Source organism: Leucoraja erinacea, chromosome 17 (genome assembly GCF_028641065.1).
Source record: "Leucoraja erinacea ecotype New England chromosome 17, Leri_hhj_1, whole genome shotgun sequence".
Taxonomy (NCBI): domain Eukaryota; kingdom Metazoa; phylum Chordata; class Chondrichthyes; order Rajiformes; family Rajidae; genus Leucoraja; species Leucoraja erinaceus.
The window spans coordinates 31,069,662-31,190,207 of record NC_073393.1 but is presented as its reverse complement, the minus strand read 5'-3'; the positions used below and the strand labels follow the sequence as shown (position 1 = coordinate 31,190,207).

Genomic DNA, 120,546 nt, shown 5'->3' with positions numbered 1-120,546 from the left:
TCAGGTTTAAGTCATTCAGGAATAAAGAGATAGGGCATTTTTGTAATTAGAATTCTCCACATTAGAGGACTCTAGATGCTCGTTTGTTATAAAGTGATTGAGTGTGAAAACAGGTCCTTCAGCCCAACTTACCCATGCTGGTCAACATGGCCCAGTTACACGTCCCAACTGTCCGAGTTTGGTCCATATCACTCCAAATCTGTCCTATCCATGTGCCTGTCTAACTGTTTCTAAAATGTTGGGATAGTCCCTGCCTCGACTACCTCCTAGACACATAGAAAATAGGTGCAGGAGTAGGCCATTCGGCCCTTCGAGCCTGCACCGGCATTCAATATGATCATGGCTGATCATCCAACTCAGTATCCTGTTCCTGCCTTCTCTCCATACCCCCTGATCCCTTTAGCCACAAGGGCCACATCTAACTCCCTCTTAAATATAGCCAATGAACTGGCCTCAACTACCTTCTGTGGCAGAGAATTCCACAGATTCACTACTCTCTGTGTAAAAAAATGATTTTCTCATCTCGGTCCTAAAAGACTTCCCTCTTATCCTTAAGCTGTGACCACTAGTTCTGGACTTCCCCAACATCGGGAATAATCTTCCTGCATCTAGCCTGTCCAACCCCTTAAGAATTTTGTAAGTTTCTATAAAATCCCCCCTCAATCTTCTATATTCTAGCGAGTACAAACCGAGTCTATCCAGTCTTTCTTCATATGAAAGTCCTGCCATCCCAGGAATCAGTCTGGTGAACCTTCTCTGTACTTCCTCTATGGCAAGAATGTCTTTCCTCAGATTAGGTGACCAAAACTGTACGCAATACTCCAGGTGTGGTCTCACCAAGACCCCGTACAACTGCAGTAGAACCTCCCTGCTCTTATACTCAAACTTAATTCCATACTTAAACTGTAATTCCAAGTCCTGGCCAGTTCACCAGAACTTTGCGCAGAAAGTAATTTGCCTCGGGTTGTTAATCAGATTTAGTAATCAAAGATCCAATGCGCTGGACGAGTAGCCCATTTCCCTAAAAATAGTGAATCCATATAAGGAGTTTGCACGCTCTCCCTGGGTTTCCTCCGGATGCTCCGGTTTACTCCCACATCCCAAGGACAAGCAAGACTGTAGGTTAAAGACCTATGTAAATTGCCCCAAGTGCGTAGGGAGTGGACGTAGCCCACAAGCAAACCAACCTCCCTTCCATGGACTCCATCTGCTCTTCATGCTGCCTTGGCAAGACCACTTGCATAATCAAGGACAAGTCTCACCCCGGTCACTCCCTCATCTCCTCTTTCCCATCAAGCAAAAGATACAGAAATGTGAAAACAGCGACGTCCAGGTTCAGGGACAGTTTCTTCCCAGTTATTATCAGTAAATTTAACTGTCCTCTCAGCAGCTAGAGTGCAGTCCTGACCACCCATCTACCACAATGGGGACCTTTAAACTAACTTTAATCTGACTTCATCTTGCACTAAATGATATACCCTTGATCATGTATCTGTACACTGTGTACGGTCTGATTATAATCTTGCATTGTCTTTTCATTGACTGGAGAGTTGCAACAAAAACAAAATCAATGTAGCTCTGTATATTTGACAATAATTAACTAAATTAATAGTGCACTAAACTAAATATCCCTTGATTTAGCTAATATTGAGAAAATTATTCATCTTTATTTTGCATAGATAGACTCTTGATAAGCAAGGGGATGATGCGTTCACAGGTAGACGGGAATGTGGAGTTGAGGTCACAGATAGATTAGTCATGATCTTATTAAATGGCAGAAGAGCCTTGAGGGCCACATGCCAAATGTGTACAGGTTTGTAGGTTAATTGGCTTCGTAGAAATGTATAAATGTAAAACTGTCCCTGGTGTGTGTAGGATAGTGTAAATGTGCGGGAATCACTGGTTGGCCTGGACACGGTGGGGCGGAGGGACTGTTTCTGCACAGTATCTCTGAAATGATCTAAAATTAAATATAGTTTGAAGAGTATGATTTATTAATTATGACACTCCTGGTACACTTCATCCAAACCTATGTTTCTCAATAGACAATAGGTGCAGGAGTCGGCCATTCGGCCCTTCGAGCCAGCACCGCCATTCAATGTGATCATGTCTGATCATCCACAATCAGTACCCCATTCCTGCCTTCTCCCCATATCCCCTGACTCCGCTATCTTTAAGAGCGCTATCAAGCTCTCTATTGAAAGTATCCAGAGAACCTGCCTCCACCAGAGGCAGAGAATTCCATAGACTCACGGCTCGGTGCGAAAAAGTCTCTGATGTTTTGCTTCATTCAGAATGTTATCCATTTAACTTCCTTGATGGATCGGCCAATCAATTTGTACTTACCACCTGCAGTTACAGGAAACAAATCTACTTCTTCCTTTAACAGACTCGATGAGGCAATCAGTCAGAAGTTATGCCTCAATCTGTCAACCGTGAACCTTCCACAATATAAATCGCAATAAAAAGGTAAACCAATTATGGAGGTGGAAATTGAAAATGCTTCAATTTAATCACGGGTTCAGCAGCTTCAACAAAGAGAGAAACAGAGGTTGTGTTTCAATTCAAACAGCTTTTATCAGAACTGCAAAGAATTAGAAATGCAATAGACTCGAGAAAATGCAATAGAAGCATGGAAATTATGGGGAAAGGAGGAGATAACGCCATGAAGGCAGGAAACCCTAGAAAACAAAAGGGCAAATGATAATGGGAGAGAACACAGAGGTTAGGGCACAGACGAGGGCCATTTTGCCCATTGAGACCGGCTCCTCATTAGAGCAAATCAGCTAGTCTCACTCCTTCACCCTCTGCCCATAGTCTTGCAAATCCTTCTCTTTCAGATACTTACCTATTCTTTTGAATATTATACTTCACCCACCACTCTGTCATGCATTCCACATCCCAACCAAGATTTAAAACAATTTTTACTTCATACTATAGCAATACGTGCACTTTGGCCCACCAAGTCCACGCCCACCAGCAATCGCCCCACACACTAGCTCTATCCTGCACACTAGGAATGATTTACAGTTTTACCGAAGCCAATTAACCTACAAACCTAACATAGACACAAAACACTGGAGTAACTAAGCGGGTCAGGCAGCATCTCTGGAAAGAAGGAATGGATGACGTTTCAGTCTGAAGAAGGGTCTCGACCTGAAACGTCACCCATTCCTTCTCTCCAGAGATGCTGCCTGGCCTGCCTGAGACCCAGGTTCAAAGATCGAACCCGGGTCTCAGGCACTGCTAGGCTGCAACTCTACCGCTGTGCAGCCATGCTATGTTTCTCAACATTAAATTTCATTCAGTCTGTGATATATCCTTGAAGTCTATTACTTCCCTCCTCATAGTTCATTCTACATCCAGGTTTTATATGGTCTGCAAATCTGGAAATGGACAAATAAAAAAAATGTCCAGAGGACTTATCACACTGATGGTAGCAAAATCATTACCAGCAGCTGATATCAGAATGAAAATGAGAGCAGTGGCACTGTTTTGAACAATATTGAGTCATTGAGTCATGGAGACTGCAAAATGACTAACTGAAAGACAAAGTCTGTTCCATGAACTTATGTGGGATTTCAATGAAATAGTTTAGGAGGCCAAATTGAATGGAACCACAGGGAGGATAATTTTGTTGAGTGAGTGAAGTGTAATTCAGGCAACATATGTCGAGTTATGCTTGTAATAAGGCTCGTACCACGACGTAAACAGAGTATACCTTTAATCTGTACAATAACAACAGCAACTGCCACAGCCTCGTGTAAGCCCAGGCCTCTCTCTCCAACTGCCGACACCCTGAGTTCCAGACATAACCGGTCACTGGAGCCTGGCTTCTGGCAGGGTCCTAGTGCCCCTCTGCTCAGCCTTACTCTATTATTGCATAATACCACATCTCCCTTTCTTTGAGAACAAAGGGTGGACTACCTTTGTCTCTGCAGGTCTTAAGGGGTTTATTCTGCCCTTTTGCTGGAAGACCTGTCCCTGATCTAAGCATGCAAAATAGAAATAAAATAACTTACACGTTACCATACTGTGAACTATTCTTTCAGGTTTCCGGTAAATGTAACAGGTTTACAGAACATTTTCACATCACATTTCACTCTCTCTTTTTCTTTATTGTAGAAAACAGATCAATAAATCACAAATCAAGTCTCTGCGGCTTTCTAACCTCTCTCCCACACCTAGTCCGCACAGTCTCTGTGGTGGGGCCCTCTCCGCTGGGTGATGCTGTCACTGGTGGAGCTGGGTCTGGTGGAGCTGGCTCTTCTCCCACCGGTGGCTCATCCGCGTCGACTACCCCACTGTTGGTCTGCAGCGGCACCAAGTGCTGCCGGTTCCTCCTCAGTGTGCCCTGAGGCACCTGGACGATATAAGAGCGAGGTGCATTGTGTGTAGATAGCACTTTGCCCTGGACTCGTGCATCGGTGATCCACACATCCTCCCCAGGTATTAGTGGCTCCAGATTTCTCGCTCCGTGCCTCTTGTCAAAGGATCTTGCGTCGTTCCACCTCTTCTCCCTTTCTTTGGCCCCCAGCGCGTTGTAGTCAGGCAAAACTGGATTCAGCAGGGTTGGAAGGGCAGGAACTGTAGTGCGGAGGCGGCGCCCCATCAACAGCTCGGCCGGGCTATAGCCGTTCCGTAGAGGGGTTGCTCTGTAGGCCAGCAATGCAAGATATGGGTCTGACGCCTTTGTTAGCAAGTTTTTCACGGTTTGTACAGCGCGTTCCGCCTCCCCATTGCTCTGAGGAAACCTGGGGCTGCTCGTGATGTGCATAAAGCCATACTCTGCTGCAAAGGATTTAAAGTGGCTACCTGAGAATTGGGGCCCATTGTCACTTTTAAGAAATTCACAAATTCCATGACGAGCAAATATGGATTTCAGGTGCACCACCACATCTGTGGACCTTGTCGGTGATAGCAGCGCAACTTCCACATATCTTGAGAAATAATCTACGACTAGCAGATAAGTCTTGTTTTTCAGCGTGAATAGGTCAGCTCCCAAGGTTTGCCAAGGCCTGTCTGGCATCTCCGTTGGCATCAGCGGCTCTTTGACGTTCCTTCTCTCTTGGATGCAGGTTCTACATTTCAGCACCGTGTCATTCAGCTGGCTGCTGAGTCCTGGCCACCATACCGTCTGTTTGGCCCGGCCCCTGCACTTTGTCACCCCCAGGTGTCCTTCATGTAGTCTCTGCAGCACATCACCTTGTAAGGCTGATGGGATGACGAGCCTCGTGCCCCGCAGCAGCAGCCCATCGTGCACAGTCAGCACTGCTCTATCAGCCCAGTAATGTCTCAGCACTCCCTGCAGTTGGCTTTTGTCGGGCCAGCCGTCTGTGCAGTACTCCATCAGTGCAGAGCATGTGCTGTCTGCCTGTAGGTGCTCCCGTAGGCTGCTCAGATAATCTCCACTGACAGGAATGTTGCTGATGACAGAGTCTACATAGATGTTGGTGTCCTCTGATCCCAAGGTGATGCCGTCAACCCTGCACACAAGCTGAAGCCTTTCTATGGCAGGTCTTCCCAACAGTGCAGTGTGGAGGTCTTTTACTACATAAATGTCCTCTATGGCTGTCTTGTTGCCTCTGCGCAGTGTTTCTCTGGCTACGCCCAGGACAGAGAGTGCATTGCCCCCTGGCCCAAACAATGGGCGTGTCGACACTGCCAGGCGCTTCACATCATGCCCCCCTGTAATGTCATGGTACACCTCTGCTGGCATGGCGGTCACATCAGCACCAGTATCTATTTTAAAGCACACTTTTTGTTGTCTCACTTGTAGCTGCACCGTCCATGGGTCTTTTCCAGCATCCACGGATCCCAGGAAAAAGCTCTCTTCTTCCTCTGTAGTGACAGCATTGAGAGATTTTGCACTGTTTCTGCACACTTTGCCATAATGTCCCTTTTTGCCACAGTTGTGACACACAGCATCTTTAGCAGGGCATTCCAATTTTCCATGCGAGGGCATTTTTCCACATCTATAGCAGGCCTTTGAACCTGGCTGTGGCTGTGTATTAAATTTATTTTTGCCTGGTGTTTGTGCTTGTGGCTGAGGCTTTGAGGGAAATTTGGGTTTTCTGTAGCTTTTAGCATGCACAGCATCAACATTTGAGCACTTGCTAGCACCGCTATTTTCTCCTCTTAAGTCAAACCGCTGTCGTCTAACTTCTTCAGACTGCCTTGTCTTTGTTATAGCAGTTTCAAGGGTTAGGTCTCTGTCTAGCTGTAGCTTTTCGGACAATGAGACGTTTCTCAGCCCAACCACTAACCTGTCGCGGATCAGCTCGTTCTGTAACTGTCCATAGTTGCAGTGTTCGGCTAATCCGTATAGAGCAGTGATGAAGGAATCCACCGTTTCTCCTGGCAGTTGCACACGCTGATTGAACTTGGCTCTTTCATAGATAACATTCTTTTTAGGCACAAAAAATGCATCAAAGCCTGCCTTGACATCCGTGTACACCCTCCTCTCATCTACAGTTAGCGTTAGCCCCTTTAGCACATCTTCTGCTTCATCGCCCATGCAATACACTAACGTGTTCACCTGGTTTTCTGCCGACGTCGCGTTTAAATTGCTTGCAAGCCTGAAGCGGTCGAATCTCCTGATCCAACGCTCCCATTCTTGAGGCTTGGTAAAATCGAATGGCTCTGGAGGTTGTATTGTGAACGTAGCAGTTGGTGTAGGTTGCGCCATATCTGCCAGCTCGTCTCCTATTTCCCGCCAAAACGATACACCGTCCTCTTCTTCTTTAATTATTTTCTTGCTTACAAGTCTCCCAGTTCTGGCACCATGTCGAGTTATGCTTGTAATAAGGCTCGTACCACGACGTAAACAGAGTATACCTTTAATCTGTACAATAACAACAGCAACTGCCACAGCCTCGTGTAAGCCCAGGCCTCTCTCTCCAACTGCCGACACCCTGAGTTCCAGACATAACCGGTCACTGGAGCCTGGCTTCTGGCAGGGTCCTAGTGCCCCTCTGCTCAGCCTTACTCTATTATTGCATAATACCACACATATGGGAAATGGCCCCTTCAGAATGCCTAAAGAAGGGGAGTAAAATGCCCCCCAAGAGACGTAGATTTTCCTCGTCATTGGCCTGGGTTTCGTGAGTGGCTACAGTGAATAATTAATCAGCAGAAAATCTGTTGGGAAATCCGTAATCATTTATATTCATTGCTAAATGTACTGAAGACTGCACAGGCCCTCCTCTGCATATTTTCTTCCCAAACTGGCTCTCCCCAGTTTCATGAAGCACAGTGTGATTCGCCTACTATTGATAATCTTAAGAATAAATGACTGAGTCTTGAAGCGATTTAAAAAGGGAACAATTTTCTTTAAAGGGTAAAGTTCTTCACTTAGTCTTTTTACACGCCACAGTAAACTACTGTTAAATGAGTTACTAATCTCCTGTACATGGAACAGAAGAAGAGGTTAGCTGGACACCGTGTAAATGTTACATTATATTCAGTTACGTTAGTTTATAGTGCACATCTAAGATGAAAATCGTTCATCCAATTCACAGCCTCCCAAGCATTTTTGAAATGAAAGCACCATTCCTACATCTGAATGTTTGTAATGCTAAAACTTGCAAGTTCAGAACTTTCTTTTAAATAGTAGAAACAAAGAAATGCTGGTTTGTACCAAAGATAGGAAAGAAAGGATAGGCATTGTTTCGAGTCTGAAGAAGGGTCCCAACCCAAAGCGTCACCTATCCTTTTGCTTGAGAGATGCTGAATGGCACGGTGGCGAAGTAGTAGAGCACTGGAGACCCAGGTTTGATCTCAACTATGGGTGCTGTCTATATGGAGTTTGTATGTTCCCTCCTTGACTGCGTGGGTTTTCTTCGAGATCTTCAGTTACTCCCACACTCCAAAGGCCTACAGGTTTGTAGGTTACTTAGCTTGGTATGAATGTAAATTGTCCACAGTGTGTGTAGGATAATGATAGTGTGCAGGGATCGCTGGTCTGTGCGCACTTGATGGGCTGAAGGGCCTGTTTCCGCTCTGTATCACTAAATTAAACCGAGTTATTCCAGCACATTTCTGGCTATCTTTCCTTTTAAAGACTTTCCTGCTGTGAATTTTTGAAGTATCATCATTCATAAATAACAAAAGCTAAAAAGCATCAAGTGGATGAAGATGCAGGTTCTTAAACTAAGCAAAATATATCCATGTCCGAGTGCTATTGATTCAAGAAGCTGGGATGTTCATCCAAGAATATGCATGTGTTAGTGTTATGTAGTAGGATAAAGTGTGAGATGGTATTTCTTTCCACTGATCATTAATATAGTATTTGTTTTTGTTTGCACAATTTTCCTTGTTAGCTAATCTGGAGTCTGGCTGATCCTCTGAATTAGATTTTTTAAACAGAAGTTAATTTTTTAACAAATCACAAAGTGCTGGAGTAACTCAGCAGGTCAGGCAGCATCTATGGAGGGAATGGATAGGCAACATCTTAGGTCGGACCCTTCTTGTAAAAATGATGGAAAAAGCTGGAAAAGAGAGACAGGGATGGGACAAAGCATGGCAAGTGATAGGTGAAAGGGGTTTGATTGGGAAATGCATGAACTAAGTAACAAAGGCTGGAGATAAAAATTAGTCAAAGGGAACAGATAAGGAAAGAGGAGAAGTGAAATGTAAAGGCAGAGGGAAGGATGTGGAGGGATATGGGGAGGGTTGGCGGGCGTAGAAGAAAGAGGGGCAGGATAGTGGGATGAATGAGTGGACACCAGCGTGGGGAGAGGTGGGGTGCGGCACAGGAAAGAACGAGGGGGTAGGCAGATATTAAAACTGGCGAATTCAATGTCCATAGCATTAGGTTGTAAGCTAACCAAGTTGTGGCTGTTAAGAGCCTTGAGTAGCGAGTGCATGGTGTACAGATTCTCTTCAAAGTATGGAAGCTGAAATCAGATTAGTCCAGGCTGATATAATAACAATCTCCCTTCCCCTTGTGGTAAGGAATAACTACGTATTTGCAGTTGTAAAGTAGTTATACATCCTTAGCACTTGGAAGCCAAGCCTGCCACAATAAAGTATACCACACTTTGCCAGTCTTTGTTAGACAAACTACAAACAAGATTTGTTATCATCTTTTATATAATTAATTGTTATCTGTCGTGGAGCGATGTTCCTGTAATTACATGCAAGAGTAGCCAATCTACGTGACTATTCCAGTTCAAGCTGAGATTGTATTTATCAGAGAATCAATTCTTGTAATATACCTGGATGCATACACAGGTTATTGGGAATGTGAAACGTACACACACTGATTCAACAACATTAACCTCTTCTTGTACCATTTCGCCATTTCAGAGAATAATTTTACAAGGTGAAATCACTGCTTAATGACCAAAGCCCTTTATCTAATCAATGGAACAACATACACTATCTCTGCTAGCTGTGATATTGGTTTCAAGACCAGTAATATCAATTATTTAACAAAGCAGCAGTAGACAGACCTCTATAACAAAGAGATGCACAGATACCTGGTGATTAACACTCATTAGTGAACAGCCATCACCTGCCTCCTAACGGGTTCATCTTGGTTTTAATTAAAGTCAGATAATCCTCGTTATTTTATTTAACAAAGCCCCATTATATGCCACATTTCCACAGTTCCAGGTGTGTTTTCAAAGATGAAGATTTCACCTAAAGCATTCTTTCAGTTCACGTATCACAGCATCAGTAAAAAGTAAAATATGTCACATGAATGTAATAGGGATTTCTGTACAGAAATTAAGTATACAGATAACCCTCCTTATAACAGGCCATGGGGGTGAGGGAGGGGGAGGGGGAGGAGGGGAATTGAGTCTGTTATTGCCAATGGCCCATTATAACCGGTTATAACTGAGTAAGGGGGGTATATATTAATTAGTTTAACACACAGCCTGGTGGGAAGAAGTCTGGTGTCGTTGCGATTAAACCGGGAGGAGTTCACCGGGTGCGCTTCAGAGCCTGCGGCCCCAGTAGTCAAGTAGCCTTCATGCTGCTCGCTCTCTTCCCACTTACGCCTTTCCACGTCGCGCCGCATGCCAACTATCACCACAAACGGACGCCACCGTTATCCCTTATAACGAGGGAGACTCTATGTCTTAGCAAATGTAAAAGTTGCTTAGCCTGACGTTTTCATGAAAACATTTGATTTAGTGTGGGGGAAATCGCATTAGAAAAGATCTCCATTCTCCAGGACTAACAATTCTCTCCTTTAGAATATAGAACAGCACGGCACAGGAACAGGTCCTTCAGCCCACAATGTCTGTGTTAAACATGATGGCAAGTTAAACTAATCTCTTCTGACTATACATGATCCATATCCCACCATTCTCTGTATTTTAATGTCTCTGGCTTTAGATGAGGTGCTGCTGTGCTCTGAGCAACCTGGTAGTGGATGTTAGAGAGCCGAGGCGGAGGGAGGGATTGGAACGGAAGCAGCGGCGGGGGCAGATGCGGACGGGGAGCCGAGCCGAGCCCTAGTGAGACCACAACTGGAGTATTGTGTGCAGTTTTGGTCCCCTAATTTGAGGAAGGACATTCTTGCTATTGAGGGAGTGCAGCATAGGTTTACAAGGTTAATTCCTGGGATGGCGGGACTGTCATATGCTGAGAGAATGGAGTGGCTGGGCTTGTACACTCTGGAGTTTAGAAGGATGAGAGGAGATCTCATTGAAACATATAAGATTGTTAAGGGTTTGGACATGCTAGAGACAGGAAACATGTTCCCGATGTTGGGGGAGTCCAGAACCACGGGCCACAGTTTAAGAATAAGGGGTAAGCCATTTAGAACGCAGATGAGGAAACACTTTTTCTCACAGAGAGTTGTGAGTATGTGGAATTCTCTGCCTCAGAGGATGGTGGAGGCCAGTTCTCTGGATACTTTCAAGAGAGAGCTAGATAGGGCTCTTAAGATAGCAGAGTCAGGGGATATGGGGAGAAGGCAGGAACAGGGTAATGATTGGGGATGATCAGCCATGATCACATTGCTGGCTCGAAGGGCCGATTGGCCTACTCCTGCACCTATTGTCTATTGTCTATTGAACAAGACCAGTTCACTGTAATGATGGTGTCGTACGTACCTACTGAATGCATATGCTGCAGATACAACTCTACAACTACTGTCCTCAGTCATCCGGCGTGGCTGGCCGGATAAACAGCATAGTGCCCCACTTGTGATTCACCCATACTTCCTGGTTCGCGACCCACTGGTGCTACAGGACGGGGGGGTCCCTAGCTGTCCTACAGGACAAGTACTTTGATGCCGTCCACAGGGGCCACCCTGGTGTGAAACAAAGAGCATGTTTTACTGACCCGGGATGGCTGACTATATACGTGAAAAAGCTGAACCCAGCGCTGTCTCCAACATTCTAACGCCACACCAACAGAAGCAACCCTCGCTCTCACACCCTGTTGCTCGTCTGCCGTGGTCCACGGTCGCAACCGACATATTCGTGTGACGTGGGAAACACTATCTGGTTCTCGTTGACTCGTATTCGGGTTGGTTCGAAATTGACCTATTCCAAATCATCACATCCGATACAGGCATCCAAAAGCTGTCACGCCACTTCTCCGTACACGGCGCCCCTGTACGCCTCCTGTCTGATAACGGCAGTCAGTTCACCAGCCAGTGTTTCAAAAACTTTACTCAACGATGAGCTTTTCTCCATGTCACCAGCAGTTCTGAATTTCCACAGTCCAACGGACTCGCAGAAAGGGCGGTTTGTAGCCCCAAACAATTAATGGAGCACTCACACTTGCAAAATCCGATGTATTCTTGGACCTGCTCAAATTAAGGAACATCGCCCGTGACCCAATACTGGGGTCTCCAGCCCAACACCTGTGTCTTGGCAGACCCATGCTGCCCTGCCCATGACCCAGTAGCTGCTGCAGCCACAGGTCTGTTCACCTCCTGTCGTCCAGAAACAACTCCAACTGAAACGCGATGCCCAGAAGCCATTTTTCGATAAGTGCAGCAAACCACTTAAACCTCTCTCCGGTGGGCAAGTTGTTCACCTTCAGTCCGACAAGGGCTATGGCCATTTGGATCACATCCACAGCCCTGCAAAAGAGCCACGCTCGTATCTGGTAAGCACCGACAGAGGAATTTACAGACACAACCATCAACATCAGAGTTGATTTTAAGGTTCTCCTGTTTGTCTATAAAGCCCTAAACAGGCTTTCTCCCCCCTATATCATAGACCTCCTTACCCCTGACTCTACCTCCAGGTCCCTCAGGTCGGCTGACTTAAGGCTCCTGGCTGTCCCGCAATCTAAACTTAAGTTCAGGGGCAACCGTGTCTTTGCTGTAGCAGCCACTAGACTGTGGAACAGCATCCCCCTCCCTATCAGATCTGCCCCCTTCATCGACTCTTTTAAGTCCAGGCTCAAAACTTATTCTTATTCACTAGCGTTTGAATCCCCCTGATGTGGCTGATCTTTGTTTTGTGTGTTTGAGCTGATTATTTGTACCTATGTGCATTCCTGTGTATGTCTGTTTCTTTTTGTGATTTTAGCTGCCTGTTCTGGTCTGTACAGCACTTAAGTCAACGTGGGTTGTTTTTAAATGTGCTTTATAAATAAATGTGATTGATTGATTGATTGATTGATCTCCTTCCTGTGAAGGAACCACATTCTGCGGTCTCGTATCCAGAAGCCACGTGTCCAATCTACCCTTCTCCTGTCGGACTGTCTCTTTCCTCGTGCTCTGCTGCTGCAGACCAACCATTGGCTACGCCCCCTACGCCCTCTACACAACATTCGGTGCCCCGCTCGCCGGCTTCGCCGTGTTCACCCCCAGGGTCTCCAGCGTCCTCACCGCATGGGTTTGCCGGTTATTTCCCCAGTGAAGGGAGGAGACACGAATCGATACCGCACGTGCGCGGGACGGGTTTGTAGGCCATCTGTACGTCCCTGTATGCACTATTAGCATTTCGAGTACTGTATTATTCAGTCATCACATAGTATAGTATTTATTCTTATATGTCACCTAGATTTAGATATGGTTTCCTTTTTATTTCTACAAGGAAAGATGTAGATTGGTTACTTTACTTACTAACCAAAGTTTTATTATTAGAAGCTCCACCTACTACACTGTTCATATTATCGCAACCCAACTCATGCCGGCAGTCTATGCTGCCACTCAGCTGAAGCAACATGCTGTAGTGTGTATAAGTGCCTTTCAATAAATACTGTTGTACCATGTCCGTGAGTATGACTGGGTCATTTGAGCCTCTCAGCTGATGCACCAGAGTAAAATTAAGTTTTGATAAAACTCCAAAGTTATTTTCCCAACAGAGTAAACATGGAATGTAGAAAAGTGCAGCACAGGAACAGGCCCTCCAATATGATTTGCCATTTATTAACTGGGCCAGATTTCCATGGCCCCGGCCACAGCCGGACAATTCAACCCGCCGATCGGCACAGAAGTCGCGATGAGGTCGAGGTCAGCTGCCTCACCCAGTCTAGGCACCCCCTTTTTGGGGGGATTTCCGGGGGGGATTTCAAGTGCCCTCTCATAATTTTATCCGGATTAAAGGAGGTGCAGGACTACCAGTTGCCAGAAAATCGGTGGTGAACTTGTACCAGTTTTTCACACAGTACAAGTCCATAAGTCAAGTTTACCTGAACTTGGTTATTTGACTAAGGCAAGGCTGCATTAAATACTGGTAGTTCCTGTTGATTTCCTGGAATAGTAATTATTACATTCTTGATTATTTAATGTAGATTATGGCATAGAGTCCACTGCTTCATGAGTCCCATGGTTTTTAGGCTAATGGGTTCAACATGGGTTTTACATTTTATAAACTGATAATTAGCTCATTTCAACATCTGATATAACACCAATTCACAATTGTGCACTAGCAGGACTTGGTCCTGTGATAGAATTTTCAATGTAGAGAATTTTGTGTGTGAAATATAATCTGTTGCCATTTTGCTTTACTGATGACAGCCAAATAAATAGCGTAACAGGTAGGAAGAACACACTCCATTATGAACTGCCACCTCTGGAGGATTTAAGATTAACTAGAAGCGCCCACAATTAAGAGAGCCATTGATGCATTCTGCTTGCAAATAAGTGGTCTGATGCCAGATTTAAATGCATTTTGTAGGTACTGGCCTAGGAATTGTTTTGTGACATTTTATTAGTGTTAGAGTTATTTTACTGAGAAATTACAATAAAGATTGCAATCTTCAATTTCAAGGTTCACAGAACAGCATTCTTACTTTTCCCTCTGTAACATGGCATTTTGTCAGCTTGAGAACAGTGTAATCTATTGCAATCTATTACAAATTCAACACATTTGCCAGTAGCAGTTGTGATCTCAGCAACTAGCTACTTAAAGTGACATGCCACAATAAATGCATTATTCTTCCAGTTATAGAAGACTGTTACCGCATAATGAATGAACATGGTAGAGAAGTCCTCAATGAGTTAGAGGTACCTGGACAGGCTGATGAACAACAGTACCCACAGGAGATAAATTATTTGTGCAATGGGACAGAAACTCTGCAGGGCTACTTCCAATGTCTAATGGTTCATTGTTTTCTTTATTGTTGTGTGTACAGAGATACAGTGTTCGTCATGCCATCCATCATATTGTACTATACATGAATACAATAGATCCTCTTCTGGAACAGACACAGTCGCCATGTTCCGGCGCCATCTTGCAAATTTTCAAGTCTCCGGAAAGTCCAAACTTGGCGCAAGAAGATATGTAATCTCTTATTTTTTAACTCTAAGGCCTGGTGTCCTGGCAACACTGGATCGATGAAGTTAATTTACAAGTCGAATTGGTAGTGAGGAAGGCAAATTCAATGCTAGCATTTATATTAAGAGGACTGGAATACACAAACAGAGATGTAATGCTGAAGCTCTATAAGGTGCTGGTCAGGCCGCATTTGGAGAACTGTGAGCAAATTTGGGCCCCATCTCTGAGGAAGGATGTGTTGGCTCTGGAGAGGGTCCAGAGGAGGTTTAAAGAATGATTCCAAGAATGAATGGGTTAGTATAATGATGAGCGTTTTAGAGCACTGGGCCTCTACATGCTGGAGTTTAGAATGTTGAGGGGAGACCTCATCGAAACTTACAGAATAATGAGAGATAGAGTGTTTCCATTGGTGGGAGAGTCTGGGACCAAAGGTCATAGCCTCAGAATTAAAAGGTGCTCTTTTGGAAAGAAGTTGAGGAGAAACCTCTTTAGTCGGAGCATAGTTAATCTGTGCAACTCATTGCCACAGAGGGCTGTGGAGGCCAAGTCAGTGGATATTTTTAAGGCAGAGATAGACAAATTCTTGATTAGAATAGGTGTCAAGGGTTATGGGGAGAAGGCAGAAAAATGGGATTAGGAGGCAGAGATCAGCCATGATTGAATGGAGGAGTAGACTCGATGGGCCAAATGGCCTAATTCTACTCCTAAGACTTGTGAAGTTGGGGTCAGCCTGGCCCAGTGCGATGCTGTCTGCTTCTTCCACTGTCGCCCCGTGCAGCTGCCGTGGGCTGCGCCAGATTCACTCCCTCACGCAGTTGCTGTAGGGCCTCCTGCGCCCGCCTCCACCAACAAACGCACCATCTGTCGCCTCCAGCAGTCGACCCTCCAAATGGTGTTGAAAAATAAATTGGAGAAAAAAAGGATTATGCATCACTGTTGACATAGTTTGAGGGAGATTAGATTAGGACAAACACATGAACATTCCACCAAGAATAATTCAATTTCGTGATGGGCACCAAAGAGTGATAAGTAAAGCTATAAGCATAATTTATCCATGTTAAGGCAATTTTTAACAGGACAGCTTCATTTTCTTTTGGAACTGTGTAAAGGAATTTCTAGGGGATAACCTGGTATGCCCGAATCGAGAGAGTAAACGGTTGATAAATACTTACCTGAAGACAGTTGTTCCCAATATGCAACTGGGTATTTATCTTTAAGTGACCAGAGAGACATTGATTTAGCAGTTGTTATGGGCGGGTTTGGCCTCTGTGTTATTGTGCAGCAGAGCTTTGTCCTAAATGTTATAATTGGACATTTGGGAACCTCAATACCCTTGAGAGTTTCTATTTACCAGGCACAGATAGAGTGGATGTGGAAAGGATATTTCCACTGGTGGGAGAGTCTAGGACCAGAAGTCATAGCCTCAGAATTAAAGGGCACTCTTTTGGAAAGGACGTATCATGGAAACATAGAAATTAGGTGCAGGAGTAGACCATTTGGCCCTTCGAGCCTGCACCGGCATTCAATATGATCATGGCTGATCATCCAACAGTATCCTGTACCTGCCTTCTCGCCATACCCCCTGATCCCTTTAGCCACAAGGGCCACATCTAACTCCCTCTTAAATATAGCCAATATAAAATAGCCAATTAAATATAGCCAAATATAGCCAATTAAATATAGTAAGGAGGAACCTCTTTAGTCATAGGAAAGTTTACCTGTGGAACTCACTGCCACAGAGGGCTGTGGAGGCTAAGTCAGTGGATATTTTTATGGCTGAGATAGACAAATTCTTGATTAGAACCAGTGTCAAAGGTTATGGGGAAAAGGCAGGAAAATGGGATTAGGAGGTAGAGATCAGCCGCGATTGAATGGCGGAGTAGACTCGATGGGCTGAATGGCCTAATTCAACTAGTGAACTTGTGATCTGGGCTCATTAGCTATCATGTAAGACCAGGAGGCCGTCAGAAAAAATGACCTATGTTAATGGATTAAATACATCTTCTCATATCTTAGCTATGGACCCAAGAGAGCAGAATGTCACAAAGTATAGTATTGGTCTCCTTATTTAAGGAAGAATGTTAAAGAGCCCAAAGCAGTTCCAAAAAGGTTTGCAGGCCTGATAGCTGGAAATAGGTGGGTTGTCTTAGGAGGCAAATTTGGATAGGTTATGGTTGGATCTAGGAAGAATGAGAGATGATTTAATTGAAAAATCTAAAATTCAAAATTGTTATGGCAAGGTGAATATGGAGAACAAAACACAAAGTGCTGGGGTAACTCAACGAGTCAGGTAGCATCTCTGGAAGACATGGATAGATAATGGTGTAGGTTGGAACCCTTCTTCAGACCCAAAACATCACCTATCCATGTCCTCAAGAGATGCTGCCTGACCTATGGAGTTACTCCAGCACTTGTGCTCAAGTTTCTAATCTCCGCAGTTCCATGTTTCTCCTTGGATATGGAAAGGATGTTTCACCTTGTGGAAGCATTTAGAGCTGCAATGGCTGTCTAAAAATGAGGGGTTACAAAAAAAATGATGCAAGTCTTTAGTTTATTTTAGCTTCGAGATACAGCATGGAAGTTGGCCCTTTGGTGCATGATGTCCACGCCGACCAGCGTTCCCCATACACTAACACTATCCGACAAATACTTGGAACAATTTTACAATGTTGCCAAAGCCAATTTGCCTACAAACCTGTACATCTTTGGAGTGTTTGGGGAAACCGAAGCTGCCGGGGAAATCCCACGCAGCTCACAGGGTGAACGTACAAACTCTGTACAGATGGCAGTCGTAGCCAGTATCAAATCCGGGTCCCTGGTGCTGTAAGGCAGCAACTCTACCGCTGCGCCACTGCGCTACCCGATTCTTTGGAATTGTCCTTTTCAATGGGTGGTGGAATGTCTGACCATTTTAAAGACAAAACAGATAGATTCTTGCTAAGTAAGGAAATGAAAAATTACCACAGGAATGTGATGTACTGGATACAATCAGATCACCTACGATCTTAGTTATTGCAAAGCAAACTTGAAGGGCTGAGTGGCCTACTCTGGCATTTAATTCACCCGTTTGTATTTATATGTGTGCAGTTAAGGATTTAGACTATCATGTTACAAGTCCAATATTGGGCCTGTCCCACTTAGGCGATTTTTTAGGCGACTACAGGCGACCAGTTTGTCGCCACATGTTTGCCGGTGGTCGCCGGGAGTCGTCTCTTCAGTCGCGCAAAATGTCATAGCGTCTTTCTGGTCGCCGCTAAATTTTCAACATGTTGGAAATTTTTCGACGACAGTGGGTTTGACGCCAATGAGCGTAGCTTGACTTCTCCTGACGTAGGTGCTGTTGTAGCTTGTCGCCAGGATGACGTAGGTTGTCGCCGGTTTTTCGGCGACCTGCTACGACTATGACGGTCGCTGGCAGTTGTCTAAAAAAAAAATCACCAAGTGGGACAGAGTCTGATCCCGAGAAATGTTCATTAACCATTTATGTAAATAATGTGGATTCCCAACAATATATTTAAATAAAAACATAAGATGTCCAAGAGCAATGTACAGCTAAACCAGAGCAGTTAACTTAACTATTCAGATATTGCCGTGAAGCCAGTTCCCACATGTTCGGAGGTGCTTGCAACATTGCAATAGCTGGCCAATCCATCCCACCAGTCTCCTAAACACTCGGTCAAATGTACAGGGTGTATATATGTCGGGTGTTTGTAACCTGAGGAGCACGCGTGATAAATTCAAAGGGACTAAAAAGTAGGCTTCTCATTGGCTGTTCCCAGTGATTTGTGGCTTTTGGGGTGTGGGATTGAAGGAAGCTATAAAATATCACCTGGTGATTCATTCTGCTAGAGCTACCATAAATCGTATCAGTTCCACAATAAACAACATTACTTCATCTATACACACAAGGGAAAAATGCGTAATTTGTAACGTTCAGTAACATGATCCAAGATCACAAGCTGCTATGATATTTGCATCATTTAATTTACATGAAACATAATGCTTCCTAATTTTGGAAGAAAGTCAAATTACACAATTTTTTTAAATTTGTAACCTTAATTTATATAATACACAGAATGATCAGTGATCTCACAACAGAATGGACGAAAGCCCTGCAGCATCTGAATGGGAGGTGGACAATTTTATAACTAACAGACTGTGGACTCTAACATACAGTGGTATTCGTCTAATAAAATTAGATCTGGTAAAATATAATTTTGATTATAATTAACAAGCTATGGTTTATTGAACAAATAGAAATGTTCTCATTTTGGTTTATATCTTACTTAACTTTAAGTAATAAAATTGTACATCAGATTTCACTACATTATCAATGGATTTCAAAACTTGAATTTCGTCCATTTGACCTGAAGCTTGAAGTAGAATGACTTGTGCAAGGTGAGACTAACTCAGCAATTTTTACTCAAATAATGGAAGTCAGCTCCATTTAGTATGCTGCCCATCTTGGTGCTTTTGGGCCACAGAGGAGAATAATTGCTTCGGGTTCCAGCCTTCTGAAAAATGTACAAGTCACAAAGTTGGAAGAGAATGAAAAACTATTCTGCTGATGGGCACTTTTTTTTCATCACAATTTAAAGGATAGGCGCATCAGTGATCCCCGTACACGCACACTATCCTACACACTAAGGACAATTTACAATCTTTACTGTGACAATTAACTTACAAACCTAATGTCTTAAGAGTGTGGGAGGAAATATCCCACACTCTAATGTAAGGGGAAAGTGTACAGTTAATGGCAAGACCTTTAAGAGCATTAATGTACAAAGGGAACTTGGGGCCAAAGTACATAGCGCCCTACAAGTTGTAACACAAGTAGAAAGAGTGGTTAAAAAAACTAGGTGATATACTTACCTGTGGAAGCATTGAGTATAAGAATTAGGAAGTCATGTTGCAACTTTATAAAACTTTGGTTAGGCCGCATTTAGAGTAGTGTATACATATCTGGTCACCCCATTACAGGAAGGATGTGAAGGATTTGGAGAAGCTGCAGAAGAGGTTTACCAGATGCTGCCTGAATTAAATGTTATCAGTTATAAGGAGAGATTGGACAAACTTGGATTGTTTTCTCTTAAAAGTTGTACATTAAGGAGAGATGGTACAGAATGTATATAAAATTATGAGAGGCATAGATTCTGACTGTCTCCATTATCTATTTCCCAGGGTGGAAATATCAAAGACTAGAGAGCATATCTTTAAAGTGACAGGAGCAAAGTTTAAAGGAGATGTGCGGGGCAAGTTTTTGTTTTATACAGTGCCCGGAATGCACGGCCTGAGGCGAAAATGAAAGCAGGGATGATTGTGGCATTTAAAAGGCTTTCAAATAGACATGTATATGCAGGGAATGGAGGGATATAGACCATGTGCAGGTGGATGAGATTAGTTTATCTTGGCATCTAATTCGGAACAGATATTGTGGACTGAAGGGCCTGGTCCTGTGCTGTACTTTCCTATGTTCCATGTTCATTATTGTGTTAGATGGTAAATCATCTCCAATTCCAAATCTTCCAGCATAAATCTAACGGCATTCTTAATACTGAGAACTTGTATCCACACAACAAAACTATGATTTGGTATTTCACTTGGAAAAAAAGGATACATTCAGTCAAGCAACACCTCTTCACCGTACAGATAAACCTACATTTGAGCATCTGGAATTAGTTTTGAACATGTACCTTCATGATACAGAAATGAAAACACTACCACTTCATCCATTACAATGATGACTAGATCTACAATATGGAAGTGATATGTTCAGATTGTAAAGCCATGTTAGAATTGTGGGTGAGACCTGTGATGTTCAAGAAACCTCTAGCACATTTCATACTTGAGCAATGATGTACCAACTGTTGTTCTTGTCTGCTGGCCCACATGGGAGTGACTTTGATTTTTCAATGGTCAAGGAATTGGCTACTGTCCCCTGTCTTGCATTAGTTAATAGCTGCCCATGTTCACCACGATAGGTCTGAACCCGAATGCCTTTCCATCAGAATGCCTTTCCACAATGGGCTGTCTATTTAAAATGTTGTTCCTATCCCAATACCCCTTCCATCAGACGCAATGCTCGTAGAGTAATATAATACGGAAATAGATCCATTGGCCCAACTCGTCCATGCCAACCAAGATGCCCCATCGAAGCCAGTCCTATTTGCTCACATTGTTTTAAACCCTATACATGTACCTGTCCAAATGTATTTTAAATGCTTTTATGGTATCTGTCTCTACTATCTCCTCTGGTAACTCGTTCCATATACCCACCGCCCCCTGAGTGAATAGATTTTCCCTCTGGTTCCAATAAATCTTGCTCCTCTCACCTAAAGTCTATGGGCACAATGATTCTGTGGATTTAGGTTGAATTTGTGGAGGGTTGCTAAGGATTGTGTAGTCCTTATGAGCACCTCTGCAGGGAAAATGCTTCCCTATACCACAGCAGCAGCAAAAATCATAACATTAGTTTTGATGTGCATTGTATTAACACTATTTACTACAATATTATTACCAATAACCTTGATAAATTAATTAACAAGGTTGAATATTTTTAGTTCCTCTTGACTAAATGCACTATTTGTTATAGTGTTTCAACTAATGTCAAATATCATCTCCGATATTTTTATGTTATATTTCTTTCAAAGTACATTTTGCATATTATGGAAAGAATAAACCCTAAGACCCAGCATTACCTGCAAGCATGTTATTTGGTAAAATATACCATCATGCTTGTGTTTTGTTTGGCACCATGCGTGTCCGTGAAGTCAATAGCAAGCTGTTGTTTGACTCTGTCAATAACAAATGATTGAAGTGTGAAACTATATCTTTTTGCCACTTACTTACTTTCAGTTTCAAGACCCAATTCAGGGTGAAAGTACCCACTCTTAAAAAGAAATAGTAGACCGTTAGCAACAATATTAGTGCTGTTACAGCTATTCCCATGCCATGCCCTGTAGCTCTCTTATCAAGAAAATTCCTTTCTATAAACTTCTGAGCTACAAATCTCTGAAGTTTGAAATGTTTAGTTTAGTTTAGAGAAGCAGCACGGAAACTGGCCCTTCGGCCCACCGGTCCACGCCGACCAGCGATCCCCGTATATTAACACTATTCTACACACACTAGGGACAATTTTTACATTTACCTAGCCAATTAACCTACATACCTGTACGTCTTTGGAGTGTGGGAAGAAATCGAAGATCTCGGAGAAAACTCACGCGGCCTCAGGTTGAACATACAAACTCCATAGAAACAACACCCATAGTCGGGATCAAACCCGGGTCTCCGTGCTGCAAGCACTGTAAGGCAGCAACTCTACCAGTGTGCCGCCCTTAAATATATTTCGAAAGCAAAGAATGGGCATCAAGTCAAGTGGGCAACAGTTTTCTTCACCCCCTCAGTGCAGTACTGGAGTGCCATGTCTATTAGGATGGCTGGTCAAAATATTTGAACCAATTGGTATCTGGCTAATCTCTATAATTGGGAATACATGGACTTTCCCAATTGATTAATGGCCAAGTATACAACAGAAATGTAATATTAAGAAACGCTAAATTGGATAGGCCTTGAATTTGAAGACTGCAATGGGAGAATATCTCATTTCAAGTTGGTCAGCAAATCATTTTCTTTCTGTGAAACTGCATGGAAACAAAAGTAATATTTTCCCTAATTCAAACCACATGAACTTTTACAGTTGTGGGTAATAACATGTGGCCTTATGGCCTATTGATTCTGCTTTGACTCAATCAATTTAAGATTAAAATATTACGTTTTGGGTTGGGTCTGAAAAAGTATCCTTCCACATTCCTGCACACCTTTGGAATGTGGAAGGAAACAAGAGCACCCGGAGAAAACCCATGCGATCATAGGGAAAAGGAGCAAACTCCAAACAGACAGTACCTATATTCAGGATCAATTCCGGGTCTCTGGCACTTTTAGGCTGCAACTTTATGGCCAATGTACTGCCCCATAGTCTTGAACTGAATTAAAACATACAGTAGCTGTAAAGGGGGACATAGCGTCACTTAGAGATTTAAGAGTGCAAATGGATAGTTTCTTATTTTTAGTAACCAAAGTTATAATTTTTTATGTGTTGGAAAACAAAATACAGTGGCACAGCTGGTAGACTTGCTGCCTCACACACCAGAGATCTGTGTTCGATCCTGTCCTCGGGCACTGTCTGTGTTGAATTTGCACATTGTCCCTGTAAGCTTGTGGGTTTCCTCCCACATCCCAAAGACGCATTGGCTTTGTAGGTTAACTTGTATCTGTAAAATTGCCCCCAATGTGTAGCGAGTGGGTGAGGAAAGTGGGATAACAGAACTTTTGTGAATGGGTAGACAAAAATGCTGGAGAAACTCAGTGGTTGAGGCAGCATCTATGGAGTGAAGAAAATAGGCGGCATTTCGGGTCAAGACCCTTCTTCAGACTGATGCGAGGGGGGTGGGGGATAAGAAAGGAAGAGGCTGAGGGAGAGCTGGGAAGGGGAGGAGAAAGCAGGGACTCCCGGAAATTGAAGAATTCAATGTTTATACCGCTAGGGTGTAAACTGCCCAAGCGAAATATGAGGTGCTGTTCCTCCAATTTATGGTGGGCCTCACTCTGGCCATGGAGGAGGCCCAGGACAGAAAGGTCGGATTCAGAATGGCAGGGGGAGTTGAAGTGCTGAGCCACCGGGAGATCAGGTTGGTTATTGCGATCTGAATGGAGGTGTTGTGCGAAGCGATTGCCAAGCCTGCACTTGGTTTCACCGAAGTTGATCATACGCTGAATAATCCAACCACATTTTTGTTTGGAAGTGAAAAGAAACAATAGAAATTGCATTAATTGCAACGTTTAAAAAGAGGAGATACTGCATTATAATTTTGCTGCATGTCATTGTGGTATATATCATGTCTTGACTGGTGAACATGTTTAGTTTGTGACTTTATTTGACGCAGAAATAATATGTGAATGCTTCATTGAGCATAATTCCGACTGGTAACTATGCACTTCGGCCGAGCACATTATCGCACGCGTCTTAGATGACCACCTAAACTGTCATTTGGCAACCTAAAAAGCTGCCTAGGTTGCCCGGCTAGCAACAGAGGAAATAAAAGTTATGTGGGAGCCCTGTACTGTCTCCATGTAATGTACTGCTTCTGCACACTTGCACTTAAGTATGACTGACCTTATGTATAATAAGATTATTACTGCACTGTGTGCAAAAAAGCAATGTCACTGCACCTAGGTACGTGACAACAAAGTATCATTGAACTTGAAGTGCAAGCAAAAGATTCTTACAGTTAATAGTAATCATCAATAAGATGATTAGAAAGGAAAGCTGGATGCTTTCCTTTAGTCAAGGTAAAGTATGCAAGAATAAAGGTTATGCTAGAAATGTATACAACACTAGCTATGCAGAAGTTTGAGTTCAGATCTAATCACCACATTGTATGAACTATGTCATTGCACTGAAGAGAATATAGAGGCCATTCACAAGGACTTGGCCAAAACTGGACTAATACAGTTCTGAGAGAAGACTGGATAAACTGACATTGCAATGTTTGGAACAGGGTGGACGTAATCGGGGCATATAAAATGATTACATCCGTACATATATGGAAAGGTTCTATTTTTCTTAGTAGTGAGTTCATAACCAGGGCTGTTAGATTTAAAGTAATTGTAAAAGGAAAAGAGAGAGAGATGAGGAAAAATTGTTTCATCCAGAGGATGCAAAAGATCTGCAACTCAGTGCCTTAATGAGCAGCAACATGAAGGTTAAAGATTCAGATCAGATTCAGATTCAGATTCAGATTCAATTTAATTGTCATTGTCAGTGTACAGTACAGAGACAACGAAATGCATTTAGCATCTCCCTTGAAGAGCGACATAGCAAACGAGATGAATACAAGACTGCTCCGAGTGAGCAGTCTTGAAGCAGGTAAGGGGATCGTTGCTATTTTTCCCATTCTAGGGAGACACAGGGCGTCGCGGTGTGCCCGCCTTAAAGACCTGAAGGGTTATACAACAAGGTGGAATTACGCAAAATTTACTCTTTTTGACACCAATGATGGGATGGGCTAAATGGCCTCATTGTGTTAGACGGTTTATGCGATTCTATTACAAAGTTCTTGGTACCCAGACTTTCCCATTTACAATTTGTCAACTCAAAGAAACCCAAAACTCTGCTGCCAGGTCCTAACATGTCAAGTTCTGTTCTCCCATCAGATTTATCCTAGTACTTTTTGACTGGCTGGCAATTAGGCAAATGTCGCATTTCAATTTTTTTCATCTCTATCTACACAATTACAGTAGCTGCAACCTTACAGAATACCTGTTCCAATTCCAGCTCCGTGATCCACCAGAGTACTGATCGTGCCACCAGTGGCAGTTCTCCCCAAAGATAGTACAATACCAAGCTGTGAGAACACCCCAGCTAAATCTCTCAGCCCTCTTCACTTTTCTCTTTATATATGCTTAAAAAAACCTGTCCCTACTATTTAGTTTTCAGTGATCTTGACACCAAGCTGTACAATGAATTAAATAAAAGTGTGCAGGAGTAATCAGCAGGTCAGGCAGCAAGTCTGGTGGGCATAGGCAATGTTTTGGGTCAGGACTCTACTTCAGACTATAATTCATTCAGACAGTGCATTATATTTGGTCATGCTTCTGTGCAATGCTTTAGAACTTTCACTGCTACATGACTTCAAGTTCTTTTTGACATATTTCTGCAGTTCCTTGGGATCAAGGCTAACATACTTTCACACTAATTTTGTGGGTTGCGAGGTGACGGCAGAGGCCAATATTGGATTTTCCACAGAGCTTACAAGTGCTTCCCAGTACCACCTCATCAGTTTTCACCTATTCAGTAACTTTTCTCTCTCCCTTTCAATTGAGATTTTGGCAGCATTTTCTTCCTGACTAAGGGTCAATGCGATGTACTTATTCTAGTCATGATTTCAGCCTCTACATAGATCATATTCTTTATCCTTAATAGACACCAACCCTCCTTAATGGACCTGTACACAGTAAAGTGTGTTAGAAGATGCCTGTTTAGTTTCATAATTTATCATAAAAATCATCATTCTCTTACTGGATGGCCCCCAACTCCAAACATCACCTATCCATGTTCACCAGGGATGCTGACTGACCCAGAGTTATTTTAGCAGTGTCTTTTTTTTTTTAAGAAACCAGCATCTGCAGTGCCTCCTCTCTACATTCTCTCATGCTGCCTTCTTTTTCATTCTTCCTTTCCACAACTTCATTCATACATGGGTTGATCGTAAGAGGTGCATCATGCACCCCTTTTACTTTTCTTATTATATTCTCCATCTGCTTTGTTATCCAGGGATCTTGTGCTTTGCTTTCCTTGCCTATCACCTCAGATGCAGGCGAGGCACATTGCCACAAAACAATTGTGAGAAAGCTGTAGTCTATAAAATCCACATGTAGATGCTGCAAATTGCTCTCTACCAAAGGACAAAATGGAATTCCCCACATTGAGTGCTTCCCACAAGGTAAATGCGCTAGATCTGCCCTTTCAGCAGCTAATCATTCCTGCAACAACCCAGATACTATTGTTTAGTTTTGAGATGCAGCGTTGAAACAGACCCTTTACACCACCAAGTTCACACCCACCATCCGTTCACACTAGTTCTTATGTTATTCCACTTTCGCATCCACTGCCAATACACTAAAGGCAATTTACAGCAGCTAATAAACCTACAAATCTGTACTTCTTTGGGATAAGGGAGGAAACCAGAGCACGCAGACACAGGGAGAATATGTAAATTCCATACAAACCTTCAGCTTAGCAGGCATGATGCATCAAGTACAGGTATAAAGCTACTTCCATATCTGCAGAAAGCAATAGATCTGTGACCAGCCATTTTAAAATCAACTCTTTGGGTGCATTGCACCCTGGACATTGTGGATATGGGTGTACTGCTTCTGAAAGTGTTGTGGAGTTGGAAGGATGAAATAAGGAATTTCCCTGTACGTGGAGTTGTCTCATTTGCAGTGAGGCCCTAAGGGACCAATACTGAAAATCCCCAGTTGCTTTCATTCGTTTTTTTAAAAACAAGCTGCTTCTGCATTCAATTCCTATCCAAATTCAAACACAAATCTTCTCAACAGATTTGATTTACCAACCCTCAAATTTATTTAGAATTTAGTTAAGTATTATTTCCAATTAACAGTGGTCATCTGTACAATTAGACTGAAGTGGAATCATTTTTCAACTGATCTCATTGAGGAAGCTCCTTTGTGTACTTCTATAAACATGGAGGTGTCCCTATGAGTATTAGTATCAAACAACAAATTGAAAGAAAACCCGTCACTCCACAGAACTAGAAAGGGGTTTCCATTCTGTAAAGCAGATAATCCAAAGGGATTTCCCTGGCTAATGCCATAATCAACCCACCTGTTCCATACCAGGTCGCTGAAACAGAAACATAATTGGATTAGGCACAGGATCACTTTGAAAGTAAACAATTATGACCTCGTAAAAGATCTAATGCAACCTCAATGATGCTCTTGTTCATAGCACAATCTGCAATCCCTTTGCTCCCACCACGTATTCATTGGAAAATGTGCCGTAGTAATCTGTCAACAAGTTATAATTACATTCTAATGTGTCCATACATCAAGATTTCCAAATTGAATTACATTTTGCATATTTACCTGAATGTTTCATGAATACCCTTGTAAATATGCACCATATAATGCTGATATATCAGCAAACCATCAAATTATAGTTTTAAATATTGATGATTTTGGACTTTTTACTGACAAGAACAAATACAACAAACATTACAACATGTGAACAGAACTTTGGTTGCGCAGACAGATTTTTTTTGCTCCATATTCCAGCATCTGCAAATTGTCAGAGGAACTCAAGTGGGTCAGGCAGCATCTATGGCGGCAAAGAAAATGGTCAGGTTTCAGATCAGGTGGGTGGGAGTACTGATATCACTTAACAAGACTCTGCTATTTTTAAGAGCCCTGTCTAGCTCTCTCTTGGGAGAAGGCAGGAACGGGGTACTGATTGGGGATGATCAGCCATGATCACATTGAATGGCGGTGCTGGCTCGAAGGGCCGAATGGCCTACTCCTGCACCTATTGTCTATTGTCACCCGGAGAAAACTCGCATGGTCAGAGAGAATGTACAAACTTCGTACAGGCAGCACCCGTAGTCAGGATCGAACCCAGGTCTCTGGCGCTGTAAGGCAGTAGCTCTACTGTGGTGCCACTGTGCTGCTTGCCTTTTAAATATTTTAAATTACTCTAAAAGTTACTTGTTATATTACTCTATTTGTAAAACATTTAATAATTATTGATCTCATTGGTCACTGCTGATCAACTCACTCTGGTCCTTTATTCCGAATAAATACTTTATTCTAATTGATCTTTGCACTATGACCACGTCTCATGTCAGATCAAGCAGATTCACAATTGATCTTTGTTTGGTACAGTCTTGCATCAAGAGTGCATTTGGTTTTCCCCTTGTATGGGGAAAAACACAGAACCATACATTGAACATTTTTGATCACCATGTCCAGTGTAAAGAAAGCTATCCATTAAGGATACTGTTAGATGAAAGTTGGACAACGCTTGTATAGATGATTGAAATTAAACAGATACTTTGGGAGACTTGGCCCATTGCTTTGTTGCAGATTTTATTGTTCTTTCCTCTATCCAAAAATAATTCATTCAGGAAAAGTAGCATAGAATCAGTTAAATTCCCACAAACAATCAAATGGTTAAGAAATAGTCAAATTTAATTTGAATCTATTCAAAATTAGCTCCACTTGTTCCAGACACCTTCAAGTAGTTTGGGTAATTGACAATGTGAAAACAAGGAACTGCAGATGTTGGTTTATGCCACGTTGACGAGTCCCGACCTGAAACGTCACCCTTTTTTTTTTTTCCCCAGAGATGATGTCATTATTTTGGGTTATTCACAATTGAGAACAAAAATTACGAGTTTATAAACTCATAATATGATCCAAATATTTTGGATCTCACTCCGGCGTTTTATTAAATATCAGATGCCATCAATATTGTTCACAATTTTGACAATCGGCTGCTGGAAAATAAATTTGCCAGAGCAGCATGTTATGGTCACATTGCTATTTGACCTTTGGCTGTACCATTCCACGACCAAGGACAAATCTCAGTGGGTTGAGAACAGAGCAAAATGTTTAAACAACATTCAAAGACAAGCTTCAGAACACACATTGATAAAATATTCGCAGGTCTGCTTTCAATAATACAAAAATAAAACTTATGCCATGCATTATACCAGATTAAGATTTTTCAAGAACATTGAAACGTTATGCTTACTTGAAGGAAACTCCAGTAAAAAGAGAAATTTTAATAAAGACAAAGGGCATTTTTAAACTAATTTTATTTCCCCTATTTTTGCAGTCAATGCAAAAAACAGCATCCACTCAGCAAATCAAGGTTGGTAGAACCATTTGGCATTCTTCCAGAATTAGAACTGCAATGCAATGTGGAGTGACACTCAGCATTTTTGGATGTTGACAGCTTGTTTATTATATCATTTATGCTTACATGTAAGCTAAGCAAAACACTCAATCTTTTCTTGAAAGATTGCAACCAAAATTATGAACTGAACCAATTCTTTGGAAAATGTCATTGGATCATAAGCTTGCAACAACTAACTACTTGCTTAAAGGGCCTGTCCCACTGTACGAGGTAATTCACAAATTCTCCAGAGTATTCACAAATTCTCCCCAGTTTTCCCCTTGATTCAAACTCGCAGAATGTTCGTAACGGATCCATAGATATATTGTAGCAGCTCGTTATGCCAGCCGTAGATACTCGGGGCATTCTCCCGACTATTTTAAACTCGTGGGCATTTTTCATCGGGATGGAAAAAAGTCCCGACTTACCTGATGCCCCGAGTACCTACGGATGGCATAACGAGCCGCTACGATATATCTACGGACTCCTATGGACCCGTTACGAACATTCTGTGAGTTTGAATCGAGGGGGAAACTCGGGTGAATTTGTGAACACTCCGAATTTGTGAATTACCTCATACAGTGGGACAGGCCTTTTACATCTCAATGCACCAACGTTTGTACAATACACTACCAATGACTACACTGCTTCACCTGCAAGACCATGTACAGTTGTATAATTATTGCAGTTTTGCCAAGTAGCTAGAGATTTTCCTGAGCATTGATACCACATTTCAATCCTTTTGCAACTCAAACTAATTTGTTTCTACCTTCTCCAATTTCCACTATCACAAATGTAATCACATGCAAAACGCTACTCACTTTTTTGCTACCTGCACCATTTTCCTTCAGCTTCAATCTGCATCGACCTTCTCTGGCATCTGGGGAGCTAGAGATAGCTCAAATTTAACTTCTCATTCTGGATTTAAATGTCTCAATTCTCACTTCTCCCCATCTCCGAAACCCGTTCTTGCCCTGAAACTCATCTAGATTTTTTTCACTCCAATTTTATCCTTGGGTATCTTATTTTCCCCTCTTTTGAGGGGATGTACCTCACTTGGTCAAGCTTTTGATAATCTGTCCCAATAGTATCAGTGAGATTCATTAACATTGCTTTCTCTGAAAGACAATTTTGTTAAAATGTGCTATATAAATACAAGTTGCATCATACAGTGCAGTGTTGCATCACAATCTGGAAGAGGCCAGCTTTGCAGCTTGAGTTCTTTTCTACAGCCTTTTGTGTCAAGGCGATCGCAAATTACCACTTGCATGACCAGAGTTTTTAAATAGCGAAGAACGAATTAAAACCATATTCTTGCATCGGTACTCAATGTCACCATTTCACTGTTTAGAATCATAATCAATTAAAGACTAATTATCCTACAGTCAGTGTGCAACATTTGTTCCATGGGATAAAGAAACAGTCCTGTTGCAGTGCCTTTGGCACAAAGGCAGAAGAGAGAGCTGCAATTTTACTTACAATATTCATTGAATAACAACACAAGCAAATGATCATAATGGCTACATTACTGGGAAGACTACCTTTCAACTTAAAAATGTTTGTTCAAAGTTAAGAAAGATCTCAAAGTTCAAATCTTACTTGCATCACATTGTATCCCGTAGATTTTGTTTGGGCTGTTGCCCAGATTTCAAATTTATGGGATACAATGTGGTGCAAGTTTGGTGTCACATTAGTGGACAGAATGCAAATTTGCAATCCTTGGAATATTACCAATTTTTTTTTCAGCCGCATTATTGAACAAAATAGCTAGAGGCACAACACATTCCCATCAAAATGTTTCAGCAATAAAAAAGACTGATTAAATCACTGGTAGATTGAGATTTTGGTTACTATCCAGATGCTGCTCCAAAAAGCCCAATCCCAACGTTATTAGTGCTGCAGCAACTATCAGTTGAACATAGAGACAATTCTCAAGAGCACATTATTTATGAGTGAAGTTGGAAGGCCACTAATAGTAGCTTCAGAAAAAAACCAAAACACAAATTCCATTTTTGAAAAAAAAACATTTATTGAGAATGCTTCATTATCATCAGTCACCCACAACCACTACAAACTCTTTTTTTTTCCAGAACAAAGCCTTGGGAATCTTGCATAGAAAAGTTGAAACAATATAATAATTCTCTTCCTGGGACGATTTGAAAAGACTCAATCACAATTTAAACAACAGAAATTGATAAGCTTTTGACTGGGCCTGAAGGCTCTTACATGCACCTCTGAACTAATTTAAGGAGGGCATTCACGATGCTGCATGAGTACAAGTCCCTTGGGGTTGCTGTGGTTGGAGGTGCAGCTATGTGGTCATCCCATTTTCTCCATACCCTAGAGCAAAGCAGCAGATGGCAAGTTGCTCATATTTCATTCAAGTTGAGCATCGTAATTGGCGCCTCCAGTTTTCTCTAGTTCCTGTTTGATGTATTCCTCAGCCAATTCTTGTTCCTCGCAGATGACAAACTCCTTCGCAAAATTCTACGACAAAAAAAAACACTTTGCATTAGTTTCTTAAGACCTATTCTTGGCACGTTTCCCCTTCCCTGCTCTCCATCAAAGTGGAAAAATAAAGCATTTCTAAATTATGCTTACGTTCATTAGCAGCAAAGTTCACAAAGTTTACAAAAAGCCCATCAATGTTGAAGAATCCCAAGGGAGATTAATTGGTATTTACCAAGAACTCCAAAAACACATACAATACCGAAAGAAAGAACTGCAGATGCTGGTTAATACACTAAACCACACAAAGTGCCATTGTAACTCAGGGAATTAGGCAGCATCTCTGGAGAACAAGGATAGGTTGGTTGTATAATGTGTAGGAAGGAACTGCAGATGCTGGTTTACACTGAAGATAAACACAAAATGCTGGATGTAACTCAGCGAGACAGGCAGCATCTCTAGATAGAAGGAATGAATGAAGTTTCGGGTCGAGACCCATCTTCAGACCGAGAAGGCTCTTGACCCGAAACGTCACCAATCCTTCTATCCAGAGATGCTGCCTACCCCGCAGAGTTACTCCAGCATTTTGTCGATCTTCATGGATAGGTGACGTTTCAGGTCGGAACCCTTCTTCAGACTTAGACATTGAATAATGATACAAGCAGAAAACAAGGAAGAAAATTGCATCTTGAAAATGTGGACATTCTTTGAACACCACCATCTAATATCTGATTATAAAGGATGTACATACGCAGTTATGTGGTTTAGAGCAAACTTTGTTTAAAAATCTGAATTACCAGCAATGTTTTATTGCATTTTGATCACTCCACTAGAGGCCTCAAGCTATTATGGCAAGTGGAGCTTGGGTTTCAAACCAAGGTCTCATTAATTGTTTATCCACTGAGCAATCCATCTAGAACTTTCTCGTGCAAAGTTTGCACTCCAGTTTGACATGGCTTGTCTTTGTACCATAATGCTGTCTGCTCCCATGGCAACCCATGTTAATTTCCAGTATTTTCTTCCATTCCAAAATTCTAACATCCTTTTAAGGAAGCAGGATTAAAAGCTCTTTCTCTTCAATGATTTATCTCACCCACCATTTAAAACAAATTTATTTACTCTTATAATCAACTCATTTGATCGGTACTTCTACTACAGGTAACATCAGCATCCCGATGCCCGAATTAATGGCCAAATATTTGTGACGTGCAATTGGGCAGAATTTTTTTTAATTTTCGACACAAGAACAATTCACAAACTTAAAAATTAAGCTGATTTTTATCCCTTCCAGGACCGGGTGTAGGGGGGGGTGTCGCATTCAAGATGAAACAATTAAAGCTGTCTGTATGGAATTTGTACTTTCTACCTGTGACCACGTGGATTTTCTCCGGGTGCTCTGGTTTCCCACGACATTCCAAAGACGTGTAGGTTTGTAGGTTAATTGGTTTTGGTTAGAATTGTACGGGATAGTGCTGGTGTACGGGGATGGCTGGTGGTGCAGGCTCGGAGGGCTGAAGGACCCGTTCCGTGCTGAAAACTAAACTATAATGCTTCTAAACTAAACATAAATCTAACCTACAATGGTACACTGTGAAGGGACATTCTGTAATGATGTACAAACCGAGCTTATGGAAGATGGAAAGCAAGTGTCCTTTCAAAAAGTAAACAGTATGTCGGTCTGGGGTCAATGCCATATCCCAATAGAAGACCCACAGTTTGTCAATCACTCGAATTAGCTGCAAAACCAGCAGGATGCTCCTCAGCTTCTTCCCGCAGGCTATAAGACTGATAAACGGACTTTGCCCCCAAAGTATTGCCAAAGTATCGCGCACCAACCATCAACCTGGACACACTGCAGCAGAGCCACTGTCGTGCCGCTGCCGATCGGAACGCCTGTTGATGTTTAGTAGAGAGTAGAGTGTTCATTTGTTCATGATATATGTATTTTTATTTCTATTTATTTTTACTGCACACTGAATGGACACTGGTTGAGCAACGTTTTTTTGTTTCCTCTGGGTATGTGAGTACTCAGGAAAATGACAATAAAGATATACAATACAATACAAATGTTCAAACATATACCTATAATGTACAAGGTATAATCTCAAAGTTACAAAAGATGGAACACACACAAGTAGGAATCCCAAACATCTTGCGCAGTTTCTGCATATTCATTGTAATGCAGTGATGAACCACGTGCATACTGTTTAAAACACTTACCCTCCCATTCATTATACCAACAGTCCTTTCATTCTGTATGAGGAGCAAGGACCCCAATACATGTAATGAGCATTTGATAGCCCGAAAAGTCCTCAACATGATTTTTCAACAACCCTCAATAGTTCACTTTGTATCCAAATCAGATACGAATACAGTAAACCCGGAGGGGGGGGGGGGGGGGGTGGGGGAGGGGCAGCAGCTCACGTGGTACCTGAAGGCAGGCAGTTCTTTCTTCAGGTCGCCGCTACCAACAGGACTCCGTTTCCTCCCCTCTCATCAGCTGCCACTTCTTCCTGTTGGCTTTCACTTTGTCTGCTCCCCATCCATCGCCACTATTCCTTCTCCCATCGTTTTGTCCACTCTGCTGCTCCCCCTCCACATTCTCCTCCTCCCCCCACTGCTTTGGCCGCTCCGCCACTGTCCTCCACTGCTGCTGCCTCCTCCTCCTCCTCTACCTCCTCCTCCTCCTCGTAGTCACCGACATCTTCCAAGGGGGAGAAAATTGGCAACTCCGGGAGAGAAAAGGCAGTGGTGGTGGTGGCAGTGGAGGGGAGAGCGGAGGAAAAAAACAGAGGCTAATTAGCCTAAGCAACAGCCGACAGGACGGAGCAGCAGCTGGTGAGAGGGGAGGGAGCCCGATGGTGACTGAGCACGTTCCGTCGTTGGTGCAGCCCAAAGAAAGAACCGCCGGCCGAGGGTACATCATAAGCCACAAAGACAGCAGTGTCAACCGGACTGGTGAAGCTGGTCTCATTGGTGCATCTTGCATCAGTAGGTTTATCCACTATAACCAAAATCGGTTATAAAGGGGTTAGTTGAAACAAGGATATACTGTATTGACCTCTTGATTCTCTGCTACAGCGAGACATCAAAATAACAGACCAATGCTATGCAAAATCGAAAGCCCCGTACAATTTGCTGAAATACTTGGTCAATACAAAGATTCTATAACCAATATTACATTGCACCAAGCAATCTTCATTGAACATGTCCATGATGAATTGAGAAGCCAAATTAATCCCGAAATACAATTAAAATAGTCTGCATTAAAATAAGGATTCCCAAATGTATTACGATGAGTAGACTAAACAAGTGTTTTTCTACTTCATGTAGAAGTATTTTGCCAATTAGTTTGTACTCGGTGTTCTGGATAACACTACAAATGGCAAATCTATGTGAAATAGTAAGAGAATCAGTGAGTGCATTTTCTGCATTTAGTGAAGCCGAGGCTTTTACAAATTAAGTCCATCTGTTTTAGACCAATTCATTACAGCTTACAAAAGTGGTATTGTAAGTGTTAGAATGGTTTCATTTTGTTAGCTGATGCTTGACATTCATGTTAATTTACTCTGCACACTGTACACAGATTGTTCCCAAAAGCTTTTTGCTGAATTCTTTCCTAATACAATACTCAGTTCACAACCAAGTTGCAAGAAACACGTTTGATTACTGGACGTAGTCATTTATTTTTCAAATGAATAGATCTCATTTGAGCAAAAAAAAAAGTGCTAGAGGAACTCAGCGGGTCGAGCAGTGTATGTGGAAGGAATAGACAGACAACGTTTCGGGTTGGGACCCTTCTTCACATTGACTGGGCTGGGGGGTGGGGGAAAAGGGGAGGAGGAAAGCTGGCAAAGCAAAGTGGGGGTGGGATGAAGTCTGCAAGTTACAAATGGCGAGAGGGGGGGAGGAAGATAGAGGGTAGAGAGGGAGGAGACCGCCGCTGGCAGCGGACCCACTCACCAGGCTGACCGGCGGCGAGGCTCCGACGCCACGGATGGAGGTGATGGACCAGGCAGGCAGACACGGAGAAGCTTGACACCACTGATTTTTTTTTAAAAGGACCCCCCCTCCCCCAACGCAATATTCCATGGCCCCAATCACCCAGACGAGGCATTGAGGCGATGAATGACTGTGTGTAGTGAAAATGGTGGTGATCTCATCTCGCCCAGGCCTTCTGTGCACGCACGGGTAGACTGTCATTTTGCATCCCTACCGTGTCACCGGCCTCCCCAACATGCACAGGCGCGGATGGTCGCAAATATTTTTTTCCCCACCCAAATCATCCCGTGAGCCGGATTTCCAGAATTTACTTCATTTCCCTAAAATGACCCGAAGACAGCCAGAATTTCCCGAATTTCGGGTCATTTCCTTCAAAATGGAAACACTGAAGACCTGGAAAAGTGTTCTGGCAATTAAGAGTGGCAACACTGGTGTGGTGTTAGCATTTAAATATATTTTAAATTTATACACAGGATGCAGACTTCAATAACATAGCCAATATTTAAAGCTCTTTGCTAAAAGCCCAAGAAGATAGCGAGCTTCCTCCTTGTCCTTCTGCAGTCTTACTGAAGGTAAGACCACAGTAAATGCAAGATTTTGACCAGATGACAATGGAGGAATCTATTTTTAAGATACGTTGCAAAATATACATCATGGAAATCTTTGTTCTAAAAAGAGAAACAGCATGGCAACAGGCCCGTCGGCCCATTAAGTCCATGCTATTCTTTGATCACCCACACACTAGTACGATTATCTCACTTTGTCATCCGACATACACGAGGGGCAGTTGAGAGGCCAATTAACCTACACATCTTTGGGACATGGGAGGAAACCAAGAGCACCTGAAAGAAACTCACGCAGTCACAGGGAGAATGTGCAAACTTCACACAGACAGCACCAAAGGTCAGAATCAAACCTAGATCTCTGGCATTGCACGGCAGCAGCTTTACCAGCTACGTTACAGTTCCTAACCTTTTCTCACCATCACCTACAATACTATTAAAAATTAATTACACTGGTAGATTAATAGTTATTTAGTTACTGGAGTAGCCATGCAGGGCCTGGATTGTTAATCCAATGACAGCTGGAGAGAATAGTAAATACAATAATAATAGTATATTTTTTAAATGAATTAGAAATAAAGCTAATCTTAATGACAAGGCACCATACAATGACAACCCAGCTCTTCCTTCGGGGGGAAAAAAACCTCCCAGCTTTACCCAGACTGGCCAGAGTGTTCCCCAGACCCACTCGAGTGGTAGAATCGTAACTGGCTCCACAAATCAGGGTCAGTTAGGGGTGGACCATAAACAGAAAATGGGCAAATTTAAACTACGCCCTCGCCAGAATGCTCATTCATTATTTTGCAATTAAGATTTTACCTCAAAAGAAAAACAAAATATGCAATTCTCGAGAGATTTGGTATGCAACAGAAACGAAGCCCATAATGTTTTGTTTCCAATACAGAGAAACATCCCCAATAACAAAACTGGAACCACATTTTACAGAGAACACCAATCTGATTGCATTGAGCTTTCAAGTGATATCAACTACTAATTACTAACCACCACAGAAATTACGTTTTGTCATCTAAAAATGGGCATATTTGTCCAGATCTTTCAACACAATAATCATGTGCACGTCACCCAATATCTCATTAAATAGATGGATGCGTTAATTTGGCTGTGAGAATCCAATTGACATGCAATTCAAACTTCTGAAGAAGGGTTCTGACCCAAATGTCACCTATTCCTTTCCTCCAGAGATGCATTTCTGAGCCATTGAGTTACTCCAACATGTTGTGTCTATCTTCAGTATAAATCAGCATCTGCAGTTCCTTCCTACACAATTCAAACTTCAACAAGTTTAAGAATCAGAGCCAGGAAGTTGGCCTTACAGCCTCTCTAGACTATTCCATCATTCAATGAGATGACCAAATCCATTCTTCAGCTTTGCTGCTAAGTGCCAGTCAGAGAACAGTGAGCACTGTTGGCGAATGTGTTCATAGTCTAAGCCATCAAGCAAAATGTAGCAGGATATTGCGGGACCACCTGTGTTTGAATAGGGAAAACTTCAGCATGAGGGCATGTCTCCCTCCTCCAATCATCACACTCAATCATCATGTTCCGCCCCCATTGCCTGCTGACCGACGTCTCTCTCTCGTCCCAATTGGCGCCCTCGATCAGCAGTCCCACCCCCACTGTCTCGTGGAAAGCGGAGATTTCACCGTGTTTTAAAATCCGGATTACAAAAAAATTGGGGGATCGTCCCCCACCTCTCAAAACAGAGGGGGGACACCTGGCCCCCCCTCCGGAATTTCCGCCCCTGCTCCTCGGATTCTCTCGGGTAACCCGAGCCGAAGCGCGATCGTACTGTTTTTGTTTCAGCAGCTTCAATCCAGAGCCCTGGGGGGGGGCAGAGCTGGGCGCAGCAGACGGCCGGCCAAGCGCTTGTCCACTGCAAGACGGGAGGTGACAAAATGACCTCGGGGGGGGGGGGGGGGGGGGGGGTTTACAGTAACTCGTCATCGGCTTTAATCCAGAGGCTCGGGGAGATGGGGGGGGGGGGGGGGGGGGGACTGATGAGCGAAAAGCAAGGCCATTTTGACATCAGCTCGTTAGAAAGGAAAAATTAAAAAAAAATTAATATGTCAGATTTGTGAAGAATTTAAAGATATTACTCGGAAACTAATTAATCAAATTTTCAGATGAGTGGATTTTTTACATCACGAGGTGAATCTCTACCGGAATATGTAAAAAATGTCACCGTTAACGCGTCGGGTTTTCTAGGAGATGTGAAACGCAATCAAACACACAAATAAATACGGACGACACAGACGACATAAACATCCAAGATCAGAGTTTTATAATAATAGATGTATGTTCTTGAGTAATTTTAACATAAATTACATTTCCTATAAGAAGGAAATCTCTACTCTGCCTGTAAAAAAAATGACCATCGTTAAGCAAATTTGTTCTTGGAAACCATAAAATGCAATGCAAACTGCAGTTTAAAATACGGACCACCCCTAGGCCCATGCCAACCATAAACATCCCATTCACACTAGTTTTATAATAATAGATTCCACTTTCTCATCCAACCCTGCGCACTTAACGTCATTACAAAACCCCGGGGGGGGGGGGGTTACAGAGGGAACACTTCCCCTCCATGTTTTGAGAGGAAAGAGCGCGGTGATGGAAGATGGAGACGTGGCACAGACCTGCGCCTCATCCGCAGCCAGGATCGATCCCGGCCAGGTCTCCGGTGCTGTCCTGTCCCCTCCCGAGTACCCCCCACCCCCCGCGGGTGGCCAGAGAGGTCGGCAGCAAAGATCCTCCGCTATAGGGTCTTTTGTCGGCAGTCAGACGGGCCAGCGCAGAGAAACAGCACTAAACCCAGCTACCTCTGCCTGTCCCGCCAGGTGAGCTTACAACCCTTCCTGGACTTGCGGGAAATATGGTCAGCGCGGAGAAGCAGCGCTGGTATCCCGTCAGTCCAGACAGGGCTGCAGTTAACCCGGTGAGACAGGCAGAGTTGAGCTGCTCGCTGGATTTTGCGTGTGTGTGTGTGTGTGGAGTGTGTGTTGTGAGTGTGTGTGTGTGTGTGTGTGTGTGTGTGTGTGTGTGTGTGTGTGTGTGTGTGTGTGTGTGTGTGTGTGTGCGCGCATGTGGCCGCCAAAAAATTGTGTCCCCAGTCCCCTCCATGTTTTTATAGCAAGTTCCGCTCTTGGCGCTCGTAGCCTTTTACAGAGGCTAATTAACCCACAGACCTACACATCTTTAGGATGTGGCAAAAGCTCCTGGTGGAAACACACACAACCACAGGGAGGACAAGCAAACTCCACACAGTCAGCCAGAGGTCAGGATTGAACCTGGGTCTCTGGTGCTCTGAGGTAGCAGCTTTATCGGTTGTACTGCTGTGCACTACTGTTGTTGATGGACGGTTAACAGTGAGGGAGATAAAGATGTTCTTCCCACCAAATGTATGCCTCCCCCCCTCTCTTTGTAACAATCATCCCACAAATTCCAAAAGATGCCACAGGTCCAATTTATTCTTTCCATATTCCAATAGCTTTTCAGATATGTTTAAGAGAGAAATGCAGATGCTGGTTAAATCTAAGGTAGACACAAAATGCTCGAGTAACTCAGCAGGTGAGGCAGCATCTAGGGAAAGAAGGAATTGGCGATGTTTCGGGTCGTCTGAAGAATGGTCTCGACCCGAAACGTCGCCAATTCCTTCTCTCCATAGATGCTGCCTCAATCGCTGAGTTACTCCAGCATTTTGGGTCTACCCAAGCTTTTCAGATATGCAAGCCTAGCAACTGCTCACCATCTAGAGTTATCAAAACATGCATTTGTCCAACAAGATTAGCAAGAGAAACCAAATTAGTTCAAATGGACTTTGAAAAATTAATGTCAAATTAGCATTCGTTGGCAAATTAGTGTCAAACGGAGGTCATAAGAGAAGTGCAGTCAGAAATGCCCAACGAATGCCACATTCTGGTGAACCAAAGTTAAACAAAATTCTTCCAATAAAGAAATCTGGAATTTATTTTTACAAATACTTCTCTCAGTGGACCCTTTCAAAGTGGCAATATCACCAAAGATTCCAAACCAACACAAATAACAGGCTTGTGCCAAAAAATTATTTTCTCCGGTCCTGACTTTCAAATCCGAACATCAAGTTATCACTGGATAAGACCCATTCACAAACCTTTCAGAATGCTGATAAGCTTACAGCTTACAGTTTTGTTGCACTAATGTTCAAAATATCACTGTATCAGATGGTTTAGGGTCTTGGAACAGGTCAAAAGATCAAGATGGTACAACAAAAGGGGAGTTCATGTCAATCAAATCAAATTGTTATAGGTGTAATCGCAAAGAAGGGTTCAGAAACAGAAAGGCAACAACGTTGATTGCTTGAGCAAAATCAAAGAATGGCGCTGCAGAGAGTTGATCTCCCATGAGGAAGATACACTATGTCTTCAGTGACGACTAAAGGTTAAAGCTACAGAAATTATTAGTGTACAAATGCATTATTGCACTTCATCACATCAGCAATTCTATAAAATATCTTATTGCATACTACTTGCAGTGTACATACTTATTTAGTGTTTGTTCAGTTTTGATAATCCTTTCAAAAATAACAACTTCTGGATGATACTGAGCTTTGAAGAAGTTTCTCATGCCAGTTTCAGGCTAAGCACAAAAGGGCTCACTACAGAAATCAGGCTGAAGTCTTTCAATGTAAAGATCTGTCCCCCCGATTTTAAAATGGTATACAAGATCATCGAGGAAAACATTTAATGTAAACTCTTTAAATGCTCGTATCCATGGGATATCAGGACCCAGAGGAGCAATAGAGGAGGCTAGAGATAATACATCAAGGTGCACAATATCACAGACTCTAACCCAAGTTAAAGGTTCAACCTATTTTTCACGAGAAACTATAATCACTTTTAAAGACAAATCTTTGCAAAAAACTAATTATTCTGGATTTATAATCTCCTTCCAGAAGGGTACATTTACAGTAAAAACTTATTGGCAAATGCTTATAAAATGGATTATGATAAAATATCAGACAGTGTATCAAATGGCTACTTAATTGTGATACCATAAGCAACCTGAATCTCAAAAAAGTCAATCAAGTTTTAAAAAAATGAAAAATTGCTGTCCAATTAGAAGGGAAATGGGGTGAGAGATTGCAACCTTCACGTGGTCCGCCCCATTTCGACAAATGCAATCAACCTGATGTGCACAATCAAATAAGAACAAATAGAACAAGCTGGCCTACAACTTTAGGCTGTGCACGCCATACGCAAGAAGAAGAAAGAAGGGAAATAATGTTTAAGAAGAAACTGCAGATGCTGGAAAATCGAAGGTAGACAAAAATGCTGGAGAAATTCAGCGGGTGCAGCAGCATCTATGGAGCGAAGGAAATAGGCAAAGTTTCGGGCCGAAACCGTTCTTCAGACTGATGTGAGGGTGGGGGGGGCGGGAAGAAGAAAGGAAGAGGTGGAGCCAGAGGGCTGAGTGAGAGCTGAAAAGGGGAGGAGACAGCAAGAACTACCTGAAATTAGAGAAGCCCATGTTCATACCGCTGGGGTACAAACTGCCCAAGCAAAATATGAGGTGCCACTCCTCCAATTTCCAGTGGTCCTCACTCTGGTCATGGAGGTGGCCCAGGACAGAAAGGTCTGATTCGGAGGGGGAGTTGAAGTGCTGAGCCACCAGGAGATCGGGTTGGTTATTGCGAAGCAAGTGGAGGTGTTCGGCGAAGCGATCACCAAGCCTACGTTTGGTCTCACCGATGTAGATCAGCTGACATCTAAAGCAGCGGATGCAATAGATGAGGTTGGTGGAGGTGCAGGTGAACCTAAAACTGGTTACTCAAATCACAACTTTACCAAGTACATGTCTTCACCAGATTACACCAGGGATCCATTCCAGAGAACTGCTCATAACCACAAAACAAGTTCCTACACAGAAGGTATCTGAAGCAGCCAAAAAACCCATGCTGGTCTCTCAAATGCTTGTCCGTATCTGTGGGCAGACGGGCATTCAGGAGGCAGGATGTGTACAATGCAATCTCCATGTCAGCTACAAAGGAAGCCAATCTTAATCATAATTATATCCAGCAAATTAATGTTCAGCAGTGGATTAGAAATCACTGAAAATTATCTTGTCAGATAAGCATCTAATCTCTACTCATGCTCCGTCCATGCCTTACCTATGGGCATTCCTTAATTCATTCCCAATCTAACCATTTTAAATACAACCAGATCTTCTATCTTGTTCCCTTTGCTATTGATCACTACTCACTTTCTTTCAACCCGTCAACATCCACTGACCTGAATTATACCAGTCTACATGATGCAGGCCCTGCCACAATATAGAGGCTGTTCTACATCCAAAGACGTTATTTGACAGCTTAGTCAGCTGTGAGAAATCTCCAATGATTATCAAGCGTTTTTGAATATCACTTAAATTTTAAGTTGAAAATGAAAGCGAACTATATATTTTAAAAATGTTTAACTTTTAGACTCCTAACCTATAGTTCCACAATTACCAAGGAAATGAATGGGTTCACAGATGTTGTACCAATCTAATGTAAATGGTGGGGAATGGAATAGTACCCAAGCAGAGATCAGCAGCTGAGCAAACGGACAGCTAGTATACGGAATATGATGGCAAATCCAGGACTCGTGGATTTGACAACACTTGTACGGAGATCTCGCTATCAGTTCAGCAGGCAAGATAAATGGTTCCATTCAGATTTACTGGCATTAGCCATTAACTTGTCTGAATATCATTGTCATTATTATTTCATAAACAAATACAAAGTAGTTAAAATCTAATATTATTTTAATATAGAGACATCTCACCAAAATTGCTGTAATTCTGCGACTTAACAATGCACCCTTTCCAAAGCTTCAATATTCCCCAGTATGTGAATTGACCAAAATAGGGCATTGTACCCATTGATAAAAAAAAAATCTATTAATGCTCCTGAACTCATCAGTGATGTAACCTGGGGTCATTGGGCGTTTTGGATCTTTCAACCACAGACACCCTCACCCAGGCGACCCAGCCGTGGTTGATCAGACCCCGACTTGTGTTCAGGTGGCATTCGCTCTTCCCCATGGACCTCCTCTCCTGATCCAGCCATCTCGAGGCCTTCTCCGCGGCCTCTGTGGTGTTCATGATGGCTCTTCTCCTCTCCATTCCATTGATGCCCAGTGCACTCAAGGCTTTGTAGAGCGATTACCCTGCAAAACCTCTTCAACCAACCTCGACGGGCATACACCTTGCCTTCCAGCGCTCCTTACAGCCAGGCACGGATATCACTATCAAAACATGGGGGGGACCGGGGATCACAATTTCTTGGCGGCCGCACGCGCATGTGTGCACACACACACACACACACACACGGCTTTTGAGGCTTCAACTGTGGGCCCTAGGGACGGTAATTAGTGACGGGTGCCGGCAGTCGCCAAAAAAATTGTGTAAGGCCCACAGCCAGCGCGGAGAAGCCATGCTAAATGCAGCTCAACTCTGCCTATCTTGCCGGGTTAACCTACAGCCCTGCCTGCACTGACGGGACAACAGCCTGGAGCGTTGGAGCTAGCGCTGCTTCTCTGCGCTGGCTGTGGGCCTGGGGGCACCGCTCCCGTCTGACTCCCAACGTCTCTGGCCACCCCCAGGCGTGGGGGGCCGTGGGCACTCGGGTGAATATGGGGATGGTCCAGTGGCAGTTTGGCAGCGATTGTAGTGCCGCAGACCCGGGATCGATCCTGGCTGCGGATGAGGTGCAGGTCTGTGTCCAGGGCTGCCGAGAGTGGTTTTCGCTTGTGACCCATGACCTGGTCATGCAATTCAAGCTCCACTCTAAGATCTTTGCTCCACCAGGACATCTCCCTCCTCCAATCACTGCGCTCTATCCTCAGTCCCACCCCCCTCTTCTGCCTCTGACTGACACCTCCCTCCTCCAATCATCGCGCTGAATCATCATGGTCCCCCCCCCCCCCCCCCCCCCCCCCCCCCCCATTGCCTGCTGACCGACGTCTCTCTCGTCCAATCGGTCGGTGCGCTCCCTCGATCAGTCGTCTCACCCCCACTGTCAAAAGATGGGGGGACCGTCCCCCACCTCTCAAAACAGGGGGGTGGGGGGGGAAACATGTCCCCCCTGGGATTTCTGCCCCTGCTTACAGCAGTCTATGACCAGCTCTTTATACTTGGACTTCTTCCTCCCGTGGGCCTCCTCCAGACGGTCCTCCCACGGCACTGTCAGTGCCAACAAGACAATGTTTTTAGTTGCCTCTGAGATCAGTAGGATGTCTGGCCTCAGGGTGGTCGTGGCAATGTGCTGTGGGAACTTCAGCTGTTTCACCAGGTCTACAGAAAGCTCCAGTCCTGCGCAGTCCCCAGGATTCCTGACGGATTCCTGGCTGCTGTGGTTCTTGGCAGCTGCACTCCGGCCTTCATGAAGGTGATCATCTGGGTGGTGGGGCTTGCTCGTCTCCAGCTGCTGAATCCCACGCTGATGGCTTCTGAAATGGGTTTAAGAACCTGGTCGTGATGCCAGGTGTACCGGCCCTGCCCAGGAGCCTTTGGGCAGCAGCTCAGGATGTGTTCAACGTCCCCTTGCCTGAGCATTGCGGGCAATCTGGAGATTCCACTTTGCCCCAGATGAAGAGGTTCGATGGGCTGGGCAAGACATTGTACACCGTCTGGACCAGGAACTTGATGCGCTGTGGTTCAGCCTGCCACTGATCAGTCCCTGTGACCTTTTGGTCCATGGCCTGCTCCCACCTTGTCCAAGCCCCCTGCTGCCTCAAGCCAACCACTCTGGTAAACCTCTCCTCCTCCACCGCTGCCCTCACTTCCTGCTGGACCAGCCTGCGCCTCTCCTTCCCCTTGGCCTTTGTCAAACTGGGGAGTTCAGAAGATTCCCAGACCAGCTCTTCCCCGAGAGACTGTTCCCACCAGGACTATGTGGCATATCTGAGACTCAGTTTGCAGCACGGCTTCGCCAGCTCTCCACTTCCTTTCAGTTTTCACCTCCACCCCTGACTGAGCCACCTTGGGGTCGCTGGAGTCCCTGTAGAGCATCACCTCTCTGGCCCGAGTCACCTTAAACTCCTCATCCTGTGACTTCAGGGGCAGCTGGAACTTGGTGTTACCCAAAACAGGTCCAAAGAAAGCAGTGACATTTACAAGTTGATCGGTAAACAACCATTTTCCCCCAGGTGTTGCTTCAAAGGTTGAACATGAATCTTTAAACAATCAACTGGTATAATATAGTCCGATCTTGAACTGCATGATCAATGGAATGAATAGTATTCCCTAAAGCATGAATATATATTTAGACATGTCCAAAAGCATAATATTTGCTTAAAGAAAGCATCATTGGACAAAGGACATTTCCCCACCACCATGGATAATAGGTACAAAAGCACCAGTACAAATTCTCGAAGGAACAGATCTTTCTTCAGATCGAAAGTCCAAATAATTTCACACTATTTTTAATTCACTATACAATTTCTCTAATTTCACAAGATTCTATTTTTAGAATAACCATTTGCAAGAAATCTTATTGGCTTCCCAAAAGGTTGCCCTCAATTGTGAGGAAATAACTTTACTTGGAATTATCTCTGCCTCAGTGGTCATCACAGGGCATCTCTCATGATGGAGAAATTAAAATACATCTAACCCTCCTGAATTAAAACTAAACTGGTTATAATTACATAGCTCTTGCCTCATTTTTCACCTCCAAACTGGGATATTTTAACCTCCATCCAGTCACCCAGAGCTTGAGCCATTAAAATGTACAGGCGACACACGGCACCCGTCCCACTTATTTTAAGACTTGAGCAATTTTCACCTCAGCCAATAGTCTAATCTATTTAAGGTAGTTCTGAGTTTGAGATTGTATCCTCAACTGATTTATTAATAATTACAAAGCATCTTGATTGAGCTTTATCTTGAGGGAGAGATTGCTATCTTGAGAATCTCTCCATGACCCAAGACAGCATTTGTGCTCCACTTACTCTTAATGGCAAAATACAGCTATAATTATTTTCCTTTCCCACCCCCCCTCCCCAATAATCTTCAAATCTCCAATTTTCTCATCCCCCTCACCCACAAATACTGCATCATACTCATTGTTATATTACCACTTATCCACATTAACATGTTTAAAATCTTTTCATAATCCATTTCATTTTCTACACAAGCCCGCAAACTTGCATTATTCTGGCCTTAAATAAATTTACAGCTTCTGTATGATTTAATACAAAATAAAATGAAACTTTAAGACTGACTCATATCTGCACCCAGAAGGGTCGACTGGTTTCAAGGGTTTTTTTTTCCTATCAGCGAATTTTTTTGGCACAATTAAATTGATGACAGCATCTTTTCTTCCATAAGTTGAAAGAAACATTCAGCTTATTAGCTGTTGCTACTCGCTGAAGAGCAAGAAAGCCTGGAATAAAACATGATGTATCAATTCCCCTGGTTTTCACAGAGACGCCAGGAAACAGCTTAATAGCCACATGACCAATATCTGATGGAATTTTATGATGGAGTTGCAAGTAAAATTGAGATCTGCAAACAATGTCTGATTACTATAAAATTAATCAACTATCTTTTGAATATGTTCATGTTGCTGGCTTTAAGCCTATAAAAACAGCATGAACATAAAGTAAATGCATTAAATAATCTAAACATTCAATTGCTTTCTGGCACATAATCTATCAAACTGAAGTTTATCAAATATATATTTGAGGATTTAAATAGGAAACAGATGATAGTGTGGTTGAGAGATGGCATTTCCTTCATCAGAAAATATGTCTTGCCCAATAATAATACAAAAATAAACTGAAGGCATTCTCCAAATAGCAAAAGCTGCTTTTCTCCCAAAGGTCTCTTTGGTTTAGATATCCTTGGATTTGCAAACATCTGTACAATTTGGACGAGCACAAAACACAAATTGTAGAAAGATAAAGGATGTCCCATAGCCCTTCTCAGCCAGGCAATTAATTTTGGAATTCCGGTTGCAATATAAGCAAGTGTTGTAATCAATGAGAAAACAGGTACTAATGAGAAAATTATCCAAATGTATATCTAAATATTCACTGAAGTTAATGAAACGAGCTTCAGATACCAAGCAGAATGTCCCATTATTATTTTGCACAAGTAGCATCATGGACAAGATGCATTTCTAGCCAGATACAAGGAACCGCAGTTGCTGGAATCCTCAGCAAAACACCATGTGCTGGAGGGATTCAGTGGGCCAAGCAGCATATTAAGAGGAAATGGACAGGCAGTGTTTCAACAAAGCAAGCAGAGATAAAGTGTAGTCAGAGACAGTAAGACTGGTTGAAGAACTGGGAAGGAGGGGGGGGGGGGGGGGGGAGATGGGATGGAGTGAGAGGGAAAGCAATGATTACTTGGAGTTAGAGAAGTCAATGTTCATACTGCTGGGGAGTAAGCTGCCCAAGCAAAATATGAGGTGCTGTTCCCTACAAAGACTATTCCCTATTCCCAATACCTCCGTCTACACGGTATCTGTGCCCAAGATCAGGTGTTCCATTATAGGTCATCCAAGATGTCCTCATTCTTTAGGGAACGGGGGTTCCACTGGTCCATTGTAGACGAGGTCCTCACTAGGGCCTCCTTGATATCCCGCAGCTCTGCTCTTACACTCACTCCCCCAGTCGGAACGGGGGCAGAGTCCCCCTTATCCTCACCTTCCACCCCACACAGCACATAATCCTCTGATATTTTCGCCACCTCCAACAAGATCCCATCACTAACCACATCTTCCCTTCTCCACCTTCCCCAGAGACCGTTCCCTCCGCAACTCGTTGGTCAACTCGTCCCTTCCCACCCAAACCACCTCCTCCCCAGGTTGCTTTGTTCTTACCTTCTCCCAACTAATCTACATTTTTTTATGATCTATTTTACATTTTCCTTGATCTCTATTCCCTTTGTCCTGTTTTCACACCTTACACTTCCTTATCTATATAATTCCTTATCTATGTACCTCCCACCCCCCTGACATTAGTTTGAAGAAGGGTCTTGACCCAAAACATCACCCATTCCTTCTCTCCAGAGATGCTGCCTGTCCTGCTGAGTTACTCCAGCATTTTGTGCCCATCTTCGATTTAGACCAGCATCTGCAGTTCCTTTTTACACAGGTAATGTTTTAGGTCGGGACTTTTCTTCAGTTTGATTAATTGGAGTAGGGGTTGGGAGGAGAAAACAGAAAAAGAGAGGTGCTGGACAAACCCAGGTAAGTGATACGTGGATACAGACTAGAAGGGTTGGATTGGGACATGAGTGGACTAAGTGAGAGAGGAAAAAAGTGCCATAAGAGAAAAGATGAGTGAAATGCAAACCCAGTACACTTACTCAGGATATAGGTGGATGCGGACAGGAGCAAAGAGGGATAAAATGGAAATTGGGTATTTCTAGGCAAGTATGTTTTCCCTCGAGGTATACAGTAACAGAAAATTCAAGGAATTAACTTGAAGAACCTTTGTACCAACCTGTCCTCTATGTCGTGGCAATCCCGGCACTCATTAAAGTGGGGGCGGAGGGGAACAAAAGTGAGGCTTCTGTTGAGGACAGACCGTTCCGTATCTAGTGTGAAGACCAATGTACTAAAAGCCTACTTAAACATCCAATCTACCTGTGATACCACTTTCAAGGAACAATGCACCTGCACTCTTAGATCCCTCTGCTCTACAACACTTCCCAGAGCCCTGCCATTCACTGTGAAAGTCCTGCCCTGGTTATGACTTCCTAACACTTCTTACTCGTCTACATTAAGCTCTGTGAACCATTGCTCAGCCCACTTGCCCAGCCGATCAAGTTCTTGCTGTAACTTTTGAGAAACATCTTTACTATCAATGATGACACCCGTCGAAACCAGTCTTCAGACCCTGTGCAAATGTAAAGAAAAATTCCTATTTCTGAACTGCAACTCCATTGCAAATTTTATAGAAACATAAAATTCTTAAAGGATTGGACAGGCTAAATGCAGGAAAAATGTTCCCCATGTTGGGGGGAGTTCAGAACCAGGGGTCGCAGTTTATGAGTAAGGGGTAGGCCATTTAGGACTGAAATGAGGAAATACTTTTTCACCCAGAGTTGTGAATCTGTGGAATTCTCTGCCACAGAAGGCAGTGGAGGCCCAGTCGCAGGATGTTTTCAAGAGGGAGTTACCTTTAGCACTTAGGGCTAAAGAAATCAAGGGATATGGGGTAAAAGCAGGAATGGGGTACTGATTTTAGATGATCAGCCATGATCATATTGAATGGTGGTACTGGCTCGAAGGGCCAAATGGCCTACTCCTGCACCTATTTTTCTAAACTTCATCTACATCTCTTTTCAAGCTCAATGCAACAACCTCCACATGGTTAGATTTCTAAAGTGCAAAAGTGGAGTCTGGAAAGACCTACTTACAGTAATTCTTAAGGGATCTATCAAATAAGATTGAGGATTGAACATGAACATGTTAAAAGCATCAAATTAAAATATTAATTCAAACTTGTTTCTAGGCTCAAGTTTTACCCTGGAGACTCAAAACCGATGTTGTAAATTTTGCATGGATACTCCAGAATCAAGACATTTCTTTTTAACACATCTATCCCAATGCACACCCGGCCTACATCATCCTAAGTCTCCTCAAACATGAGGTACAGTACAGAGACAACGAAATGCATTACAGAGACAACAAACTGAGGCTACCCAAAACACTGCACCAAACTCACAAGTTTCACCAACCGCATTTACCCTTCCGTGCTGGTAACTTCCAATTATTTTAAAATGTTCATCAATTTCTCTGCAGCCTCCCTTTTTATTTCAGCAATCCTTTTAATCAATAACCTTTCAGATACCTCTGCTCCCCAAAGCATCTCAAATATATCCATTCCACCTAGGCAGCCATACCTGCTATGGCCAGAAAAAAATCAGGAAATCCCACTTTACGTGAGAGGGCTTGCTTTACATCTCGTTCCTCATTTAAAATACAACCTTAAAATCTGGATTAACTTTTCATCAGCCTTAATATCATATTCCTCTAAAAGGTCTTCAGATGGTTTACAAAGCTAAAGGCATTGTGTTAGTACAAAGCCCATCATTGCAAAACACAACACCTACTACAAACTCTTGTTAAGAGTCCACACAGCACAGAAGTATATAGGGGGGTTGCACGTAAGGTCACTGGGTCAGAGGGCTTGACGCACGGAGCCGCTCAATCCATCTGGAAGATATCCGTCACTTCCGGTATATGCTATTAATGCAAGAAACACGTACTTTCCTACCTGTTAAAAACCGCCAAAATGTTGGATTTTTATGCGGAAAAAAATTGTGGAAGTCGGGGTAAGTGTACGGGGTAAGACATGTACCCAACTTTAGAATTCCAAACGTGAAGCAAAATCAAGGTAAAGAGAAGCGAGAGTTGAAGGGACAACAGCAGCTAAAGTGCTTGGTAAACATTGGCTGTGAAGATATCGTAATTGAAAATATTGGGAATTATCGCATTTGCTCACTGCATTTCATCAACTAAGGCATTATTTGTGTTTTTTCTTGATTCCTTTGGTATCTAAAAAGTCTCAGAAGTGATAAATCTGGCTGTAATTTTTTTAAATTGCCCATGGTTCCCAAGTGTGTTTTTACATACAAAATGAAAACGCATCTGAAGAAAAATTTACAGCCAGATTTATCACTTCTGAGACTTTTTAGATACCAAAGGAATCAAGAAAAAACACAAATAATGCCTTAGTTGATGAAATGCAGTGAGCAAATGGCCAATGTTCGCTAAGCACTCTGTCTGTTGTTGTCCCTTCAGCTCTCACTTTTATCTACTGTCATTTCTCCTCACTTTTGGAATTCTGAAGTAGGCTAAATGTCTCATACGCTTATCCCAATTTCCATAATTATTTACAGCGCAAAAATTGACATTTTCGGCAGGTTTTAACGGGCCTGCTACGCTGGAAACAATGGTGCCTACCTGCAGTACATCGCATGTAATCCACTTGGAGTAGCGTAGCAACAGTACGGGTCATGGGTCGTGACCCGACTGCCGTGAAACCTCCCTATAGACATCTCAAACACCGATGTTGTAAAATATGCATGGATATTCAGCAATCGAACTTTTCTTTTCTGACCTCGATAATTTGAGGCTCATCCTTGAAAAGGCAGAGCAAGAAGAAAACAAATCAGAATTTGCAGAATCTGGATTTGGAATGGGTGGGGCATTACCAATTGATGGTAAACTGAATGACAGCACTGTTTCTCTGTTGCACAATGCCCCTAGGCAACATAATTCCCACAAGGACAAGGATCTTACATAGTTACATAGAAAATAGGTGCAAGAGGCCATTCGGCTCTTCGAGCCAGCATCGCCATTCACTGTGATCATAGCTGATCGTCCCCAATCAATAACCCGTGCCTGCCTTCTCCCCATATCCCTTGATTCCACTAGCCCCTAGAGCTCTATCTAACTCTCTCTTAAATCCATCCAGTGACTTGGCCTCCACTGCCCTTTGTGGTAGGGAATTCCACAAATTCACAACGCTGTGGGTGAAAATGTTTTTTCTCACCTCAGTCTTAAATGGCTTACCCTTTATTCTAAGACTGTGGCCCCTGGTTCTGGACTCGCTCAACATTGGGAACATTTTTCCTGCATCTAACTTGTCCAGTCCTTTTATAATTTTAAGTTTCTATAACATCCCCCCCCCTCGTCCTTCTAAACTCCAGTGTATACAAGCCTAGTCTTTTCAATCTTTCCTCATATGACAGTCCCGCCATCTCAAGGATCAAATATCGTGAACCTACGCTCCTCTTCACATGTACATCTTTTGACCCTACCACTATATCCAAAAGATGTTGGACAAGTAATCTGATCTAACATAGGATGAGCAGACATATTATAACTAAATACTGTGAAGACAACAGTCACGAGTCTTCATTCCTCATTCACAGAATTAATTCGTCTCTCTGCATCCAGTATGCAAGATATCATTCCACCATCCCATTAAAAAGCATTTAGCTCTTCTGGAACGCAATTCACAAGAGTAAAATTGCACATGGACCACCAAGAAATCTTTTCTTCCTTTGTCCGAGTTCATCAAAGTTGATTGCTACATTCAAGGACTTCCTAATAGCACCGCTGTCCATTGTTTTATAAACTGAACCACTATTGTCTTGCCCAGTTGCAGATTTGTGCAAATGTATTTCCACAGTACAGTGAGACGGGTAGATCCAAGATATTGGCGTGTAAGAAGGAACTGCAGATGCTGGTTTAAAACAAATATAGACACAAAAAGCTGGAGTAACTCAACAGGTCAGGCAGCATCTCTGGAGAAACCCTTCTTCAGATGAGAGACAAGATCAAGATTGTGATCTTATTCTTCTCAGAGTTGGTAGGCAAGTTTTTACTGTTGAATCAAACTTGGCAAGTTGCTGCATTGAAGAGTGTACATTGGCATAATGTGGTTCCAACACAAAGAGAATGGAAGCTTTAAATATTGATGAACCATCAGTTCACCAGGCTCGTTTGTTGGAACTGGACTCATCCAGACAAGTTTAGGTATTCCACCATAATCTTTCTTGCATCTCGCAGATATGGAAAGGATTAAGGTTGGTTGCCCAGAATATCCTGCTATTACTGCCCCAAACATTTTTTATGACTGACTTCCCGATCAGGACCTGGATAGGAAATTCAATACTATTAGTAGCAGAGAGGGGCAAATAGAAACGCTATCGGAAAACTACACTGCATGACACAAATTTACTTATCGTTTAATGAAAAACATCCAATTCCTGTGTATGCAAGCAAAGATGGAATTACCCAAGAAGTAGCAAATGGAACCGAACAATGCATGATCGGTTCACTTGCATGTGGGCTGGTAACTGGCCATATTGAACATGTCATGCCCTGCAGCCAAACCATACTTGAACAATATTGTGCTTCATTGATCATTTAGCTGTACTAACCTTGGCGTGTAACCTTGGCATTTCTATAATCTGTACTGTCAGGATTTTCTTTAAAGATCTCAATTCTTGGTATCTTGCAACAAATTAGCTGGACAAAATCTATTAATACAGCAATGACAAAGGCACCAATAGGAAATGGAGAAGATGGATAATTGCTGTTAATGGCTTAAAATGATTGCCAACCAAAAAAAAGTCATCAATTTTACATTCGGCCACTTAATGCTCGCTAATGAATGAATCAGACCCAAGAAATATGGGTTGACCTTTGGGGAGGGGGGAGGGGGGGGGAAGAGAAAGAGGTTGGGCGAAATGACAAAGCATGTCTTCAAGCAGTTCCATTGTCACCAGCCCAGATCAAAAGGGAGAGACTCCTTAAAAAAAGAACAAAATACCCATATTTATAAACTTTTCAGTCTTTGGAAGAAGGCTTTGGCTTATCCAGAGTGGCCTGGCAGTAAATAAAACTAGATCTTGCCATTCTTAAAATCAGGCCCAAGCTGCAATTAACATAAAGCTATTGCTCTGGAGATTATTCAAAGTGCAAAAGCTGGAGTTTACAGTAAGCCAAGTAAAAAAAAATTCAAATGTTCAGTTTAAGGAAATATAATTTTTGCAAAAATGAAAGTTTGTTTTCATAATCATACGTTATTAGCCAAGTATGCTTTGCAACATACAAGGAATTTGATATAATAGTCATACCAATAAAAAGCTACAAGACACACAAAATACATTTTAACATAAACATCCACCACAGTGACTCCTGCACAATCCCCACTGTGATGGAAGGCGAGAGAAAAAAAAAGTTAAATTCCTCCCTTCTTTGTCGGGGGCCTCGAGCCTTCCATTGATGGGACTATCTTGGCTCCCGTAGCCAGCCCTCCACGTCGGGGCGATCAAGCTCCCGCATCGGGGGGGGGGGGGGAGGAGGGGGGAGGGGGGGGGGAGGGGGGAGGGGGGAGGGGGGGGAGGGGGGGGGGGGGGGGGGGGAGGGGGGGGGGGATCTCAGTTCCCCAGTGCCGGGCAACCTCAGGTGGGGGCTGGTTGAACCTCCTGCAACCCGAGCTTCCCGACATCAGTCACTACCCGAGACATTGTATTCTAAATGGTGTGATTGGATTTTGTTCAAAAACATTATCTTATTTGTACCAGTACGGAAGAAATGATTGTATTGTACATCTCCTTTTGAGACGTTTTCAGATTAACTGATGCAAGACATAGATTTTTAAGACTACATTAATTCTTTGCATCAGGCAGACGGTTTTCCTCAAAACACTTGTACTTTTAGTGAGCTTGCTTCATAGTTGTTTAAAAAAAAAAAACAAAGTTAACCATAGTGCAATGGTAGACCAGGCAACAACAATTCTAATTATAGTACAATGACTAGAAACCGACTGTTCATTATTTTTCCCCATGGCATGCTATCCAGCACAAGGGAGCAAGTTTTGATTCATTGGAGACAGACCACTAATGGAAAGTGCTGTTCTCTTATGTGTTCGTACAAGTTTCAGATGAAAGCCAATTTAAAAATTTCATGTGCAAAATCCATCAAGAATAAACCTGACATAATTCACAAATGCAAAATCCATCAAGAATAAACCTGACTTAACTCACAAATGCCACCGATAAGGATTCATTTGTGAAATTTATAGGCCAGATAATATATTTTTTTAATACACATAATAGTATTGTGTTTACAGGTCTATGATGCTGCTGCAAGTAAGAATTTCATTGTTCCATCATTGGCTCATATGACAATTAAATACCCTTGACTCTAATTTTAAATGGCCCGTTGAGTCAATGCTGATTCAAACTAAATTTATTGTAATGCTATTCCCAAGAGAATCCCATCAACACCGTATTCCCCTCCACCAGATTTCACCCCTCACCCACCCACATGGGATAATTTACAGTGGGTAGTTCACACACCTTTGGATGTGTATGGAATCCCATGCAATTAAAGAGAGAAAATGTAAACTCCACACAGTCAGCAGAAGTCATGATTGAACCCGGGTTGCTCAAAATATACAGCAACTGCTCTACCAGATGTGTCACTCAGCAGTTATAATACAGAAGATCCAGGCCACATGTTCAAGCCAAGAAATGATCAGACCTTCTCCTCCACATTCATACAAAAAGTTACTGAAACAAAGTGAGAGGAAAAGATCAATCTCACTCACTGGACATTGTCAATGTTTGCAAAATTGCACCAAAAACACAAAATCCTGGAAATATTCCATTGATACACTCCAACCTGGAGTTAATCTTTCAAGTCAATACACTTTCATGATAATTACAGCGATAGTCATACAAGCCTCTTGCCCAACTTGTTCATGCCAACCAAGATGCCCCATCAATGCATCCCATTTGCCTGCATTTGGCCCATATCCCTCTAAACCTTTTCAATTTATGTACCTGTCCAAGTATCTTTCAATTCTTCAAAGGAAATGTTAGAAATTAATAATATAATTTGTCACAGAGAAGAATATCAGATATTCACTTTGTTCATTCTTCCCAAAACCTCAGCATGGACCTCTATCCCCACTGTTGCTGCCTAAACTGCTGATTCTGCATTTTCTGTTTTTGCCTCAGGAATCTGCAAGTTTTTCTTGCTCTTCATTGAAAGAATAATTGGATTGGTCAACATTCATTATACTACCAAAAGGATTTAAAAATGGGCTATATATTAATAAATGCACGGCTTAAAGCAACTATACCAAGTAAACTACATACATCGTTACACATCGTCCGGGTTGTTCACAAATATGCAATGATTAAAAGCAATGTTGGTGTGCATTACTTGGAATGAATGGGCACCATGCCACCATTTGAATAGCGCATGAATAATTTAGGTACAACTGCAGTTGTAAGTATAAGGAAGAAAGATTTAATAAGGATTTAAAATTAAAAAGGTAAAACTTACCTGTACTACTTCCTTTACCAAACTTTTATCGGTACTGACTTTGGCTCTCTGCAGTACAGTAACTCCATCTCCAATCCAAGTAATCAGAGCAAACTTGGCACGTTTGCTCATGGCATCGCCAGTGATGATCCGATGAAACCCAAATAATATGCGGTCATCTGCCAGCCAGAATGGCAATAAATTACAATCAGGACAATTTTGAATCTAAACACTCAACTGCAAAGCGAGGTGAGCACTCACAGGAGAATAAATGGGTTATCAATTAAGAAAAGACAAAAAATGCTGGAATAACTCAGCAGTCAAGGAGCACCCCTGGGGAACATGGACACGTGACATTTTGGGTTGGGACTCTTCCTCGGACCGATTGAGGGGAGGGAGAGAGAAGATAGCCAACAAGACGCTGGACTTTGGTTACATCCATCTCCAATCAAAGGGAAATGGTGGCCGATTCTTCCATTTTAAATTTCTCAGCTAGTTGAACCATAAAAATACAGCCATGTTCAGTAATGAGTCAATCTCCCCAAAACTCTCACATGATGGCAAGAATGAAAGAGTGGTAGAATGAACACAAATGGCCATCTACTTTAAAAAGTAGTTTAAAAAATGTATTCTAATGGCATCCAAAGACAGTATTAATATCCGGGCTCATACTATGGTCCAGCTTAGAGAATTTGAAAGAATTCCCCAGAGGAAACTCGTTCTTCACTCATCAATCCCTGTTCAGAATTTGCAGAACATCGCCAGTTGTGGCCACACCTAACAATGACGGATGGAACAAGGAAAGCCATGCAAAACAGGCAAAAAACAGTCGACTTGGAACCAAGCCTATCCATCCAATAAAATACTTTAAACCACAACTTTTTAAGTATCTGAATGCACAAACCATGCGTCTTTGCATAGGCAAATGATGCGGCTTTGTGATTAAAAATTACAATAAAATAGTCTCATTGTCTTCCTCAAACAAAATCCAAGTTCCTTATGGCGACTATTAGATTTTGACTAACGTCTGTTGGCTTGAAACTTAAACTATTGCAGATTGAAAGCCAACCATTTCTGTTGGGATTTGCAAGTGTGAAGTCAAGCGCCCTTTGGAATTGTTTAACATGAATTAGTTGCATGTTACGATTATATGCAAAGGGATATTAACATGCGGCTGATATTTAGAGTTGATAATCTTGACATTAGAGAAATAAAAATTGGCAAGTATGAAATTAAAGTCGGCAAATACTGTGCCATTAAACATTTTATGTTACTTTAAAATTGTAACAAAATGTAGCCGAAGAAGGAACACGATTCAACATCATTTACGCGTTACTAATTAGATGGAACAACTTCTGCCTTTGTGGTGTTAAAGTTCTATTATGTTAAACGTGGCAGTAAATTACAAGTACTGTATTTGCGGTTATAATAAAATTAATCATTTACTAAATCCCCAGCCCGTTTCGTGGATCAGTTAATTTTGCGATGCCATTCGGCAATCGGTGCATAATCTTAGATCTGGCTAAATCGATTAGCTTATTTTTCACGTTAAAATATGTTCACCCATCGACCCCTCTCCAATTTGTGATACCGAGTGCAACCAAGTTAAATTGTTGCAATTTAATGTATCCAGTCCCCACCCCACTACCCAAAACTAATGTTGCGACAATTAAGAACCATTGGCAAGCTTAACTCATACAGTGACAGGGAGTGCCCTGAAAAAACCATCACATGACGAGGTGGTCTGGGTATACGGGTTTTTGCAGAGCAAGGTAGGTGGGCTATTGACTACCACCCATTCTCTAGGTGTCCCACATATCAATATAAATAACACAAAGCACGTATAATCATAAAAAGCCAGAAATCTTACTTGTGCATTGACGTTTAAAATCATCGTACGATGTGCCTTGAGTGCCAGGAACAATAGTGTGCTGGTCGTATTGAAAAATAACCCTGAAAGAAAGAGAGAAGAAAAAACACTCGAGATAGATATACAGTAGATCTGAATGATATGCTGGCACAATTTGGAGCTGAAACCAACCAATTGACATCGCTGTTGTCGTCTCGGACCATATTATACGACTCTCTGCATGCTTCTTTATCAATCTTCGTTGCCATTTGAGCGATGGGTAAATCAGCTAGCGAACTTCTGTGCAATAAATCCCTGATCCGCGAATCAATGGACTAACGGAGGCAAAAAACAGTAATAGCGGTCTGCAGTTGTGATGGTGTTTTATACGAGCTTGGGCTGTGGCGGCTTCCACTGTCTCCGATAGCAAGTCTCAGACATACGTTAGGGAAGCACCCACTATGAGACTGCAGATAAATGCAAGCCGCTTTAGCGGATGCATTTCAGCCCCTTTTTACCGGCTTTGGGCGTGATGATGTCGTATTTCCGTCTATGTGATCTCTGCCTTTGAAAGGCTGATCTCTAAAGCGACCGCAGAAAGGAATTGTCTCCCCCTGTAGGAATTTAGCAGAGTGAACCGGTGTGATGTGTTAAGGCAAGCACTGCAGGCTAATGATTATTTCCACTGTTTTTTTGGCATTTCATTCCCCTCTGCTATGAATATGGTTTATTGTGTGTATAATTCATTGGTGCCAGTAAGCATTTGGTGGTGCCTCACTCAGCTTGAAGAGCTTTCATTATATAGTGCCCCTCACGCCTCTTTAAGCCATTACGAAAGCCTTTATGGGCAATGGAGTACTTTTGTTTTTGCTTTGCTGTAAATTTGTGTGGAGACTATTTGTGTTGGATATTAAAGGGTCGATTGTTCGGCACGGACTAGAAGGGTCGAGATGGCCTGTTTCCGTGCTGTAATTGTTATATGGTTGTTATATGGTTATATGATTATGAATTCCTAGAAAGAGAACCTTAGGCTGAAACAGATGTTGTAAAACTGTAGTTTACCGACACAAGGAACTGCAGGTGCTGGCATCTTGAGCAAAACACAAAGTGCTGGAAGAACCCGGTGGGTCGGGCAGTATCGGTGGAGGGAATGGACAGGTGATGTTTTGGGTTAGGACATTTCTTCAGACTCACTTTTTGGGCGGTTTGGGGGAGAGAAAGCTGGAAAAGAGAGGCGAGAGAGGACAAATCTAGGTGGACACACAAATGGCAGATCGGTGGGATAAGTGACCAAATGGGTGTCACATAAGAAAAGAAAAGGAGCGAAATGTAAATCCAGAGGAGGGGGACGAGGTGGGACTGGACAGGGAGGAGGAGGTGATAAAAGGAAAATGAGCAAATTGGGAATAAGTGTAATTGTGAATTCTTTGTACACTCTTAAGGGGGAAGGATCCAGTTTTGCAGTTCATTTTCCAACAATCACTTGCCTCAGGTGATGTTCCGCTGGATTGGAGGAAGGCTAACATCACTCCTCTCTTTAAGAAGGGTTCAACCACCAACCCAGCGAATTATCATCCTGTTTCATTAACAAGTACTTGCTGCAAATTGCTAGAGCATTTAATTGATAGTAATCTGATGCGACACGTGAGCAAACATAACATTCTTGCTGATAACCAACATGCATTTAGGAGGCATAGATCATACGAGTCTCAGCTTATCCTGACGACAAATGACCTGGCCAAGCGCCTTGATAGTAACGTCATCACGGATTTAGTTGTGCTGGACTTTTCTAAAGCATTTGATGTCATCCCACACCAGAGACTGCTTCGGAAGCTTGACTTCTATGGTATTCGTTCCAACACGAAACGATGGATTTCCAGTTTCCTGACAAAACGTCTTCAGCGTGTGTGTGTGAATGGAAAGAGCTCCAATTGGCATCCAGTGTTGAGTGGTACACCTCAGGGCACAGTACTTGGCCCACACCTATTTTTGCTTTACATAAATGACATCCATGAAAAAGTCACAAGTACGACTAGACTATTCGCTGATGATTGTTTGCTGTACCGTCCAATTAAATCAGCTGATGATGAAGATACTCTCCAAAAGGATCTCGATACTATGGTTGAGTGGTCACAACAATGGGGCATGCAGTTCAACCCTTCCAAATGTGAAACCATGCGTGTCACCAGAAAGGAATCCAGGCGAAACATCTTACAATATACTTGGTGCCACCCTTGAAGAATCCAAACAAACCAAGTATCTTGGCATCAAATTGCAGAATGATCTGCGTTGGAATGGTCAGACTCATCATGCAACGGTGAAAGCAACAGGTGTCCTAAACTTTCTGAGGCACAACTTTCATAATTGTTCAACTTCTGTCAAGGAGAAGCTATACTTCACCCTCGTTAGACCTCATTTGGACTACGCAGTTGCAGCATGGGACCCATACACAAATAAAACCATTTCCTCCATCGAACGTGTCCAAAGACAGGCAGCTCGATTTGTTACTAACACCTATGAGAGAGAAGCGAGTGTCACCAAACTTCTGAATTCTCTGGGGTGGAACCCTCTCCAAGACAGACGTGAAGCTCACCATTTGACCTGTTTTTACAAAATGTTACATGGTCAGCTCGATATGGATTACAAGACCTACACCAAACCCAAACCAATTAGGAGCAGACGAGGGCAATCGATCCAATTTGTGATCCCAGCTACAAAGACAGATGTGTACAGCAATTCGTTCTTCCCCCCGCACAATTAAAGCATAGAATAATTCCCACCCTACTATAGTTACCCAACCAGATGCAACTAAATTTAAAGTAGCTCTTTCTTCCCAATATCCTTTCTGGCTTAAGCCCTCCCTTCACCACCTCCAGCTTAAATTCCATTTGGAATATTTTGGAGGACCAAGAAACCAAGATCAAGGTGAATGGTGGGGATTTGAGATAGTCATTAAAATGGGTGTGCACAGGAGGGGGAGGGGGGGGGGGGGGGGGGAGAGAGAGGGGAGAGGGGAAAGAGAGGGAGAGAGATTTATTACTTGAAATTAGAAAATTAAATGTTCATACCATAGGGTTGTGAGCTATCCAAGCAGAATATGAGGTGCTGTTCCTCCAGTTTGTGTGTGGTCTCATTCAGGCCACATGCAAACGGTCGGAATGGGAGGAAATGGTTTGCAACCTGGAGATCTAATGGGCCTTGGCAGACAAGTATATTAGACAAAATGGTCACCTAGTTTACGCATGGTCTCGCCTGATGTAAAGGTCACCTGATACGTGATACTATAGTTTGTTGCATATTGTAATGTGTTCGCTGTTGTTTCTGTATGTAGGTAACACAGCACCCAATTTGTATACTGCAATCCCTTCAAGGACAACGTGATGTAGACCAAATAATTTGGGTTTTTTTGGTGCTGCTGATCAAAGTGCAGGGCAAAGACAGTATAGGAACAAGCCTTTCAGCTCTCCATCCTCGTGCCTTTCTGTTAAATTGTGACTTGACCGAATCTTGGTATTGGTTAATTACATGTACCAAGATACAGTGAAAAACATTTACGATTTATGTGCTATCCAGACGGGTCATACCATACATGATTGCAATCACACCATACAAGCGTACAACGATAGTGTAAAAATGAAATAAGAAGATTGTATAGCAGAATGTAGAGTAACATAATGAGGTGGATTGGAAGACCCGAGAATACATCTTTAGCATATGAGAGGTCACCACCTCTCTTTTCCTCCTTTCCCCTTCTACAATCACTCTGAAAAAGAGTCCCGATCCAAAATGTTGCCTATCCATTCCCTCCCCTGATGTTGCCTGATCCACTGAGTTACTCCAGCACTTTCTGTTTTGCTGAAGATTCCATAAGTCACTTATGTCTCCATTTGAAATATACTTAATGATTTGGCTTCAACTGACTTCTATGGCAGAGAATCTCACTATATCTCTGAAGGAAGAGAATGCTCTTCATCTCAGTTCTACATAATATAATTTAGCCATACAGCCCACCGAGTCCACGCCGACCAACAATCACCTGTACACTAGTTCTATGTTATCCCAGTTTTACATTCTACACATTAGACGCACAGAGTCTTGCCCAGAATAGGGAAATCGACATAGGTGAGGGGGGAAAGATTTAATAGGAACCTGAGGGGTAACCTTTTCATGCAAAGGGTGGTAGGTGTTGGGAATGAGATGTCGGAGGAGGTAGTTGAAGCAGGTACTATCACAACATTTGAGAAACATTAGACAGGTTCATGGATAGGGCAGGTTTAGAGGGATATGGGCCAAATGCAGGCAGGTGGAACTAGTGTAGATGGGACATATTGGCCAGTAAAATTGCCCATAATGTACAGGGAGTGGATGAGAAAGTGGGATAACATAGAACTAGTGTGAACAGGTGATTGATGGTCAGCGTGGAATTGGTGGACTGAAGAGGATGTTTCTATGCTACATCTCGAAACGAAACCAAACTTATCATATAAGAAAATTATGGTTTCCTACCATATCCCACATAATGCATTTCAATGACTTGGAGTCCCCAGAGTCACAAAATGAGGTGAGGGGTGGGGATGGGGTAGGGGTTGAAACACTGTTTCTCTTTCCACATATGCTGCTGAGTATTTCCAGCATTTTCTGTTTTATTTCAGATTTCTGGCATTCCCAGTTTTGATTTTGATTTGCAAATGTTAAGGACATTTGGTGACCCCAAATTTCACTGTAACAATTGGTGCATGTGACAATAAATGTCTCTTGAATCTTGAAGCTCTTGACATTTATACTTTGTTCATAGATACATAGACAATAGGTGCAGGAGTATGCCATTCGGCCCTTCGAGCCAGCACCACCATTCAATGTGATCACGGCTGATCATCCACAATCAGTGCCCGTTCCTGCCTTCTCCCCATATCCCTTGATTCTGCTAGCCCTAAGAGCTCTATCGAACTCTCTTTTGAATGCATCTAGTGAATCGGCCTCCACTGCCTTCTGAGACAGAAAATTCCAGATTCACACCCCTCTGAGTGAAAAGGTTTTTCCTCATCTCAGTTCCAAATGGCCTACCCCTTATTCTTAAAATGTGGCCCCTGGTTCTGGATTCCCCTCAACATCGGGAACATGTTTCCTGCATCTAGCGTGTCCAATCCCTTAATAATTTTACATGTTTCTATAACATCCCCTCTCATCCTTCGAAATTCCAGTGAATACAAGCCCAGTCGTTCCATTCTTTCATCATATGACAGTCCCACCATCAGGAAGGAACTGCAGGTGCTGGTATACACCGAAGATAGACAAAAAATGCTAGAGTAACTCAGCGGGACTGACAGCATCTATGGAGAGGAACGTGTGACGTTTCGGGTCGAAACCCTTTTCCGGACTCAAGTATATATATTTGTTCTGTCCTGCTGAGTCACTCCAACATTTTGTGTCTATCTTCATACTTTGCTCGCTTGGTTCATTTAACCTTTGATTAGCTTGGTTTGGGAACAGCTCCATGCAAGACCGCAGGAAATTGCAGCGAATTGTGGACAGAGGCCGGACCATTACACAAACCAACCTCCCTCCTTTTGACTCCATTTATACATCACGCTGCTTCAGCAAGGCCAGCAGCATAATCAAGGACAAGTCACACCCTGGTTACTCTCTCTTCTCCCCTTTCCCATCTGGCAAAAGGCATAGTAGTATAGATTCATGGACAATTTCTTCCCAGCTGTAATCAGGCAACTAAACCATCCTACCACAACCAGAGAGGAGTGCTAAACTACTATCTACCTCTTTGGTGACCCTCGGAATATCCTTGATCGGACTTTGCTAGCTTTACCTTGCACTAAACGTTATTTCCCTTATCGTGTATCTGTGCACTATGAATGGCTTGATTGTAATCATGTATTGTCTTTCTGCAACAAAAGCTTTTCACGACCTCGGTACATGTGACAATAAACTAAACTAAAACTATTTCCCCAAATTTGTCCAAATACTTTAAAAGCAACGATATTGCGTCAAATTCATACAAAATGTGAATCTATTTGGCATATATGAAACAAGCTAATTATTGAACCTAACCCTAAAGCATGGTGACTGGCTGAAGAAGGGTCAATACCCAAATAGTCGCCATTTCTTCTCTCTGGTGATGCTGGCTGTCCCGCTGAGTTCCAGCATTTTGTGCCTATCTTCAGTGAAAACCAGCATCTGCAGTCCTACATAAATAGAAACACCACTGCTATAGTAACTAATTGGTCAGCAAGACAAGAATCTCTATGATTAGGGCTTTCAATGAGATTCTGGAAGAGGCAATGACAGGGATGCTTCATGCAATGTGATGGTGGACAGATTCAAGATTTTCAGCGGATGTCAGTCAAATGGGGAGTCTAGGGGGGAACCTTTTCTCTTTCAACTGTGGAAGTTGGTTGCAAATTGTGGCTTTGGTGATCTGAGATACACTTGATTCTTCGTGAGTGCAATATATTGTTTGCATTATGATTGCAAAATACAGAAATGAGGCAGTACTTACTGAGAGAAACTAAGATATTGGGTCAAATTCATGCAAATTGTGAATTTTGGGGAGTATATGAAACACGTTCATTATTGAACTGGACTCAAAAGCCTGGCCACAGTCTGAAACATGGAAACATAGAAAATAGGTGCAGGCCATTCGGCCCTTCGAGCCTGCACCGCCATTCAATATGATCATGGCTGATCATCCAACTCAGTATCCTGTACCTGCCCTCTCTCCATACCTCCTAACCCCTTTAGCCACAAGGGCCACATCTAACTCCCAACTGAAGAAGGGTCTCGACCCGAAATGTAACCTATTCCTTTTCTCCAGAGATGCTGTCTGTCCCGCTGAGTTGCTCCAGCATTGTGCGTCTATCTTCAGTGTAAACCAGCATCTGCAGTTCCTCCCTACATATTGCTCCAGCATTTTGTGTCTATCTTCATTGTAGACCAGCATCGGTAGTTCCTTCCGACACGTTAGCCCAGCATTGTGTGCCATGTTCAGTGTAGACCATTACCTACAGTTCCTTTCTACACATTACCCCAGCATCTATATCCACCTTCATTGTGGACCAGCATCTGCAGCCTCGCCGCCTGAGGCCTGGTGCTGACAGCTTGAAGGGTTGCGTTGGCAACAGTGGGCGGGACCAGTGTGACGCTCCGCTGCCATTGGTGGACTACTGCCCGCGTCGAGGCGGGACGCGTGATTGGATTGGCCGAGGGAGACGTCCATCGGATGACGCGGATGTCGCTCCGCCGTGACGCGCTGGCTATGCGAGTGGGTGAGGGGATGCCGGCGGCGACCGGCGCGCCGGGGGCTGGCAGTGGCAGTGGGCAGCCAGAGTCATGAGCGGCTTCTACAACCCGGGTAATTGCTGGCTATCCCCCCCCCCCTCCTCCGTTGTTGTTTGCGGTGGACGTACCGTGGCTGCGGCCGGTGATGATCAGCGGCGCCGGCGGGTTGCGATTGAAGACTCGGCTCATGTCACTTGGGGTCGCGATGCGCATGTGCGGCTCATGGTGCTTCCCCAAAACCCTCACACCCAATCACCCCCCCCCCCCCCCCCCCCCCCCCCACCCCCCCCCCCCCCCCCCCCCCCACCACCCCCCCCCCCAATCCAATCCCTTCCCCTCACACTCACCCCCCTCTCCTCCACACTACTAACCCCTCCCCTCACATCAACCCTCCCCCCCCACTCACCATCCCCTCCACTCACCATCCCCTCCCCTCCTCTCACACTACCCCCCCACCACCCCCACTCCCTTCACCACCCTACCCCCCCCCCCTCACCATCCCCAACCCTCACACACCCCCCCAACACCCCCCCCCCTCACACTACCCCCCTTATCACCCCCCCCCCTTATCACCCCCCTCCCTTCACACTACCCCCACCAACCTCCTCCCCTCACCACCCCCCACCCTTCACACTACCCCCCCCCCAACCTCCTCCCCTCACCACCCCCACCCTTCACACTACCCCCCCAACCCTTCCACCGTACATCACTCCTCCCCCCTCGCTACCCCCCCCTTCCCCCCTTCCCTACCCCCAACTCCCTCCCTTCCACTACCCCCCCCCCTCCCCTCAACACTCCCTCCCTTCACACCCCCCATACCCCCCAAACCCCCTTCCTTCACACACCCCCACCCCCTCCATTCACAGACCCCCCACCCCCCTCCCCTTCACAACCCCCCAACCCCCTCTCTTCACACTTCTCTTCCTCAACTCCTACCCCCCCCCCCCAACCACTCCCCTGCCAACTCCAACCACTCCCCCCTCCAAACCTCCGCCCCAACTCCAACCCACTCTTCCCCCCTCCCCAACCCCTTTCCCTCCCCAAAAAAGGGGGTAAAGGGCACTGTAGGACTGGTTATGTTAACCAATGTATTGAGAAACAGAGACCTTGATGAAATATGGCATCAGACAGTGAAAACTTATAATTGTAAGTCAATTGGAAGTCTTATAATTGTAAGTAGTAATTATACTACTACAATTGTAAAATAAACACCTTTCAAAGAAATCAGACCTGCTAATGAAAATGACCCAGCAAGCTGCCGAGTGCAGTAGACGATTGGGAATGGTTGTAAATATTGGTCTTGTCAGCGATGTTTGTATTCTGTGCATAAATACATAGAAAACCTCTGACTGAATGGTGTTGGGTTTTAGTTCTATTATTTTGCAACATTTGAAATATTTCATTCAGCAACAGAGATGTACTTATCTATCCCTAAAGATGTTACATCAACCCCCAGCAAAAATCAAGTAATGCTATAAATGCATTGCGTTTGGAAGAGTTCAGCCAAGGTTGTAAGGAGAGCTATGAAAGGATAATATTGAGGGGGAAAAAATCGAGAACATTGTTGTTCTTCTGATGTATATCCATACATAGGGGATCGGGATGTAAGTGAAAACAGCCGTCTTGAACAGATTAGCATTGCCTCGGCACTGCATAGTTTATCCATTTCTATTTGATAGCAGGGCTAGAACCTGCCTTTTTTTTTAATGCAGGTGGGTGTGTCATCAACTGAACTATTGGTGTTGTTATTTGCACCAGTGTGAAGAGCAAATTTCTTTGTAAAATAGTGGGATTTGACACCTGTGGAATACGACCTCCATTTATCACTGGGAGAAAATGAGACATGAGAAAATTCTTATCTTTTGGCCAAATCGCTCAAGGGATCGTTTGTCAGATTTTTGAATGAATGGATTGCACAATACATATCAATGCTCCTTTTGTTATGGACTTCATTTACTTGGAAGGTTTTTTTTTTAAATTCTGTGCTGACCATTTAGCTGGTAGAGGATTTTCCCTTCAGTTAACCATACAAAACAATGTCATTTTAATAACATTTGAACAGGCAAGAACATCTGGGCAAGGCTACCTCAACCTTGCCAGACTTGGCCGCTATGTTTCCAGGAAACATCTTATTTTCTTGTCAGGGCTGTTGTGCTGAATGTAATAATATGATCAGTTGACTGATTTGAGTTTTTGGCCCGAAATGTTGCCTTTTTCCTTCGCTCCATAGATGCTGCTGCACCCGCTGAGTTTCTCCAGCTTTTTTGTGTACCTTTGAGTTTTCTTCTGCGGGGTTTACTTTTCTGGAGAAATGTGATAAAATACACCAATGATAGATGAGGGAAACACTGGATTATAAATGATTTACAAATGATGTAAATCATATGGGGCACTATAGATGATTTAATTGCTGAAAGCAGTACTTTATTATTAAAAAGGACATAAAGTGTTGAAATAACTCGGCAGGTCTGGTAGCATCTGGGAATATTGATAGGTGATGTTTTGCAACTGGACCCTTCTTCAGGAGCTATTATTGGCCATTTTACTTGAAAATAATGTGTTAAGGAGGTTGTAATGCAGAAGTTTGACAGTGACCATCCACCTCCCCTCCACCACTCCCTGATGATTAATTTCACTTATTTTTATTGCAAGATTTGTATTCACCTAATTAAGTTCTCATAACCCACACAAATGTTATTGTAAAGTACATCAATAACCTTTCCCGGGGAACTCAGCAGGTTAAGCAACTTCTGTGTAGGGAAATGGGAGACTGCTGATGATGAAACCTGAGGCAACAATGTGCGGGATGAACCGTACTGGAGTAAAATCTCTGGAGAATATTGATGGTGCCTGACCCACTGAGCTACTCCAGCACTTTGTTTTTTTTTGTAAACAAACATCTGCAGTTCTTTGTTTCTACCTTCTGCTGGAGGAACGCAAGCAACTGTGAATGGAAAGGAATGGGTGACATTTAGTGTTGAAACCCTGCATCAAAAAGGTTTGACTCGAAATGGACCTTGATTTCAGCAAGGCGTTTAACAATGTTCCGCATGGTCTGGAAGGTTAGATCGTGTGGGATCCAAGGAGAGATAGGTGAATGGATAGAAAATTGGCTTCTTGGAAGGCGATAGTGAATGTTGCCTTCTGGATTGGAGGCCTATGGCTATTAGTGATATGCATCAGGGTTCGGTGATGGGCCCATTGCTGTTAGTCATCTATATCAATGATTTGGATGAGAATTTACATGGCATTATTAGCAAGTTTGCAGATGACCCAAAAGTGAGTGGTATTGTAGAATGTGAAGATGGTTGTAAAACATTCCGGCAGGATCTTGATTGGTTGGGAAGGTGGGCTGGTTGATGCAATTTAATACAGTGAAATGTGAAGTGTTTCATTTTGGGAGGTCTAAAAATAGGCAGGACTCTGGGAAGGGTAGGGCTTGGGGAGTGCTGTAGAGCAGAGAGATCTAGGAGTGCAGGTACATGGTTCATTGAAAGTGGCGTCACAGGTAGATAGGGTGGTCAAAAAGGTCTTCGGCACATTGGCCATCATCAGTCACAGTATTGAGAAGAGAAGCTGGGAGGTCATATTGCAGTATAAGACATTGGTGAGGCCGCATTTAGAGTATTGTGTTCAGTTTTGGGTACCATGTTCTCGAAAAGATGTTACCAAGCTAGAAAGGGTACAGAGAAGATTTACAAGGATGTTGCCAGGACTCGAGGGCCTGAGCTGTAGGAAGAGATTGAGCAGCTAGGACTCTATTCCATGGAGCGCAGGAGGCTGTGGGGTGGATTTATAGAGGTGTGCAAAATCATGAGAGGAATAGATCGGGCAAATGAGCAGTTTCTTGCTCAGTAAGGGAATCGAGAATCAGAGGACATATGGGATCCAAGGAGAGATAGCTGAATGGATAGCAAATTGGCTTCATGGAAGGAAGCAGAGGGTGATGGTGGAAGGTTGCTTCCAGAACTGGAGGCCTGTGACTAGTGGTGTGCCTCAGGGTTCAGTGCTGGTCCTGTTACTGTTTGTCATCTACATCAATGATTTGGATGAGAAAATATAGGGCAAGATTAGCAAATTTGCTGATGATACCAAAGTGGGTGGTTTAGCTGATAGTGAAGATGGCTGTGAAAGATTGCAATTAGATCTTGATCGATTGGCCAGGTGGGCCGAGGAATGGTTGATGGAATTTAATACAGAGAAATGCGAGGTGTTGCATTTTTGGATGTCTAACATGGGCAGGACATACACAGTGAATGGTAGGCCTCGGGAGTGTTGAAGAACAGAGGGATCTATGAGTGCAGGTGCATGGTTCTTTGAAGGTCGAATTGCAGGTAGATAAGGTGGTCAAAAAGGTTTTTGGCACTTTGGCCTTCACCAGTCAGAATATTGAGTATAGAAGTTGGGAGGTCATGTTGCAGTTGTATAAGACATTGGTGAGACCGTATTTAGAGTATTGTGTTCAGTTCTGGGCACCATGTTATAGGAAAGATATTGTCAAGCTTGAAAACGTTCGGAGAAGATTTACGAGGATGTTGCCAGGAATAGGGGGTCTGAGCTATAGGGAGAGGTTGAGTGGGCTGGGTCTCTATTCCTTGGAGCGCAGGAGGATGAGAGGTGATCTTATAGAGGTGTATAAAATCATGAGAGGAATAAATTGGGTAGATGCACAGAATCTCTTGCCCAGAGTAGGGGAATTGAGGAATAGAGGACATAGGTTTAAAGTGAAGAGGGAAAAGATTTAATAGGAATCTGAGAGGTAACTTTTTCAAACAAAGGGTTGTGGGTGTATGGAACAAGCTGCCAGAGGAGTTCATTCTGTCCCATTGTTTAAGAAACAGTTAGACTGTTACATGGATAGGACAAGTTTAGATGGATATGGACCAAACACAGGCAGGTGGGACTAGTGTAGCTAGAACATGTTGGTCAGTGAGGGCAAGTTGGGCCGGAGGGCCAGTTTCCATGCTGTTTCACTCTATGACTCTATAGGTTTAAGATGAGGAGGGAAAGATTTAATAGGAACTGCAGGCAACCTTTTTACACAAAGGGTGGAGGGTGTATGGAACGAGCTGCCAGAGGAGGTAGTTGAGGCAGGTACTATCTCAATGTTTAAGAAACATTTAGACAGGTAAGTGGACAGGATAGGTTTAGAGGTGCAGGAAGTTGGGACTAGTGTAGCTGTGATATGTTGGTCAGTGTGGGCACCATGTTATAGGATGTGCAAAACGGAGAGACATGGGAAGTCTTGTATACCAGCTGCTATAAGGTTTTATAATGCACAAGCATTTTAACGAAATATCCAGTGTTTCCATGCTGTGTGAGCTGTTATGACTGTAATTTCCTGTACTGTTATTCTATTCTATTCGAATACAGTTTCCATGCTGTTGACTTTTGACCAATCTACTGCTTTACAGATTGTTTTTTGCTTTAGTTTGTATTTTATTTCTCCTACCAAAGTGCATGAGGTCACACCTTCCCATATTTCATTTGCCAAGTTTATGCCCACTCACTCAACTCATCGAGATCCTGTCGCAAAATCCAAATATTCCCATTGCAGCATTTCCTTCCATTTATTATTGTGTCACCAACAACCCTTTGGCAGACAGTCAAGCAGTCGAAGTATGCAGAAGCAATATATATTTAAAGCTTTTAAATAGATTTAATTTTAAATAATTACACAAAGAATTAAAAATCAATGTCATTAAAGCGAGATTAAAACACTTAAGAAAAAAAATGTAAACGGTGAAGCACTTCAGTTAACATTGCAACTTGAAATAAACCAGAAGGAGAGATGTGAACCAGACCCATCCTCAGCAAGTCCCTGCATTGCAGCTGGTTTGATGGTCAGGCCAGCACCGAATTAGACAGGTGGATGTGCCAACATCTGAGTTATAGCTCACCTTTGACTTGGGCATATGACAGCACAGGTAAGTCAAATGCTTTTGAATTGCATTGCTGACTGATACAGTGAATCTGAGGGAATGACGATCTCTGGCAACTAATCACAATGTTAGTATTTGATATAAAAGACATTTTCAGATCGTATCCCTGATTCCACACTCAAGGAGTTGAGGACCCCAGCTGTCTGCTGGGAGAGTCTGTGCTCTCAAAAGTGCTCATTGGATCGAGAATAGGGTGGCACTCTCTAACTTGTGCCCCATGCGCATAATTGATCACCCCATGCATATAATAAATGTAATTAAATTAAATGTCACCTATCCATTTTCTCCAAAGATGCTGCCTGACCCATTGAATTACTCTAGCAGTTTGTCTATCAATGATTTAAATGTATTTTCAATATTTATCTTATATAGTCAATCTGATGTACTATAGTTCTCACCAGACTCAAAGACCTCGGCATTGAAGGCTCTGCACTCAGCTGGCTCCGCCACGTTCCTACCTGTTACGCCCACCCAGATACCTCCACCAAATTCCCATATCTCTGTTTCTCCACTATAAAAACCACACCTCTGCTAAGACAGCCATAGGTCCACTCAAGGCGTTCCCCATCTCCCCAGGCCCTCCGTGACTCTTGAGCCTCACATCCCCCATTTCTCTTCATCTATCAAACTCAGACCTCTCCCCTTGCTGTGAAGAGACTATCCTCCTTCATCTCCTCCCGACTTCACTCACTTCTCCTGGGACTCAACCAACTCCACTGTCCAGAACGCACGCCGATGACACCCACACCAGATCTATCCTCGGCACCAAACTGGTGTACTAGTGTCACTTAGTCACCATCTGGTTCCCCCATATCACACTGACCTATCTTACCAATTTCATTCCCTTACATGTTTTTCCTCTACCTGCTGAATTTTTGTAAGGTGTCCTTGAGACTCTTGAAAGGCGCCCCCATAAATAACATTTATTATTATTATTATTATTAGATATAGATATAGATATGCCATTTATTGTCACTATACATGTACAATGAAATTAAAAGCTGCTCGTACTCAGTGCATACAATTATAGTTCATATAATTTAGATTATGATGACTGTGGATGCAATTTTTATTGTGTAATCCACTATTTGATACATTGCGAATCAATATGTTGAACAAACACTTTTTAATGTCAGCCATTATCAAGGGGAGTATAAAGTTAACAATTATGATCTTGCAGCATGTACAAAAATAAGTAACATTATTAAAAGGATGGTAAACAGTGCAGTATGTACCCACTTCACCCAGCTTTGCAAGCCCCCTACATTTGAAAACTTTGTCACCTTGAAGTATGTTTTTTGTTCTGGGAGAATGTAACAAGGAAGAATAATTCTAATAATTGGTCTTTGTCTTTGGGTTATTTACTGTCTATCTGAATGACTTGGAAGAAGGCTGAGCGTGCGAGGTATCCAAGTTTGTAGATGAAAGAAAACAAGGAAGAAGGAAATACTGCACTGCGGATATCATGAATTTGTGAAATGGTCACGATGAGTTGAGTGAATGGGCGCAAACTTGACAAAAGGAAGTTATCATGGGAATGTGTAACTTTGTACACTGGTAGGAGAAATGACAACAAACTGGAGCAACAAGCAATTTGAAGGAAATAAGTGGGTTTAGCAGCATCTGTGATTGGAAAGGAATGGTCGACGTTTCGTCAAACCTTCTTGATGCATGGTTTCAACCAGAAAATATGTTAATTTTTGCCTTTCACTGATGCTGTTCGATTCACTTGAGTTCCAACAGCCGATTGTTGTTCTGGATACAACATCTACAATCTCTTGTATCCTGACTATGTGGATGAGTGTAAGTATAAAGACATTCAAGTCTTCACCAACCAGGAGCCTTGGATGGACCATGTTTCTATGTTTCTATGACCAGGACATGCGTGATCTGCTGATGCGGGGATCTGCATGATCTGCTGATGCGGGGATCTGTAATGTTTCGAATTGATGATCCAGAATCATACAAAAAGTCCAGGTATGACCACCTGTAGGCCATGCAAGCGTGAAGAGACAATTCAGGACTAAACTGGATTCGCAACAGACTCTCAACAGTTGTGGTAGAGATTGCACATTTCTACAAGGCAAAACTGGGTAGTATAAGTGGCAGCGATACATTACTTCTGGATGAGCTCAATGCCTTTATACATGGCTTGACAGGGAGATAAATAACGCACCTGCATAAGCCCCTACAGTTCCAGATGACCGTGTGATGTCAGTCTCTGAGGCCGATATCAGAGCATCTTTCAAGAGGGTGAACCCATGCAAAGTGTCCAACCCCAGATGGCTTACCTGGCTGAATGCTGAAGACCTTTGCAGGGCAACTGAGAAGTATTCATGGACATCTTCAACCTCTCACTTCTAACAGTCCAAGGTTCCCACCTGCAACAAAAGGGCATGTATTGTTAAACTGAGTTCTTTTGTCAGTCTAATTCAAGAAAACTTGATTCAAACCATTGCTGCTGTTGAAATCGATTCTTGATTCAGAGCCGAGAGACAAATCTCTGAACCTTCCAACACAGAGCTGAAAGCTCCAGAACAGGTCCAAAGAATTAGTGACTTTGGTACTGACATAACACATTATATAGGTATTAGACAATTATGATACGGAAGGTGTGGCAAACTATTAACCAATCATTATGGTTTACCATACATTAGCTTATTTGCATTAACCAATCAACTAAGTCCTTTCCAGTAATTGACAACATGTGCAGTCACATGATTTTCACTTTTCTGGCCTCTTTACAACCCTTGCTTCCGCTGGTTTTCCTTACCCTCTTTGATCAAAATAATTTTATTTCATTGAAGTAAAACCACAGAAACATAAAATCAATTCTCAGAGACCACCTCTCATAATATAAAAGACACATCGTACAGCAATCACACAATACATACACGCAAACCACATATATTCACTTTTGGAAAAGAAAGTTATTTCTAAAACATCAGATTTAAACAAAGTCTAATACTTACAATCCTAATTAAAACTCAATACACTTCACAAATAATTTCCCTACAACTACATAGTTAAAATACAGTTACGTATGGATTACAAAGATTAAATATGAGTTTTGCCCCATTCTTACAAAGTGGTAAAGACTAAAGTTATTTCTAATCACACAATTCCCAACTCCAAGCACACAAAGGCCATATACTTGTCACACTTGATGAATTATAATTGCTTCTTACCAAACTCGGGTCTAGTTTAATTCTGAATTACAACCTCCCCCTACTATAGGTATGTTACAAAACCTACCTGAATCGTGTCTGAGCATCTGCCCTACCCCGTGTGTGTGATTTTGGCGCTGTTTAGAGGGGGCGGGTTTAAAATGCGATTTTTACTAGGCTGTTCCAATCGAAAATGTTCAGCCTAGTAAATCATTAACGGAAAATCGTTGAAAGACCCCGTCGCAAAAGGTATTATTAGTTTTTATGGCCTTGTATAATATTTATAGTAGTTTAAAAATCACTCTCTCACTCCGCAACCCTCGCAGCCCCAGAGTTTTATAAAGCAAACAATTAAAGGTATGTACCTTATTTTTACATTAAATGGGGCTTGTATATAACCCTGTATATAAAGTTTTCTATAGCGAATAGTTCATTTTGGGCTCTTTATATCCCGCAGTATTTTTCTGGGCATTTGAGGGCACAAATCCAGCGCAATGTGAACGTTCTAAACCAGCGCGTTCACAGGAACCCACTAGAAAGCCGATTTAAATTGACTTTAATTTACAGCAAATGAACACTAAATTCCTTCCATTTGGCCTATAAATTGATGTAAATGAGATTTTAAAATCATGTTTTATTGTGAATTATTTGTGAATATTATTTGGACACTTGGGCTATTTAAAAATGTTAATCATTTATTAAGAAATGGATAGATGTTTAGATCTAGTAAATTGAAGTTGAAATTAGCTACAATTGGGTAACTAACTAATTATATGCTTTAATTTCAGGTCATCCAAGTAAGATTATTTTATATTTGTTTCAGAATGCTTCAATCTATGATAACTGAAAATTTCATTCAGTTCTCTTAATTTTTAAGAAGATTATGGGCTTTTGACTGTCCACGATCACAGCTTTTTTGTTATGTCCATAGAAAATCAATAGGGAACAAGATGCTAATTTCCGAGTATGAAAATGGCTATAACTTATTTATTAATTGAGATATGTAAGTGAATTAGGTGTCAAATTAAACTTATTGTTATGCTTTATCTGATGGGATAAATTGCAGACTTGATTTTTTAAATCTCAAAATTTTGTAACATTGCTACCTACTATCTCTGGACGAAAGGAATGTAAGGCCTCTACTACTCCTCACTAATAGCAATCCACACAGAAAATGGAAGATTACTATATGCAGACCCCAATCGTTTGGCTTGGATCAAAACAGAGTCACTTTCTCAGTTTTCTATAAACATAAGAAATCACCCTTATACAAAGGTCACACAACCATCACCTATGCCTTGTCTCTTATCTCAACATAAGTACATTTAAACAGCACAAACCAAATCACAGACTATTATCTAGCCTTGCTGTCTAAGACCCAGTATAAACAACCATAAACCCTCTTTGTGACACACTAGAGCTCAAAGATGTGTCACAAAGAAAGAAAGAACAAATGGTGCCTATGTCCTGGGAAGAGACCCCCATTAACAACCTATACTCTAAACACCAAACTAAACCCAGTACAACTACTGACAGCGTTATAGCTGCTTCAAAGCAAACAAAGCTATGCCTATTCAGATCACAATTTCCATGTTATGATAAGCCATAGTTCTCCTGTGTGTGTTTTTTGTACTTTATTTCTTTGTGGGGACATGTATTTCTGAAAACCCCAACCCCATTTCTTACAACTCAACATAAGTTCCTCACACGAAAGTTATTATCCAAGCAATTCTATTATATAATATTTCCTCAGTATCAGTGGCGAAGAGCATAGTGACCTGCCTCAATGACCATCATCCGGTTGCCCTTGCATCCATTATAATGAAGTGTTTCAAGAAGTTGATTGTGGCACAAATCAACTCCTGCCTCAGATATGACCTGGATCTACTTCCATTTTCCTATAGCCACAACAGGTTAACAGCAGAAGCTTTTTCTTTTGCTCTGCTTTGGACCATCTGGATGACAGAAACTCCATAACACTATAATCCCCACCAACCTCCCAAGATCTAGCCCTCTGTACCTCCCTTTGCAACAAGATTCTTGACCATCATTATTGACAAACCCCCATCAATGCTGATTAGTAACAAACTCTTCATGAACCATCAATACAGGTGCACCTCGGTGCTGTGCTAAACCCCTTGCTCTACTCTACACTCATGATGGTGTGGTTAAGCAGCTCCACTGACATCTACAAATTTGCCAATGACACGGTTATCAGTGGTCGAAACATAGATGATGATGATGATGATGATGAGTCAACATACAGGAGTGAGATTGAATGGTGCCACAATAACCTCACACTCAACATCAGCAAATTCAAGGAATTAATCTGTGACTTCAGAAAGGGGAAGTCGAGAGACCACATGTCAATCTTCATTGGTGGGTCGAAGGTGGAGAGAGTTAGTGGTTTCAAAGTCCTGGGCACTATCTTCTCGGATGACTTGCCCTGAGCCCAGCACATAGACCTAATCACGAAGCAGGCATGTCGGCATCTCTATTCTGCAAAGTTTAATGAGATTCACGTCACCAAATACTTTTGCAACCTTCTACAGGTGTACTCTAGAAAGTAACTTGACTGGTTCCATCAAAGCCTGGTTAGCAATTCCAAAAAACAGGAACGCAAGAGGCTGCAGAGAGTGGTGGACAGTTTTTCACTGTCTTTCACAGCCCTCCCCACTATCAATGCCATGTACATGAGGCACTGTGTCAAGGAGGTGGTATCTGTCATTAAAGATTCCTACCATCTAGGTTATGCCCTCTTCTGAACCCTGAAATCCCACACTCTCGGTTCAGGGGCAGCTACTTTCCTACAACCATCAGGTTCTTAAACACTTCACATCCCTAATCCCACCTAGGTAACGGAACATGACAAACCTCTTGCATTCCTGCAGATTTATTCTGTTTTTACACAATCATCTAGTTTTCATTACCTCATATAATTTATATATAACATATTTAATTTATGTTTTGTGTTGTCTGCGTTTACGTGTCTGCAATGCTACTGCAAGTTTTTCATTGTACCTGACCTGTACGAATGCAAATACAATAAGCTCAACTTGACTGTTGGATATCTAGGCTCTGTATTAAAGAGCACTGCTTTGTTCTTGTACTTAAGTCAAAGCCCTATCTGAAGGATGCTAAATGCCATGGCACTGCTCTAAGAAGTGAATTTATTTTTTTCTTTGGATGTGGTTCTCTCAGTTAGCACCATAAAAGCTGATATTCTGGTTCCTGGATGCTTTGTATCCCATTCCTTGCTTCCTGGTTTCTTTACATTTGTTTTCCATCTTAATGTGATCCATCTCTCCTCAATAACAAAAGGCTGATGTCGATCTATCACTAGAATTACTGATGTAATAAAAATATTGTTTGATTTTTTGAAGGAAATCTTGGATGATGAAGTTTAGAGGTGTGGCCAGCAGGTGGCTAAAGAGTATGTTTTAATGTCTGAAGATGGGTGCTGACCAGAAACATCACCTATCCATGTTCTTCATGATGCGCCTGACCCACTGAGTTACTACGGCATTTTGTGTCTTTTTTTGTAAACGATTATCTGCAGTTCCCTGTTTCTCTATGTTTTGAAGCCTTTTGTACAGCATTGGTTTAAATACGTAAATACTCTGTGACATGGCAGACACTTTCCCGAAACAAACTTAATTATTTAATAATATCTTTTGTTAGGCGTCACTAAGGAAGCTGCCATGGAGGGAACAAAGCAGTCAAGAGTCTCTCGTCCGCACAAGATTAGTGAATCATCAAAGGTTAGTCTGGTGCGATGTCCTACGTTACCATTTAATGTGAAAGATGAATCCTGACACAACAGTAAAACATGCACAGTCCAAGCAATAGTACAAATAATATCAAGATTCTTTTGGCTAAGAAGGACACACAGAGCCCACCTCTTGAAAAAATAGATGATGTGGCTGAACTTGTGGTTGCGCGGCACAGTGGTGCAGCTGGTAGAGCTGCTTCCTCACAGCACCAGAGACCCGGGTTCCATTCTGACCTCGGCTACAGTCCGTATGAAGTTTGCAAGTTCTCACTCTGACTGTATTTCCTCCGGGTGCTCCAGTTTCTTTCCACATCCCAAAGACCTGCAGTTTCGTAGGTTAATTGGCCTCTGTAAAATTACTTCCGGTGAGCAGGGAGTGGATGGGAAAATGGGATAACATAGAACCAGTGTGAACGGGGCGATGGATGGTTAGCATGGATTTGGTGGGCCGAAGGGGCTGTTACATTGTCCGTCTATTCCCTCCCCAGATGCTGACTGACCTGCTGAGTTCCTCTAACACTTTGTGTTCTGACAACAAATTGTGTTACATCTCTACCAGAGATACAAGCTGAAATTAACAGAAGCATAATTTAAAACATACCTGCTGAATGGAGCAGCATTTCCCTGATTTATAACCATTTTGTAATAATTGCAGGAATTTTGAGGCATTTATTATCCTCAATATCCTCACGTGTAGTAATTGTAGTAATTGTGACAAAACTCTTTCATAAAAAGAAGTGAACCAATTAATTTCAATGCTAATTGTAATTGCATGCCTTCCTTCGGTTTTAACTTCAAACCAGAACAAAAGAGTTTAATTTTCACCATTAAGCTGAACACTTAATCACCCGTAGCTTCAAATGCTTCCAGAATCTGCCTGGTACAGTTTCTTACAAGTAACCCATGTCTCTAACACATAGCTCACAGTTTAGCACAGTGATTCTTAACCTGGGGGTATGAGGGTCGTTTGGGGCTTTGCCGACAGTCATGAAGGGGACACAAATAACATGTTTAGGAACCTAACAAAGGTACATACCACATACCGTATTTTGTTCGCGTATGCGCGTACTGATGCCAAAAAGGTTAAGAACCGCTGGTTTAGCACAAAGCAATTCCCTTGCAATGAGTAGTAGCTATACAGCCTAACCACACAATTCCCAAATTTTGTAAAGACCAAAGATTGACAGCCATTAGCCTGGAAAAAATTACTTCTGCAGCCTGATAACCTTACTGCGGCATAGTGGTGCAGCGGTAGAGTTGCTACCTTAGCGCCAGAGACCCCAGTTTGATCTTGACTATGTATGCTGTCTATACGGAGTTTGTACGTTGTCCCTGTGATTGCATGGATTTACTCCGGGTGCTTCAGTTTTCTCCCACATTCCAAAGACGTACAGGTTTGTTGGTTAATTGGCTTCTGTAAATTGTCTCTATTGTGTATGATAAAACTATTGTATGGGTGATCGCTGGTCATGCAGACTCTGTGGGCCAAAGGGTCCGTTTCCACGCTGTATCTAAACTAAACTAAACTAAACTTAAACCTAAAATATAGATCCAAACAAATATGTTTCTTTTAAGCTGCATTATCATGTTTTTAACAAATTTGCAAAAGCTTCTTCAAGGATGCAATAGTCAAAATAGCAGTGAAGCTACAAGTAAACCCTAAAGTTCACAATTTAACTTTTAAAATATTTGTGATATTAAACACAGCAATATGTGATTTTTGTTTTTGGTTAAGTGTCATTTACCCTTTTCCTGTGGTTTAGAAACATTGAAACATAGAAAATAGGTGCAGGAGGAGGCCATTCGGCCCTTCGAGCCAGCACCACCATTCATTGTGATCATGGCTGATCGTCCCCTATTAATAACCCGTGCCTGCCTTCTCCCCATATCCCTTGACTCTATTAGCCCCTAGAGCTCTATCTAACTCTCTCTTAAATCCATCCAGTGACTTGGCCTCCACTGCCCTCTGTGGCAGGGAATTCCATAAATTCACAACTCTCTGCGTGAAAAAGTTTTTTCTCACCTCAATCTTAAATGACCTCCGCTTTATTCTAAGTTTGATTTGTAGACCTTTTAAGAAAGTTTTATTCTGCCATCTTATGGTTCTTCAATATCTAGTCTTTTTCAACTGTCAAGAAATATAGTAAAAGTTCTGCAATATTGTTAATATTTTGATTGTTCCCTTGGTTTGATAGTCAGTAATCTATTGCTGGACATTTAGCTTAACATATGTCATGTTGAAAACATTAACAATGGTTTATCAGGGCAGAGAGAAAGGTTCAAGGCAATGGGATTAAATCAACATGGCTTTGTGAAAGGGACATTGTGCTTGACAAATTTATTTGAACTGTTTGAAGAATAAATGTGTTGTGGATCCAAAAGGGGCTATTTAGTTCTCAGATGAGGCTATTTAGTACTCAGATGAGGCTATTTAGTACTCAGATGAAATGTCTTAATTTAAAGTGGATGAAGAGTTTAGGATGAGGGGAGACCTCATTGAAACTTACCGAATAAACAAAGGCTTGGATAGAATGAATAATACCTTTAAAGCCCTGTCCCACGGTACGAGTTCATTCCAAGAGCTCTCCCGAGTTTAAAACTCGTGGTAAGGAGGGAGAATGAATGTAGCGGGTACGTCGGAGCTCGGGGACATCTCTTAGCGTTAACGGCAGGTACTCGGGAAAACTCGGGAAAACTCGCTAACGGCAGGTAAGCACGGGTAGACTTGTGAAGATTTTTCAAACTGGAAAAATGTCCACGAGAGCCCTGAGTACCAACGAGTGGCCATTACCGTAAATCTCCGAGTTCGAATCAGGGCAAACTCGGGAGAGCTCTTGGAATGAACTGGTACCGTGGGACAGAGCTATTAGGAGGGAGTTGAGGAGGAATTTCTTTGGTCAGAGGGTGGTGAATCTGTGGGATTCATTGCCACAGAAGGCTGTGGAGGCCAAGTTAATGGATATTTTTAAGGCAGAGATTAATATATTCGTCGTTGGTACAGGTGTCAGGGGTTATGGGGAGAAGGCAGGAGAATGGGGTTGAGAGGGAAATATATATCAGCCATGATTGAATGACAGAGTAGACATGATGGGCCGAATGGCCTTATTCTCCTCCTATCACTTATGAACTTATGAATCTATGGAATGCTCTGACCCAGAAGGATAGAAGCTCTGTCACTGATGTCAATAGATGTATATCTATAAAGAGAATTTAGGGTAATAGGGATAATACAGATGAATGGCATTGAGATAGAAGATCAGGAATGCTTGTGACGAAATATGGAGAGCAGGATCAAGGGGTCAATCATCCTCTATTGATAAATGTGAACTGGTGGATATATTGTATTTCGATTTCCAAAATCTATCTGGAAAATGGTGTTGCAGGAAATAAATGCTCATGGTTTTAGAGATTTTTGCATGAATAGAAGATTGGCTGGCTAACAGGAAGCAGAGTATACATAAATTAGTCATTTTTATGGTAGGTAAGTGTGATGAGTTGTGTGCCATTAGAATCCTTACTTTTGCTATTTGGTGTAAAGAACTAGGATGAAGGCACCAAAGATATGGTTATTGCATATGCTGATGACACCAATGTAAGAAAGTAAATTGTGAAGAAGATATAAGGAGGCTACAAACAAATACAATAGATAAAGTGAGCTGGCGAAAGGGATTTAATATGAAAATATGTGATATTGCCCCTAATTAAGAAACGTTATCTCAAAAGTGGGAGATTGCAGAGCTTTGAATGTAGAAGTGTCTTATTATCACACTGCATAATTTGCAAAGTCTGATGTAGAGATATAGCAGCTAATTAGGGGAAACTAGCAATGTTATATTCAGAGGAATTGAATGTACAAGTTGAACACAGTTGAAAACAGGCCTCACTAAATCTGCACCATGCAGGCACGAATGCCATTATTTATTCTCCCTTCATACCCAGCACCTTCTGTGGGATTCTAGCCTTCATTAAACATCAGGGACAATTTGCAGTGGTCAATTAACATCTTTGGAATGTGGAAGAAAATTTGGTTTATCTGGAATGACTGATAATTTAGAATGTATATTTACTGTTGTTGCTGTTAGTTCACCTGGAATGCTGCAACAATTAGACAATTAATTGTACCATCTGGAGAGTATGACAATGAAACACTCTTGATTCTTGACCATTGCACTGAGAGGACATCAAGTAGTCACGGGGAGAACGTGTGAACACTCAATGCAGCAGTTGTGGTCAGAATTGAACACTGGTTTTGGGAGCTGTGAGGCAGCAGCTTTACTTGCTGCAACAACGTGACACCCATCTGGATTCAAGTGCACATTATTGGTCTCTTTATTTAAGAAAGGATGTCATTGGGAGCAATTAAGAGAACGTTTAACATCTGGAGTAGGCAGTTTGGCAAATAAGGAAAAGTTGGTTAAGCTGGAAAGAGTGCAGAGAAGATTGATGAGGATAGAATCAAGGGGCTGAGCTATGGGAAAGATTGGAGTGTAAGAGCATGAGGGGGTGACCTTCTAGAGGTGTAAGAGGGTGGTTAGTGTTTGGAATGAGCTGCTGGAGGAGGTTGTTAAACCAGGTACATTAACACCTGGTTATGGATATGGATAGGAAAGGTTGGATAGAAAAGTTGTGGGCCATCTGCAGGCAAATGTTATGGGACATCTTGGTCGGCATGACAAGTTGGGCTGAAGGACCTATTTCTATGATGTATGACTCTTAATAGGTTGATAGCCACTGTTTCCAATCACCCTTTAATGAATTATTTTAAGGCTATGATCTGTTAATGTGAACTCTCCCAAGAGAAGGAAAGAATTCTCTAATATGTGTGGCTGGACAGACAACTGCCATGTCAAATAATGTAAAAAAATAGCCTATGTATAAAAAATATATATGTATATGAATGGAAGGAAATTTCCTGGGCTCTAATCCAGTTTCAATATAAACTTGAATTTTGTCATAATTTGACAATATTCCATCACTTTATTGGATCCTTTTCATTGCTTCCATGTGATGCCTTTTTCATATAATGTTGTGGATCTTAATTATGGATTATTTGACCAGGATTAGCTACAAGTCTGTATTTTTGTGTTTTGCTTTTTATTCATATTGCTATACAATTTTTAATCGCTTAAATGTAATTTTCTTTAGCCTGTCCCCACTGAGTTACTCCAGCATTTTGTGTCTGTCTTCGGTTTAAATCAGCATCTACAGTTCCTTCCTACACATTTAAAATAATCTTGTTTTGTTTAATTACAGTTTTAAAAAAACAATATACTTGCATCGCAGCTTGAAATAACTGCCATATGTCGCGATTTAATTACGTTATGATGTAATTAATTATAAAAGAAAGCAGCCGAGTATTTTGGTTTGACTGCCGATTTTGTTTATCCAATTGCAGAGTTGTTACAATATGTGCCATCTTGGTTGTTGCAGCTAGACTACTGTAATGAATGCTGAAAATTGTGCTGCATTTAATTAAAAAAAGATACCAGCATCCAGCAGAATAACTGAAACAAATTGATTATCACAGCTTGAAGAACACAGCCGGTTTAAGTCGCTTGGTTGCGTAACTACTTTTGACCATGGGTCACTTTCACAAACTACCTTATTAAAATAATTGTTTATATTGCCACTGTGACTTATGAAAGGAAATATGGAACACATTTTGATCATGAACTAAAAACATTTAAACGTGATTAGCAACCACAGAAATGAAGATGTATATTTTCACAGAAGCTATCAAACTAATTGCAGGAATTTGCCCTGCAGGTTTTAGAATATGTCCCTACAACTTTTCAGCCCTTTGTAGGTCATTGAGAAGGGACTAAATTTCCTATTCAATCATGTACATATATTATTTTTAAATGAGGCAAATGTGCAATCACTTAATCCATATTTTCCCCATTTCATTAATATAGTTCTGTTTAGAGTTACAGAGCAGAAACAGGCCCTTCAGCCCACCGAGTCTGCGCCGACCAGTGATCCCTAGCATTATCCTACACACTAGAGATAATTTACAATCTTTCCCGAAGACAATTAACCTACAAACCTGTACGTCTATGGAATGTGGGAGGAAACCGGAGCACCCGGAGAAACCCCACGTGGTCACGGAGAGAACGTACAAACTCCATACAGACAGCACCTTTAATCAGGTTCAAACCCAGGTCTCTGTCGCTGTAAATCAGCAACTCAACCACTGCACCATCATGCTGGTGATGCTGCCCCTTGGTGTGTGAATGAGTTAATTTTTCTTAAATTGCAGATATGTTATAGAAGTGCAGTAATGTTTAAGCCTTTTTCTTTTCAGGTGTACAGATGGGCAGATCATTCTAGTGTCGTCCTTCAAGGACTGAATGAGCAGAGACAAAGGGGATTGTTCTGTGATATCGTACTTGTGGCAGATGAACAAAAAATGTCAGCCCACAGGAATCTCTTGGCTGTTTACAGTGACTATTTTAATTCAATGTTTACAATTGGAATGAGGGAAGCTTATCAAAAAGAAGTTGAATTGGTTGGAGCCTCCTATATAGGTTTGAAAGCTGTGATCGATTTCCTCTATAGTAGTGAGCTCCCATTAGATGGTGGAAATATTGACTATGTTTTGGAAACTGCACATCTTCTACAAATTTGGAAAGTGGTGGATTTTTGTTGTGAGTACCTAGAAAATGAGGTTAGTGAAGAGAATTACCTCTACCTTCAAGAACTAGCTTCAATTTATGATCTGGAACGCTTGGACTGTTACATTGATAGTTTTATTCTGCATGACTTTGGTACTCTTTCCTTCACACCAGACTTCTTGCAAAACATCTCTGTGCAAAAACTTTGTCTGTATTTGGAGAGCTACAATGTACAACATGAATGTGAACATGATTTATTGCAGGCTGCCCTGCAGTGGCTAACGCAAAGTCCTGACAGAGTGCAGGATGCACACCACGTCCTTAAAAACATCCATTTCCCGCTTATACCAAAAAGTGATCTATTGCACCGAGTCAAACCGGCAGTGTGTTCCCTCCTCCCCAAAGAAGCAAATTGTGACGTCTTCTTGGAAGAAGCAATACATTATCACAATAACATCACAAAGCAGTCAGTACTTCAGAACAGGCGTTCTGCCCTACGATCTGATGTGGAAAGGCTATTGTTTATTGGCGGAGAAGTCTCGGAGCGCGGAGAAGAGCTAAGTGATGATATGTGCTACTTTGATGAAGAGAAAGGGCAGTGGTTTTCTGAAACGATGCTGCCTGCAAGACGAAGCCACCATTGTGTCACTGTCTTTGGAGGATTTATCTATATGGCTGGTGGAAGCTCCTCTCGTGACAATGGAGGTGATGCCGCCTCGAACGTCCTGTATAGATATGATCCCAGGTGTAATCAGTGGCTCAAGGTAAATCTCTTATCTTTTCTAATTTAACATTTCCTTTTGATCAACAAAACTAGATCTATGCAAGGAAATAGCCCAGAGAGATACAGAATTAAAATGGAAAATCTCCCTTGAACAATTTGTTAGCTTTTAAACTGTACCTTTTCTGGCCAGAATTAATTGAAATTGTAGAAAACACAAAATCTTATTTAATTCCTGCACCTATCAGTGCTGGCTCTAAATTGGTAAGTTTAATTACCATTAAATGAACTAAAATAGCAACATCATGCGACTTGCAGGAAAGTCAGTGGAGCGGCCATCTTCACTATGTCAACACTGGATGTTGTAATAAGTTACGGTGTGGGGAGATTATTTTCCATGCCATTAGGTGCCAATACTTTTACGGTAATAATCTGAACATGTGTGCAGTTTGCTTTTAAGTGTAAATTTAGGGAAGTGAATTTCAGAGTTATCCATATTCCTATAAACAATTTTTGAAAAGGCCAACACATTATTTTCCACAAGAATGGTAGTTGAGAACTGCTGATACATTAATGTTATAATAAGATAGAGAACAGACTGAGTCTATTATGAAGAGGCTGTTGGAGGACATTCTAAGGAGTCAGGAAAGGCAGGGATTGCTCATAGAGAGTAAATATGGCTTTGTTTGTGGGACATCCTGTCTGACTAATTTAATTCGATAAAGTACAAGGTCTATCAATGTGGGCTACATAGTTGATGTATTCTACATTGAGTTCAATGAAGGTTTGACAAGGTCCCACATGGAAGGCTGGGGATTAGAACCAGGGGATTCAAAGTGATAAATTTACACAAGTTTACTTGGTGATCAGAGACGGAGGATTTTGGTCAATGTTTGATGCTGTGATTAGAATCCCATGACCAATGACATTAGTACAAGGGGATTTATTGTTTGTCATATAAATTATCAATTTGGATATGAATTTAGGAGAAATAATTTATAAGTTTGCAGATGGTGTGAAAAATCATATTGTAGATAGTAGGGGGAAGATTTTGCAGTTACAGAATGATATTGATCCGATAATGCAATAGATGGAGCAATGGCAGATCAGTTATCCCGTTAAGTGCGAGCTGATGCATTTTGGCAAATCTAATAAGGGTAAAACATACACTAGGAATTGTGGGACTTGGGAATTATTGAGGGACTGGGATTAAGGCAGATGGGTACATGATGGTTAGCCTGGACGTAATGGACAAAGGGCATGTTTTGTACGGTATGACTGACTAAAACTAAAATGATATAATTGACATAGTTTGGTTCGCAATGCCCTTCGTGGAAGAAATAGTTTTCTCATTATCTGCTGTAGGTAATTGAATCTTATCAGGCCTGTGAACGCTGAAGAAAGCCATCAATAAAAACAAGGAAAAAGAACCTTACAGTCATAAACCATTGCTTCATTGGAAATGTCCCACAGTTTCCGCAGCATTTTTGGTACAAAACCTTGGGGTTCTCTCCACCAACAACTTTGAAAGTTCCTTCAATTTATAGATTGCAGTAGTTCAAGAACGTGGCTCACTTCCAAAGGTAGATGGCGCTTTATAGTAAATGTTGACTAGGCCAACAATGTAGGAACTCATAAATGAATTAAAAATTAAGCACCACCAATTATTATTTTTTGTTTCCTTTTAAGGTAAGAATTTGTAGCAGTCAAGAACTATTCCTGAACTAGAGATGTATTTCTGGTTAACAGAAAGGATTATTAAGGAAGTTATATAATTTTATCAAAACTTTGCCACTAACCTCAATCTTCAATGTGCTTTTATCATTGAGAAAGATATAAAAATATAAAGTAGTACTCTGGTCAAGTAGTATCAAAGAACAGGAGAATAATTTAGTGTTGATGGAGAACACAAGTAAAGGACACAAGCAAGAGGCCAAGTCAATGAATATTTTTATGGCAGATATAGATAGAGTCTGGATTAATAAGGGTATCAGGGGTTATGAAGAAAAGGCAGAAGAATGAGTTGAGAGGGAAAGATAGATCAGCCATGATTGAATGGCGGAGAATAGTTGATGGGCCAAATGGCCCAATTCTGCTCGTCGAACATCTGAATCAAGAAAAAAGTTGGAAGCTGTGATTGCTTAGGTTAGCACTTGCGCAGGGACATGAATATTTAATTGCCTCATTCGTACATTAAAAAAATGCAACAGAAAGAAAGGCCTCCTCAAAATTAAACATTGCATAATATTTACGATGTCTCAAAGAAATATTTCTGCAACATAATCACAGTTGTATATAAGGAAAATGTGGCAGCCAGTTTACCCACAGCAAGGTCCTGCAAAGAGCAATTTAATAATGAACAGGCTTTTTTCTGTGATCTTGATTGAAAGATAAAGATTGGCATGATGCGGGGGGGGGGGACAATCCTGTTCTTTTGAAATGATGCCGTATTTGCACTAGAATCGCGAGACTCCATCTTGATGCTTAGATTTCTGACGGATCTTCAAAATAACAAACCTTGTGACTCAAAGGGAAGAGTGCTGCCAACCACACCACAACTGACACTGTACAGTGCAATGCATTGAACTTTTTACAAAATGCAACTGAAATTATGAGAAGTATGGTTATTTCACATGTGTGGTTCTTAGATGTTCTAGGTTTGCTTTTCAGGTTGCTCCCATGAACCAGAGGCGCGTAGATTTTTACCTGGATGCCTTTGCTGACTTTCTGATAGCTGTTGGTGGCAGAAATGAGAATGGTGCTTTATCATCTGTTGAAATTTATGACCCCGTTAAAGATTCATGGACCTATGTTGCCGGCCTACCAAGGTATTGCACTATTTTCGTTCTTATTTCTATTGATCATCTGCACTGATTTGAAGACTGAAATTAATCATTCATGAAACCTTAAATCTGTCATTTGCTTTTTGAAAAATGTATGCTTAGCGTGTCAAATTTGAGAAAATACAAGAGAGGTGCTTAACGCAGAAGGGAAAAAAGTAAAAATGATACATAAAAAATGATAAGATTAAACGAGAACTTACCAGTTTGAAGTTTGATCTTGATTTTATGAGGAGTTACGATGAGCGATTACGTGAAGGCCGTCATCCCACTTGGCGCGACATGCTTCAAAGCAGCGGTGTGGAATCACAGAAACAAGTAGTTGACCATGAACATAGTAAGATTATGAGAACTGAAATTACCATATGACCTTGATAATATGAGGGTGGGAGCGGTGGGCACGTAATCGCTCATCGTAACTTCACCATCCGGAATCCTCCTGGCCCGACTTGTTTGCGGGCTTTCTCCTTGCGCTCCCTTCCTCAGAACGAGAGATCAAATAGTGGCTAACCCTCCAATTAGGTTTGCCTAGGTAGTCCTGGCCCTCTTCCCAGCATTCCTCTCCACAGAGAGGAGATATAATTTAATGGCTAACCCTCCAAACGCGTTTTCCTAGGGACTTCTGGCCCATATGTTTAAATGTTTGGGCCTCTTCCCTGCACTCCCCTCCGCAGAGAGGGGGATACAATTTTCTTGACTAACCTTTAAAGGCCGTCTAGGTGCTGTCGGCATCTGTCCGACGCTGCTGGCTTCGTTCCAGCGATTCGTGAGGTGAATTTTGACCGCCACCCGCACTACCGCGGTCTCTGTAACGAGTCCCGTGGTCTCTGTAGCGGGTGCCGTGGTCTCTGTAGTCAATAGTCAATAGTCAATTTAATTGTCATTTGGACCCCTGGAGGTCCAAACGAAATGCCGTTTCTGCAGCCATACATTACAAACAAATAGACCCCAGACACAACATAATTTACATTTTACATAAACATCCATCACATTGCTGTGATGGAAGGCCAAAAAAAAAAACGTATCTCTCCACTGCACTCTCCCCCCCCGATGTCAGAGTCAAAGTCAAAGCCCCCGGATGGCGATGGCGATTGTCCCGCGGCCATTAAAGCCACGCCGGGTGGTGCAAGGTCGCACACCGGGTTCTTGATGTTAGAGCCCCCGGCGTGCGCTCGCAGAGTCCCGCGGCCATTCCAAGCCGTGCGGGGCAGTGATGTAGGCCCCGCTCCAGGAGCTCTTCGACCCCGCAACTCGGGCGGGAGAAGTCGCCGTTGCAGGAGCCCTGAAAAAGCGGTCTCCCTCCAGGGACCCGCGGGCTCCCGGTGCCGCCGTCCGCAGACCCGCAGTTGCAGCCTCCGCATCAGCAGCAGTAGCAGCAGCAGTAGCAGCAGCAGCAGCAGCGCTCCACCACCGCTCCACCCGCTCTGGACTCGGCCAGCTCCGCGACGGTGAGGTGAGTCGGCACCAGAGTCCCCGGCTTCTTCTGTTGGAGGCCGCTCCTCGTTGCAGCCCCAACGTCAACTGAGACCCGACAAGAAAAGGTTGGGTCTCCAGTGCAGGGAGAGATTTAAAAGTTTCCCCCCTCCCTCCCACCCCCACCCCCACCCCCCCACACACACACCCCAACAAAAAATAACAAAAACTACATATAAACATAGACAAAAAATAATAAAAACGCGGACTGTAGCGGCTGCTGCGGTCTCTGTAGCGGGTGCCGCGGTCTCTGTAGCGGCTGCCGCGGTCTCTGTAGCTGCCACGGTAGCGGCTGCGGCGGTCTCTGTAGCGGCTCGTTTGCGCAAAGCGAGTCAACGTAATGACGCGGCCAAGTGGGATGACGGCCTTCACGTAGTCACTCACGTGACTCCGAAGTAAAATCAACGATCAGATGCCAATCATGGCACTGGAGTTGGAGGGGAGGTAAGGACTGGCAGAAAAATATGGGGTTTTTTAAAGAAAAGATTGATGCTGAGAGATAATGTTTGAGAAGGTTCTAAATGTGCTATTAAATTTGAAAATAGAATTAGATCTATTTGTACCAGTTTGCATAACTTCAATAAGGTTTTTCACAGAATACCAAATACGGTATTGTATGACATAAGGTGACATGTTTCTCATTCTTTCATTGACTCAACAGCATCAAATGGGTCAATGAGCATCTGATGTAGCTATAATATAATACCAATGTTGTACATATTAAAACAGGTGAATTGTTTTGTATGCCCACTGGTGTGGCAAAATCCAATCAAACATCAATCTACCATTTTCACCTTGTACTGTTTTTATTGGTTTCTTTCATAGAAACATAGAAAATAAGTGCAGGAGAAGGCCATTCGCCCTTCGAGCCAGCACCGCCATTCAATATAATCGTGGCTGATCATCCAAATTCAGTACCTCGTTCCTGCTTTTTCCCCATATCCCTTGATTCTGTTAGTCCTAAGCGCTAAATCTAACTCTTTCTTGAAAACATCCAGCAAATTGGCCTCCACTGCCTTCTGTGGCAGAGAATTCCACAGATTCAAAACTCTCTGGGTAAAAAAGTTTTTCCGTATCTCAGTGTTAAATGGCCTACCCCTTATTCTTAAACTGTGACTGCAGGTTCTGGACTCCCCCAACATGGGGAACATTTTTCCTGCATCTAGCCTGTCCAATCCTTTTAAATGTGCTATAGTAGCTTCTTGAGACTGGCATTTATCACAAATAGGTGAAACGTTAGGGAAAAGTTTATTTATTTTGGTTTTTGAATAATACAATCTATGTAATGTTTTGAATTGAATTAGAATATGTCTTACGTTAATCGAGCATTTATGCACATATAGTGTTTATCCCAGCTCTCTTTTGAAATTTTTATAACTAGTTCTTGTTCCCAGTCTCTTCTAATACCGTCAGTTGAAGGTATTTCTATATTTAGAATAGTATTATATAAGTATGATACAGGTGCACAACCTTTTATCCGAAAGCCTTGGGACCAGACACTTGTCGGATTTCGGACATTTTCGGATTTCCGAATGGAAGATTTTTAGCGTAGATTAGGTAGGTAGCGCGGGCGGCTTGAAAAGTCTGGAGCGACTGCCTCCTCCCCGGAGACCGGGGAATCATTGTAAATCATTGCATAAATGTTAGTCAGTTAGTTTGGAGGGATTTTATGTGGTGGTGGTGGGGTGGGTGGGTGAAGGGGGAAACTTTAATTCTTAGTCCCCTACCTGGTCGGCGACTCCCAACATCGCGGAGCTGGGGGCTCTGTCCGGCCGCGGGCGGCGCCGGTTGGAGCTCCGACCCCGGCAACTCTACCCCTGGCTGCGAGGCGCTCCAAATCCAGCGCCGCCCGCGGTCGGACGCCCCCCACCCCAGCTCCGCGAATGTTGTGAGAAGGTGGCCTCCGCGCCCTGGAGCTTACCGCACAGCGACCCGGTAAGGCATTGCCCGCTTCCCGCTGGTATCCCAGCGCTGCGACGCCGCCGACTCCCAACATTTGCGGAGCTGGGGTGGGGGGCGTCCGGCCGCAGGCGGTGCTGGATTTGGAGCGCCTCGCAGCCAGGGGTAGAGTTGCCGGGGTCGGAGCTACAACCGGCGCCGCCCGCAGCCCCACCGGCCACAGCGCTGCGGAGCTTACTGCACAGCGACCCGGTAAGGCATTGACCGCTCCCCGTCTCTCCGACCAGGTAGGGGACTAAGAATTAAAGTTTACCCCTTCAACCCCCCCTTCACATAAAAGCCCTCCAAACTAACTGACTAACATTTAAGCAATGATTTACAGATGTTTAAGTGTCTCCCCGGTCTCCGGAGAGGAGGCAGCCGCTACAGTAGTACAGACCTGGGTTGACCGTGGGTCGTTTCGGGTCAAGTTTGGCGCCAAACGCGAGCTTTGGTGTGCAGACGACATCCTGGAAAAAATGTCCGGTTTTCGGAGTTTTTCGGTTTCCGGAACACCGGATAAAAGGTTGTGCACCTGTATTAAGTTTGCTGATTCGGCCTTTGCCTTCATTGCTTCGTCCAATAAGTCTGAGGCATATTATGATAGTCTTGTGTATATTATTTCAGATAGTCACATATTTGAAAATATTTAGAATAACTCATTTGTTTTTTTGTATAAAAATTCAAAAATTCTGGACTGAAATCTTTGAAATCTTCACAAAATTATTTAAAATAAAACTGATACCAAAAGCAGAATGGATTATCTTTGGAATAATGGAAGGTAGCCCTGAACTAAACGTGTTTCAAAATAATTTATTTAATTATGGGCTAATAACAGGAAAAAAGCTTATACTTAAATTCTGGAAAAACGCTCCTATACCAACAATAAACATGTGGATTTCAAATATGTTCGAAACATTACACCTGGAAGATATGAGACTCCTCCTTGCAGGCAAATCAGACCACTTCCAAAAGACGTGGTCTGCATTTATTGATTTACTACAAGTATAAGGTGCAACTGTAATTTAAAAAATAAATGGTGCCAGGATCTGGTAATGGCGGATGAAAAAGATGAAGTTAGTATATCCCTTTTTGCGTGGTTTTTCTTTCTTTCTTTTCTAGGGTCTATTTCTTAACTTTCTTCTCTAACTCTTTCTCTAATAGGCTTTTTTTCCCAACACTTTCTCGCACTATCACGACTCTCTCACTTTCTTTACTTTCTTTATTTCTATCTTTCTCAAAGCTCAAAAAATGAAGGGGTACAACAAATGTAATAAGATATATGTGGCTTGTACTACTGTAACTTATTGTACTGCTAATAAGTAAAACAAATAAAAAAATAAAATTTAAAAAAATAATTTTAATTGTTTCGATAAGATCCCCTCTTTCAAATTAATCAATTAATTTGGGAACACACCCAACTCTTCGCTGTATATTGACTTAAATCTCATCCATGCCCTGGACTTTGCCCCTTGCCAAGTATCGCACACACAAACCCCCACACTGCAGCAGAGCCACTGTTGTGCCGCTGCCGGTCGGAACGGCTGTTGAATGTTTAGTAGAGTGTTAAATTTGTTCATGACATGTATTTTTTAATTTTTAATTCCTATTTATTTTTTAATGCAAACTGAATGGACACTGGTTGAGCAACGTTTTTTTGTTTCCTCTGGGTATGCGAATACTCAGGAAATGACAATAAAGATTTACAGTTACAATTTAATGGAGCATTAAAATGATGCTCCATTTAGATGCCAGTGTTTATAAAGGTATTCTTTCCTTTGCTCTTTTCTTTAATCTCAAATGGGGCTCCGACATCTATTGCCAAGTGAACGATATGCCCATGAGGCCTTTGGACAACTCCATTGTAATTAAAATGCTGTATAAATGTGACGTATATATCATGTAATGTGTGGAGTTAGCTGAAAGATGCCACATAAATCAATCTTGCAAATTGAATACTATTCCAATGACTTACTGTATTATTAGACCCATTTTCCTCCTTCAAAACGTTCTGTGAAGTGTGTTTATGACTGTTTTATCATGATCCTTGTATCTCTTTCACAGGTTTACATATGGCCACGCTGGTTCAATATATAAGGAATTTGTATACATCTCAGGTGGTCACGACTACCAAATTGGACCGTACAGAAAGAATCTTCTTTGCTATGATTATCGAACTGATGTCTGGGAAGAGAAAAGACCTATGATTACTGCCCGAGGGTGGCACAGCATGAGCACACTACATGACCATATCTATGCTATCGGTGGCAGTGATGATCACATTGAGTCAATGGAGCGTTTTGATATTTTAAGTGTGGAATGTTACACTCCACAATGTAATCAGTGGACCCGAGTTGCCTCACTTCTGGAGCCCAACAGTGAATCGGGCGTGGCAGTCATGAATGGGAAGATCTACATTCTCGGTGGTTACAGCTGGGAGAACACTGTGTTTTCAAAGGCTGTTCAGATATATAACAGAGTTGAGAATAAGTGGCTCCGCGGCAACGAACTCCCAAAATTAATTGCCGGAGTATCGGCCTGCATTTGTGTAATGAAGCCTCGGTCTCCAGAGAAGAAGCTAAAGACTATACGCCAAGACTGTGGTAGATAGTAACCAGTACAAACAGGCATAATCTCAGGATGTCCATTAGATTACTTTAGCACATTGTGACATTGAAAAAGCATGTAGCAATCTGCACTGGTGTTGGGTTTCTGCCATTTGGCAATAATATTTAATAGACGTGTGCTATTTATTCACAGTAACTGCTATGTAATGCTGTATCTCTGTGTATTACACTGTTGCCTGCGATTTGCAGGAGCCTAAATTGTTATGTGAGTGATCCTAAAATGTGATTTTGTTTTTAGAAAAGTAACTTAAACCAATGGGAGAGTGTTGAATGGGAGAGAACAGTGTGGGTAAACCAAAGTGCTTCTTTTATCCATTCGAATGAGGTTAAATGTATTGTGTTTATCATACATTACTTGAAGAATAGAGTACATTTAAAATAATGCATTCAGTTATTAACAAGGGAATGCCATGTACATGAGCTGATGAGTTGCCTGGTCCAATTTCATGTACCTAATCTTTACTAGGTGATGACATTCACCAGATCTACTAAAACGCGGTTGCATTAGTGGAAAAGGCATTATTCCCAAAAAATAATAAGTATAAGAAACATTGCTAAATAGTCTGAAAGGTACCCTTTGTGAGTTTTAATGGTATTATAGGCTAGTAATTGACAGTCAAAATAACAAGCCATGTTGTATAAATAGTAGTTTATGTATGTCATGTGTACCACATCACACTGTGAGAAAGGAAATAACCCTCGGCTGCAAATCTAATTTAAATGTAATGTACAATGTGATTGAAGTATTAATGTAGCAGATAGCCATTTAACAACTCAATAAGATCACTGCAAAATAGAATATGCCCACCATTTTAAAGTAACCTTTTTTTCAACAAGCTGCCTGGCAGATTATGTCAAAAACTCCTCGTATGAGGAATCATGGGGGTGAAGTGAAATGTTTTTACACTTGTTTCTGTTTTAAGTTGTCTGGAAGGGCCATTTGTTTTGAGTTTCAAAATGAATTATTTGAATATATATTTACAAAGGATGATTAATCTCTAAATCAGTACATTGCACATTCCTGTATGACAGAATCATGAAGAATTTTCTCAAGACATTGTAAAAATGTGAAGGTGGCTATTTTTAGAACATGAGAGAGGCACATTCTGACTGTTTAAGCACAAAAAAGACAGGAGTCTAAATGTAGGTGAAGTTTTATTTAATGCTTTAATATAAGAAGGCACATTTTCTAACTTTTGTAATGATGTAAGGTAAAAAAAAAATCTGAAAACCAGCAATAAAAAGGTAAGAGTTTTATTAGATTTCTGACTACAACTTGCCATTTACTTGAAACGGGTGTTGCAGCATCCCTTTCACTGTGTCATTTAACAGACATATCCAACAATTATAGTTCGGAATATGGGAAATCTTCCCTCAAGGAATGATTTCCTGTTTCGATTGTTAGTGGTATATTGTATTTGAGCTCCATCATTACTATTAAGAACACAAAGTTTTAGTTTCTGTTGAAAGTATTGCCTTTGGTATTAAAATGGCTATATTTAACTAAAAGTACAAATGCTACTTTACCTACAGCCTATTTGCTACACATTTAAATCCTTTCACTCCTCTATAATTTATTGGTGGATTGTTTATTTTACCTGTTTTACACCTTTTAATATGGAATACTTCTGTTAATTTGTACATTTTTTAAGAAGAGGTACAAAATGGAAAGTTTTACACTTGATTATTTTTTATTTTAATAGCCAAGAATTAACTCTTGGCTAAAACAACGTATCTGGGACCATAACAACCATGGCAGTTCCAGATGGAATAGGTGACTGCAATAAATATAGGTGTCCCAAAGAAATCAAAGTACTGATGTTAACTGAACAAAACATTAACGTCAGAAAAAGTTGTAGGATGCAAAGAACTTTTTTCTTAATGTGAAATATTTGTAGGTTGATGATAAATAAATATAATATTGCATCAAAGGAAATCTTGTGGGATGATAAACTGGCAAATTGAGAGGACCAAATATTTACTCCTTTTATCCGACACTACAGATGCTAGAATCTTGAGATAAAAGCAAACTTGAGATAAAAGAGGAACTCAGCGGGTCAGGCAGCATGAGTGGAAGGAAATGGTCAGATGCTGTTTCAGGTCGGGACCCTTCAAACCCAAAGCATAGTCTGTCAATTTCCCACAGTGGAAGCTGTTCTGACACACTGAGTTCCTCCAGCAGTTTGTTGTTTGCTCACTTATTCCTCCCAGAATGTTAGTAAGGTTGCACATTTCAGTTATTTTCTTGGGACATATTGGTTATTTTGCGCCAAGGCTGCTAATTGCCATCTCCCAATGCTATTTGCAAGGTACCTCTATTTAACTAGAATCAAAATGGCTACCATACACCCCAAGTACATGTGCCTAGATACCTTTAACAGTTAGAATTAAGTATTGCCATTCTAATTCTTGCAGTGTATGATATACACCCTTATGTAATATAATTGGAGGTGGTCAACAAATTTCAGTAGGTTTTGAATTTAGTCTATGGCTATTAAATTCTGTACCATAGCACATTGTAGCCACATATATAAATTGTTATATATATATCAAAATAACAGAAAATTCCGAATGCACTGGATTTGTCAATCACTTGACTTACCATGGTAAAGTACAATACAGGTACCATGTTCTACTCATAGAATTAATTACAATCCATATCAAAACAATGTACATAATTAAATGTCTTCATTCATTCTCATCAATGTTTGGTTCTGACCGTAAATGTACAATATTTCCTTGTATAAAAAAGTATCTATTTATTTTGGTAGAAAACTGGAAGATTTAGATAAAAATAAGCATGCCTGCACGTGCTGTATTTTTAAATGAGTTCGGATTTGGTTTTTTTGAGGAATGTGTTCAGATTATATGTGTAGTTGGAACAGTTCATATTTAATGTAAGTTGTGTACAGCAATTGCAATTGAAATATATGGTGAATGTTGATGTTTCTTGTACATGGAGGATGTATTATTTTACCGCTAAAGCATTAACAAAGCTGACTTGTATATTGGACAGCTTCTAAAATTAAATGCTCTTTGCAGACTGTTTGAGTTTTATTGATACAATGAATTTGCATTTATAAAATCATCTGTATCCTGGTATTTCAAATCTGTCATCTGTTCATTTCCATACTAACTATTTATCTGAATGTTTTATCTTGGAGTCTAGTTGGTCATGAGAACCCTATGCTTCACTGAAATTTTTACCCTAACTCCTCCACATTTGTAAGAGTGTAGATTGCAATCCCAGTAGGTCAATGGCAATACTTTTTCAAAACTATACAGCACACAAATATTTCAGTAATATTGTGCTTAAGAAAATTTATCTGCAAAGGCCCCTGTTTATCTGAAGTTATGTAGTAATAAATATTAACTCATGAACAACTTCACTGAGTTTAAAATGACAGATTTGAATCGTTCACTTCCCAATTTAGCCAATAGAAATTACATTTCTTGAAATGTTTTTAAATCCATCCGCATTCCACCGTTTCAGAAACTAGTTGGTTTTGATTGACTTTGGTCAAAGACTTGCTGGTAAAATTGGTAGGTTTTCTGGACTCATTTTTGCAAAGGATTTTTGAGATGTTTTATCATTGTACCATATATTTACATTGGTGAAAATCCTAGCAGTTGAAAAATGATTTGCTAAGGGCCATTTTAACTTGTTCCAAGTGAGAAATTGCGAGTTTTTCTGGTAGTCCAGGGATTTCTGGAGTTTTTTTTATACTCCGGCAGCAAGGTGAAAAATTCTCCAGCACGGACCACATAAATAGGCTCAAAGTTAAAATGCAGTTATTTATTGACATCAATAATTTATACTTTATTAATTAGCAAAAGTGTAGATTATCCTGCAGGTTGCTTGCTTCAATTCTGCTTGAGTTTACCATCTAACATTATATTTATCAGCTATAAAGAATACCAACTGACTGAACTGTATTTAACTTGGCTAAAGCCATTAATAAAGTCAAGTTTATGAAATAAATCCTATTTTGTTGTCAATAATTACATGCCATTGAGTAAGTGTACAAATTACTCAGAAGGGTTATTCAAAGAATGCAAGTATACGTAGAGAATCATTTCATCAGACCCCATTCTAATGATGGGGCCTAATCACAGACAACATAATGTAACTTGTTCTGATATTAAAATGCTGAGCTTGATAATTCCATATGTCACATTAATGACACAGTACATCTGCCAACTGAAAGTGCTGTACTTCACAGCTTTTAATGTTTTTCATTAATCTTATGCATGTTAGAGTTCTCAAAAATCTGCATTTTTTACATTTGCACATTTAACAAATGTACAACATGCAGAACATTTAAACATCTGCATTTTAGACAATGGTGTTTTGTCAAGGCCATTTTGCAAGATATTTTATTGTCAAAGGGGTCACATTATTTGCCCTTTAAAAGTGTTTTTTTTCTCTTTTGTGAAAGAACGTATTTGTTTCACCTACAGGTGATCTGAAACAATTGATTGCCAGTGAAGAAAGCTAATGGAAGCCTTCATAACAAGAGGATTTCAGTATAGGAGTAAAGGGCCTGTCCCACTTTCACGACCTAATTCACGACCTCTGCCGAGTTTGCCCTTGACATACTTGCAGCATAGTCGTAGGGGGTCGTAGGTAGGTTGTAGCAGGCCGTGATGCTAGTCGTAGGTACTCGTGGCATCAAGTAGGTTGGGGCGTTTTTTCTAGCATGATGAAAAATGTCCACGAGTAAAAAAGGTCGTGATTAGGTCGTGAAAGTGGGACAGGCCCTTAAAGAGGTTTTTCTGCAGTTGTACAGGGCTCTGGTAAGACCACATCTGGAGTATTGTGTACAGTTTTGGTTTCCTAATTTGAGGAAGGACATCCTTGTGATTGAGGCAGTGCAGCGTAGGTTCACGAGATTGATCCCTGGAATGGTGGGACTGTCATATGAGGAAAGATTGAAAAGACTAGGCTTGTATTCACTGGAGTTTAGAAGGATGAGGGGGGGATCTTATAGAAACTTATAAAAGGACTGGACAAGTTAGATGCAGGAAAAATGTTCCCAATGTTGGGCGTCCAGAACCAGGGGCCACAGTCTTAGAATAAGGGGGAGTACAGAGTAGGTTCACCAGACTGATTCCTGGGATGTCAGGACTTTCATATGAAGAAAGACTGGATAGACTCGGCTTGTACTGGCTAGAATTTAGTAGATTGAGGGGGGATCTTATAGAAACTTACAAAATTCTTAAGGGGTTGGACAGGCTAGATACAGGAAAATAGTTCCCGATGTTGGGGAAGTCCAGAACAAGGGGTCACAGTTTAAGGATAAGGGGGAAATCTTTTAGGACCGAGATGAGAAAAACATTTTTCACACCGAGAGTGGTGAATCTCTGGAATTCTCTGCCACAGAAGGTAGTTGAGGCCAGTTCATTGGCTATATTTAAGAGGGGGTTAGATGTGGCTAAAGGTATCAGGGGGTATGGAGAGAAGGCAGGTACAGGATACTGAGTTGGATGATCAGTCATGATCATATTGAATGGTGGTGCAGGCTCAAAGGGCCGAATGGCCTACTCCTGCACCTATTTTCTATGTTTCTAATAAAGGGGAGGCCATTCAAGACTGAGGTGAGAAAAAACAGTTTCACCCAGAGAGTTGTGAATTTGTGGAATTCCCTGCCACAGAGGGCAGTGAAGGCCAAATCACTGGATGGATGTAAGAGAGAGTTAGATAGAGCTCTAGGGGCTAGTGGAATCAAGGGATATGGGGAAAAGGCAGGCATGGGTTACTGATTGGGGACGATCAGCCATGATTACAATGAAATGCGGTACTGGCTCGAAGGGCTTCCACCCGCACCTATTTTCTATGTTTCTATGAAAGGAATAAGTTGCTTGAGTAACTCAGCAGATCAGGCAACATCTCTGAATAACATGAATAGGTGTCGTTTCTTGTCGTGCTCGTCTTCAGATTATCTCCCTGATAGCCAAAGAAATTCTTCTGTACGTTCCAAAGTGCTTTTTAGTCACTTTTTGAAGTGTAACGTGTAGTGATGAGGAAAATGCAACAGTCAAATTATGCACATCAACACATGCAATTATAGTGACCCACCCAACACAACTATTTCTATATGGTGATGCAGTTTGAGGAATAAAAGCCAAGATAATTCCTTTCCCCGCTGCATTTTAAAATAGCACCAAGGGGTATTTACATCCACCATTTTGTAGCAGGGACAGTGACTTTGAAAGCCATGAATGAGTATCCATTGATCCTCACTCCACATCAGTATTGAGTGAAATTGTAGAAAGACACAGAAATGAAACATCATTAAACGTGGCAAAGTTTAACTTTCCATGAAACATCAAAACACAAACAAGAAAAAACTTATTGACATTAATAATTAGCAAACTGAGTACAGCAGTGCTCTCAATGTTAGATAGCTGCTGTTTAGAAAAAAAAACAGATTCTGGATGCTGTGTTCTCAGCAATGTAATGCTTCCTCTGGGTGATGTTTGTCTTTTATAACAATCTTTTGCAATATCTGTTTATGATAGAAGTCTCTGTAGTCAAGGTCAAAACTCTTAATTCTCCTTCCCATTTCCACACTTACCTTTCTGTCCTAGGTCTCATCCATTGTCAGAGTGAGGCTAAATGCAAATTAGAGGAACATCATCTCATATTTTGCTTGGGCAGCTTACAGCCCAGTGGTATAAAAACTGATTTCAAGTAACCACGGCATTCCCTCTCTCTCTATCCCTCCCCCACCCAAGTCGCACCAGGTTCTCGATTTTGTGCTGTGTCTCTAAAGTCTAGAGTTGGGTAACCTTTCATCAGAGCTGGGAAATGTCATTGAACTGAAACATCAACTCGGTTTTTCTCTCCACGGATTCTTTCTCAGCTTTTTCAACATTTTCCTTTATTGTAAAGTAAAACAATAAACAGTTACTCTGTTATTGTTGTTCATTGTATCTCTTGTGTTAAGCCACATTTGTATGTTATATGAGCAGCCTTTTAGATTTGTTGTTATGTACAATGAATCAACGTATTACCATCTGAAGCCAAATGATACCTCTGTTTGTTAAAGCATTGTTTTGTTGTTTTGAATGATGCCCTGCATGAATAGCAGCATTTTGTTTTTAATTTATTGAGCAATTTTCCAATAAAGCTGTTGTCAGACTGAGTTACTGTCTTTCCCTCCCCTGCCAAATATTTGATTGGGCAGATAATCTGTACAACATTGCAGGGCAATTTAGAGGAATGTGATCGAAATGAAACCCCATTTTCTGTCATGGGTGGATATGAAGACGTGCATGGTAATGTTTGAAGAAGGGCAATGGAATTGATGGTCAATGCCATAAAAGTTATATGAAACATGATCCAAACAGTTTGCAAGTCAGTAATGCAGCTAGGTTACACAAAAAAGCTGGAGAAACTCAGCGGGTGCAGCAGCATCTATGGAGCGAAGGAAATAGGCAATGTTTCGGGTCGACACCCTGAAGGGTTTCGGCCCGAAACGTTGCCTATTTCCTTCGCTCCATAGATGCTGCTGCACCCGCTGAGTTTCTCCAGCTTTTTTGTGTAACCTTCGATTCTCCAGCATCTGCAGTTCCCTCTTAAACACAGTAATGCAGCTAGCTGGCAGTGTAAGTAAAAAAAAAAACAGGTCAACCAAGGGCAATATGCAGTCAAACCAGGCCGTTTCTATCACTCAGATATTGTCACATTCACTTTTACCCCACCGCAGAACATGCCTGCAGCACAACAGAAGCTGGCAAATGCATCCCACCAGCCTCCCAAGTGTTTGTGTGTATGCACGGGTTGCACATAAATAAAGTGTTTGTAACCAGAGGAGGAGTTGTGATAGATTCAAAGAGACTGACAAGTAGGATAAGGATAGACACAAAAAGCTGGAGTAACTCAGCGGGTCAGACAGTATCTCTGGAGAAAAGGAATAGGTGATGTTTTGGGTCGATACCCGACTTCGGACTAAGAATTCAGGGGAAAGGGAACCAAGAGATATAGACAGTGATGTAGAGAGATATAGAACAAATTAATGAAAGATACAAAAAGGTAACAATGGTTAAGGAAGCAGGCCGTTGTTAGCTGTTTGCTAGGTGAGAACGAATACAGACAATGAGACTTCAACAAGATGACTTCGACGCTGGTACAACTTGAGTGGGGGAGGGATGGAGAGAGAGGGAATGCCGTGGTTACTTGAAATCAGTTTTTATACCACTGGGCTGTAAGCTGCCCAAGCAAAATATGAGATGATATTCCTCTAATTTGCATTTAGTCTCACTCTGACAATGGATGAGACCTAGGACAGAAAGGTCAGTGTAGAAATGGTAAGGAGAATTAAGAGTTTTGACCTTGACTAGAGACTTCCAAGTAGGATACTCAGTAATAAGATCTATGTTAACGTTGGCTGCTCCCACTGAATTATGGCTTTGGGGTGTGGGAGTGAAGGAAGCTATAAAATATCGCCCAGTGTTCATTCTGCTATAGTTATCATAAATAATTTCAGTTCCACAATAAACAACATTGCTTCATCTGAACACAAGGGAACAATGTCTCATTGGTAACATTTGATGACATAAACAAAGATCAAAAGCTGCAATATTTGTATCATTTGTTTTCCATAAACCATAATGCCTTCTAAATTTGAAAGAAAGTCAAATTATAGTACTTTATCTTTTATTGTCCATTAGTACCATTATTTATGTAATAAATAGAACTGAGTGCATGTGTATACATTAGACCAGCGTTTCTTAACCGGGGTTCCCCGGAACACTGTGGTTCAGCGAAAAATCGCTTGGGGTTCCGAGAAAAATAGTGATAAATAGGATAATCATGTGTAAATGCATTTTGGAGTCATTTTTGTGTTAGCGAAATCTTGTGATGTTAACAGGATCTATGTCATCCTTTGGTAATGATACACAGTAGCAAGGCGCTCATCCATTCCACATACAATACACAAAACAGATTGTAGCAAAACCGCCTTGGAATTTTACATTTTTTAAAAGTTCTCAGGTTTAATGAGTACTGCAGAACGATGGGAGTCGTTTAACACTTGATTCCTCTGAGATCACAATGATTTGTTAACTGCTACTGTTAGTGCTTGTTAACTGCCACTGTTAACAAGTATTAACACTGTTATACGATGTGTCACCAATACATTGATATGCATTCCTCAGAAAATATAATTGTGGTTTGACCTTCAAGTATTACTGACGCATTCCTTTGAATATAATTAATGGTAGAATTTCTTAAAACTGTCTGATGCGGGTCCAATTACCATTTGAACTTTGAATGTATTGGTGGATGGGAAAGATTTAAATGGGTATCGAACGGTCATTAAGGGCTTCAGCGGTCGAGCACGGGCTTCCTGGCGTGGAGGTACATGTTATTTAGTAATTTTTCCCCATCATTTAGGGATGTTAGAGATCAGGGAAGAGATAAGACTTTTGCCTTCCATCACTGTGAGGGGGTGTTTGGAGATTCACTGTGATGGATGTTTGTGTGAAACTGTTAATTGTGTGTTTCGTTTTTTTTGGTGCTATTATGACTGCAGGGAATGAAATTTCGTTCAAACTTTTGTTTGTTTGAATGACAATAAAATGCATTCAATCCTATTCTATTTATATGAATTTAAAACATTTAAGTATGTTTATCTTTATTTTTGTTAGTTTATCAAAAAGTTTATTTATGTATGTTTTTGTTAGTTTGTGAAAAGTTGATGTGCGTGGTTTTTTCTCTCTCTTTCATTCTCTCCATGCTTAGTTCTGCGTGCCTTTATTTGCTTCAGTTTTATTTGTTTGTGTTATTTATCATTATTTATTGTCTTTTTCACATTTTTTGCTTTTTTGTGTTTACAGATGTGCGAATGAAAACCTCCTTATGAAGTCTGGTGAACAAGCAGTTTAATTTCAGGGTTTTTTTTGCTTTGGCAATAAACTTGAGAAAACGTGTTATATTTTGCTGAAACAGTTATCAGAATTGTGTTTGTCATGAACTTTAAGTTTATGAAAGAGAAAGAAAGAGATTAATAAAGATATATAATTTTTATGTAGGGGTTCCCTGAGACATGAAAATCATTTCAAGTGTTCCGCAAGGGCCAAAAGGTTGAGAAACGTTGCACTTGATACTTGCAACCGAGGGAGGAGGTTTGACTTTAGATTTATTATCGTCACATATACCGAGGCACAGTGAAAAGCTTTATTTGTATGTCATCCACTCAGATCAGATGATACGTGCAGGAAGGAACTGCAGATGCAGGTTTAAACTGAAGATAGACATATAATGCTGGAGTGACTCAGCGAGGTCAGGCAGCATCTCTGGAGAGCATGAGTTGGGCTCCCATTCCTTCTCTCCAGAGATGCTGCCTGTCCCGCTGAGTTTCTCCAGCATTTTGTGTCTAGATCAGATAATACTATACATCAATACAATCAAGTCAAACTCCAGTACAACAGGTAGAGCAAAAGTCAAGATATAGCATGCAGACCTGCAACTATACTTCAAAAGAGGTTTCATTGACTGTGAAGAACTTCAGCGCAGACTGAAGAAATGACAGGTACTGTACAAATACAAATTTGTGTATTTTTCTGTGCTTTTTATGCCATTTGGTTAATTAAATAAAATTGGTGTATTTACTACTAATGTTATGCATACTGGCAAGCTTCACTCACCACTGTAGCTAATTTATTCAAAATATCTTAATTAAAACGACTAGACCCTGTATTCAGTGTAACCTAATCATTTGAAATATGTTTTGGTGGAAGTGAGGGCACTTAAAAGATCACGTCTTCTCTGCTTCTGTTTTTGAAAGTGGAACAAGGAAAGCCAGTTAATTTTCAGTTAATGGTGAAATCACACAAGTAGAAATTGCATCTGAATGGCCTAATGTTCTCCTTGAATTGTGTATGTCTTCCCTGTATGATGAAATGTCTTTCTTTTTAAAATCATCTGAAATCATAATGTGAAGATCATTTTGGTGCGAGGAACATACCTGATATAGTGTATCAGGGAAACAGCTGCACACTTCTGTGCTTGCACCTGGAACGTATTCATCAAAGAAGCTAACAATGACACAAAATAATATTTTAATTAAAATTGTGCCTTGGGAGAGTAGAAAGATAAAATCGATCTTCTTGCTTTGCAGTGTCTCTGAGACTGAACAGAGCCATATGATCACCATTTTGGCCACGTGGTCTCAGATTTAAAACCCCGTCAAAAACCTGGCCTAATTGAGCATGCAAATAAAGGTGAAAGTTAGATCAACTTTACGTCCATGGATTTGCCATTAGACTACTAATTAAGGAGAGACAACGATATATACTTGCAGAACATCTCAATGCCTCCTGCCAATTTGTTATTTTCAAACAGCAGATATTGATCTAATGCCACACAGCAGACAATCTATATCCAGCAAGCTCCCACAAAGTGTGCAACAATAATAACCGTTTAAGTTGAGGGATAAACATAATACTGGATATTAAAGGAGATCCTGTGCTGCTTAGAGTAGTGCATACAAAACATAGAACCTACTTCAGAAGGATGAGGAGGCAGCTCATTGAAACTCACCGAATAGTGAAAGGCCTGGATAGAGTGGATGTGGAGAGGATGTTTCCACCAGTGGGAGAGTCTGGGACCAGAGGGCACAGCATCAGAATAAAATGACATTCTTTTGGAAAGGAGATGCGAGGAATTTCTTTAGTGAGAGGGTGGTGAATCTGGTGGAATCTGTGGAATTCATTGCCACAGACGGCTGTTGAGTTTGACAGCTTCTTGATTAATAAGCGTGTCAAAGGTTATAGGGAGAAGATAACAGGATTCCATTGAGAAGGAAAGATAGATCAGCCAAGATTGAATGTTGGCGTAGACTCGATGGGCCTAATGGCCTAAATCTACCCTTTGACTTATGAACAGTGTAGCACAGGAACAGGCCCTTTGCCACAATGATTGTGCTGAACATGTTAAACTGATCTCATCTGCCTGCATATGATCCATATCCATAATGATCTTTATCCATCTCTTCCATGTGCTTATCCACCATTTGTATCTTTTGTATCCAGGCACCCAAAGAATGTCTCCTCCTTGGTACTGTAATGGCGTGTGCTCAATTTCTGAAAGCCCTAATTTATGGCCAGCACGGTGGCACAGCAGTAACCTGTTGCCTTACAGTGCCAGAGACCCAGGTTCAACCCTGGCTACGGGTGCTCTCTGTACAGAGTTTATACGTTCTCCCCGTGACTATGTGGGTTGACTCCAAGTGCTCCGGTTACCTCCCACACTCTAAAGACGTACAGATTTGTAGACTGCGATAAAGATTGTAAATTGTCCATAGTGTGTTGGATAGCGCTAGTGTACGGTGATCGCTGGCTGGCACAGACTCAGTAGGTCGAAGGTCCTGCATCCACGCTGTACCTTCAAGCTAAACTAAACTAAACTCTGATATTGAATGCATCCCTCATTCTCTTTACCCCTTAATTTGTGGTTACGCCTTTAGCTGCGTTCAGAAGATAAGAAATGTAAACAGGAAGGAGCCATTCACACCATAACGCTGACCGTACCATATAACATCATGACCATTCTTATTTCAACAGTAATTGCCTATGCAAATTTCACATTCTATGATCACCTTAATTACTGTCCTTAAAGCATTCCTCAAAGCCTTTCTTTTCATCTGATCTGTAGTCATTCATCAGTTTTGCAGCAAGAATGCTGACACATTTATTGGTGTTCCCTTATCAGCCTGTTTAACTAGCAGCAACCACAAAATTATCTTCATATTTAGTTTGATGTCATTGAATCAAAATCCCTATGCAGCCTATGCCATAATCACAGGATATCATTGGGACTGATGTAAAATTCAATTATTTGCAAACTAGACGGATAATGAAATATCCCAAAAATATGTGTAATGTGCCTGTGAACTGCAGTAAGTAAGAATTTCATTGTTCTGGTGCATATGACAAATAAACTCTCTTGAAATCTTAATTAATTGTAAGTGAGTTTTAATAGTGCACTTAGTCATAAGTACATACAATGGTTAATCTGCAGAGGGCTGAAATGTTTCCCGTCCATTTCCTTCACAGATGCACTGAATTACTCAAGATTCCAGCATCTGTAGAATCCTTGTGTCTCCCTGATCATTAATTAACTATCTGTCCCCAGAGGTTAATGTTAAGATTGAGCTTCACTTCATCAGAGGCTGGGATTATTCTCCATGGAGCAAAGAATAGGCTGAGAAGAGATTTGATGTACAAGATGATGATGGATTTGAATAGATAAAAAGAGGTTCAAGGGTCAGACAATTTGCATTTGGGAAATAAATATGCAGAGCTCATTAGGAAAAACATTGTTTTACTCAGCAGCTCAATAGAATTCACTAAGTGTGGTGAAGAAGGAATTACTCAGAGCATTCAAAGGGAAATTGGTAGACTCTTCCCACTGCAGTCATTCCTTCATCTTGCTCCACCAGACTCAAGAAGGAACTGCAGATGCTGGTCTACACCAAAGATAGACACAAAATGCTGGAGTAACTCAGCGGGACAGGCAGCATGTCTGGATAGAAGGAATGGGTGATGTTTCAGGTTGAGTCTCTTCTTCAGGCTGAGAGTCGGGGGAGAGGGAGACACAGAGATAAGGAAGAGTAAGGTGTGAAAATGAGCCTCCAAAGGGGGTGAGTATCAAGGAAAATGTAGAATAGATCATTGTTAGCTGGGAGAAATTGACAACAAAGCACACAGAGATAAAATGTAATCAGTCAAGTCAAGTCACATTTATTTATATAGCACATTTGAAAAAACAACTCTTGTTGGCCAAAGTGCTTTACATTTGTTATAAGAATAGCATAAACAAACAAACTACATACATATATACATATAGCCCTCATTCAGTGGACGTCAGGAAAGGCTTGGGAGTATAGATAAGATTTTAGTCTTGACTTAAAGGAGTCGATGGAGGGGGCAGCTCTGATGGGAAGGGGGATGCTGTTCCACAGTCTAGGAGCTGCAACCGCAAAGGCGCGGTCGCCCCTAAGCTTATGCCTAGACCACGGGATATTCAGCAGCCCCAAGTCTGCTGATCTGAGGGACCTGGAGGTGGAGTGGTGGGTGAGAAGACTTTTAATGTAGGAGGGGGCAAGACCATTGAGGGCTTTGTAGACATAGAGGACAATCAGACTGGTCGGAGATCTAGGATGGGGGAGTCATAGGGAGAGAAGGAAAGCATGTTTTACTTGGTTAGAGAAGTCAATATTCATACCGCTGGTGTGTAAGTTACCCAAGCAAAATATGAGGTGCTGTTCCTCCAATTTGAACTGGGCCTCACTCTGACAGTGGAGGAGGCCCAGGACAGAAAGACCAGTGTAGGAATGGGAGGGGGAGTTAGGGGAGTATAGGTGGACTGAGCGGAGGTGTTCTATGATATCATTTTCACATCACCTTCTTTATGAGTTATTACAACCTTTCCACAATTACTGTCATTAGATTAATAATCAGTAGTTCCAGATCTATCTCTCCTCCTTTTAATAATGTTAATAATGGAGCCACATTTGCTACCCTCCAATCTTCATTCCAAAATCTACAGAAATAAAAGTTTCCCCCGACTCCATCCCCCTCTCCACACATAATACAAACCAGAGAACATTTACACAGAATTTTAACACACACTAAAAAAAATGTTTAAAGACGAAAAAAAGACAGACTGTTGGCGGCGCCCCTGGTGTCAGGGAAGGGAAGCAAAAGATATAACCGGTTATGAGACGGTAGAAGCAGCAAAACACCATCACTGACAGGAGAGTGCAAGTGCAACATGTGGAATTATGTAGCGGATTTCATTACAAAGATAATGGTGACATTCACAATTAACAACAGAAGTATCTATTCATGTAAGGACTAAATAAAAACTGCATGCTCCACACCCACCTATCCCGTACTTTAACCTTGTCATTCGATAACTGTCCATGACTTAAGCTGGGATATGCAATGAGTGATGCTCATTAAAATAACTGTTCAATTATTATTTCCCTGATCTTTTTCATTTGTCTTAGTATTTAGTTCAATCAGAAATAAAACTAGCAGCATCCATTTGAACAAAAGAGTGCAGCAGGTACACAAAATTGCTGGAGAAACTCAGCGGGTGCAGCAGCATCTATGGAGCGAAGGAAATAGGCGACATTTCGGGCCGAAACCCTTCTTCAGACTGATGGGGGGTGGACTGATGGATTCAATTTTGTGTACCTTCGATCTTCCAGCATCTGCAGTTCCTTCTTGAACAAAACATAGTGGATGCATTAGTAATAATCTTTCAAAACTCTTTAGATTCTGGAGTAGTTCCTGAGGATTGGCGGGTAGCAAATGTAACCCCACTTTTTAAGAAGGGAGGGAGAGAGAAAACGGGGAACTACAGACCAGTTAGTCTAACATCGGTAGTGGTGGAAACTGCTAGAGTCAGTTATTAAAGATGGGATAGCAGCACATTTGGAAAGTGGTGAAATCATTGGACAAAGTCAGCATGGATTTACGAAAGGTAAATCATGTCTGACGAATCTTATAGAATTTTTCGAGGATGTAACTAGTAGCGTGGATAGGGGAGAACCAGTGGATGTGGTGTATCTGGACTTCCAGAAGGCTTTCGACAAGGTCCCACATAAGAAATTAGTATACAAACTTAAAGTACACGGCATTGGGGGCTCGGTATTGATGTGGATAGAGAACTGGCTGGCAAACAGGAAGCAAAGAGTAGGAGTAAACGGGTCCTTTTCACAATGGCAGGCAGTGACTAGTGGGGTACCGCAAGGCTCAGTGCTGGGACCCCAGCTATTTACAATATATATTAATGATCTGGATGAGGGAATTGAAGGCAATATCTCCAAGTTTGCGGATGACACTAAGCTGGGGGGCAGTGTTAGCTGTGAGGAGGATGCTAGGAGACTGCAAGGTGACTTGGATAGGCTGGGTGAGTGGGCAAATGTTTGGCAGATGCAGTGTAATGTGGATAAATGTGAGGTTATCCATTTTGGTGGCAAAAACAGGAAAGCAGACTATTATCTAAATGGTGGCCGACTAGGAAAAGGGGAGATACAGCGAGACTTGGGTGTCATGGTACACCAGTCATTGAAAGTAGGCATACAGGTGCAGCAGGCAGTGAAGAAAGCGAATGGTATGTTAGCTTTCATAGCAAAAGGATTTGAGTATAGGAGCAGGGAGGTTCTACTGCAGTTGTACAGGGTCTTGGTGAGACCACACCTGGAGTATTGCGTACAGTTTTGGTTTCCAAATATGAGGAAGGACATTATTGCCATAGAAGGAGTGCAGAGAAGGTTCACCAGACTGATTCCTGGGTTGTCAGGACTGTCTTATGAAGAAAGACTGGATAGACTTGGTTTATACTCTCTAGAATTTAGGAGATTGAGGGGATCTTATAGAAACTTACAAAATTCTTAAGGGGTTGGACAGGCTAGATGCAGGAAGATTGTTCCCGATGTTGGGGAAGTCCAGGACAAGTGGTCACAGCTTAAGGATAAGGGGGAAATTCTTTAAAACCGAGATGAGGAGAACTTTTTTCACACAGAGAGTGGTGAGTCTCTGGAACTCTCTGCCGCAGAGGGTAGTCGAGGCCAGTTCATTGGCTATATTTAAGAGGGAGTTAGATGTGGCCCTTGTGGCTAAGGGGATCAGAGGGTATGGAGAGAAGGCAGGTATGGGATACTGAGTTGGATGATCAGCCATGATCATATTGAATGGCGGTGCAGGCTCGAAGGGCCGAATGGCCTACTCCTGCACCTAATTTCTATGTATCTATGTTTCTATGTTTCTAAAAGAGTGCAGCAAATTGATTGCTTACAACAAAATCTTTGTTGACCTATATTTTAGAAAGGCATTGGGCTTACCCTATTTCGGTCAATTTGAAAGTCACCATGTGCTTTTTATCTACAAGGGATGGAGTTACATTACTATATATTGAGTAAGAGACTTAATTATATGAATAATAAATAACCCCTTGCATTGGGTTGATTAACACCATATTCTATCAACTGAATCCAGAAAGTAAGCTACTTTATTTAACTCACTGTGTTCAGGTAATCATACCTTTGTTCGCAGCAAAACATATGCAAAGGAATAACATGTTTTTAAGCACATAAAGGGCCAGTCCCACGAGCATTCGACTCCATGCGGCAAGCGCAACCTAACGTGGTCGCTTGAGCCGTTTGGCCTCGCGGGGCCGGTCCCACTTCGATCGCTGGAGCCGTAAGGAATTGTGCGGAGCTGGTCCCGACAACGGCCTGCCGGCCCGCAGCAGCCTCGACATCGTACGCACCGCCTCGACGGGCGTGCGCAGCGTCTTGACGCCATACGTCAGGCGCGAAATTCACGTCACTCACTCGACCTCCGCGCGGCCCCTGCTTCCGGTTTGGTCGCGCTCGCATCTGCAAACCTGGAGATGTCACATTTAATTCCCTCATTTAAATCCGTAATATATATTGTAAATAACTGGGGTCCCAGCACCAAGCCTTGTGGCACCCCACTAGTCACTGCTTTGCTTCCTGTCTGCCAACCAGTTCTCTATCCATGTCAATACCCTACCCCCAATACCATGTATTCTAAAGGACCTGTCCCATTTGGCCATGATTTGCGCGCCATTTACGCAACCTGGCAGTGTGTGGGTAGCGTGGGTCGGGCGCATGGAGTGGCGTGGATGAGTGTGGAGTTGCGCGCGGTATCGCGCAACGCTCCAGGATTTCATTCTGCACTAAATCTTCGCGCGCCTCCGGCATGTCGCATCAATGACAGCCAAGTGGGACACCCTGGCACGGCACAACGTCTCACCTTCAACAGCAGCAGAAGCAGGCAAGCGATCGCCGAGCTCGGCCTGGGGCTCACAGCCGTTGTGGATCCTGATCCGCCCCCACTCCTACTCCCAGAGCGGGGCCAAGACGATTGGAGATAGACACAAAATGGAGCAACTCAGCGGGACCGGCAGCATCTCTGGAGAGAAGCAATGGGTGACGATTCGGGTCGAAACCCTTCTTCAGACTGAAGAAGAGTCTCGACCCGAAACATCACCCATTCCCTCGAGAGAGAGAGAGATGCTGCCGGTCGCGCTGAGTTACTCCTGCATTTTGAGTCTATCTTCAAACGACGTCACGCGCTCCAGACGGCTGTGCAGATGCATGAGGACGCGCACGACCGTAGCATGACTGTCGCGCATCAGACACTACCGGCCTGTCGCGTAAATGATGGCCAAGTGGGACAGACCCTTAAGTTTGCACACTAATCTCTTGTCTGGGACTTTGTCAAAGGCTTTTTGAAAGTCCAGATACTCCACATCCACTGGCTCTCCCTTATCCGTTCCACTTCATAAATCCATGCTGACTTTGACCGATCCTGTCACAAGCCATCGGAAACAATAAGATTAGATTGTCCTGTTGGCAGGCCCGCATGGAAAATGGTGCTCGCTCATATGAGGAAGCTAGAATCGAAGGAAGCAAAGTAGAAAACAAAATCTCCATACACATTGAATTTATAGAAACATAGAAACTTAGACAATAGGTGCAGGAGTAGGCCATTCGGCCCTTCGAACCTGCACTGCCATTCAATATGATCATGGCTGATCATCCAACTCAATATCCTATACCTGCCTTCTCTCCATACCCCCTGATACCTTTATCCACAAGGGCCACATCTAACTCCCTCTTAAATATACCCAATGAACTGGCCTCAACTACTTTCTGTGGCAGAGAATTCCACAGATTCACCACTCCCTGTGAAAAAAAAAATTCTCATCTCGGTCCTAAAAGACTTCCCCCTTATCCTTAAACTGTGACCCCTTGTTCTGGACTTCCCCAACATCGGGAACAATCTTCCTGCATCTAGCCTGTCCAACCCCTTAAGAATTTTGTAAGTTTCTATAAGATCCCCCTCAATCTTCTAAATTCGAGCGAGTACAAGCCGAGTCTATCCAGTCTTTCTTCATATGAAAGTCCTGCCATCCCAGGAATCAGTCTGGTGAACCTTCTCTGTACTCCCTCTATGGCAAGAACGTCTTTCCTCAGATTAGGAGACCAAAGTTGTACGCAATACTCCAGGTGTGGTCTCACCAAGACCCTGTACAACTGAAGTAGAACCTCCCTGCTCCTATACTCAAATCCTTTTGCTATGAATGCTAATATACCATTCGCTTTCTTCACTGCCTGCTGTGCCTGCACGCCTACTTTCAATGACTGGTATACCATGACACGCAGGTCTCGTTGCATCTCCCCTTTTCCGAATCGGCCACCATTCAGATATTAGTCTACTTTCCTGTTTTTGCCACCAAAGTGGATGTGGATTATGCTGTTCTGCTCCCCGCATACAGAAATAATGTGGAGGCTTTGGAGAGTTTGCAGAAGAAGTTTACCCTGGATGCTGGTTGGATTAGGGGTATTAGCTATAAGAAGAGATTGGACTGACTTGGATTGTTTTATCTGCAGCAACGGATGTTCAGCGGTTACCTGATTGAACTTTATACGTGTAGATAGGGCAGAGAGTCAGTTTCCCTGGAGTGGTAATATCAAAGCTGGAGGACAAAGCTTTAAGATGGGAGGGAAAAAGTTTAAAGCATTTGTGCAGGCCAAGAGTGGCAGTGCCTGGAATGTACTGTCATGGTGGTGGTAAAAACAGATACTTTGGTAGCATTTAAGCTGCTTTTTGAGCAGCTCATGTATGTGCAGGGAGTAGAGGGTTATAGATCATGTGCAAACAGAAGGGATTAGCTAAATTTGGTAACATGTTCAGCAGAGACAACGTGGGCCAAATGATCTGTTCCTGTGCTGTATTGTTCTATGTTCCAATGTACAAGCAACATATTCCCTCACACAGCACAACTGGAGCATATTTTATTGCTGCCATTGACTGTGAGAAGTGGAAGGGAAATTTTGTATTAACAACTACTCCAATCCGCCCCTGACTGAAGCTTAACCACAGGTAGCCAGCCTTGCTATAGGATCTTTGGTAGCCAGTGCTTCTGTTATCCCTTTGAACACATCCATGCCTACCATACACTTCGAACATTTCTCCCTTCAGTTATAAACAAAAAACTGATCCTGACCACTGTTCACATCCTTGTATCCCTTCGTGATCACCTCTTCCCCAGCCAACAATGGGCCATTATGGACTCCACCCTTCCTTGGTCATCTGTTGCCGACCCTGATTTGTTCTGGGTTTTTTTCTACCTCTAGTTCCCTCCCCTCTGTTTTCGGTCTGAAAAATAGTCCCATCCTGAAAGGTCACCCATCCTTTTACTCCAGAGATGCTGCGTGACCTGCTGAGTTACTCCAGCACTTTGTGCCTGTCTCTGATTCTAGCCCTAGGTAGACAGAAATGCTGGAGAAACTCAGCGGGTGCGGCAGCTTCTATGGAGCGAAGGAAATAGGCAATGTTTCGGGCCGAAACCCTTCTTTAGACTGAAGATGGGTTTCGGCCCGAAACGTTGCCTATTTCCTTCGCTCCATAGATGCTGCCACACCCACTGAGTTTCTCCAGCATTTTTGTCTACCTTTGATTTTCCAGCATCTGCAGTTCCTTCTTGAACATCTGATTCTATCCCTGTTGGGTTTAACCCTATTCAACCCTATTTATCTACCCAGGCTCCTGAAGTAACACAGACTTTACTGACTTTGTTTTGCTTTTGTGACTATGTGCATCCCTGCACAATGCTAACTGTTTTGCATTCTGCAGTCAGATACACCAATTTACATCAACAATAACCTAGGGTGATGTTCAGAGAAGTATTGCATGCATCAAAACGTCACACAACCAATAAGCTATATTAACAGTACAAGCAATGGCATTGTATTTAAAACAAAAAAAAAAAGACTGCTGCAGATATTGTAAATTTGAAATAAAAACAGAAAATGCTCTCAGTAATTTCAGGGTGACAGAGTGACGCAGCTGGTAGTTTGTACGTTCTCCTCGTGACCTGCGTAGGTTTTCTCCGAGATCTTCGGTTTCCTCCAACACTCCAAAGATGTATAGGTTTGTAGGTTAATTGGCTTGGAGAATGTAAAAATTGTCCCTAGTGGGTGTAGGATAGTGTTAATGTACGGGGATCGCTGGTCATCGCGGACCCGGTGGGTTGAAAGGGCCTGTTTCCGCACTTTATCTCTTAAGCTGCTGCCTCACAGCGCCAGTGACCCGGGTTCAATCCTGACTTCAGGTGCTATCTGTGTGGAGTTTACACCTTATCCCTATGACCATGTGAGTTTCCTCTGGGCCCTCTGTTTTCCTCCCATATTCCCAAACACATGTGGGTTGGTAGATTAATTGGCCCTCTGTAAATTTCCCCCATGTGTGTTGGGAGTGGATAAGAAAGTGACCTATTCGTAACAAGGACAGAGTCCCCCTTGTCCTCACCTTCCACCCCATCAACCGTCGCATACAACATATAATCCTCTGACATTTTTGCCACCTCCAACGGGATCCCACTACTGGCCACATCTTTCCATCTCCTTCCCTTTCTGCTTTCCGCAGAGACCGTTCACTCCGTAACTCACAGGTCAATTCGTCCCTTCCCACCCAAACCACCCTCTCCCTGGGTACTTTCCCCTGCAATGGCAGGAGATGCAACACTTGTCCCTTTACCTCCCCCCTTGACTCCATCCAAGGACCCAATCAGTCTTTCCAGGTGAGGCAGAGGTTCACCTACACCTCCTCCAACCTCATCTACTGCATCCGCTGTTCCAGGGGTCAACTTCTCTACATTGGCGAGACCAAGCGCAGGCTCAGCGATAATTTCGCTGAACACCTCCGCAAAGTCCGTCTTAACCAAGCTGATCGCCCAGTTGCTCAGTACTTCAACTCCCCCTCCCATTCCCACTCTGACCTTTCTGAGGAACAGCACCTCATATTTTGCAATTGGAGGAACAGCACCTCATATTTCGCTTGGGTAGTTTACACCCCAATGGTATGAACGTTGACTTCTCCAATTTTAGATAGCCCTTGCTTTCCCCCTCCTTCCCCTCCCCTTCCCAGTTTTCCCACAAGTCCTACTGTCTCCGCCCTCTTCCTTTCTTTTTCCCGCCCCCCCCTCGCCCTCCCGACATCAGTCTGAAGTAGGGTCTCGATCCGAAACCACGCCAATTCTTTCTCTAGATGCTGCCTCACCCGCTGAGTTTCTCAAGCATTTTTTGTCTAAATTGTTTTGAATTGTCTCTCTCCATGATTTGAGCAATAATTTTGTTTCTGTCTCAATTCCCACTTTTTCTGCAAGATTTAACTCAATTAAAATCAAGTCAGAGTCTTCAACACATTTATAAGACGAGTGTATAACCTGCCATGGAATTTGATACAGTTCTATAGTTTGGAGAATGATTTGCTGATCGAATCCTCATTAAACCTGTAATACCTGTTCCTTCAGTGATTCTTTGACAATTCTCACGGATCTCTCAGCTGCACCATTCAATGCTGAATGATGTGGTGAACTATGTTTGTGCTTAATACCATTTTGTGTCACAAAATGCTCAAATCAAAATGAATTAAACTGAAGATCATCATCCGATATCGGCTGGTGTGGCACAGCATGAGAAAATGGATCTCAATTCTTTGACTGAAAGCTCTGTCGTAGAGCTGAAACCCATGTTCCATTTGGAACAAAGACAAAAAATACTGGAAATGCTTGTCAGGCTGGGCTACAACAGTGCAAAGAGAATCACGAGTTCACATTTCAAGTCGAAGACTCTTTGTTGGTATTTGGAAGGAGTAAAAAGAAATGTAATTAGCTGCAGGGAAGATAGGAAAGATGTCTCTGATAGGGTGTTGGAACCTCCTTGTTACCGGGTAGATGATGAGTGTACCTCAAACCTTATCTCGTGTTCACAAATCCTTCAAAACCACTGGATTTATAAGTGGGCCAATATGTATCCTCTCCCAGGTCAAAATCTGCAGTAATCAGTACGTAACAACACAGAGTAACATCACTCAGTTGGCTCTCTCTGTTTGGCACGACACGTCATTCACAGAATGGAAAGCTGGAAAGAGCACAGGGAAGATTTACGAAGTTGTTGCCAGGACTTGAGGGCTTAAGCTGTAGGGAGAGGTTGGGCAGATTATGACTGTATTCTGTGGAGCGTGGGAGGATGAGAGGTGATTTTTTTTTTGTCATATAAGATCATGGGGGGGGGGGGGGGGGGGGGGGGGGGTGGATAAGGTAGATGCACAGTCTTTTACCCAGAGTTGGGGAATCGAGAACCAGAGGACATAAATTTCAGGTGTTGGGGAAAGAGATAATAGGAATCTGAGGGGCAACTTTTTTTTTTACACAGAGGGTGGGGGGTATATGAAATGAGCTGTCAGAAGAGCAGTTAAGGCAGGTTAAATGCCTACTATGTTCTGTGTGCTGAAACAAAGCAAGAATTTCATTGTCCTATCAGGGACACATGACAATAAACTCACTTGAACTTGAGGTACAATAACAACATTTAAAAGTCACTTGGGACTGGTACATGGATGGGAAATGGGGCACCTTGGTGGGCATGGGCAAGCTGGGTCGAAAGGCCTGTTTCAGTGTTTCATGTATAGCAATGTTACAAATTTTTGAGATTTTAAAAATCAAGTCTTTAATTTATCCCATCAGATAAAGCATAAAAATAAGTTTAATTTGACACCTAATTCACTTTCATATCTTCAAGATTAAAAAAGTTATGGCCATTTTCATACTCAGAAATTGGCATCTTGTTCCCTATTGCTTTTTCTTTCTTAACACAAAAGGTGTGATCGAGAACATTTAAAGGCCAATAACTTTCTTAAAATTTAAGGGAACTGAAAGAAAGTTTCAGTTATTCTAGATTGAAGCATTCTGAAACAAATATGAAACAATCTTACTTAGATGACTTGAAATTAAAGCATATATATAATTAGTTAGTTACCTTTTTGTAGCTAATTACAAAATTCAATTACTAGATCTAAACATCTATCCATTTCTTAAGAATAGATTAACATTTTTAAATAGCCTAAGTGTCCAAATAACATTCACACAATAATTCAGAATATAACATAATTTTTAAATCTCATTGTCATGGGTTTATAGGCCAAACGGAAGAAATTTAATGTTTAATACCTGTAAATTAATGGCCATTTAAATCGGCTTGCGAGTGGGTTTTACTGGAACGGGACCATTTAGACCGTTCAGATGCAGTGAATTTATACCCCCATATCTGCAGCAAACACACTGCCGGTTCTTCGGGGGGAAAAATCACCGTTTCGCAACGTAAAATGTGAATTAAATACATCTTAAGCAACACTTTTATACATAAAAATAAACTACTTTCTTTTACCTGGTCCTGCATAAAATCCGTCCTAGTTGTCGGCATTGACGGCTTCAGAAGCTGCTTTTAAAATCATTACAGTGATTAACTTGTCGGGTGAATTAAAAAAAAAACCCACATAGAACGGCCGTAGGAACGATTCTTTAGCAAAATCTTGCACTCCAACAAATATAAATCAGGACCAGGTCGGGAAAAAAACCCCGTTTTTTAACTCCCCCCCCCCCCCCCCCCCCCCTCAAATGCGCCAAAATCACGCACACGGCCAGTGGCAGAATTACAGCGCCGCTGAAGGTAAGTTTTGTAACATACCTATCATGTTGAGGTCCCTCAACACCTCCAAGCTGATCAAAAAGGCACAGCAGCGCCTTTACTTCCTGAGGAGGCTCAAGAAAGCCCACCTGTCCCCCCGGATCCTGACCAACTTTTACCGCTGTACCATAGAGAATATCCTGACCACCTGCTTCACGGTATGGTACAGCAGCTGCACTGCTGCGGACAGGAAGGCACTACAACGGGTGGTGAAAACCGCGCAGCACATCATCGGTGCCCCGCTCCCTGCCATGGATGCCCTCCACCGAAAACGGTGTCTGAGACGGGCTGGGAAGATCATCAAAGACCCCTCACACCCCAACCATGGACTGTTTGCCCTCCTCCCATCAGGGAGGTGGTACAGGAGCCTCAAGTCACGTACTAGTAGGATGAGGAACAGCTTCTACAACAACACAATCACACTGCTGAACTCGGAGTCCCGCCGATAGATTTCTCTGGTCCCTCCGTCCCCATTGTTTAATTATTCTGTATTTCTTGATTATTCTGTATCTTCTCTCTTTCTATTTTTTTTTCCTTATGTACAACTACTACGGACTGACGCAAAACTGCATTTCGTTGTACTCATACTTGTATTTGTGCGATGACATTAAAGTTGAATTGAATTGAATTGAATTGAATTGAATGTACTCAAAATCTCAACAAAAAAGGCATTGCCCTTGCTGAATCCTGGGAATCCTTGGTGCATAACTGCTCAAAGTGAAGAAGGAACATTCGGGAATTAGATGGCATCAGGAGTACACTTCTTGATTAGTGCAGGTGTCAGGGGTTTTGTAGGGAGAAGGCAGGAGAATAGGGTTGAAAGGGAAAGATAGATCAGCCATGACTGAATGGTGGAGTAGATGTGATGGGCCAAATGGCCTCATTCTGCTCCTAGAACTTGTGAAGTTACCCGGAAAACCAGCATTAACATCAGAAGGAATGTATCACCTCAACAAAGGCAGTAAATCTGAGGGTTGGAACTGTTTTTTGTACCATAGTCATCTTTCTTTTAGAACCTTGATGTGTAATTTGTGTGCATTACTGCAGGGCTGCCAACTCTCACGCTTTGAGCATGAGAATCACGCATTTGGACAAATTCTCATGCTCTCACGCTGATCACAAATTTCTCACACTGTCAGGGGAGAGAGAGAGAGAGGGGGGGAGAGAGAGGGGAGAGAGAGAGAGAGGGAAGAGAGGGGGAAAGAGAGGGAGGGAGAATGGGAGAGAGGGGAGGGAGCGAGAGGGAGAGAGGGGAGAGAGGGGAGAGAGGGGGAGAGGGATGGAGAGATAGCGGAAGAGAGGGAGAGAGAGAGAGGGGAGAGAAAGAGGGGAGGGAGAAGGGAGATAGAGAGGGGACAGAGAGAAGAGGGAGAGAGGGGGCAGGAGAGAGAGGGATAGAGAGGCAGGGCTGCCAACTCTCATGCATTGAGCGTGAGAATCACGCATTTCGCCAAATTCTCACCTTGATCACAAATTTCTCACACTCTGTCGTGAGAAATTCTGTGATCAACGAAAATTTCAAAACTCTTATCAACTGCATGGGCCACGGGTGTTGGAAGCAGAAGCAGCGGCGGGGACATCGGAGGCGTCGGGAGCGTTGCGCCCCTGCCGTGAGAGTCTCTGTGCCAAATTTGCCCAGGTGACTGGCATGGATCAGGCTGCGGCTCGGTGCATCCTGGAGGACAACCAGTTGCTGCTGGAAGT

General features: G+C 42.3%; 2 protein-coding genes and 1 long non-coding RNA gene across 3 annotated transcripts; 1 reads left to right on the top strand and 2 right to left on the bottom strand.

The window, feature by feature from the left end:
• Positions 1-31,181: 31,181 nt before the first annotated feature.
• cotl1 (coactosin-like F-actin binding protein 1) lies at positions 31,182-58,397 on the bottom strand. Its single transcript, XM_055648919.1, has 4 exons — positions 58,070-58,397; positions 57,899-57,981; positions 56,050-56,207; positions 31,182-31,659 (listed from the first exon to the last, which is right to left on the bottom strand). Exons 1-4 carry the CDS (start codon positions 58,144-58,146, stop codon positions 31,549-31,551), a joined length of 429 nt encoding a protein of 142 aa, XP_055504894.1. The 5' UTR covers positions 58,147-58,397; the 3' UTR covers positions 31,182-31,548.
• A 6,728-nt stretch (positions 58,398-65,125) lies between these two features.
• Positions 65,126-97,306, top strand: klhl36 (kelch-like family member 36). The gene is made up of 5 exons (XM_055648918.1): positions 65,126-65,240; positions 77,958-78,037; positions 84,353-85,426; positions 88,054-88,211; positions 93,699-97,306. Exons 1-5 carry the CDS (start codon positions 65,219-65,221, stop codon positions 94,243-94,245), a joined length of 1,881 nt encoding a protein of 626 aa, XP_055504893.1. The 5' UTR covers positions 65,126-65,218; the 3' UTR covers positions 94,246-97,306.
• LOC129705372 (uncharacterized) lies at positions 66,345-101,438 on the bottom strand. Its single transcript, XR_008724899.1, has 3 exons — positions 100,840-101,438; positions 73,401-73,490; positions 66,345-67,470 (listed from the first exon to the last, which is right to left on the bottom strand). It is a non-coding gene; the product is annotated as an uncharacterized LOC129705372 (long non-coding RNA).
• Positions 101,439-120,546: the final 19,108 nt, after the last annotated feature.

What these genes read in the sequence shown, in the direction of transcription:
- cotl1 (XM_055648919.1), bottom strand. Translation starts at nt 58,146, where the DNA reads ATGGCAACGAAGATTGATAAAGAAGCATGCAGAGAGTCGTATAATATG. An exon ending in GACAACAGCGATGTCAATTG is followed by an intron (nt 57,982 to 58,069) that starts GTTGGTTTCAGC and finishes TCTTTCTTTCAG; the next exon opens with GGTTATTTTTCAATACGACC. An exon ending in TTTTAAACGTCAATGCACAA is followed by an intron (nt 56,208 to 57,898) that starts GTAAGATTTCTG and finishes TCTGGCTGGCAG; the next exon opens with ATGACCGCATATTATTTGGG.
- klhl36 (XM_055648918.1), top strand. Translation starts at nt 65,219, where the DNA reads ATGAGCGGCTTCTACAACCCGG. An exon ending in GGTGTAATCAGTGGCTCAAG is followed by an intron (nt 85,427 to 88,053) that starts GTAAATCTCTTA and finishes TTTGCTTTTCAG; the next exon opens with GTTGCTCCCATGAACCAGAG. An exon ending in TATGTTGCCGGCCTACCAAG is followed by an intron (nt 88,212 to 93,698) that starts GTATTGCACTAT and finishes TCTCTTTCACAG; the next exon opens with GTTTACATATGGCCACGCTG.